Genomic DNA, 121,896 nt, shown 5'->3' with positions numbered 1-121,896 from the left:
GCAGCCCGGTCTGCTTCTCCGGAGCCAGGTGCGAACATCCGGGCCTCTTAATTTCTGCAGGGCCTCCACACGGAAGTTCTCAATTAGCACAAGGTGTGCATCTCTTGTTGGTGTCCGGCCTTCACTTTCTATTCTTGATCACTTTGGTCTTATTTGGGAGTCTCAGGATAAAGACAGTCAATCCCATCAGCTTTTCCTGTCCCCTAATTGCAGAAACAGCCCTGTTCCTGTGTGACTAAATCACTCAGAGTGCAAACTCAGCTCTCATCAGGAGTGGGTGCTCGCGTGTGCTAATTTGCAAGCATGCTCCCTTTTCTTCTCAGACACTATCGATATATGCATGTTGTCACCCTGTGTATTCATTTTGGGCACAAACCCTCACTCAAGATGCAAGATCTTAGATGACAAACAGCCCAGGATGGGAGTTGTTAATGATGTCTGTGTTTAAAAATAATAATGATTATTTGGTAAATCCCAACACTAAAGTTGAAAAACTTTCTTTGCCCTCCACCTTAAAATTAAGAAACAGATGGCCATCTGCAACCATATATTTCTTGTTGTTGCAAGTAAATGCAGCCACAGGAGCTTATTTTATGCTAAAAGCCTCCATCTGCTAGATGTAATCTTTTCCTACCTGTGGAAAAATGAATAAAATAAGGACCCGCTCGCTTCTGACCTTGACTCTCAGACAGATTATGCATCTAAGATACTTTCCTTTTTTTCTGTGACAGGTGTTAACTCTGAAATGATAGCACTGCAGACTTTTGACAGTTTCATCCTTTTACCTAAATGGGAGCAAATTTGGCTTAATAATATTTCTGGTTGGCATATGTTTTGCAGCAACACAGGGAGTGGATTTCCCTTTAATGAGCAATATACATTGTGTAATTCACAGCAGCTTTCCTTTTTTTTGTAAAAATGCCCGAGCATCCTTTGCCTCTCTCTTTACCAAGCAGAAATGAGAAATCATTATAAATAACGTGGTCTTAAAAAATCCTCCCATGTGTCAAGAATCTGTGTATGCACTGGAGGGGAGGGGAAGTAAACAGAACGAATCACTGCGAATGTGCTGACTCCCACGTTCCCATCGTTCCAGCCCCAGCCCCAGGGCCCCATGGCTCTCTACCTTCTCTTCCCGCCTTCCTTTCGCTACGATCACCCCGACACTATTCTGCCAGGGCCGGTGGTTATGGGCAACGCGAGTGCTATTTAGACAGAATTCGTTGTCATCCAGGCGTGTTGCATCCACTGCTCCTCAGCTCTTTAGAAAGTGGGAGCTGAAGAGGGACCTTAGAGGCTACGCTCCTCATTTTAGAAGGAAAAAAAAAAAAAACCCAAGGCCAGAAGATGGACTGACAGCCCAAGGCTGAACCAGAACTGGACACAGGCTCTTGTTTTCTCTGACCCGCTGACGAGGAGAATCCCACGGGGAAACAACCCGAGTTTTAAGGTTTGCACGGAAAACGAGGCGGCCTGATGCCACACTGGGGGATTTTCGTGAAGTTCCTCGGTGTTGACCTTGGGCAAAATGGAATGCAGGAGACCGCTTGTTCGATAGGAGGGAAAAACGAGCGATTTAGGCGTGACTTCAAGATAGTTTTATCGTGGAAGCGCGGTCCTGCTCCATTTTTCAGCGTACTCACTTCCTAACCCCACCACGTGTTTATTCTAGTGATGGGCAAGCTGTGTGTTGTTATGAAGGCAAAGCAACACGTCAACCAAGCGAGATGGGGAAAAGAGAGGAGGAATAATGGAGCCGCCACATGCTTGAAGCGGGAAGACTCCGGGCGGTGTCAGAAACTGGCAGCGCGATCCTGAGCAAGTTACTTCATCTTGCAAGGCCTGGGCAAGATGTGGCCCTGGACCAGCATTGTTGTCACCACCTGGGCGCTCCTTGGAACTACACATTCTCAGACCGTCCTCTCGGGCCCACCAGTTAGAAGCTCGGAGGTGGAGGGGGGTGGGGGGGAGCCAGCGATCCGTGTTTTAACCAGCCCTCCAGGTGATCCTGCTCTGCTCACGCTCACGTTTGGGAACAGGTGTGAATAATCGCGTTGTAGAAGATCCAAGCTCAGACGCCAGCGTTCAGGCGACAGAAGCACCCCAAGAGCTAGATCTTCCTGGTCTCAGGGGTCACTTCCAAATGGCACATCCGCGATCCCCAGAGCCTACCTAATTTTGTACACTGCTCTCTGCATCTCTGTGTCGCTTAACGCTCTCTGCAACGGAGAAATCAGGTATCAGGTTACCTTTCGGAATGCAAGGGGACCGTGTTACAAAGCTTCGGCAGTAGTCCCGAGCAGGAGCTCTGGTTTTAGATCCCGGGAACCGAGGGCTGGAGTCGTGGGTTTTCAATACGTGCATCTCCTTGCTGGAAAACGCACATTCGTGTCGGCTATCAAGTCTTTTGGTCATCTTGAGTTTTTTATTTTATTTATTGATTGATTGATTGGTCTCTGAGATGGAGAGAGACTGAGAGACATTGCCTGGTGGTCTGAGCAGGGGCTCTGGCTTCACGCTGCTTGCTTTCCCCTGGAGCTCCACCATTTCCAGCCTTGCGTAAGTTCCCTTTTGTTTCAGTCTGTTTCCCTTGCTGCAAATGGGGGAAGCACACAGTAGCTACTTTATGAAATTCTTGTGAGGACTCCAAAGATACAGTTCGTGTCAACATGCTCAGCGCTGTGGGCTGCGTGTGTGGAGTACAAGGTAAATGTCAGTCCACTTGTCAGTGTTCTGGATTTCAAAAGAAAGTGATTTTTTTTTTTCTGATAATAGACAATGGGCGAACGATATGTAAATGGGAAGGAAAATGTAAACGACTTGGAAAATTCTTATATCTCAAAAGTGTCTTCTACAGGCGACAATAGTCCAGTGGTTAATGATCTCAGAGAGCATAAGCAGTCAGATAGAACTGTTTCAAAAAGAGAGAGCAGATTAGTAGAGCTAATCCTTTGCCGAGTGTTCTCTTTCTGTATTTCTCACCTTCCTGCAGTGCTAAATCCTTGTCCAGTTGTTTTAGATCAGGTCCAGAGTTCTCCGATTGGCTTCTCAGTTTAGGTGGTTTTCCTGTAATGTGTTTGAGCCGCTCCCATAATTTCCTTTTGTAGCACTTGCTACTCTTGAAATAAATTGTTCATGGTTTGTTCTGTAAACTCCACGAGGGTGAGGGTCATGGTTGGTTCCTTGTCCTTATGGTTTAGCCTAGTGTTGGTTCAAATACAGTAGCTCAGACTCCCTGCTCCCGCCCCATGCTCAACCACATGCCGTGGCATAAATGTATCCTGATGAGTTCCAGGTGTGCTATTATTGATTATTGATTTCTCAGTCCTTGGGGCAGTCCGGGCAGAGATAAGGACTGCCAGAGTCCTAGCACCAGTCTCCTCCCACCTATAGTAGCTTCATCTGTTTACTCTAGTATGAAATAAAATCATCCAAGTGTGCTGTGATGTTAACAAGAGTGGGAAATACGGCACTATTTATTGCTTGGATAGAAGAATAACTAGGTAGATGATGGATAGATGGATGTTCCAACCAGTGAGAAGTTATATTGATCTATTGACCAGTATGATAGACTGAGAGGTGTAGGTAGGACCCATCACAGAACAGACACAAGTGCCACTAAGACAATTCAAAACAACATTGCCCTGATAACTTGTTAGGCAAGGGAGACAGATCCATTAGGAAAGATATTCTGGTTTCCCCAAATAGAAAAGAGAACCAGACCCAGCCTGAGAAAGAAGTTCTGTCCAAGTAAGGTCCAAGTCTATGTGTCCATCTCTGATTGTATCGAGTGGACTGCAAACTTTCTGTTGAGGTAGGCTGTTGGTTTTGTGTCGTGGACGCTGAGGATGTAGTCCTCAGTCATGTCCAGGAGGGTTAAAAGAGTTTGGGTCATTAGCGGGCAACATGACACCTGCTTCTTGCAGGACTAGACAGAGTTTTTCTATTATCTGTCACTGTGCAAAGTCCCTTCCTTATCAACTTCATGTCAGCAAAATGGCCAAATAGCATTGGTTGAGGGGAGGTGATTCTCGTTTGTTATTACCAGTGAAAATAATAACAGAAGGCTGTTGCTCCGTTTGTTGCTTTAGGAGTCCAACTTGGGAAACTGAGTTGCAGGTAATAAGTCAAGATGTCAGAGTTGTAATATTCAAGTAGAATCAGAGTGAAACAGAAGAACAAATTGCTGATCCTCCTACTCCACCATTCTCTACTTTGTATTTTCTCAAGGAAAACTAGCTTCGAAGGGCCATATATGTGCAAAGTGGCTTTCCTCTGATTTCTGAGTATTTTACGATGTCTCTGCTACACTGTGGAAGCTTGGGGGTAGCATACCTTATAAGATATATTAAATTTGGTGATTTAGGGTTATAAAGACTTGTGTTTAGGTTTGGTGGTGGTATAAGCCAGATTTTGACTGAAACTTATTTGGTGGTGATGTGAATCATAAATGATGAGCAAGACCCCGAACGTATTACATATGAGAAAAAGTCTTTCTCTTCCTTGAGTGGGTTGTCATGGTGATTGGTAGGGGTGGCAGCAATGAGGTTTGGCGACAATCGGGAGAGAGAGTATAATGTTGGGACTCTGAAAAATCTGAAATTATTCCTCTAGTGAGCTTTGGCTACCATGTCCCCTGTTGAAATTCTTGGAGTGTTTCGAGTCCAAAGTTCCGTCTCCACTGTTTTGGCTTTAGGGGCCACAGCTACGGCAGAAAATGGATTCTGGATTTCTAAACAACAGCAATGACAAAAATGAATAGCTTAGGGATAGAATTGTAAACCCAACATGATCTCCTGTTGTTGCCCACATGAGCCAGGTACCTTACTTCGGCGTTCTTAGCCATTATTCCCCTCTCCCCTTTCTGTGGGGAATGCAGCGCTGGCAGGTGGAGAGTAACTGAAAATAATGAAGACAGCTGCCCATCATCTCTTCGTGGCAGGTCAGGAGAGAGGTGAATGCAACATACAGATAAAACCTTTCCGAGGAGCAACTTAATGGGGGGGGGAGGTGAAGTATAATAAATAAAACACAAGCAGTGGCAAGAAAGCATGACTTCTAGGGAGAAAAAAAACCCAAAGAGACTCCAATGTGAGAATAAAATGAAAATGTCTTTCCAGAACGAGAGAACGCAAAGCAATTCAGAGAAAAAGTGGCCAAGGCAGACTTGAACCGCACTTCATAAATTCTTGTTATTATCTCACTGGATTCTTCTCGGAGCTCAACGTGCTTTCAGAGGCTCTGTCTGAAATTGTTTGTTAAGCAATCTTTATGTAACCTCTTTATTTTATCTCCTGGGGGTCCTAAGCCACGCACGAGGTAGACAAGGGGGGGGGGAATCATTTATAATATTTTACAAGACAAGTTGCTAGATTTGTTTACCCTTCATTTACTTTTATGAAGTCTGTGGCTCTGACTGGGTATGGAGAAGGGGGTAAGACCAGGGAAATGGTCTTGTGATTCTTGTCCATTCATCCTGTTGCCTTTCTTTCTCTTTATTTTTCATATGGTCCCTTCCGTGAAGGAGTGAAATAATAGTGCCCCTCACCAGACAGCTTTATTTTGGTGAATAGTGAGTGTGATGGTGAGGATGTATTACCCAGAAAATTCTTGGGTCTTTTTAGGTCTCCCCCTCCGCCCCCCACCAACTTACTGAAATGTAGTTTAATCCCCACACTGAGATTGATAGAGGAGTCTGGTGGTCTGCATTTTAAATAAGCACTGGAAATGTTCCGAATGCAGGTCATCTAGGAACTATACCCGAGACCCGCTGGCATTGGAATGTGTCTGTGTAAGGCTCTGATGTGAGATACATACAGCTTGAATCTCTGTTGCTACCTTCTGAGCTGGAGTGAATTACTTGATCTCTCTGTGCTTATTTCCTCCATGTGAAAAAGGGACGCTGCTGGTATTTATCCCGTAGAGTTGTATTTAACAAAATGATGCAGGAAAAATATTTAATGCACCGTGATACAGAGTAAACCCTCAACAAGTGACAGTCAACACATATATTGTCAATGAGCTTGATGATCCTGTTTTTAGAGCCTTTTTACACCTTTGGATGGAAGGAAGGAAAGGGAACTTGAACTAGCTTAGGAGATGTTTTGTTCTGTTTTGGACAACATAACAAAGATTCTCTGCTTGACCAAACCTGAGTTAAGCTCCTCATACCTTCTCCTGGGCCCGCCCATCTGTGGACTTCCTTGTAAAATCTAGTGTTAGTTAAAACCCTGCAAAGTACATTTAGAAGGAGTCCCCTATCCTCAATACCCGATCACCTTCAATATTACTTGGGTTCCTCAACCTCTGTCATCCCCCAAGTGATGTCTGTCCATCCTGGCCTGTCCTGAGTAAAGAACTTGTTAGGCTGATTTAGCCTGATTCCCCTACCCTTGATATTTTCTCCTGGTATTTTTCCATCCAGTGATCCCCACATTGCTCCTTGGCTGGGAATTCCCATGAGTCCATGCTTTATTCAGAAATGTGCCCAGTTCTAGATTGAGGTCTCTGTCCCCTGTTGAAGGAGTCCGGGATAAAATCTGTTTTTACTACTTTTGAGTTCTCTTTTTTCATTGACATGAATTATGGAAGTGGCAGGTGTAGAGGGGCAGGTGTAGAGGTGTAGAGGGTGATTAGCTATGGCGACTTGAGCTCTAAGTTCTCATTTCTCCTTTACTGTCTTTGGTGTATCATCGTCTTCTGTTCCAGATAAGGCTTTTCTCCATGCAGGGGACAGTGTGCCCCGAGAGTGCTCTCTTCTCATAGCTTCCAGCTGGAGGGTAGGGGGAACTTTCCTACCAGCTCTAGCTAGAAAAACTAGTGGAAGGATTAATGGGCTCAACTGAAATTACATGCCAATCCCTGTACCAGGCTCAGTTCTACCTGGGTCATGTTCTGTACCCCCAACAGAATGTTGGGGGGGTGGGACTCATGCTGGGCAAAGACACTGCCCCCCCTCCCCCGCCACTCGCCACCTATTTTTTCTGCTTTGGTTCATCCCTGTAATTTTGCATCTGTGATACAGACACAGCCCAGACAACAAAGGCATCTCATCAGTATTGGGGATACAGCAAGATCTAAGCAGGTAGGGCCCCTGCCCTCATGGAGCTTCTAGTCTAGTAAGAAATGAACTTTCAGAGTGAAGAGATGAAACAGAATTATGACTCCAATCTCGGTCCTCCTGCAATAGTAGGAACCTAGGAGACAGTATAGTAAAACCAGGAAGGAGATCAACTGGAAATGAAAGTTAAGTTGAAAAAGAACCCCAGAGGAGGTGAAAGGGCACGCTAGGTACACAAACTTTGAGGTACTTAGAGTAATGCTGACTCCTTCCTACCCACCACCCCCATCACAAGGGAAGAATATATTCTTCCAAGAACATCAGTGGTCTAGGTGGGTCTAACTTAGCTAATCAGACTCCTCTGCAGAATTTGATTAGGCATCCAGGGCTCAAATTTCTTATTTCTGTATTTAAAAATAAATGGGTTGATTTTCACTGTTCCAGTAAGAGAATCAGTAATAGTAGCAAACTACTCAGTGATCACTTACTATTATGGGTGCTTTATGTTCATTTAATCTCAGCACCCCCACGAGGTAGGTAATGTTTGTTATCTTCCTTACACAGATAAAGTAACTGGCACACAGAGGTTGAGGGAGCATAGCATTTATTGAATGCACATGATATGTAAGGCTCAGTGCTAAGTGGTTTTCGTGATGATAATTCATTGAATCCTCTTGATAACACTAAGAGGAGTATTTTTATACCCAGCTTAAGGAGGCACTGAGCCTTGGATAAGTTAAGGATTTGAAGTTCTATAAGGAGGACATATCAGTCTGGTCTTGGACCCAGTACATCTGACTTGATCTTGTTCTCTTAACCACTGAGCTCTGTTCCAATTTCCAGATTAGCTTGCAGAGCAAGTACATGCTTTGTCCTTAAAATTGTCTTGGAGAATGTTTTTCCCGTTACAATCTTGTTGAAGGGAAGGAGTGCTGTCTAGGCCTTTCCTCTCTTACCTGTTACAGCTGTTCTACAAATCAAAGTTGCCCTGAGCTGCCCACGTAGAAATGACTGAAAATATACAACGTTTGAAACAATTGGTTCTATATTCAATCATTAAAAAACACGGTCCCTAGTCTATGTACCAGGTACTGTTCTAGGCAGTGAGAAGTCCTAGCAGGTTCCCTCTGTAATTTCTTGCAGGTGGTTTCCATCACAGCAGTGATGACGATTTGTAATGCTTACTCATTCACTTGTTTATTGGTCCTCATATTAGAATATAAGCCCCAGGAGACAGATCCATTTTCTGTTGTGTTAACTTCTGTATCCCTAGAATTTAGATCAATGCTAGATGTGTTTTAGGTGCTCATTGAATATGTTTTGAATTAATAAATGAACAAATAACAAATGAACTAATCACAAGTTTACTGGGTGGTAAGTACGTTTTTCCTGTGTGTGTGTGTGTGTGTGTGTGAATTTGATGATTTTTTTTTTTAAACACCACTTCTTTCGTTACCCTTTGTGTATTGCATTCACCTGTGACTTCTGGCCATGGGGAGTAACTGAGCAGAGACCAGAAGATGAACATTTAGCCTGGGATTATGGAAACTGATGCAGTGGCAGCATAGGGAGCCAGCATTAATCAGAAGTTACGGTCCAAAAAGTAACTGACCAAGGGGCCTTGGGTATAGTTTCCTTTTAGCTAGGGCTCCAAAGTCCCTCCAGTGCAGAAAAAGTGTGGTTGCTTTCTTCTGCGTATAATGGACCATCAGGTGTCAGGTATGGATCTCTCAGTTGGAAGAAGCAGTCGCCTGTCTCTGGTCATGTTCAATGAACACTAAATCCCCTCTAAACAACTTGGTCTCCAAGCTTGTTTATTTTCTTGCTGTAAGACTGGCACATATTTCTCCTGCTTGGGGGCAAAAAACTCAGAATGTGAAAGACGGGGAAAATCAAAATGCATTGGTTAAATAGTTAAAAAAAAATTATCATGGATGGACTGCTGAAGTCACTTTATCATGGGAAGAGAGGGTGTGTTCAGGCATAAGATAGCGTGCCAAGGACATTTCCTTTGTTGTTGACCTGGAAAGAATGCATGATGTGTGGAAAGCCCAGACAGGAGGTCAGCAACATTTTTCCATGAAGGGCCAAGTAGTGATGATTTGAAATTTTGTGGATTACGCTGTCACAGTACTCAGTTCTGCTATTGCGGTGTAAAAACAGCCATAGATAGCCCTGCAGGGAAGGAGCATGGCTATGTTCCAATAAAACTTTATTACAAAACCAGGTGTCAACCTCTGGCCTAGAATGGTGTTTTGGCATTTAACTTAAGATTCTAGAACCTGGAAACCTAAACCCTCTCTCATCACCATACAGACAGTAAATACACCCTTTTGAAGTGGTAAATAAATACACCTTGTCAGAACCCCCAGTCTAACCCCCAGTTCTAACCCACCTTAGCTACTTCAATCAGGGTCGCATGAGCATGCATTGAAAATTAGGTGTATCTAGCTTAAACTTCAAGAACTTAACAAAAACAAAAAACGCTTCAATCCTATCCTAGCCCTCTCAGAAGCCAACTTGGAGTTCTCACTGTTGAAAGATGCAGATCTCAGCTACAAAGACCCAAGATCAAAGCTTGGAAGTAAATTCCCTTCAGAAAGGGCTCAGAGCTGCATTAAAAATTGCCAAGCTTCATCCACGTCACCCTCCCAGAAGAACTCACTGGCCTAGTGCCACCTTCCCCCAGAGGCCAGCCTGGCCTTGGGCCATCCATCTCTGCTTGCTAAAGCCAGGCTCCACAAATCACATGGCTTCTCATTGACTTTCTGTCAGGGCGAGGTAACCAAAGCTCTTTAAGCTGAGAGGTGTGGCACGTAGCTCCTTTTTGCCCATCTGCTCTAATGGGAACTGCCAGGTCAAGAGCGCCCAAGAGGGCACAAGCCCAGAGAAGATAAGCCTATGTGGTGTCCCTTCTGTGCTCCATGCACTGTGGTAGACCTTTAGAATGACCAGGTGGATAAGAGCATATCTGGAATCCTCTGGCCTTTATGGTGTGCACGGACTTCTATACTGTGAATCCTTGATAACAGTGGAAGGTACATCTGTACTTGGGTCAGCTGACGGTAGGGAGCCTGGCCCATGCTACATTAACTAAAGCCCAAAAGGACTTCTACAAGAGCAGGTTTAATTAAATGAAATATGTCTTTGGCTTCTCCTCTGCTAGGCTCACTTGTCCTCAGTGACTTCCACGGATCCTAGTCTCTTCTTTATGGCTGGTAAGAGACTTTCTTCTCAGGAGGAGATATGAGTCAGAACTTGTAAAAGCATGGCTCTTCGGTTCTTTGTCTTGGAGAAATGCCATTTTTTCCTTACTTGAAGATAGTTTGTCTGTAGTCTGGCATTAGTTAGAGCAGCAGTGGTGTACTTCACTTAGGCAGTTGACCATATGGGTGCCAACTTTCACCTCCTTCAACTTCGAGGTATAGTTTTCAAGTAGGTCTTTTTACCTAATAGTTTATTTTACTGGTCACATCTAATCTTTATAAAACAAAGCCATAAATTATTCCCTTCAAATGGATACATTTATCAAATTATATTTGAACATCAACCATCACACAGTCCTCCTGGGTATCTTGACAAGGAGGTACATTCTCTGTACACTGAAACCACCATTGTGGTCTTCCCAAATTGTCCCAATCCCTGCAATACCTTTATGAATACGTTTACAAGGTTCCTACTAGGCTAATCTTTGACTTTGGCCTGAAATGGCTCCCCCAGGCCAAACAGTGACAGATGGACAAATGTCATTCTCCAGTGAGCCTGGTCACTTGAGTACATGAAGCCCACAGGTAGTAGTTCTCCACAGCATCCTGTATTCTCCCAACTCCAATGCATGTCCTGTTTGCTATCGGTCCTACTCCCTTCTGTTTCCTCATTGAACTATAAACTCTGTGAGGCCAGAGCTTTATGTTTGTGTAGTATATATGTTTCTGGGTAGCTCTACAGAAGTCTTGAGTTATTAGTGCATTCATAAGGTCAATGTGTGGTACACACTGGCATTGGAATTCATGGTCTGGGTACTAACTTTCTTTAGTCTAGCTCTGGATTCAAAAACCTATCCAAAATCTATAAAGAACTGACCAGACTCAACACCTAAAAAATAAATAATCCAGTGAACAAATGGGCAAAAGACATGAATAGACACTTTTCCAAAGAAGACATCCAGATGGCTAACAGACACATGAAAAGATGCTCAACATCACTCATCACCAAGGAAATACAAATCAAGCCACAATGAGATACCACCTCACACCTGTCAGAAGGCTAAAATGAATAACTCAGGCAACAACAGATGTTGGCGAGGATGCGGAGAAAGGGGAAAGGTTTTGCAGTCTTGGTGGGAATGCAAACTGTTGCAGCCACTTTGAAAACAGTATGGAGGTTCCTCAAAAAATTAAAAATAGAACTACCCTATGACCTAGCAATTGCACTACTAGGTATTTATCCAAAGGATACAAAAATGCTGATTTGAAGGGGCACATGCACCCTAATGTTTAAAGCAGCACTATTGACAATAACCAAATTATAGAAAGAGCTCAAATGTCCATTGACTGATGAATGGATAAAGATGCGGGGTGTGTGTGTGTGTGTGTGTGTCCACACACATATGCATACACAATGGACTACTATTTGACAGCAAAAAAGAATGAAATCTTGCCATTTTCAACAACATGGATGGAACAAGAATATATCATGCTAAGCAAAATAAGTCGGAGAAAGACAAATATCATGATTTCATTCATATGTGGAATTTAAGAAACAAAACATGAACATAGTAGAAGGGAGGAAAAAAAACAGGAAGGCAAACCACAAAAGAGTCTTAAATACAGAGAACAAACTGAGGGTTATTGGAGGGGAGGTGGGTGGGAGGATGGGCTAGATTGGTGATGGCCATTAAGGAGGGCACTTGTTGGGAGGAGCGCTGGGTGTCGTATAAGATCTAAATGACTGGGTTCCACTCCTGAAACCAAGTCTAAACTGTATGTTAATTAACTTGAATTTAAATTAAAAAAAAGCAAAACCAACAAACACTATTAACTGTCCATCTGTTGAACACTGAGCTCAGTGCTAGGGATTCAACAATGATGAGATAGCATCCCTGCTGTCACAGCTGAGTGTCGTGTTACTCTTTCTCAGTGAGGCAAAATGGCACATTACTTAAGGATGACGGTTCTGTTGGCAGCCTAAGTTCAAATCCCTGCTACACCCCTTACTAGCTCTTTGACCTTGGGCAAGACTCCCGACCCACTTGTGGCTCACTTTTCTAACCTATAAAAATGCAGTAATGAGGGCAACTATGTCATGGGGCGGTGGTTAGGATCGCATGAGTGAATATACATCAAGTGTTAACACCTTTCCAAAAATAAGTGAATTTGACATGTTTAAAAGGTTATTCACACTTACAGAAAGACGAGTGCTTGTCCTTCAATGTTCTATTGGAGCACAGTTGAACTAGCTCACTAAAGGATTATGTAATGTTAGGGTGTGTACCTTTATTTATTAGGGGCCAGATCCTGTGAAATGATGCTGTAGTATGTGGATCAAGGTTCAAACAATTTCTGTCCATTGATGGAGAGGAACTTAAAGGCTTATTGCCCCTTAGGACTCCAGTCTAACAAACATAGCAAACCTACTTGGACATAGATTTGTCTATATGAACCTCTTTTCCTCAAACAGTCTTTGAACCATCCAGCTGCTTTCTTCATTAATGACTTAAATTGTGGGCATATGCTCATGCTGTATTTGTATGGGTAGTTTTATTTTTAACTTTTTGAAATGATACTTTAGGAAATGTCATCTATTACGTGGATGGGTTATGATCACTATTAAAAAAATTTTTTTTTACATTTATTTATTTTTGAGAGATAGATCGTGAGCAGGGGAGGGGCAGAGAGAGAAGGAGACACAGGATCCCAAACAGGCTCCAGGCTCTGAGGTGTCAGCACAGAGCCTGACGCCGGGCTCGAACCCATGGACCGTGAGATCGTGACCTGAGCTGAAGTTGGACGCTTATCCAAATGGGCCACCCCGGCGCCCCCTATTTTTTTTTTTTAAAGGCCAATGATGTAGTGGAAAGAGCATTGAACTGTTTGTCTGGAAGTTGGGTCTGAAGTTGACCTTAACCACTTGTTACTTTTCCTGGTCACATAATTCAACTTCAGTTTTTATATACATAAAATGGGAAATATAGTTAGTTACCAGGGTTACTGGGCAGTTGTAACCTTCCAGTGTAGCCTGCTAGAGGCTATCCTTCTGGACCGCTGTTTGGCAAAATGATGTAATTAGACAAATCATTCTTCTCTCCTGGGGCTGATCACAACCCCTCAAAGCTTGGCTGCTTTCAGGCTCCCTTTCACACAACTAGTTTTTAGCAGAATGCATCTCTAGATTCTCTATGCCTCTTCTTTCTCCTTCTAAGGGCAATCGTAAAACCAGCCCGAGCCGTGTTCATGCCTCAAAGCTCCAGTGTGCAAAGGGTTCTCTGTTTTATTATAGATCATAAAAGTGTTATCATGTAATGACATTTGGCACTCAGGCTTTACGTACTTAAAATGTATCATCTCAAGTTGAATCATTGCCAGAGGACATGAGACTAGTTAACGTATCCATTTTACAGAAATAGAAACTGAGACTCAGAGCGGAGGCGACTAGTCTGTCGACACTCAGCTAAAGGAGCAGCTACAGCCTGGATTCCAACTCCTGTCTGACCACATCCAGAGTATTTCCTTTGATTTGTGGAACACTCGGGATTCACGGGGTCCCACTGGGAGCCTGTGGAGGGTGCAAGGTGAGTAAGGGAGGACCTTCTCCGGAAGGGCTGGCCTTTTCCATGTGGAAGATAACGATAGAAACCATTACCATTTGGTGGCTGCCATGCTTCACACACAGTCTCATTTACTCCTCGCCTTACTCTGGTGAGGTAGGTGCTAACGTTGCTGTTTTGTGCATAGCAAAACCGTTCCAGGAGATGAGGCGACGTGCCTCAGGCAACACAGCTGCAATGATTCAAACTGCTGCCAGTGCCTTCCATCGGTTCTAGTCCCCCCACCCCCTATAAGATACAAAAAAGATACCTTAAACAGTAAAGGGTAGCAACATTCAACATTGTACAAAGCACCCAGAGCCATCTTGATGAGGGCTGCCTGTGTTGCTGGGAAACTGCCCCAGGCAATTGAGTAAATGTTTATTGAGCATTTTCTGTTTGTCACAAAGCGGGGCTGGGGAAGGAGTGATGATGTGGCCCCTGAACTTGAGCAGCTCCTGGCCTAGTATGAGGGACGGATGTGTTAATAGGCCATTAGGACACAGCATGGCAAGTGGTGTGCTGGAGGCTGAATCAGGGGGGCTGAGGGCAGGTTTCCTCCCCGGTGCTGTACCGCAGACAAGTCTCTTAGCCCTGCCAACGAGAAAGTACGTTTTCATGGTTTGCCCTTCCTCTGATTTTCAAGGCACTCTGTCTGCTTCAGTAAACCCTTTGTATTTGACTTGAATATGTTGTCCCTAAGTGAGTAGATTTCCTTCTAAATCCTACTTAAAAAAAAAATTAAGTTTATTTATTTTGAGAGAGAGAGAGAAAGGCAGGGAGAGAGGGAGAGAGAGAATTCCAAGCAGGCCCTGCGCTGTCAGCACAGAGCCCGATGCAGGGCTTGAACTCACAAACTGTGAGACCATGACCTGAGCTTAATCCGAGAGTCGGACGCTTAACTGACTGAGCCACACAGGCACCCCTCTAAATCCTACTTTCTCAGGTGAGTTGGAAAATTAGTTTTCACTGCACACCAATAGTGTGCTGAACTGGTTCAAGGGGGTGTTGACGTGGCAAAGGTTAATATGCCTTCGAGCGGAGAAAATGACAGTGGATCATGTGCCAATTTGTATCCTACGTATACAGATGACTGCAAGTTGAAAATACTTGCGGGACTTTTCCCTGATCCCTGGTATGCCCTATAGCTGGGCTGGAGATTGTTCAGATGTATAGACGTGCAGGGTCTCTGCAGGCTACCATGCTTAGGAAACCTACAAAAAAAAATCTACGTTAAAATGTCTCCTCTATCACACGTACAAAGAGGAATCACAACGTAAAGGAAATTTCTCCTTCCCTTCTTGGAAGACAGCTGTTGTTACTGTGTGTATCCTTGTATGCCTTTATGCGTCCTTCTAGAGATACTACAGGACTATAAATATGTGCGTGAAGGAGTTCAAACATGTATGTGTATAGAAGTACGAACACACACATAACCAATTTAGTTTTTAACATGAACAGTAGCATGCTGCAATAAATCTTGTACCTTGCCCTTTTTTTTCCCCTCCGTTGAAGAGTACATTTTGGAGATCACCTATTCTGTCATAGTACCTGTAGACTTACCTCATCCTTTTTTCAAATGTTTATTTCATTTTGAGACATAGACAGAGAGCGAGTGGGGAAGAGGTGGAGAGGGAGACACAGAATCCAAAGCAGGCTCCAGTCTCTGAGCTGTCAGCACAGAGCCCGATGCGGGGCTCAGACACATGTACTGGGAGATCATGACCTGAGTCAAAGTTGGAGACTTAACAACTGAGACAGCCAGGTGCCCCTTACCTCATCCTTTTAATGGCTGGTTAATATTCACTGGGCATGTTTTAACCAAAGTCCTTTCTGATGCGCATTTTAAATGTTCTTGGCTTTTGGCTTTTATAAAAGACACTGCAGTGAATAAACCTGTACACACATTTATCCATGAATGGATGTATCTTTTTTAAAAATTTTTTTTTAAAGTTTATTTATTTTTGAGAGAGACAGAGACAGAATGCGAGTGGGTTAGGGGCAGAGAGAGAAGGAGACACAGAAGCAGAAGCAGGCTCCAGGCTCTGAGCTGTCAGCACAGAGCCCGACGCGGGGCTCGAATTCACGAGCCGCGAGATCATAACCTGAGCCAAAGTCGGATGCTCAACCGACTGAGCCACCCGGGCACCCCCATGAATGGGTGGATCTTGTGGATAGATTGCTAAAAGTGGAATTTCCAAATGAAATGTTCATGTTAAATTGGGCAAGGCATTGCCCAATTACTCTTGAAAATGTGGCACTGACTTAAGTTCTTATCAACAACTTGGGAAGCCATCTGTTCCCTCTTACATTCTTTGAGATGTTTTGATTAGCCTTTAGGACATACTGTGACAATGGAAACATGGATGTTTTATCTGCAACTTGAGATACAGGTTAGATTGAGGAGGTTGTGAGTTGATGGACATGAAAAATCAGCTGATCAGCTCGAAGTAGTGGGAGTTCAAGGTTTTAGGACTGGAAACCTGCCTCTTTGGCATTTCAGGCCTAAGAATGCTCCTTTTTTTTTTTTTTAATCCCTGGAATACCAGGATGTAGTTTGACCTGTTTTTAACTTTTTGCATTTGTTAATGATAGCTGGATACTTCAAGCCTGTGTTTTCTGGAAGGATCTGGCTCGAGTCTCCCCACTTATTCTTTGTTTCTTCAAAGATTATGTTCACCCTCTGTACTAGGCCTGACTACCTCATGTTGTGGCTCTCTGAATGTCCACACCCCTTGCCTTGTGGGTCTTGAATGGGTGACCTTATCACTCCAGGAGGCAAACATACCCCGCACTGATCTGCCAAGCTCAATATCCTTTTGCTTAAATGTTAGGTGGATTTATGTTATTGCTCTGGGAAGCAGTGATCCAGGGAGGAATTAGTGTCTTGAGAGGACTCTGGTCTTGTTAAAATGGCAACAGGAGATTGTGTGCCCTTACTTGCTCAAAGCCAACCACCGTGGTCTAGTCCAGTCTTTCTCCTTTCTTCCCCTTCCTCAACCTATTGGGTCATTTGAATCTTGTCTGGATCTGAGCTTTATCCAGGGTCTGGTAAGGGAAGCCTGGATATAGGGCATGAGCAGCTCTTAGTGACTCTCACTGGAGCAAGGAAAAGCCACAACAAGATGCCCTTTGATCTGGGCTCTCAGGCTTTTGGCAGTGTTGGAGGTCATCAAAATGGGACCTCTCTGATCAGAGCTTTTCCTTCTGGAGTTTCCTGAAAGGCACATCTAAAGTATTTCGGTATCACATGGGAGTTAAATCAATTTTTTTTAATTAAAAAAAATGTTTTTAATGTTTATTTATTTTTTGAGAGAGAGACACACTCAGTGCGAGTGGAGGAGGGGCAGAGAGAGAGGGAGACACAGAATCGGAAGCAGGCTCCAGGCTCTGAGCTGTCAACACAGAGCCTGACGCGGGACTCAGACTCATGAACCGTGAGATCATGACCTGAGCTGAAGTTGGATGCTTAACTGACTGAGCCACCCAGGCGCCCCTTAAATCGATTTTCAGTAACAACAGTCTTTTTAAAAATAATTTTAATGTATATTTATTTTTGAGAGAGAGAGAGGGAGACAGAAAGAGAGAGACAGAGAAAATACAAGTGGCGGAGGGGCAGAGAGAGAGAGAGGGAGACACAGAACTTGAAGCAGGCTCTAGGATCTGAGCTGTCAGCGCAGAGCCTGACATGAGGCTCAAACTCACAAACTTTGAGATAATGACCTGAACTTAAGGTGGATGCTTAATGGACTGAGCCACCCAGGTGCCCCTCAAGTAACAACAGTCTGAACCCAAAAGGTTGCCTTTACTAATAAGCTTTCTGGCTCTGCTTAGCAGGCGTGTCCTTAGGTGGTTGCAATGAAGTTAAAATTAGGTGGAGGTGGTGGGTCAGTGACAAGGCTGAGGGAATTGGAACTGAGGGGATTGGTCGGGTTGTCTCAGCTCTACTACCTGTTAATTATGCGTTTGGACACCTTCGTCAATTAGAGTCTAACTTCTTCTATGAAATAGAACAGTGATGCCCGTTTAGCTTAATCAGAAGATGCTAAGAGGGAAACACGGGGTTGCTAGTTGATAATTCTGAGCTGGAAGGGTTTATTCTTCATTGCAGCATACACTCGCTGATTTGCCTATATCTCGCCAGCGAGTTCTTAGGCCCGAACTCTGAGAAAAGCACTGCTATCCCTATTTTGCCTCAGAGAGGTTAAGAGAGGAAATCCAGGCCTAACAGCTGGTAAGATGGTAGTCAGGTTGTAAAGTGTGGGAAGCGACTGGCCGTGAGGGTCCGTGGTTACATCTGAGTACGTGCTTAAAAGCCAGACCCCTTATGTGTCTCTAACCCGGAGGTTCTCAACTAGAGATGACCGTGCCCTTCAGGGGACATTGGGCAAAGTCCAGAGGCAATTTTGGTTGTTGAAACTGGGGAAGTGGGTGCCAACTAGGAAAATGACCTCTAGTGGGTAGAGGTCAGAGGTGCCACTAAACATTGGACAGTCCCAGAACATCTCCCACAACAAAGAATCCTCTGCTCCAAAAGGTCAATAGCACAGAGGTGAAGAAACCTGTGTCTAACTCGGGAACTTCTAGCATTTCCTGTAGACAAGGTAGACTATTCTTCTTTCCCTGACCTTCTTGGTTTTCCTTCTAGTACTAGTCATCCTCTATGTAATTCATTGATTATGTGTGTCTTTTATTACTGGTCTCCACTCATCAGAATAGCAACTTACCAAGGGCAGAAGTCTTGGTGTTTTCCCTGTTTGCCAAGTGCTTAGAACCTATGCATTGTTGGTGCACCACGAGTAGTCATTGAATAAACAATTGTGCACAAAGTTTTGTTCATGGGAGCCACTTGGGGATCACCTGATACAGAGGGAGGTGGCTGTAGACTTGGTTTCTAGGACGAGGTGGTGTTGGTCAGGCTACGCTCCTGCCGGGGCCTCTTACCAAGGGCTGAACCAGAAACGTGGTCGTGCAGCTCGAAGGGTCTTGATGCAGCTTTTTGAATCGAGAGTTGCTGCAGTCTGTTGTCTTGCTACCACGGATGGCCATGGTGTCCCTGTCGCTCATTTCCTGGGCCTGTCCAGGCATGTGGTGATGATGTATTTTGTGGCAATTTGAACAAAGGCTCCTGAACTATGCTGAGGTACAGGAGCAAACTGGTGTTGCACGGCGTTTGCCCTCGCAGGTAGATTGTATCATCGATCACAGTCTTGGCTGCCTCTTGGCGGAATGATCATATATCCCCGTCACGCTGACGTGGGATTTACTTTTGGTCAACACAATGTGAGCAGGAACAAACTGTCATCGGCAAGCATGTGTGACGTGGGTTACTTCAGCCTGGAAGGGTTAAGAGTCTTTGCATGATTCACACTTTGCCCCCACTGTGTCACAAAGCCAGCAGTGTCTCAGGCCATCATTGCTTTGTTCCCCTCAGTCTCCAAATAAAATGACCTGGAACAAAAGTAGCACTAACTATTGGAAGATAAGTAGCATGAGTGAGAAATAAATGTGCCTTGTGAGGGGGGTGTCACTTGAGCATGACCTGTTACAACCGATGTAACCCGTTGATATGTGTGGAAGGTGAGAAACTTGAGAAACCTTTCCTGGTTTGGGTAAGTGCTCATGAAAGCCATCGAGTTCTTTCCTTCCTTCCATTGAGAGGATAGCGATTTGAGGAGAAGGAGAGTTCAAAGTTGGGAATGCTGTTTTACAACATTGGTGTGGTTGTTTGCATGTGAGACCCCATTAAAGGAGAAAGTTACAGGTGTTCTGGGGACAGACTGGAAGCAGAATGCAACTTGCTGTCCCGATGTGGTTGCGTCTAATATGCTAATGAGCGCTCCCAAAGGAGGATTCCATCTCGGAATATGAGTGCTGGTATAATTCATGAAATGTTTCACCACAGTGGGTGCTTGTCTGTCACTCTTTCTCCATCCAAACGTAATTACTCCTGTTCTGTGGAGATCCAAATTAGCCCGATGAAATTTTGAGAGGAAAAATACATGAAATGAGACATTTGCTTAGCACAAAGAATCTAAGTGGGTAGAGAGATGAGCCATCTCAAAAGGGCCTGCTCCCGTCCAGAACATACTCGTTTATTGTATAACTGCCTATTGTCTTCGAGACAGCAGTGCCTAAATCTTTACCACTAGCTTTGACTTTGCTTTTTGGATCTTTTAAATATATTTCTGGTCCCTTGTATATTTTTGGGGGAGGTCCTGATACCACCTCAAACTTGACGTTATGTGAACCTGAACTTATTGTTTTCCTTTCCAAGCGTCCTTATGCCTTCACTTTCCTGGGGCTTGAAATTGAGAATCCTGTGGGTAAGAAAAGACCCTCCTGGGGGAACAGATAGTGAGAGCAAAGGCAGCGAAAGAGGGACCTCACGGAAGGCTTAGGGCATCATGAGCTACTGAGCATAGATTGATAGTATGAGCCTAATGGAAGATTTAAAGATGAATTGGTGGCTTGGGGTCAGATTGTGACAAGTGGGGCTGAGAGGTTATGACTGAAAGGAATCCATAGATGTTGTGGGACACTGGCCACATAGGATTGCTTTCATTTTAGATGTTTATGGCACCGGTGTGGAAGACTGAGGGGAGGAGAGAGAGATGAGAGGTGGAGAGACCACGTAGGTGGTCACCTGGGAGATTCTGCTGAGAGATGGTCTGAACCCGAACTAGGGCAGAAGGAATATGCACAGAAGGGTAATGTGAGCTCTTGACCTCCCCAGAGAGGGGGGCAGGGAGGTTGGCTATATCTTTTCTTTGCCCTCTGCACACAATAAAAAAAAATGCCTTTGCCACAGCAGGCTCCAGGCTGTAGGGAATTGAGGCGGAGAGATCGCTCTGAAATCCCCAAAGTCTCTGATATGAGGGTGGCCAAGTGGGAATTGATGGCCTGAGCTGGAAATTTCCTTCAGAGCTGAAGAGCAAGGGTCAACCGAGCCGAGCTCCGGGCCCCCATGTAGCCAGAGACCCCCTACCTGCTCTCCCTGCCTCTTGTTTATTTCTTAATTCTCCCTGGTCTTGTTCCACGAGGTTAGCCCACAGAAACAGCTGCTCTCCCCCCTTACACCCCCTTCTTTTTCTCTTAAAGGAAGAAAATTGTTTTAATACTGTTTGCAACCCAGGCAGAAAAAATACTTCCCAGCAGGTGTTTGTGAGTGCTAAGCAGGTTTTGCTGCTGTCCTCGCCACACGTCACTTTAACGGCCACACTGGCAACTTGCTTAGTCCACGAATTCCCCTCTCCCTTGCCGCCCGCATTAAACTGAGGGGAAAATAAAGATCATTAAGGGCCCCTTCCTTTGATTGTAATGTTTTGTAAAGGGCACGATGCAATCTGGAGAAAAAACAATAGGTTGAAGCTCTGGTATAACTAATACGCAAATCTGTACCTCCCTTCTCGGAAGTTCATGTCCCGGCGTCTCAGGTCAACCTGAAGCCTGGGAGGATGCCGAAGGGTGGGGATCACTAAGACCCTCTCTGACTGGAAGCTGTGAAGACTGCTAGCGAAATGGCTGGGATTTGAAGGGGTCCCTTCAGTTATTACTGAGGTAAACCCCTCTGAAAATTTTTTTTCAATGTTTATTTATTTTTGAGACACAGAGAAACAGAGCATGAACGGGGGAGGGTCAGAGAGAGGGAGACACAGAATTTGAAGCAGGCTCCAGGCTCCGAGCTATCAGCACAGAGCCTGACGCGGGGCACGAACTCACAAGTCACGAGATCATGACCTGAGCCGAAGTCAGACGCTTAACCGACCAAGCCACCCAGACGCCCTGGTAAACCCCTCTTAGTATCTGTCCCATTAACACCTGCACAGACTTTAGCAAATTCAGGTGTGTTTGTGACATTGTTTACGAACTGAACAGGAGTGAAGTTCTTTGGGTTTGCAGAGGTGGAGACTTCTAGAAGCCTAGCTCAGGAATGGAGACACGTGGCCATAGAGGAAAGGGCTTTCACAGGAAGGCAGTCAAAGAAACCATGGTTACAGTCTGGCTTCTTGGAGACAGGAACCAGGTTAAAGAGAGTCGTGAAGCCATAGGCAGCAGGTGTGAATGGGTGTGCATTCTGGTGGTGTCCCACAAACTCTGCTCTTTTCTGTATCTCTGCTGCTTTGAGTGTATCTCCTGCCTTCACTATTTATGTTCCAAACCTGCTACAGTTTTTCTCTCCCTCTGTTCTCTTCATGATTTTGGCTGCTGTATTGTTTTTTCTCCTAATGGTTTTTATCATTCTCCCTGTGTTGCCTCTTGCGAATTCCTGACACTGGTCAGAAGGTTTCATTCTCCTGAGAATTCAGGGCCATCAACCAGCTCATGGATCGGCTGTCTTGGGACACTGGTGTCACCATGGTCCAGCCAGAGTCCTTGGAAGACAGTGATGGTGGTAGTAACACAGTGTGTGGCTGCTTCATCATTAAGGACTATGCACAGGATGGTTTCCTTTAGATGGGCTCGTGGGCACGAATAACACCATGACCAACAAGGAAAGCCTCATCTTGTGATGGTTAATTTTGTGTGTCAACTTGACTGAGCCTAGGTAGCTGGCAAGACAACAGTTGTGGGTGCGTCTGTGAGGGGGTCTCTCCTCTAGTTAACTGTTTGGATGAGACTGAGTAAAGCGGATGCTTTCACTCTTGTGGGTGGGCGGCACCCCATCCATTGAGGCTCTGAACAGAACACAAAGGAGTAGAAAGGCAAACTGTGTCTCTCACTTGAGTTGAGATCTCCATATTCAGCCCTCAGACATCAGTGCTCATGGTTCTCAGGCTTTAGTACTTAGGTTAGTACTCACACCATTGGCCTGTTGTTCTCAGGCCTTCCGAATTGTATTGGATTACATCACTGGTCTTCTTGGGTTTCCAGCTTGCAGACAGCAAATCAAGATACTTCTCAGCCTCTATAACTGAATGAGCCAATTCCTATAATTCCTCAGAGCCAGTTCTTCAGTTCCCTCAGAGAGACGTATCTGTCTCCATCTGTGTATCCCACTGGGTCTGTTTCTCTAGAGAACTTGACTATACTCCCTTAGGGGTTAATTAGAAAACACATAATGGCAAAGTCTAAGTGGTATGCACTGTTGATACTCAAGTAGTTTATGGGATATTTTGCTGTGGTTGTGAGGAGCTTTGAGATTCATGGCACAGGGGCTATCATTCCTTCTGTAGAGACCTAGACTCTGGATGAGGGAAGTTAATGGCTTGCCCAAAGTCCTACAAGTAGGTCTTGAAAGTGAAGTCGTCTCTGCAGTATGCCAACAGTATCTTCAACATGATATGGGAAGATCCTACCCTTAGCTAAGCTAAGACAATGTATGGACCTTCCCGGGAAAAGTTAGAAACTGACCACAGCCTCCCTTGGGGTCCTAGCTCTGCTGCTCTGTTCCCATTTGAAATCTGCTGTGAGTTCAGAGACATCTTTGCATTTAATAGATGTTTTCTCTCCCATATGAAATACACTAATAATTGCTCCTTGGAAGAAAGAGTTGGATGTTCTCAAACATTCTGAATGCTTTGTGTATAAAATGTCTCTGATTCATTGTTCCTAGGGCTTCTCAGATAAAAGGAATTCTTGAAAGGTCCGAGAGCTCTGCTTGTAGCCAACAAGATGTCAGCCTGTCCAGTGGATGTGATTGTTAGACTTGGAGCTGACTTCATCTGAGTCTGGGCCCCTGGGCTGGGTGACTCTTAGCTGGCCAGTGCAGTAGAATGTCTAACCTTCCCTAGTGGTGGGAGACCTTCTGTACATATAAACCTCAGTGATCACCTTGACACCCAGGCCACCTAGAAATTGCAGGGACCCTTGTTGGCAGAATTGTACCTGGAGATGTTAGCAGAATTTTCAGTGTTCAGAATGAAAGCTGTTAGGATGCTGTATCTTTGTTTAAAAATCACTGAAAGGAGAGGTGCCTGGGTGGCTCAGTCGGTTGAGAATCCGACCTCAGCTCAGGTCATGATCTTGGAGTGGTCCGTGAGTTCGAGCCTGCATCGGGCTCTGTGCTGACAGCTTGAAGCCTGGAACCTCTTTCAGATTCGGTGTCTTCCTCCTCTCTCTTTCTCTCTGCCTCTACCCCACTCATGCTCTCTCAAAAATGAATAAACATTTAAAAATAATAATAAAATAAGAATCACTGAAAGGATTCATTCTGCAAATAATGGTTCATTGGATGCTGTACTTGAGAGCAAGTTTCTAGGATCATAGGTCCCAGGATGTGGCCTAGAGAATCAGAAGGGCTCTTGATATTTAAGAAGATGCAGACATCTGGTACTCACCCCAGACTATAGTATGGGATGCTCTGGGGGTGGGATCCCAAATGTATGCCTTTCATCAGATTCCTGTATGATGTGGTGTACATCGAGGTTTGAGTGCCATGGTCCTAATAGGGCCAAGATATTAAGAAACTGACAGATCAATCAAATAGCACCATTATACTGAAAGTGATTAACTACAGCTTGATAACAGAGTTTAATCCCTTCAAAGGGGAGAAAAGTGAAGTCAGAAAAAGGAAAAGACCTTAATAAGGATTAAAAACAGGTTATAGGGAGCAAGATTTTGGCTCAGCATGTAAGAAATTCTTAATAACTAGAGTTATCCCCAGGTAGGACACTTTGGAATATAGTGATTTCCCCATCAGTAGAGGGGTTTGAGGAAATCTGTCAGATTCTGCCTGATTTCCTACCTACACCATTTGTCTTCTCTGCAGAGAGAGATACTTTGCTACCAAGGGCAAGCTCCACCCCTCATCAGACCCTGAACCTGACGTTCCTAGACCAACAGCTTCAGCCTCACCCAGAAACTTGTTAGGAAGGCAGATTCTCAGGTCATATCCAGTCCTACTGAGTCAGATTGATTTAATTGTTCTCTAGATGGGGCCTAGGCATCAGGATTTCTAAAATCTCTTAGATGATCTCCTAATACTCAGTGAGAGTAGAGAACCACTTTCTTAGGGCAGTCATTCTCAACATTGGATGTATATCAGAATATTCCCTGGAGAGCCTGTAAAACACAGGTCTCTGGGCCTTCCTCCAGAGTTTTGGGTTCACTCTGCCTGGGACAGGGCTGATTCCCAGGTGAACATCACAGGGAACTGTGACCTAATTCTCTTGGATGGCTTTTTCCCTGGCCACAGGCAGCATTCTCCTACGTATTTGATGATGTTCAGTACCCTGCTGAGTGATTAAAGGAGGCTTGGTACAGAAATTTGGGCTCTCTGCCCATGTGGCTCTTGCCTATCTTGCCTTGGTCTCCCCAGACTCTGCTCTGTCTCCACTCGGAGTCCACCGGGCTCTGCCTGGGTCCCCCTCTGTGAGCCCTTGCCTGGAAACAGTCTTAAGAGAGTTAGCTGGGGGAAACCACAGGGTTGGCTTTACTTCTTTTTCTATCTTTCAGGATCACCCTCTGAGGATTGCCTGATGTTCAGGGCCTTCAAAACTGTTGTTTCATGTATCTTTGTTTCAAGCAGGAGGGTAAATCCATTCTGTCTCTCCGTCTGGGACAGAAGCAGAACTCTCATTTACTTGAAAAGACTGCTCTTGGCTGTTGGCGGGGAGTGAACTGGAAGCAGGGAAGAAGTGAAAGCTTGGAGCTGAGTTAGGACCAGCCTGCGGTAGTCCAGGCGGAGGGCATTGGCCCTCCCCCCCACCTGAGTAATGGCAGACTAGGGAGACAGCAGAGGCATTCTGCTTTGGAGGTGTTGTTGATGGGGGGGGGGTGGCGCTTGAGTTCTCGTCTCTGCAAGCCTGCCTGTCTCCCCTGTTGTCTACCAATGGATTGAAGTTACGGTCTAGTATCAGATTACAGACTTGATGGGGGCAGAAGCGATTCTCCCTGGTTCATATTTAGGGCCTCACACAAAGTAGGAATCCGCGAGCACTTGCTGCGGGTACAAATACTTCCTTACAATCCTCTTCCTTGAATCTGACTGCCTTTCAGCCTCTCAGTCTCTTTTTCTGTTGCTTGATCACAGATTCTCCACCTTAGTAGCCACTTGTGTCTACCTTGCTTAGAACCCAGCAGCACTGACATTGCCTAGGAGTTTGTTAAAAATTCAGAATCTCAGCTCCCACCCTGGACCTACTGAATTAGACTGTGCATCTTAAAGAGGCACTGGCTTAGTTATTATTCTTCCAGAGCCCATAATATTTGGCCTCTGTACCATGCAGCAAGCAATAAAGAGCCTAAAGAGAAAGATGACCCAGGTAATTTTTTTTTTACATGTATAAATTTGACCTCGACCATTTCTAATGTCTCCTAATATCAAATTCTACATAGGCTAGAACTCCATCCTAGTTCCTGCTTCTTAGCTGAATATTCTCTGTACCCTCCCTGCCCAGTGAGTGGCTCCAATTTCAAGTCAATATCTTTACAGATGGGTTCATTAGTCTTTCTTCCCGTGTGTCTGTCTCTTTCTCTCAGCTGACATTTTAAGGTTTCTCTTAGGATCTGAGGTCCACAAGGATTCCCCAGGCCCCAGAAATACTAAAAATGGGAATAAATATGGCAACCTGGGAAGAGGAGAGCAAGGGACAATATTCTGTGGCATGAAGAGAAGGTGGACGTCACAACTAATTAGAAGCAACAAGGTTCAAAAAGGAGAGGGCACCAATCTGAAAGGGCTCTGTGCTCAGGGATTTGAGGATAAATGACTTTTTCACAATGGGTAATTAACTCACAGAGTGGGTTTCCAGAGGCAGCGGGGAAAGCTGATCGACAGTGACATAGCCTGGGAATTGCTTTCACAGCTCTTTGCCTGTTTGGCTCAGGAATAGAGAGGGAAGTTGCAATAGAAGTCATCCGGGGGCTACTGCCTGGCAAGTGGCTGAAGGAACTTGCGAATGGGTGACTCTGGGCCAGGAAGTGCCTGCCCTCCAGACCCCTTCAGCAATCTGAAGGGCTCACGTAGGGGACCCTCCTTTAACTCTTCCATCTGTATTCACGTACTGTGGCTAGTAAAAAAAAAATGCTTTCACTCTCACAGTTTTATTTGACACAGTGACTGTGACATACGCAGCCACGGTAATATTCTCCTTGAAGCATTATCCCTCCACTTTTAGTTTTTTAGTTTAACAGATGAGGCAACTGTGGCTTAGGGAATTAAATGAATTGCCTTGGGGGTCTCAGTAGTGAGTCAGAAGTAGAACCTAGGAATTGTGACATTTAGTCATCTTCTCTCTCTACTGTGTTGTGTATTTATCTGTTGCTGTATGCAGCAAGGAGTAAAAGTCTTTTTTTTAATGTTTATGTATGTATGTATGTATGTATGTATGTATTTTTAATATGAAATTTATTGTCACATTGGTTTCCATGCAACACCCAGTGCTTATCCCAACAGGTGCCCTCCTCAATGCCCATTAAAAATCTTGAGAAATAATTCATTTTTTACTGAGTGGGGTACTCTGACCAATGCGTTTCTTTCTAACTGGAGCATCCAGTATAACGAGCAGGAACGTTCAGGACCCAAATTATAAGGTTGAGTAACATTCTGCTACTGTTGATCAATCATATGCCAGGCTCTGTGTTAAATGTTTTTTTTTTTTAATGTTTGTCATTTGATCCCAACAATGACCTAATGAAGAAGGTGGTATTGTTACCAGCATTTTACAAATAAGTAGACTGAAGCAGGGAGAATTGTTTGCCCAAAGGTATAGATTTAAATCCCTGACTCCCAAGTCTGAGCCCTTATTCCTTAAACCAGCTCCCCAATAAGACCCAAGGTGTGGTCTTAGGATCTGCTGAGGTTCTCTAAACTGTTAGCCATTCTTGGTGACCTAAAAAGCTTGTCTTAGCATGCAAATCATTAGGCCAGCTGTTTAGGTCAGATAGCATTTTTGGTTTTGGCTTGGGTGCTTTGTCAAAGATTAATTAGTTGGCCATATGTTTCTGGGTCCATTTCCAGATTCTCCATTCCTGTTCCATTGATCTGACTGTCTGTTCTTGTGCCAATACCATACTGTCTTGAGGATTACAGTTTTGTAGTATAGTTTGAAGTCTGGGATTGTGATGCTTCCTGCTTTAGTTTTCTTTTACAAGATTGCTTTGGCTATTTGGGGTCTTGTCTGTTTCCATACAAATTTTAGGATTGTTTGCTCTAGCTCTGTGAAGAAGGCTGGTGTTATTTTGATAGGGATTGCATTGAATGTGTAGTTTGCTTTGGGTAGTACAGACATTTTAATGATATATTTTCCTCCAATCCATGAGCATGGATTATTTTTCCATTTCTTTGTGTCTTCTTCAATTTCTTTCATAAGTTTTCTATAGTTTTAAGTATACAGATCTTTTACCTCTTTGATTAGGTTTATTCCTAGGTATTTTATGACTTTTGGTACACTTGTGAATGGGATTGATTTCTGTATTTCTCTTTCTGATGCTTTGTTAATGGTGTATAGAAATGCAACAGATTTCTGCATATTGATTTTATATTCTGCGACTTTGCTGAATTCACATACCAGTTCTAGCCCATTCAGTAAATCTCTTCTCGAGTGCCTTTTATGTGCTAACACTGCAACCCCACCTGAATCCACTGAACTTATCTGCACCATTTTCATTTCTATGTGTTAAGATACAATTAATGGAATTATATTTGAGGTTCTGGAGGTCATGATTGAATGAAGGAGCCACATGTCTATTCAGTTTGAATATTTCCACAGTGAATCTGGTGGGTGCCCAGGACATTTCATGGATTTACTAATTGGAAGATATAGGAATACAGTTGGGTTATATCAGGTTAAGTACCTGGTGGGCTGGTATTACCTCTCTATTGGATTGGCTACTTAACAGGACCTTTTGTGAATGATGGTGATTAGTCCACATCCATGGCCCTGTCTGCAAAGTGTCTTTATAGATTCCTCAGTAGTTAGATGGGATCTCTAAAGTAAAAAGAAACATTTCTACAGAATATTGTTGTTTTTATTGTAGAGTCAATAACTTTCAACCCAGATACGAATGAAGTTAATAAACCAAAGTTACTGCTTGGAAAACCAAGGCAGAGTGTGAACCAGATCACAAGGAGACATTATAATCTATATTAAATCTGTAGTTTATTCTCTCAAAAAAATTTCTTTTTTGAATCGAACAGTATTGTCCTTCAGATTAAGTATGTGACTCTTGGAATCAGGACTGCCGTCTCTTTCTCGTGGTTTTTGCCCTTTCTGATTTTGGTTTTAAGTCCCATATGTTAAGCACTTCCTAGAATCGTACCTATATCCTGGAGAAAACGCAGGGCTCTATTTAAAGGAAAGGCTAGTCCCCTTACCTTGCAAGTTGTATAAGATCATAACAGTCTGTAAAGTTGCTCAATTGGAAAACAAAGGAACTGAGCCAGTGGAAATCACCGGCTAATTAAATTCACAGAGACATTAATAACACCCCAACTTGATACAGGGTATAAATCAGCAGCGTGACTTGGGTGTTGGGGACAGTTTTCAGCAATTTTCTTTCTGGCTAAGGAGAGGAAGGTTGCATTGAACGCATCCTAACATCCTTTTTCTTGTCTGTCCTCTCAGCACATGTTACCAGATCCGTGCCATTAAAATAGTTATCTTTAAAATTGTTTGTTCCCGTTTTCAGCCAGGCTTCATGAAGGCAAAGGCCACATATGTCCGGTCGCTGCAGGTTCTCTAGCACTGGGCTTTCTGGCTGCTATTCCAGACTGGAACAGCTTTACTCACTGATATTCCTCTTCAGCACACATGAGTGAAGGGACAAGCTAGCTTGGGTCAGGATGAGAATAGGGTAGGGCCGGGGGCAGGTTTTGAAGTGTGTGAAAACCTACCTTCCTTCTTGCTGGTTTTAAGGGAAAAGCTGAACAAAGCAGACCCCTGCCTCATCCCTTTCATGTCTGACATGGAATTCTCCTCTGTGGCCTTTTTCAATATTACTTTCCTAGTTCAGTGGCCAGCATTTGGCTCTGAAAGTGGATATGCACTTTTATTCAGAGGATTACCCACACCCTCATTTTGTCCTGCACGTTGCCTTCAAGATTTTTGTCAGTACTTGCTTTCTCATTATCAACTACCTCCACTGTGATGGATGTGTCACCTAGTCTCTTGCAACACGAATTTTCCTGTGCTTTCAGTGGCACCTGACAAAGAAGCAACAGGAAGGTCTCCATTTGCTCTAATGAGGTATTTCCAGCCAGTAGATCACTATCTCTTTTGGGGTGGACGAAGAATAACAGTTTTGTGATGGAAGGAAGGTTTTCCTACTCCATTGACACTGGAAGCTCAGACGTTTGGTGACCATGAGGCTAGAGTTGCTATTGTCAAATGTCATGTTTATGGGTGGGGGGCCTTCTCTCTCTTGTCTCACTCTTGTGATGCCTTCTTTTTCTTCTTACTTGCTGCCAGCACACTTTGTTCTTGGTGGGCTCTAGGACCTTGGCTTGGGCTTTCTCTCGACCCTATTAATTCTTCTTTTCCAATTAGACTGAGACCCCGAACTCTGGTCCCTTCCACAACGGGGCTTAGAGAACACAGTTTTCCATATAGGATGAACTGAGGGCAAGAGCGACCATGGAATCAGAGGTCTAAGCCGTGAGTAGTTGGCAACAGGGGATGCTCCTCTGTGGGTAAGAGGCAGAGGTTGTGGGAGATGGACATTTGGCTTCTGAAGGGTACTGATGACCCTCAGTTCCAGGGAATGAGATAAAATAATGGAGATGCAGACGTGGGAAGAACTGGATTTGGGGTAAGAAACCAAAGCAGAGACTGAGGTAAAAGAAGGGTGAGGAGAATCTTCAGGAGCTGAGATTCTGAAATGGGGACATAAGGAATGATTTTGTCATGAAGGAACTGAGAAAGAGCTGCAATAATTGGGCCAAGGAAGCTCAGAGTGGGACCAACAGCTGACTGGATGCTTAACTAGGGAATATAGGTCTCATAATGTCCACCATCTCACTGTATGTGCGTGGGCATTCCTTCTCCAGGCTAGCATTGCTCTCAACTGAGGCAAGGGGCGGGGGAGGGGGGGATAAGGAAGAGCAAGCCCAGCAATTTTGATACTGGAATTCTCTTTCTTTTCTGAGGCTTGCTCAGTGACTCTGATGTTTATTCAAACCCTTCTCTGCTCTGACTCACCAGTTTAGGCACCTTGTTGGTATTCCTAACCTCTGGATTCCCAAAATTTTAGCATGCTTCCTGGTAAAAAGTAGATTAATAAATTTCTGCTGAGTTGAACTGAAATTTTCTGTGTCACCCATTTCTTTGGGACCTCTAAACTTTGCACTGTACCTTCTCCGCTTGTTTACTGTTGTTAATTACCTTCCCCCCGTCAAAGAGGATGGCCTTCTGGGAGGAGACGTGCAGCATTTGCGGGCGTGGTAGCAAGCATATCCGGAGTTCTCTTGATTTGGCCATATTGTTTTTCTTACACCACAAATCCTTCTTAACATTATAAATAGGATGACTGAGGTGTAATGCAGCTGTGAGCAACCTTCTTGAAGCATAAATCTGCACATGGCCGTGCCAATCCAGAGCTAGAGTGAGGAGTGGATGGGGTTTGTGTAACAGTATTTCTGGCTGCATGATGTGTGCAAAGGCCATAACATCTTGAGTTGGGACTTTGACAAGTTCTGGGTTTCAACTTTGGCTTATGCACTGTTTTACATGATTTTCCCCAGATGTAGCCAACTTTTTTCATTAATAAAAACAATGTTTAAAAGTAATAGTACTTAACATTTACTGCACACGTTCTAGAATCCAGGCCATATTGTAGGCATTTCACATGCTGTCTCCTTTGATCTTACCAAAAAATCCTATTAAAATCCACTAACTCCATTTGGCAAATGAGGAAATGGGATTTAAGAGCTTAAAGTTGATGCTCTCAACCATTATGCTTGGACTATGAAATTGAGCAATGTGCCAGCTACCATTATATCTTGTGGATAAACATAAGTAGGTTAAAGCATGGATTTTGTGGCACTCATGGGATCACTGGGAAGTCAGACCTCCTATTTATGAACTGATTATAAACATGATGTAAGATATGATGTAATGAAGTTCTAAACTGAATGCAATTAAGTGGCAAAATGAATAGTATAGACCCAGGAGTCCTCAAAATGTGGTCCCCTGACCAGCAACATCAGCAGCACCTGGGAACTTGTTAAACATGCACATTCTCAGACCTATGGAAACTCAGAATACCTCAGACTCAGACTGGGGCTCACTGTTGTGTTTCTCAAGCTTTTTGGGTGATTCTGACACCCACTAAGGTGTGGGAACAACTGGTAGACGATAGGAGACTGTGAGTTTCCTAGAGCTGTCGTTAAAAAACTGCAATAAACTGGATAGCTGAAAACCACAAATTTGTTACCTACGGTTTGGCAGACCAGAAGTCTGAAATCAAAGTATTGGTCGAATTAGCTCCTTCTGGAGGTTCTAGGGAGAAACTGGTCTTCGGCTTCTCTTGTAGCTTCTGGTGGCTCATGGCAATCCTTGGAGTCCACTGACTTGTAGCTGCATCCCTTCCTCCAATCTCTGTATCTGTTGTCACGTGGTTGCTTCTCTGTGAGTCTTGGTCCCTTCCTCCTAGGACGCCAGTCATTGGGTTTCAGGCCAACTCCGCTCCAATATAACCTCATTTTAACTAATTAAATCTGCATAGATCCTATTTTCAAATGTTGCATTCTGAGCTTCTAGGTAGACAGGAACTTTAGGGGGAACAATTGGAGTTATTACAGGCAGCCAAGATGAAGACAGGTAAAGTAGAACTCTAGGGGAAAGCTTAAGAAATGTTCTGTGTAGATGAAGCAAATGAAATAATGGGACTTGTGGCAGTCATTGTAGGAGTGAAGGATAGTGAGCAAGCATAGACTAGTTTGATGAAAGGGGCACCCAATACTGGGCCTGGACTAGGTCGAAAATAAAACACATATGCATGTGGTAACACATTATCATAAAAAACCTAGTAACCTATACCTCTTTTATTCTTTAAGTTAACCAAATGGTTTAAAACTGTTTGCCAGATGGGTTTATAGTAAAAATCACTCATGATGTTCTAATAATTTCCATACTGTTTTTAATAATACAGTTGTTGAGATCTTTAATTTGATCTATCACTAGCAAAATAATGCCCCAGTCTTGAGTCATGATTTGACACGGGGAACTGCATAAATCCTTGCAGTGACTTTCCCATTAATGTGCATGGCGTTAAATCAGCTCAGGTTCTGCTGAACTCAGAGCAATTATATTCAAGATTTCCCAGCTGTTATAATACTGTCTGAAATTTTAAATGCTCAATATCTCTATTATCAAACATGTCACAAAAAGTTTATTGGAACGCTATATTTGATTAGGTCAAACTTTACCCTTCAGAGCAAGAGAGGCAACATAGCCCTGTTGCTTGAGGGCCTGGTTCACATCTTGGCTCTGTCTCTTAAATTTAAATAATCTTTCTGTGCCTCAGTTTATTTCCCTGTAAAATGGGGATAATCATTGTGGTGTTTATGGCATTCGAGTAAGTTAATATGCAGTTAGCATGATTCACGCTATGGATGTGGTAGCTATCATTTGTATGAAGAAAATTAATGTTAATGATCATGATAGGTGAGGATTCAGGTTTTTAACAAGTCACCCCATTAAATTGAGGTGAAATTGAATGGGGACAGTGTAAAGGGGGTCTACACCTAGCATGCCACCTGACCTAAGCCACTCCTTTGAATCCTGTAGCCTCCCTAAGTTGCTGAAGCACTTAGTAGAACCGCCTACACTGATAGAACCCATGGTGCCTGGCCAATATCTGGGCTGAATCTTATTATTACCAGCCTGTCTGCTCTCCCATTTTTCCTTGTTGGACCCAGAATATCTTATAAGTGAAGTCTCTCAGAGGATGCAGTCACCACTGGTAGCTACATGGTGTCAACCTCGGGGAGAGCAAGCCGGTGGTGGATGGTCACAGCTTCAGAACCTAGGTGGATATCTAGCAGGATGTCAGCACCAATGTCAAGGATGCCCTTTCTTCTGCTGAGGTCCTCAACTTCTCTGGCAAAGGCCACACAAGAAGCAGGAGTTTTGGGGGGAGGGTAATTGGCAGGAATACTGATGATCCAGAATTTATGCTGGCAGAGGACTGAAACAGGTCCTACAGGTCTCTTGGTTATGCCAAGCATTCAACTCCTAGGTTGGTGGATTATAGAAGGGCAGGGGGTGTGAAATCTTGAGGAAGGGCTATTTTCCTAGCACAGACATGTTACAATATTTTAACAACTGGAGGAGATTTTCCTGAGTCCTGGCTGAATCTCAGCTGTGGGCGTGGAGAAGATGCCACTGTGCCAATAAAGCAAAGCCAGTCTCTAAAGACCTTGAGTTCTAGACTATGGGGTTGGATTTCATCCAGAAGACATCAGGGAGTCATTGTTGGCAGCCCATCTCTGTCTTTGATTCAAGCAAAACAGAGTGCTAAGCCAGGACTTGATGGAGCTAACAGAGATGTAGCTATTTTTTCAAGGAAGGCTTTTGCTTCAAAACGTTCTTGTTTGGTGTTTGCTCTGTTTATCTTTTGGCATTACTCTTCTGGAGGTTAATAGGACTTCTAGAAAAATGAGAATGGATCATAATATTTAATCCTTCACAGATGTAAGCGTTTTCTTGATAATGAGTGGGGATTGAACAAGTCATTATAAAAATTCCTCAACAAATGCTTTGCTTTGCAGGTGGCTTTTTTTTTTTTTTAAGGAGGCTAGGAAAAAAGTAAGAATGATCCCTCATGTAAATACCTAATATAAATACCTTTGGAGAGACATAGTCAGTCTTGATGCTACTCATTGCTTCTTGTGTTAAAAATACTGGCTCATCATTTGGACGTCGGATGTCGACCCAAACAGAGAAGCTGCTTAATTGACATCAGCTCCCCTTAGTCACTGGTCTTTAGCTGTGTCCCTTTTATGGTGGCAGACTGCCAAGTTGGACATGGGAAGAATTTTATGAAGACCATAATTCCCAGAAGTCTAAGGCAAGCTTGAAGTCTCTATTGGAAGCTACTTGTACCCTGACCTGTTCTACCAAATAGCTCTGCTATGTCGAAAAGTGGAGGTCGTGCGTGTATTCCAGCAATGCAGAGCATAGGTCTCTGAATCAGTTATCCTTAGTTTGAACCTTGCCTTTTATGAGGGGAAACTAAGAGAAAAAGTTAGAATAATCCCTTATCTTAAATAACTTCTCCAGTTTGGGGGGAGACACAGCTAGTCAGTCTTGATGGTAATAACTGTAGCATCTCCTATGGCTTTGGGACCTTCGGGGAGTAATTTTATCACTTTACCTGTCAGTTTCCCGTCTGTAAAACGAGGGTAAACATATTTGTCTTACAGAGATACTATGAGGATAAAAAAAAAAATGGTTAGCAAAAGTGTTTTTTGTTACGGTGGTGGTGGCTGTTTCGTCAGGGAGTCTCCGAACAGTTAATACCCATTTTACAACTTAGGAATGCGAGTGTACCTGCGTGCTGTCACAGAGGCCAGTCAGGCGACAGCACCAGTAGCTTGAACAAGATAGTTTAATAAAAAGAATTCACTGATATAGGAGGTTGGAGTAATAAGGGAGGGGCTGGTAGGAGTAAAGAGGACAGGGATATTAGAAAAAAGAAACAGCCACTGTTCCAGGGCTGAGATGAAGTCTGTGAGAAAGAGACCCTCTCTACTTCAAGGGAGAAACTCGGACGTTGTTGGAGAGGACCTGGCTGTGACTCACTGAGTGGCAGAGAAGTTGTTACAGTCCTGTGCTGGCAGAATGTGTTGGCAATGTATTCTCTTTGGCTCCGGGGAAAGCTGTCACAGAGAGGTGTCTCCCTGGAGACGTTCTGATCTAAAATTTCCCAAGTACAACTGACCACTCCGTCCCGAAGGTGGCTAACGGTCAGGAAGCTGCTTGCGCTGCAGGAGCGGAATGCTGGAGCATCTGTGCGGGCCGTAAAAACCAGATGCTGGAGAAGCAGCTTGCACAGCAGGAGCCGGGCAAGGAGAAGCCAGCTGAGCAGCAGAAGCCTGCTCAAGTGAGCACCCTGGAACCAGGGTGAAAAAGCCCTTCCTGCTCAAGTGTCTCGTCAGCTCCCTCCACTGACGAAGTATAACACAATGCCAGTTGGCAAAAGAAAATTATTTAGAACCAACTTAATTTCCACAGCGCAGGTAACAAAGGGTGATTTTTAGAGTTGAGAGGCAACAAACTGGTACATGGTATAAATGGTGAAGAAACAAATTCTTAGTTTTGAGTATCTGTTGTTGTGCTCAGTTTTATGCTCCCTTGGCATGAGGGCTCTTTGCGTAATCTACAGTAGTAACTAATACTCCTCATCCCTAAATACTTTCTTTTCCCTTTTGTGTTTCATTATGCTTATGGTTGTAAGTAATCTCTTTGTAAGGTAATATGTATTGGAGACTATTCGTGTAATCCATCATGAGAATGAACTCCGACAGTAACAAAATTATGTTGAGTGCCACAACTAATAAACTAAGCCAGGAAAAGAGGGTGTGGTTTGTTTGTTTTGCTATTTTATTTAATAGCAAGGACATTTTTTTAGGACCAGCTTTGTTAGAGATACAGACAATAGGGCACTTAGAGTCCACATGTATTTTTGTAATCTGATAATAACCTTTTAACTGAATGCATCCTTTTGTATTTTAGTTTTGCTTTGTTTTGAATAAATTAAAGGCACTAAGTACAAAGCAAATTAAATTTATTCTTTGGACAATGTGGAGCCAAAGAGGATTTTGAATGGAACTGTGATGTGATTGAAGACATTCTGCTGGAAGGTCAGCATACCTGCCTTGTAGGTCTTAATAAGTAAGTGATGGGTACTTGGACTGTTGTTGATGTGGTTCTCCTGTATGTCTGAGTGATGAGTGGCCACTCTCTGAGTGAAGTCCCAGGGAGCCCCGGCAGAAATAATTGGAAGCAAAATCAGCCTAGTTTATTTTTATTTTGCTCAAGTGTTTATATTTAGCAGCATCAACTAAATGCAAATAGGCGGAGGGGAAGCTCTGGTGGATTCCTTGGTCCAGACCCTGCCTTAAGCTTCCACAGCTCATCAAACTTGTCTACTGGCTCAGGAGTAAAGGTAGCAAGAAAGGGCATGATAAATACCTGGAAATGACGGGGGAGATAGACAAATGCCACATATGGTCAATGAGCAGCTGTAAACATCTTTTATCCTCTCCTCTCTCAAGTAACTTTTACAATGCTTCCAAATGAGGTGTTTGAAAAGAGAAACATCAGGGTGTGTTTATTTTCTATAAGTCTTTATTGAATGCCTCGTGTGTATGAGATACTGTGTAAGGTGCACAAGTGCAGATCCCTTAGCTCCTGGGTTAGTTGGGGGTCTTTCATGAGTTCCAGGAGACACAGAGTCTGACTCCCTGTATGTGAAAGGTGTCCTTATAGGTGCAATTGGTATCTGATCCCACCACTGCATACAAACACCTTCTCCATGGTCATCTGTGATTTCTTTGTGCTTAAATCCAAAGGATGATTGCTTGCCCTTGTTTTACTTGACTTCTCAGAAGCCTCTTCTTGAAATTCTTTCTTTCCTTGGCTTGCATGGCATCACCCTCCCTCAGCATCTACATCTGGGCCTTCCACTTTCCTGTTGTTCTGAAACTTTCTCCCAGGTATCTTCTATTTTTATTCATCATTGCCCTCATCTGTCTTCATGACCTAAACTTTATCTAGGTTGATTTAATCATCTCTAGTGCCTTGATGACCATTAACCGGTACATGATGATTCCCAAATTGAAAACTTAAGCTCAGGTTATTCTCTTGAATGCCAGACCAGTTGGTCTACTTGTTGGAGAGTAAGACCTCGTGCTCTGAAAATCTCATAGGCGTTTCATATTCTATTCGTTCCAAACTACTTCTATTCCAGCTTTCCTCATCCCTGTAAATGGTCCTCCTATCTAAATAGTTGTTTAAGCCAGAAACCTGAGTGTCACTCTTGACTCTCATCCCCCACCTTGACCTGGTCAGTGGCTAATCATGTTGATTGTACCTCCTTAATAGCTTTCAAATCAGTCTACTTTCTATCCTCATGGAACTCTATTAGTGGGTACTACCTGCATCTTTTGTCTACTTATCTGCAACAACTTGATTTCTTAGTTCACAATCTTTGCATGAAGGCCTCACCATATGCAAATAGGATTGTGAACACCTCTGCAATTTTCCTGACTGCTCTCAGATTCAAGTTCTAGCTCATACAGATGGCCCACACACCTCTTGATGAGCTAGTGTGTTTCCTTTTCTCGCCTTTTGTCACTACTCCAGCACCTCTTTGAATTCTTTTCTCCAGCTATATTGAACCATATGCATTTCTTGGATACATCATTTTCTGTGCTGAAAACTGGCCCTTTGCTTCTCCACATCGTCATTTGGATAATTCTCACTTCTCCTAAAGGATTTAACTTAGATGTATGTATATCATTTCCTCCAGGAAATCTTGGACCCATCAAGCATTGGGTCACAAGCATTGATGGGTTCACATATGTGGATTCCATAACAACATGTACTTAACCCTGTCCTATTCCTTACTACTTATTTACTGTCCACCCCACTCTCTTTGTTATTTCTATGATCCTATCTTAGTGCTTAGCATAGTGTGTAGCATATAGATGCATCTCAGTAATTATCTGCTTATATATGAATTAGTATTGCTACAAAGACCTTGGAGTGTGTGGACACAATAGTTATAGTGAGGCAGGACTTCATGTAGTCAGCAGTGTATCATCTGGCACTGAGGTTGCGGGGAGTTAATGGAATAGCCAGCAATGAGGAGAGAGCATTTGAGGTGGTAGAAATGACTTGAACAATGGTGCAGAGGCAAAGAAGCCTGAGGCAAGATTGGAGCATGCCTGTCTAGAAGGGAAGAATAATATGAGATTCTAGAAAGGCAGGTTTTGGTTGAGGCCTTGAGACCAAGGCCAGGAACCTGTTTAGGTAATAGGGATCTGATGTAAATGGAGTATGTTTGTGAAATGGTCAGAGAGGTGCTATAATACAATATTAAGCTGGTAGGCAGTGTTCAGGATGGATTGGAGGGGAGAAAATTTGAAGAGAGAACATAGGTGAGAGGCTGCTATCTTGACTGTCTAGTTGAGATGAGTAGGAGGTAGGTAGGGTTGAGGCAAAGAGAAGAGATAAGTGGGGACAGAGGTGAGATAAAGAAGCTCATAGTAGAAACCCTATGTTTGAAGAGTGTAAGAAGGGCCTTGTGCTCAGAATAAAGTGGTAAAGTTATGCTAAAGGCTTGAAATAAATGTTAAAGCTTTAGAGCAGTTGAATTTGGAACTATAACTTGGAGTCAAGATAAAGATGTCCATGTGGTCTGGTGACTAGGGAGATCCATGCATTGCTAAGAACAGTGAGGACCCAGCTGAGAAGCCCAGCATGTACCAGTAGTAGATCCAGCCAGGAAGATTTTCTCTCTCCTGCAGTGTTCTTCTCCCAGAGTATGAGAATCAGTAGGATTAAAAGGAAAGGGAGCAGGTCCTTTATTCATGAGACCTGGATGTTTATATAATCTGTAAGGAATGAGACTTTTCAGATCGACTCAAGTAAAATATTTTTATACTTGGATAACTATGAAAACTGTGACATTTCATCATTTTCTCTTGGGACTAGCAGGGTACCCATGGAGTAATAGACATAATGGGTTTGTGACGATAAATAATAGAGCTGCTGTTGGAATTGAGGGCAGCGTGGGGTTTGTGTCTCATACCTGGACCAAATCTCTTAGCATACTGTCAAATATGGCAGTAATGGGAACTATCTAACCCACATTTTCCAGATGAGATCTAGATTCTATATTTGGAATTCCTTTTGTAGCAGATGGTTTCATCCAATGTAACCAACCAGCAGTGACCTTTACTTATCCAGAGGATTCTGCCAGCTTCAGGCAGGTGAGCAATGGTATGAAAAGTGGATATGACCACCTTGCTCGAGAGGCCTGTGGTGGGTGTCTTTCTCAGCTTTATCTATGCCCAGAACTACCAGATTATCTATCCCTGAGGGCTCAGTGTGGTGCAATTCTGCCCTTTTTGCACTTGCTTTCCTAGACATTGTTTTGGTCTTGACTACTATCTCCTGCTTGGGGGTGAGAAGAAAGACTACCAACTGAAAGGGTCTATTTCCCTCTTAACCTAAAGAGCTGAAAACCTTCTAAATCCTTCTACATTTGCCTTACATGCCATCTCATCCAATGGGACAAGTGGCTGCCAATTGGTATCTTTAAATGGAAGAAGACTTGAACATTCTGCCATTGAACCCCCTATTTCAGCATCCTATTGTGGCTTAGGTTGAATCTTGGTTCTAATAATTGTGTAACCAATAGCTTCTTGGGATCACAAATGTTGACTGTGATCCCTCAATAACTATAACACCTTCCTTAGGACTGGACTAGTTTATAAAATCTTTGTGAAAGTTAATTGTTCTGATTTGCCTGCTGATACCAAAGGTCTAAGATGTTAGATCTCTAGCTCATCTCAAAGGAATAAGTACTGACTTTTAGATGATTTATGTCATCCTCCACAAGGCAATGACTTTCAGTCCCAGGTGATTCAGTCTCTTCCCTTCATATCAACACACATCCTACTGTGAGCTGAGGGGCAATTATTAGGATATACAAGAAAAAAATTCTATAAGTGTAACCTTTTCCCCTAATTCAGAGGCTTTTGTCCTCAGGGTGCCTATCTAGTAGATAGTCTTTTTCTTGTGGGTTCATGACATCTTAAATGATGTAGCCCAACTATTATTGTTAGAAAAGTGATTAGAGCTGGCTCCAGAATGGACTGGACAAAGAGTTTGAAGTGTCATCAGGACTGACAGATTTTTTAATTTCTATTTTCTTCTCCAGCATTGTTTCTGTGTTCATTCTGTTTTTTACAATATAAGGTTTTCCTTCATGTGGTAAAAGGAAGTTCAGACTTTAATAAAACAAGGTTAGTTACCTTTGAGGAAGGAGAGAAGACCTGGTTCCCATTCTTGGTCCCACCCTCTCCCCTTCGGTATATAAACATATGAGGGAAGAACACTCTTTGGCCTACCTAAGTCACATGACTGTTGCTTGGACCAATCAAGGGTCATGTGCCTTGCCCCTCTGGTCACAGAGATAGGTATTTTGTAAGACAGGAGTAAGGGGAATCATAATGGGAAGACACATACAGCCTTTACTTGGTGGAATGCATAGCAATAGAAAGGAACCTCCTTGCTTTGTTGTTAAAGATTTTACTGCTTCCTTACAGATTCATTTTTCTCCTAAAGAATATGGAAAATATACTGCATTCTGTCTAATTAAATGACTAGGGAAAGATAACAGTTTCAAAAGTGGAAATGCTGTCTATCTACCTTTCTCTCCCAGTCATCTACTCTGATTTTTAAACAAAACTGACTAACTTCTTATGGGAAGACAGAGAAATGATTTTCTTCACATTATATTTGAGTGTCATATACTTTTTTTCTTAAGGGAATACTGCAGTGAAACATGTCTTGTCTTCAGGGCACAGAAATCACCCTAGGTGTCTCAATGGGAAGTTGCAGGATTGTAATCTTGCAGCCATGAATAGGAAGATGGCATTATCTGCTTTGAAACTGCTTTCTGGTTGACTTTTGAGGAGGGAAAGTCCACACTGACTTCTCTCTGTTGGTTATGTGGACCAGAGATGGTGAAGTGGTTTAGGCAGATGATACATGAGTCGTGTGACAATGTGACGGTACCCAAGCCAATGGAGGCACGTGCTAGACTTGAAAACTGCAGGATTTGAAGGCATTGTTCCATTCACATCTTGACCGTTGTTTATTATCGAGTGCCACCTTGTCATCCTGCACTTCGAAAAAACAGAGGTTTAAAAATTACAATGTTTGTAATGCAATTTAAGATACCTGGATGAATATTGCAGTAAGACCTACTACAACTAGCACAAAATCTTTGAAATGACTTGATTACCATTGTTTGTGTGTTACAGCAAACATCACTGAGTTAATGATAAAGATGACAATAGTTAATAATGATGATTTTGGTAGTTGCTATAGAAATTATCATTACTTTTACTCTCCTCCACCTTTCGAAGATACAGGCACCTTAAGGGGTATGATCCCTCTGAAGCCATGAGAATAAGCCTTTTGGACCTCTAGCTTCAGAGAACCCAATTGCTCAATTGTCCCAGCTGCTATGCTTTGAAATCTATCAATGTCTTCTTGCCTATAACCTGCTCCACATGGGCTGCTCCCAGCCTGTGACTGAGAGCAGCAGGGGCACTAAAGAGGCCCATTCCTGGGAGACCCTGAGTCCCCTGATGGCCTTGGTGAACTTTACTTACAACTGCATTATGGTTTAAGACTCTTTTTGTTCTTTTTTGTTCTTCATTTGGGGTCATACCTGTGTTTATAGTCCGATGGCTTTCCTAGGTCCGTCTCCATTTTGTCTCAGAGGTGTTTCCCTTAAATTCATGTTTTACAAATTGTGGTGAAATAAAACAAAAAAGTTGCCATTTAAACATTTTTAAGTGTCTAATTCTGTGGTACCAGTTAAATTTATAATTTGTTTAACCATCATTACTATTTATAATTTTTTCATCACTCTAAACAAACTCTATACACTTGTTATATTCTCCATCTGAATACATTTTTTACACATTTCTGTCTTAGCATCTACCTCTCAGAGGACCTTGATTAAAAATCCCATTTAATCTTCATAACAGTTGCTCATTGAAGAGACTTTCCTTCATTCCAGATGAGAGAACTGTGGCTCAGAGGTGTTAACTAACTTGAGCCAAATCCTATAACCAGTAAATGTTTGAGTCAGAATTCAACTCAGAAGTGTGTAACTCCAAAGTTTATGCATTTAAACACTACCTTTTGATGATAATTGGTGCTGACATGAGCCATAGAAAACCAACGGTGATCACTCAAACCAAAGGGCCATAGTAGGGAGGAGGCAAATGGGGACAGCCAGGAATATGTCCCCATGACCTGAGAGGTTCTGTCCAGACTTAAGCCTCCAGAAACAATGATTCTCCTAACTCCACTTTGTACCAGCTTATGCTGTGCCTTACTTATAGCTGTGGCTTACATTCTAGTGGCAGGACTCTTTCATTTACGTTACTTCTTCTGGTCTATACGAGAACCATAAGATATATACCATGACTTTCTCCATTTTATAGATCAAGAAACAGTTAAGTGAACAATATCTGTTGATAGGGAAAAATGATTTATTGGTATTTCTTGGAGTGGGAAGGCAAGGAGAACTAGGGATATTTAATGAATTTTTCTCCTGTTTTTACCACTATAAATCACTATAAACCATCACTGTTGTGATGGTTTAAGCAATCTATGGCTTAAAAAAACCCCAAAGTGCATAATGGCTCATATTGAAAAGCGATCTCCCATTCCACCCTTAGTCTTGGTCTTCAGAGGTGACTTTGTCCCACTTTTTGAAGGCATTCAAAGTGTTATCAATACTGCCCTTTTTTTCTTTTACATTGTTTTAAGTGATTAAACCTATAAAATCATAGCTTACTCCTTGCTCTGACTCAGCGACCTCTGTAAAGAACTCTTTTCTTGCAGGGTCACGTTGGTTCTCATTGTGACAACTTTGTTCTATAAAGTTGCCATGAACAATGGATTAGTGAAAACTGAGTTATTGTTTCTAGGGGAAATATGGGGTCAGGTTCCTGAGAGCTTATAGTCACAACATTTCATCAACACATCAACATAACCTTGTTCTATGCGTGGTCTTGTTTAGCGATGCCTAACTTAACAATATAGTTGATTCCTTAACATTAAACTCATGCACAACAGCACTGTAACTCATGCCTCAGTGAAACTTAGCACACATTTTCTCTGTAAGGCACATTGTCTTCATGTGCTTAGGAATGCTAAATAGTACTTCGGCGCCAGACTTGGAAGCTATTTCAAAGAGTGAAATCACTAACAAAAAGCACAAAAATGCAAAAAATGTGGTACTAAATAGAATGTGAAAAGGACACTTGTCTCCAGTATGAAAGCTGAATCAAGGAAGCAGAGCATCTCCTTGTATGACCACATGTCAGACCTGTATCCTGGGCAACTCAATTTTTTTTTTTTCCACCCTGAGCACGCCTGTGAATAACTGAAAAAGCACCGTGGGCTTGGTTTTTGGGTTCCTCAACATTTAATCAATAGGCAAAATCACAAATAAGGAATCCACAAACAATGAGAATAGACTGTACATTGTGAAAGGGCAGTGGCTGAGGAGTGCTCCCTTCTCTCCGAGTTGTTCAAAATCTTAGAACATCAACCAAAGTCAATCATTCATTGCCTAATCCATTAACCCAATGCTTATTGGTATTAAAATAGAAATGATTGAATAGGGGATTTGGACGATAGGCTAACTTGTGAATTCACCGGTGTGGCCCAGCCTCTCAATTTTATACATGAGCTGATAGAATATTGCGTCCTGGATGTCACATAGCAAATTATTGGCGGTCTGGGAAGCCGCAGGCTTCTTAGGTATCAATACTGTGTTGTCCCTATGGCTTAGTGCTTCTTAAAGTAGCCGCTGAACTCAGAGGTACCCGCTTGAGGCTTCCGGTAATTGGCTTATGTTTGTGGTAATTCAATTCCAAAAGTCAGTGAGGCCCTCCTTGGTGACTATGAGCGGCTTGTGGGCAGGGGCTGTGTCTTTTTCATCTTATCCCCAGCATCTAGGATAGTGAAACATTCTCCATACATATTAGGTGAGTGAATAGCCTTGAGAAGTCAGGAGTCAAATTTAGATCACTCTACAATTTCTCTTGCTGAAAATGAAACCCCATAGCAGTACGTGGTTCCGTGAAAGATGCAGGGCGTTTTTAGGCTACGGTCAGTCCAGTGGTTAAAGTCACAGGATCTGGACTCAAGCCTGGTGGTGTGACATTGAGCAAGACCCTTAACATTTCGGTGCCTCAGTTTTCCTCATCTGTAATATGGGGATAACAGTAGGTGCTACCGCATGAATTGATTTTAAGGCTTAAATATGATAGAGTTTATACTAATGCCTCAATGTAGTAAGTGCTCAGTAGATACCACTTACTGATTTTCTTATTTCATTGGATTGACATATACAGGAACCATTAAATCACAGGAGAGCCCACCATGAAACTCAGGGCCTAAAGAATAACTCAGAGAAGAAAGAGAGTATATAGATTGAGACCTGGGAAAAGCTTCTTTGGGGAGGAAGCTCTTGACATGATTTTGAGGGATAGTGGAGATATTCCTGGGGTAGAAGAGGAGTCTGAGGGATGCTGATGGCATGAGAAGACTGCACCCGTCATGTTTGGGAGACGCAGAGGAGGATGGCTGGCTCATTATGCAGGACCATGAGGGAAGGATGTGGCAAGAATGGGAAGAGATGTGTTGAGACGTAAATCCCATTCATTGCCTGGAGACTTGAGACCTGCTCCTGGAGCAAATGAGAAGTGATTGAGCTGCTTTAAACACCACTAGGAAAATTCACAAGTAATTCCTTTGACCTAAAAGTGTGATTTTTATCTCTTCATAACTGGAAGACCGTTCTCTCTTCTTAAAATGCCCTTGTTTTTGAAGTTACTCTCTGAGTGAGGAGTGACTGGCATATTTCAAAGGGATGATTCCGCTGTCTTCAGGATTTCTTTTTTCTTTTCTTTTCTTTTCTTTTCTTTTCTTTTCTCCTTTCTTTTCTCCTTTCTTTTCTCCTTTCTTTCTTTTTTTTTGCTCTCCCTCCTCTTCCCCTCTGAAACGCTGGTTTTGGTCTGCAGGCTTCGGAGGTACCGAAATAGTTAGGCTTATTATGTGAATCATGTATTCAAGGCCAACCAGATGCTATTTGCTACAAAGACGCTCTGACACTCAAGGCTGCTTTTGAACTGTGGGCATATTCCTGCTTCCACTGAGTTCGTCAATAGATTCAACTTCTAGTTCCTGGGATTCACAGACATATCGCTCAAAGCATTGGATATGCCGTCATCAACCCCCTTTATAGGAATTCTCCTTCAGTCTGGGCTCTGTGCAGTACACAGGGGGGTGGTATCATTGAAATGGGGGAATCTATCAGTGTTGCTAGAATGTACTTCTCCTATTCCTTTGTGTGTTTTATGTATGGGTCATTTTCATTGTGGCTCATGCTACCCATCAAGTCTCCGAGAGTGTTCTCTGTCACTGCAAAAGGCCAGTATGCACATAGATTTTTTTTTTTTTTAAAGAGGTTGGTTTGTTTCAGGTCAGTGAGAGAGAGTACAGGTCTAAGGAGTGAATGCCTCCGATACGTCACTTATATCCATTTCTCCTGGGACTGTGGCATTGTAAGCCTTAAAGGGAAGTGAAGAGACCCTTCAGGTTTTCTCTCTGCCTCTGCTAGGATTAGCTAGAGGGAACCCATAAAAGGAAACCACGAAACAATGCTGGGTGCGATGTCTGCTCAGCACTGCACCAGGCTCTGCGCAGTGCTGAAGACGTGGAGGGGAGCCCAAGACGTGACTCACTAGCTGAGCCCTTGCTCGTAGACCAGTGGCGGAAAACCGTAAACCATCTAAATAAAGCAGTGGATGTAACTGCTGTAATAAAGGGAGTATAGAGGAGGTGGCCACCAATCCCCATTCTGTCCACGTATTAAATTTTGTGGGTTTTTTTTTCTCTCACCGTGTCACAAAAACATTTTTCACTTACCTCAACCCCCTTTCTGTGACACATTTTTCTTTACAATGATTATAGCATATTTTCATATTAACAAGAAATTTATTAATTTGTTAACGAACTTACCTGAGGTTTTCTTTTTTCCACTTTCCCCACCCAACTTCATTGAGTATCTGGCAAGTAAAAATTGTACATGTTTACAGTGCCTAATGTGATGTTTTGATATACCGAGACATCGTAAGAACATTTTGAAATGTAAGTGAGCACACCTCCATTTGTCATAGTCTAACAGTCATGAGCTGGAACACAGATGTTTTCTTCATTTGGTTAGTTTAGCATTGAAGTATGAGGTTTAGGTCATTCTAGAATTTTCCTCACTAATAATTCTGCGAAGTTGGACAGAATTTTATCTTCTGCCACCCCAGGTCACTTTTCTTCATGATGGCTCAATACAGGTGACTTGACAAATGTGATGCTTGTGTGTATAAGGGAAAGCAAAGCATAGACTGATGAGTTTCTAGCCCTGTGCTCTGCATGCAGGGTCAGGGCGAGGGTTGATGAGGGTTTGTAGAGACTCTCCTCCTTCTCACAGGAGAGACTGATCATAAGGAGCCAAGCTTGGCGACCAGAACAACCTGGTCTGGAATTTCTCCTCTGATTCCTACCAGCTCTTAAAGCATGTGGGCCATTGCTTGATTTGTCTAAGACTCCATTTTCTCATCTGTAAAGTAGAACAATTCCTCCTTCGTACATTTACTTCAAGGAGTCAGTATCAAAAGTAACCAAAGCATTTAATAAGATGACAGGGCACAGTCAATACTCAAAAGTAGTTCTTAGTCTTGATAGCAAATAGAAGTTTCCTGATTCCCAGTTCACTGTCTTGTCCTCCAGACCCAGGTAACTGTCCTTCTTTTTGCTTGATCATTGCTTTGACATGAAGGCTGCTTTTATGACTGCAGGAAAGGGGGACAGAAGAACTTGGGGTTGGCATTTTGCAACAGATCTTTATAAGAAAGCTCTGGAGTTCAGCAGATGTACCTTTACTGTGGTGTGACACCGGCCAAGTCACAACATCTATGGTATATTTGGTAGCGGTATAGTGCTTGTCTCACAGGGTTTCGTAAAGATTAAATGAGATCGTAAAGTGAGGGGCACCTGGCAAGATGAATTCCATGTGCTTGCGGAAAGGTACTTGTGGTTAGTATTTCTACCAATATTCTAATTTTTTATCCTCTGTTTACCTTTCCATGATTGCTAAGAGAAGGCAATCCTAATTTCCTTCCAGGCTTACATAAAACAGGGAGCAGGCTTTGGGCCAATTCTTATGGCTGGTGATAAGAGGATGCAAACCAGAGTTTTAAATACAGACTCCTAGAGCTGTTCCATCTTGCGTCCTGTCCGTTCCAACCCCGATGCCCTGTTGGTGTCTCCTCTGCCTCTTCTCATCCCCTGGACCTGGTAAGGCCTTCCCTCCTGGGGAGGAACGTTTTGTACAAAAAAACCCCACAACGTCAGATTTTCCTGTCCTGTGGCATTTTCACCCACTGCCAGGTGCTACCTGGCATGTGGCTTTGATTGACAAGATTACTAATCCATTGTAATCATAGTTTCATAATTAGTCCCTGCGAGGCCCGGCTGGCTGCTCTTGCCCAGGTAAACTTCTGCCTGCTGCTGAGTGTTTTCACCAACTGTCACCTCCCCAGGAGGGAGCTGTCGGTCTAGCACCCACAGCTGTTATGAAGAATTGCTTTTGTATTCTTCCCCGTCTTCCCTTTTGGGTGCTTGGCTGCTAGAAATCCTGGCTTGATTAAAAGTTACACTTACTGATTCCAGACTGGAACAGATAGCAGAAATGGCTTTCGTTTTTCCATCTTGCTGATCATATACTGCCCATCCCTCTTTCATGGTTCCTTCCCTTACAGCCTCTCTGCCCACCTCCCCCTACAACCCCTGCAGCAAGGGCGAGGGGAAACTTCAAAGGCATTTTTGAATAAAAGAACACACGGCAAGACATCAATTATTTACCAGCCAAAGCTTTGGCAGGCACAGGGGCCTTTCCCTGTTTGTCTTGTTGAAGACAGCAAGAGGAGTGTTTTTGAAGGTACTGTTCACAGGGACTACTTTGGCCACTGAGGGTTGGTGAACCCTGGACCCTTCCCCTGCACTCTGTCTCTGCATTGATTCAACAGAGAGTAACAAGGCCCTGTTGGTCATTGAGCCCTTGCCACGGGTCAGACACCATGCTAAGGGCTTTTATTCATCTTGCTTAATCTTTGCAGCACCTTAGGAAGTAAATTCTAGCCATTCTCTCTTTGTTAGAGGTAGATGAGGAGCCAAGGTACAGAAAGTTAGGGAACTTGCCCAGGGTCCCTCAGCTAGAAGGCAGCAGATCTAGGACTCAAGTCGGGTGTGCTGTCTCCAGAGCTGGTGGATGTAATCGCTGTGCTCCACTCCGTTGTGTGTGAACTAGAGATACCAGAAACCAGCACCACTAGGGGAGGCAGTGTCTTTGAGGAGAGAAGAATCAGAAATCCACATGGAGGAGACCTTGGTGACAGGGAAGGCTCTGAGTCCTTTTCTGGTGACTGGAGAAGTAGAGACGTGTTTGTTTCCTCTGAGCCTTGGGCAGGGTCAGAGGAAAAAACTGCCTCAGGACCCTCCCAAGGACTCCGGGTTTCTGTCGCCGGGATAAGGTACCATCAAATCTGCCATGTGGGCTTATGTCCCCAGGCTCCTCAGCCTCTGGCTCTCAGGAGGTCACCTCTGCAGTGAAAACCAGAGTATCTCTGGCCCCTGCTCTCGTTCACAAAACCTGCTCGACTGTTTCTTGGAATCTCCAGGGGTTGATACTGGCACACCACCAGCCGCCCCGGTCCTCATTACTCAGGGGCTGGGAATGAATTTGTAGGTTTCTCTTAGGTTCCTCTGTATTTGCTAACATTTGTGGAGTCCGCGTTGAATGCCAGACACACTCTTAGGAGAGCTTTACGCACGTTATCTCATTTCATTATCCTTCCGCCATTCCGGTAGACAGACGCTGTTAGTCCTGTTTGGCTGGTGGGGAAACTGAGGCTTGGCAAAGGTAAGCAGCTTGGCCAAACAGATAGTATGTGCTGGATCCAGAATGTGAACCTGTCTAGATTCCACTCTGAGCACCATTTTCTTAAGTGTTCCCTGGCTTCATCAAGTGAATAGGAATCTCCCCACTGCTGGAACTATTGACTGTTTAAATCTTACTTTCTCAGTGAAGCCTTCGACTTCCTCTATGCCTGAAGTTTGCATTATTAATATAACAGTGGCTTCCTAAAGGTTACTAACTTTGCATTCTTGGGCGAACACTCCCAAATGAGGTTTATACGTGTTTGGGCCTCCAGCAAATGTTCACACGCTGACCTTAGCAGGGCTTATCTCTGTCAGGTTAAGCACTCAGAAGGCTGAAAGTAAATTAAGAAAATCACACTGTGGAGAGAAGGAAAACTGTTGGTTCCTCACAGTGACCAAGGTCAAAATTTCCCTGGGAAGATCTCTTGACCACATCTTACTGGCTGCCTATGCAAAGCCATGAACAATAGAGAGTTTGCTTTGTCCAAAAAATAAAAGGGCATTGTTGTCTCAGCAGAGACCACTGAGCTATAGCTCAAGGGATCAGAGCTGTTGAGAAAACATGGTAGTTAATATCACCTAAATTTCCTAGCAGGGTGATGAGCTCAGCAGCAACTGTTTAGGAAATCAAGGTGGACAGGTGGCACCCAGTTCTTAGCCTGGGTTTGGTTTTGAATACATCATCTACTTGAGACTGCATTCAGAGCACACATGCAAATAGAATAACTTCCTTAGTTTTAAATACCTCATAATTTGGCCACGGAAGTAGAGCTGGCCTTCTCAAGCACCTAACATGCCACATTAACCTGGATTAGGTTGGCATCTATAGGTTTCTTCATCTGTAGTACAAGGCGAGCCGGTTAATGGTAATTATTTGTCTTTTGTTTCTTGTCCCCTTTCGAACCTGCACAATCTGCCCCCATGTATTTATGGGTATACAGATGTATTTATGGGGATACTTGATGTACAGCAGTTCCGTAGACATCATGGATTTAAATTGGGTCATCATGGGTCCAGGGGCGCCTGGGTGGCTCAGTCAGTTGAGCATCTGACTTCAGCTCAAGTCATGATCTCGCAGTTTGTGAGTTTGAGCCCTGCATCGGGCTCTGGTGCTGACAGCTCAGAGCCTGGAGCCTGCCTCAGATTCTGTGTCCTCCTTTCTCTCCACCCCACCCCTGCTTGTGCTCTTTCAAAAATGAATAAACATTAAAAAAATTAAAAAAAAATTGCTGTGGGTCCACTTAAAAGTGGATTTTTTTTATATAGTCTTGTGCTATAAAGATAATTTTCTTTTTTCTCTGTTATAAGAATATAATATATAATACATATACAAAATAGCTGTTAATTGACTGTATGATCAGTAAGGTTTCTAATCATTAGTAGGCTATCAGTAGTTATGTTTTTTGGGGGTCAGAAGTTACATGCTAATTTTTCAACTGTGCTGTGAGTCGGTTCCTTAATCCCCATGTTGTTCAAAGGTCAACTATACTTGTGAATAATCTCCTCGTGTCTTTTGCTCTTTTTTTTTTTAAACTCTAAGATATCCATCTTTTGCCATTACTACCAGTGACCTTTGTAAGAATGAAGCAAATTCAACAAAAGTTTGTTGTGAATCTATTATGTTTCAGGCAGTGTACAAACACCCAGAGTCCCTTGCCTTATGGACATTCCAGTAAGGAAAGCCATACATTAAACTGACATATCCCTGAAGAAAAGGCTTTCTATTGAGATGCCAAAGGGTACAAATCCTCATCACAGATAAGCAGGACTGTGTTCCCTGCCCAGATATCCTATTCTCTTGCTAAGCTGCATATTGCTGCCTGCTCCTTAACTCAGCTCCATGTGCCTTTAAAAACCACTTTCCCAGCTTCTGCCTGTTCCAGGTTTCTCAGACAGAAATTTAGGTCCAAGCCTCGGGCAGGTGTGGGTAGATGGGGATCAAGGGCACCAAGATCATAGACACCATTTTTCTGTATTTGCCCAAGATTTTCCCTCTGGGTTCCTTCACATATAATTTCTAAGGGTCATTCCAAACTCTTACAGATATGCCTAGAAGTGGAGTCTAAATTATTGTGCTTCCATACATCTGTATATGTGTATGTATAAAACATATATGCCTATATATGTGCACAGGCACATATGTGAGCACACACACATATATACACACCCGCACACACCTACATACGTAGCAAATGCTCTCACTCTTAAAGATGCTTTTGGGGAACTTTCTATGAAAAATCCTGAAAGACGAAGGACACTCTCTTGCCAAAGAAGCAAAATGAAGCTCCAGGTCATTAGCTGATCTTCCTTAGCAGTGCTTTGGGGCTCCAGAGGATTAGAGGAGTAAGCTCCTTTGGTACCATGATTCCTGAAGTATTAGTGAGCTGTGGATAGAGACTCCAACATGGAAGTATCATGAATAAAACATACACTTCAAATAGAGGTCGTGAGGTTTCTCATAGAGGCATATCTTCCGTTCTGTCATGAATGCTCTCCCCCCAGAACTCTGTACAGCTGGATCCTTCTAATTAGTTCTTAGTTCACATGTCAACTTTTAAAAGTGAGACTTTCCCTTAACCCTCAGACTAAAACCATCCACTGCACGGTCTATATCCTATTTGTATTATTAAAGTTTTTTAAAAGTATTTTATTTATTTATTTATTTATTTATTTATTTATTTATTTATTTATTTATTTAAATGTTTATTTTTTGATTAAATATAATTCATTGTCAAACCGGCTTCGATACAACACCCAGTGCTCATCCCAACCCAAGAGATACAGGAGTGCTGGCGCATAAAAAAAAATTTTTTTTAATGTTTATTTATTTTTGATGGGAGAGAGACTGAGTATGAGTGGGAGAGGGGCAGAGAGAGAAGGAGACACAGGACTGGAAGCAGGCTCCAGGCTCTGCAGTGTCAGCACAGAGCCCAGTGTGGGAATCGTACTCACGAACCCGTGAGATCGCGATCTGAGCCAAAGTCGGATGCTTAACTGACTGAGCCAGCCAGGCGTCCCGTGTTTGTATTATTTATAATGACCTTTATTGTCTGAAATTACCCTGTTTTATTCAGTCACTGATTCCTCTCGCATCTGTCTCCCAGGACACCCCTACCCCATCCGTACCTCAAGCTAAAAAGACAATTCCACAGAGTTCTTATCTGGTTTGCTTCTACCACCTCAAACGAACCTAGCACATAGTGAGTGCTTGATAAATATTTGAATGAATGAGTAAATGAATCTCCCCCCACAACATATTTGTCAGGTGACTGAAGAGGGTATTAGGCATATGCAGCGTCTATCAACTTAGACTAGTCTCCTCCCTCCTGGGGCGGAGATAATGGGCTCATTCAGGACCACGTCTCCTTTGGTGTCACATTCTGCACTGTGGAACCAGGCCACCAAGCCTGAAATATTAATAACCTGGGGGACTGGCCATTTCTGTCTTGTAGCTGCTTTAGCTGTACTGACTCTCGAGTTAGGAAATGTTTGCCATTTCACTCCTCACCTGCTCCTTCGCGGGGACGGAGCAGTGATGCTGGCAGAAATGCCTTGGGAGTTCTATGACTGCTTTCCAGGTGATGGTTGAATTCCCTGAGAAAAGAAGCTTATGTGAGGTGGCTGTGAATTTGGGGGGGCCGAGCTGGAGTCGCAGCACCCACCCCGTGGGAGTGACAGGTGAAAGGAGTGGCCAGGGCATCAATACAGACTGTTAGAACCAGAAATGTATCCTTACAGACCCGAAGGCTGTCATTTCCTAGGGTTTGAAAAACAGCAAGAAATCTTGGTTTCCCCCTTCCTCTTCTCTACCTTTCTTTTTCTTCTCACTAATCAAGTTCATAGTCCAGACGTTCAGCCTTCCTGCCTTACAGAAGATCTGAAGTCGTATTACATGCTAAAACCTGGCACACTGTGCACTGGTGTGAAAATTAGATGAAATCCCTGGGTTTAGGTTAACCTGTCAAGCTGATAGAACAGAAATGATTTTTGAGTGCCTTATAGCATGCATAGTTGTTATATATTCATCACTGCATTGAATTCTTAGAAAAACCGCTGGGAAGCATATAGTGAGTTTTTTCGTTAATCCCCACCTTAAGGAGGAGAACACTCAGATTCAGAGAGAATGACTTTTCCTGTGACAGGCAACTAGAAAGAGTCAGGGTTGGAACTGAAAGCTTGGTAACGAGACTCCACAGCCAGTATTTGTATTAGGCCTTAGCTGCCTTCTAGAACTCAAATTGGAATATACAGATTTAGATGTTGACCCATTAGGAAGAAGTAATTTTTGTAGTTTAATTCTGTAAGGCATTTGAAAGACATAAGCAAATAACAAGAAAAGCAACATTTAGGGAGCTCCCTGAGCATATGTGCATGGTGGAGGGAAGTATGGCAGAGGGATTGCTTCTGGGTGGTCATAGAAGGTCAGTTGTGGAGAGACAGTTTCAGATATAGGGGAATATAATAAAAACTTTCTTCGCGTTGTAATCTTCATTAGGCCTCAGGCTTGGATACCTTAGCCATTTCTTTCCTAAAATGTTTCATCCTGTCTACTGCTAATTTCATAACGGAATTATATATGTGATAACCACCTTTGGAGAAAGAACAGCTCCGCAGTTATAACATTTCTATTAGCCGAAGTACCTCAACTATATAAAACTATTCCATCACCCCAGGGAAAATTCATTGTAGATTATATCCTTGTGGCTAGTGCTTGTGTGTGTGCGTGCGTGTGTGTGTGTGTGTGTGTGTGTGTGCGTACGTACATGCGTGTATGAAAATATGGAGTGATTAATGTGTTGGATGCTTTCAGATACAAATACAAGTTAGGTACAGTGCCTACCTTCAAGAAGATTTCAGTCTAGCAGAGGTATTAATATAAGTAGATAAATGATGGTAATGCATGGTTGGGTGAGTTGTTTCAGACAAGATTTGCAAGGATCCCCTGGGTGTCAAGAGAGACATTAGCATTGTATCTGATGGGGTGGGGAGTTTTTGAAATGGCCCCAGAAGGAAGTATATTTACATAGCCAGAAAAGGAAAGGTAGTCTAGGCAGAGACACCGAATTAATAAAGGCAGGGAAGCAGGAAAGCAAACAGACTTAATTTGGAGAACAGAGTATCTTAGTTTGGCTGGAATTTATCCTATTCCTGCAGCAGTGTTTCTTAAGATTTTAATTTGAGAACTATTTCAACAAAATATCTTATAGTCCACCTGTCCCATCCACGCTTAATGATGGGAATGGCATTTATCCACATATGGGTGTGTATAGTAGCTTTTCAGTGTTGTATGGCAGCCAAATAGTTTAGTAGAATATTGAATTGCAGTCCTTAAGAACTCTCCAATGGTGTTAACTACAACTTACAACTACAAAATTTTGGTCCCTTATCTACTTAGTGGATTCTAGTAAAAATGTGCAATCATAGATATAAATAGTCATCTGTAGGATTGATCATAATTCTCTCTTGAGAAGAGGATCTGCATTTTTGGATTAGTTCATGATCTGTTGGGGGATCCTTGGGATTCATCAGTAGGCCATTGATCATGCTTTGAGAAACAGTGGCAGAAAGGGATGATGGAAAATTGAAAAACGGAGGCCATGTTATGGAACCTCTTCATGTGAAATGAAGAGTTGTACTTAATTGCCACTGAAGGTATTCGAACAGAGCATAATTTTTTGAGGTCAATTTTAAGGAGGAAACTGTTTTGGAAGGATCAGAGAAAGGAGAGGTTGGATTGCAGTTAACAGGGTAAGGGAGAGGTCACACCCTGGTGAGAAGAAATGGGACAGGTGATAGTAAACTTGCAGAGACAGAACCAACAGATTTGGCAAGTTGAGTGGATGTTAAACTACAGGAAAGAGGAGCAGAAGGCTTGGCTAGGATGGCTGGGTAATTAGGAAAATAGTGCCATCAACATAAACAGGCAAATTAGGAGGAAAAGCTCTTTGCTAGGAAAACAACAAAAATTCTTTTTAAAAATAACTGCTGAAAAAATTGGGATAAAAATGTTCCAGAAACTTCCAGGCGATATGTGGTAAATCACATGGAACGAGTTGTAGTTATTCTAATCAAAACACTGTCACAGCATGTTGGTAAACTTTAAGGGTAAGATGTCCTAGAGCCAAACTGACCTTCATTAAGATGGATATGGTTTATATTGGGTACTGAGAGTATCAGAAGTTGGGATAGGTCAGGGAGTACTCCCTTCCTTCTTGACTAGGTTCTATATGGAAGCTTCATGTCCACATACTACTCTCTTGTTAGTGTTTCATTCAGGGAAATCTATAAAAGCTTCTGAAGTTCAAAAGGATCACCACTAACTTCCCCAAACAGACTTACCTGTACAATGGAGCAGGTAGAACTGCTTGCCAAGTTATGAAAGAGCCAATTGTTAACTGTGTTATATCTTCAGACAACATTGCTCTGTTGCACAACTCCAGGGGCACCACTTGGATAGTTGGGATGTCCCTTGGATTAGTGCAGTATGGCAGCTTGAATTCCTGTTGAACTGCTCTTTTTTGAATGGTAATAATTTGCTATGGACTTCTACGTATTAAATTTTTTTTTAATGTCTATTTCTGAGACAGAGAGAGACAGAGTGTGAGCGGGGGAGGGGCAGAGAGAGAGGGAGACACAGAATCAGAATCCAGCTCCAGGCTCTGAGCTGTCAGCACAGAGCCTGACCTGGGGCTTGAACTCACAGACCGTGAGATCATGACCTGAGCTGAAATCCGACGCTCAATTCACTGAGCCACCCAGGCGCCCCTGGACTTCTATGTATTTAAAGCAACACAAGAGTTCTGAGAAGAGCATGCTATTTGGGCAGAGTTAGTGTTCATGCTTCTGCTCCCCAGTGCTTTATTCCTGTCACTTTTATTATCCTCATTATGTGGTATTGTGATTTCCCTGTCTATAGACCCACTTGACTCCTCATTGCAGAAATGAATAGATGATGATGTAGGAGGATGTCCCTTAAAGATCAGGTTTTCTCAAGTGGTAATTGTCTAAAAGCACAAAGCTGTGTCCATGTATCTGTGTTAGATGGATAAGTTTTGGGTTAGTAAACCATGGAATATCTGGGGATTTTTTAATTGAGACAGAGAAACTGCTCAGAGGGAAATGAAAAGCACATGATAATTTCATGGGCCTAGTTTGTTGGGGAATGATATCTAAAATAATCCTCTTTTAACTTTCAAATGCTTTTGAGAAAGTTGACAAACTCTTACCAGTAACTAATACCACAGTGTAAAGGGATTCAACAATACAGTTTTCTCTGCTAGCCACCTGAGAAAAAGACACTGAAGCGATAGCCGGGGGAGTTGTCAGCAATGAGCAGAAGTGAGGGAGATTGTGCCATCAAAGAAAAGGGGAGCTTGGGAATCTTAGGTGTTGGATGAGCAAAGGTGATGTTGTCTGCTTTCTAATTTGGTAAATGTTCTCCCTGCTGAGCAGGAGGTGCTGAAAACTCCTGTGCCACTGGCCTATCCTAGCCTAATACCACTTCCCTTGTAGAAGCACCTTGAGGCTGCTTTCTGGGTAAAGCCATGGAAGTACTGAAAATTTGCCTCTGTTGAATAATGAGAAAGGATAGCTGAAGGTGACTGATTTGCTTGCAAGGAGCTCTGGAGAACCAAACCTGCCGATGACTCCTAGTTGAAAGGAGACTTTGACAAATAAGGTTAGGGTAACTAGCTCCTGGGGATTTGTACAAGTCTGTGTTGGTCACAGGGTTTAAGTCACCATTTCTAGTCCTGCCTTTTGTGATATGCTATGTGGTACTGGTGCCTAGATCTGTGGAGGAGAAGAAAGTATTGAGGGAGAGCAGGGATTTTCTAGAAGACATGGCTGAAGAGAGGCATGAAGATTTCCAGCAAGATGGGACAAATATAGAAACTGATGCCTCACTTGTCACGTAGGCCAATACTGAAGGTGAGGCCAGCAAGGTCTTTCTCTGGATTATAGAAAATCACGGGGATGACATGAGTAAGAGAGAGAAAGTTTTTATATTTAAGGCTTATATCATAAATTCAATTATAATTTCCCTCAAAGGGAAATTCTGCCTGTGAAGGGCCTTGTTCACTTCAACATGGTGAGTTGTATCCTAAGATGATTAATTTTGTGTGTCAACGTGGCAGGGCCATGGTGCCAGTTACCTGGTCAAATACTATTCTGGATGTTTCTGTAAGGGTGGTTTTGGGGGATTAGATTAACATTTAAATTACTGGACTTTGAGTAAAGCAAATTACTCTCTATAATGTGGATGGGCCTCTTCCAATTAGTTGAAGGCTTTAATAGAACAAAATTGACATCTCCTGAAAAAGAATGAATTCTACCAGCAGATGGCCTTTGGACTTGATCTATACTGTTGGCTCTCCTGGGTCTCTGGGCTTCTGGCCCACCCTGAAGATTTGGACTTGTCAGTCTCTATAATGGTGTGAACCAATTCCTTAAAATAAATCTCTCTCTCTCTCTCTCTCTCTCTCTCTCTCTCTCTCTCTCTCTCTCTCTGTCTCTCTCTCACACACACACCCTGTTGGTTCATTTCTCTGGAGAACCCCATTACAGACTCCACTAGAGATTCTTTTTATATCAGTTAGGATAGGCTAAGTTACCTGTGGTAACCAACAACTTCCAAAATTCAGTGACCTCATACAACAAAAAAATGTTTCTCGCTTTTGCTGCATGTTCAAAGGTCAGCTTGGGAGTTCTGCTTATCAGTGGCCCAGGTTATATGGTCCTGTCTTGACATGAGAGGGATGTAATCATCATGGCAAGGGAAGGGGATATGGCTGCCTATTAAAACTGCCATCTGAATATGGAAAATGTCACTTCCACTCATGTATGTCTGGCTGATGCTAGTCACACAGCCACCTTTCCCTGCAAAGGGGGCTGGGGAAGTACATTCCTACCTTGTGCCCAGAAGGCGGTCCAAAATACTTTCCAAAATATTCCAAAATTTCCTCATTTACCTCTTAAGGGATGGTTATGTGGGCATTTCCATGGGCCTAGATGTAGTAGATAGGGAGCTGCTGGGTAGTTTTCCTGCCTGAGAAGGAATTACACATGGAAAATAGTAAAGCTGAGAGGAGAGAATCTGATTTTTGATAATATGTTGTTGGATGTCCTGGATCTAGTTGTGTGAAGCTACCTCTGAGTTTCTGAGTTGTATGAAATAATACAATCCACTTTTTTTCTCGAGGCAGTTTGCACTGGGTTTCCGTCACTTGCAATCGCAAGTTTCCTGAGGAATACAGTGATGATAAAAAACCCACTTCACTTCTGGATTCTCGAATACTTTTTGTTCCTTGAGCACCCGCTGTACTTTTCTATTTTAACACTTGCACTGTTCCTTCTGCTTAAAATATCTTCCTTTTTCCTTCCATCTATTAGCCAAAATGTTTCTGCTACTTCATTTGGTTACTGCTGCCTCTACGAAGTGATTCCTAATCTAGTTTCTTCCCTATCCTCGGCCAAAATCAATCTTTTCCTTCTATATTCTTATGGTAATGAACTTGAACTTCTGTTACAACATCTGTTATATTCTGTCTTGTACTAGCCAATGCTTAGGGAGCACTTTTTGTGTACTGGGTGCTTCACATTCCTACAGGAATAAATTATTTTATTCCTCAGATAACTGTATGGAGGCAGGTACCATTATAACTAGTTTACACATAAATTATAATTTAGGAAAATTGATTGATTGTCCGTAGGTCACATAAGAGGGATCTGGGATTTGGAACCCAGGTGAGCTGGCCCTAGAGCTTACGCCTTTCGTCTTCATGGTTCTTGGAAGACCTGGCTTGTCTCCTCTACTAGACTGTATCTTGTGTGGTAGAAATCCTACAGTCAAACTGAGGATCACGCCTAGCCAAGTGTACAGGATCTTAGAGCCTGTAATCTGGGTACTAACTTCATTCTTAGCTTCACCTTCTGCTCCTTGTCTTCATTTTATTGCTTTCCTGATTTCTTCATCGGCGTTTCCCAAGTTTTAGCTTACTGCATTCTAGCATTTACATTTTTTTAAGCCTCCTCAATCCTTTGTAGGTTGGGGGAAGATAACTGAATAAAATGAAAATAAAAATGGTAGATTGTAAGTTCCTTAAGGGTAAGGATCAACTTTGTTTATCTTAATATTTTCTGTAGTTCCTAGCTCTAGGACTCAGAAAATATGTCTTGAATTTGTTTGAGGTGAAATCTCCAGATTTTGAGCATCAGGTGTAAGGAAGGGTGCTATGGCATGACTATGCCTAAAATTTCTATGGGGGGAGGAAGGGGGGCTACCAGGGTGTGATGGGGGTGGCCTTGTCCCTTGCTGTACCAGAGAGAATAAAATAAGACCTTTTGCTCTAGCACAAAGAATTCACTTTGCCACCCAGCTTTCTGGGGAGCTGAATATTTTACCTTCAGCAACACACTGAAGTCCTTGTGGAAACTGGAAACAGCGACAAACTATTTTTGAGTCTTTTTGTCACCCAGGAAAAACTAAGGTGCTGACTGGCAAGAAGGGCTGGAGATGTCTTTTATTACAGCCCTCCTTCGGGTGTGTGACTTTTCGGTAAGAAGGAATAGAATGCAGTGGGAGCCATCCTCATCTTGTGCCGTGCTGTGTGCTCCTCTGAGAATAATTTAGAACTTATTTCCTTCAATTGTTAAGCATTTATTGGTAAGGGCAGACACAAGTTGAGTTGAAATGCCTGTGTTAATGCTCATTTACAGCTAGAGTTAGAAAAACAACCATGTTTGACTGGCTTCTGAGAAACCAGCTCTTGCCAGAATGGAGAGCAGGAAAGAAAGGAGCCACAGGAAGGAGTCTGATAGCAGAATAGATGTTGCATTCTGTTTCTCTCAGAGCCCCCTCCATCTTTGTTTCTCTTCTCCAACATGATTCCACTGTTCTAGCACTTTCCAAAATCCTGCAGTCATTCACTTTTATCTAAAAACATTTCCTGAATGCCTGCTGCGTGCCAGGCACTGTGCTAGATCCTGGGGCAGTCAGAAGACATAGAAAAGCTGCTCTGATTGAGTAAATTTGTCATTTGGGGTATGATTGTTGCTAGTGTTTTGAGCACAGTTGGCTGACAGGGATCAGTAAACACCAAAATGGCAATACAGAGTAATTTGCATGGGGAATGTTGACTTCTTATGTGTGTATATCTGGGTGAAGAGAGGAATATGGTGACCCATTTAAAAGTTCTCTCCTTTGGTGTTTTAAAACACTCAACTTTAAAATAAACCACTCTCTGTATTTTGCCTTCTGCAAAATAAGATATACCAGAAAATCCACAGCTGACTGAAGCTCAGAAATTATTCCTGCCAATCAGCAGTCTGTATGGACTGGGCTGCCTCCTGGGGTTGTGCAGTTTTGCAGCTTTAGGTGCGATGTATCAAGCTCTCTTCTTTGCTGTCTCTGTTTCTTATATTTCTGTCTCTCAATTCCAGCGTTTTCTCCACATGTCCCCCCAGATAGGCAAATGCTTTGAATATTTTCTTTTCTTTGGAGCTTCTGGTATGAAGGGACAGAGCTAATCCCAAATGTGAAAGATAAGAACTGTGACAACACGTTCCAGCCATCCCGACTGCCTATGTAAGACTGAGACCCACAAAGGACATGGCCTTCGGTATGGATGGAGAGAAGCTGGTGTTTGGAAAAAACATTTTTATTCTTTGACTGAAATTGAAAGAGTATTTGTGGGTGGTGAGTTGCCAGCAGAAGATTGTCAAGTCTGTCTTCCTCAGAGGATGTTAAAACATCTATTAAAAACTATTAAAAACATCTGTGTAAGCCTCAAACAATAATCAGGGGGTTAAGGCACACTGCTTGTAGCTCAGTCATAGTTGCGGTAGGAAAAATAGGGGCGCTCGAACTGGTTAATTCAGGTGAGTGTAATAGAGGGAAGAGCTAAGGGAAACCAACAAAGGGTGGTGCAGCTTTTTAGGGTTAGCAGCAGTCAAGAGATAGATGATACCGTCTCAGCCCTAAAAGGTGGAGGAAGGAGTAACTGGAACTGGAGAAGGTGTTGGCTGTCCAAAAGGTGCTGTGGCCTTTGATAGAAACACCCTGAAAGATAGAATCCAGAAAATACATACTTTGACATTACTCCCTTGCGTTGCTGGTGTTTCCTATTGACTCCACTCACTAGAAGCTAGAAGCCAAGGGCTTCTGTTAATTTAATCAGTGGTCATCCTTCCAGGGTACAAGGCAGGAAGAAGAAGTGTGGAGAGTGGCCCTGATGCGGCAAAGGGGAAAATAACAGGTAGTTTGCCTGTGAGGAAGCAAAGCAATATGGTACAAAGGCAATTGGATTCTAAGTGAGAAGTTACGAATTTTGTTATTGGCTTTACCATTTATACATCAACTGACTTTGGGGAACCCTTCATTCTGAGCGTCAGTTTTGCTAGCTGGAGCATGGGAAAAAATAGCTCTTGGCTTGTGAGGCCAAATAGTTATGAGACAGCACTTGTAGACCAGTGTTCTTTGAAGGTGGAGTTATTATAAAAATCTATCAGCAACATAGTTGACATTTAATCCAATTTATTTTGTACTGAGTGGATATAATTTAAGGCATGGTAACATCCTCAGATTCTATCTTTAGCAATGGAACAAAGCAGAAAGGACAAGCCTATGTTGACTGTTTCTGCTTCTTCTCTAAATAGGCACTCTGCAAAGTGCTAAACTTACTTATTCAAGATGAAAAGGAAGGATTCCAAACTGTGCCATTAGTAGAGGAGAACTTCAGGATCTGTTCCATCCAGGCTTCCTTATCTCTGAACACACATGGGAGATGGTCTTTGGATTGGAACAACACAAACCTCTTAGTTCCATTATGCTTGAGGAAGGAAGAAGCTATAGATTATAATTCTTCTCTACATTTGTTAACATTTTCAGTCAATGGTTGGTCCTCATCCCTAGGAAGTAGAAACTTCCTATCTTCTATATCTCAGTGCAGTAGGTACCTATTAGGATAACTGCTCAGCCTATGACCCTTCTCTGAAAACAGCCTCAGAAGGCACTGGCACCCTGTTGTTACCATGCGCCCCAATAAACAAAGATGATGCACATCTGACCCAATAGTGTCTCACCTGAGAGGCCAATTTTCTGCTAGCTGTTTCAACTTAGGTCAAATTTGGGAACTGGGGTGCATTCATCCCCTGCCATGTTTGAAAAGGAGCAGAGGAGCCCATCTGAGAGAGGACAGAGCCACTGTACAAGGAGGTGAAATAGAATAGAGATAAGGAAATCAACGAGAGAAAATGAAGAAGCCCAAGTGTGAGGCATGCACATGAGATGGAGGAGGCCAATGCATTGCTTCTTGAAGACATTCTCTGTTTCAGTTCCTGTCAGTTGGTGAGGCTTTACCAGAGTAACATCACCTCTTCCCTCAGCATCACTGGTTGGACTAGGTTTCTGATGCCAGTAGCTGAAAGAACACTAAAAGGCACAGGCTTAGATTCAATGGACAATTCTGGGAACAGAGGAACAAGCTTGGGAAAACAACGAATGGGATCCGTTCCTTCTGAACAACTTTGTTTCCTCCCTCTGTCCCTTTCAAAGAAAACTCTTCACCCAGAAAATAGAAGGTCATGGCCAGTGGCTCCCGGGGGGCCTCCTCATGGTTGGAAATCAGGTTATGTTCCCTGCCAAATACATAGAAAACCTCCGGCCCAGTGATTCTTCCCATTTCACAATTACATGAAATTACCAATAAAAAACCTTCCTGCCATAAAACAGTGTGAACTTATCTACCTCCTGAGCATATTTACAATCAACAGCTTTAGAGTATCAATTAAGTTCTTGCACATTACTTCAGCCTCTCTCTTAAACATCCACACTTTATGACTTTGTACACTCAGAGCAATGACAGAAATCTCCTTTAATTAAACCAACCCTATACCTTTCTTGAGCATCTGTGTGCATGCATTTGGGTCAGTGGGAAAAAGGCCTTGTGGGGTTTGCACTTTGCCCAATAAGTCATTTGTTTAGTCTGTTATTCCTAATAATAATAAGAAATCCCTTTTTGGTTATATAGTTCCGGTCACAAAGAATTTTTTTTTGGTCAGCTTTTACAAATGTGTCAAGAGGTAGATGCAGTGGAGATGGTTTGCTCTGTTTGACACTACTCATTTTGGTAGTGATACCTTGTCTTCATAAAGGGTTTGCTCGGTGTTGGGCAATGTGCCATGTCCCGTCCAGGTTTTGTCTCATTTAAGCTTCTGCAAGCTTGGTGATGTACGTGTCATTTATGCAGATAAGAAAACGGGGGGGGGGGCAGTGGGGGGGGGAAGCAGCTTATCACAGGTAGGGGAACTGGTTACTGGTGGGGTCAAGGTTTGAAGATGTATTGAAGCAACCATGGTGTTAGCCTCTACTCAACACGGGGAATGTCTTATTTCTTCTGAACCTTCAACCTCTAGTCATCTTGGCCAAACAAAATTTTCATTAAAGATGATTTTTCTGACTCATTTAACAAACTTTTATTAACTTTCACCTAACATGTTAGCATTACATAGGATATTTTCCCTATTTTAACTTGTTAACTCACAATGAGCCTGAGTAAGGTATTAACCATCCTCATTTCTTAAAAGAAGCTGGCTCAGATTGTTTTGGCTCCTACTGCTAAGTAGTGAGGAATGTTGAATTTGAACCCAGGACTAGCTCACTTCATAGCCTGCCTTCTTTCCATCATGTGGAGGGAATGAACACCAGCAGTGGTGGACCTGCTGGACTGGATCGTAGGAGATTCACACTAGCCTCTCTTTGGTCTTCTTTCCACTAACTAAAGAGCTTCTCCTTTCTTATTTGCTAAATGAGTGATGAGTCAGAGTCTAGGAAGCACTGTGTGGATCTTCTTCAGAGGTATTCCCTCTTTGGAAGGGACTGGACAGTGACGACACAAGTACAGGGCTCTGTGAGCAGTGAGAGAGCCTGGGTTGAGAATGGGTGAGAGAATGGGTTGTCCTTCAGTTGGGAAAGTGGGGTGAGGAACAAAAGTGGGGACAGGTGAGAGAGGAGAGAAATGTAGATAAGTAGCAAGAAGACAAGAATGTGAATACGGTGTCTTAAAACACGCAGGCTAGTTCTGGGCAGTGAGTCAGCATGAATCAAGGAATAAGATTCAGGGTGAGAGAGGTTAGATCAAGAAAGCAATTCCTTCCATGGTTTCACTGGGGCTAGAAATAAAAACCTCATCATTATCCAAACACAACAGTAACATGAAGGGGTGAAATAATTTATCCTTAAATAACAGGCTGACCTACTCAAAATTGTAATTTTAATGTAAGACTAACCTTTGAAAATAGATCAAGTGATATAAATTATTAAGGAGAAGACATTCATCAGATAGATGGTGTCTATTAGTAATTTTATGCATGAAGAGTTACCTCCTGAAGTATAGTTGTGGCTGCCTCTGCACAGAAAAAAATGAAGAACCCAGTTACCTTTTTGTGACATGTGCGGCAGATTTTAATCAGTATTTCTCCTGTCAAATGAAATGAAAAGACTGAGATAAAATCTCGTGTGTGGATGTACACTCACTGCCTCCCACCTCCTTCCAGGCAGATGTACCAGGAATTCTACGGGTGTGGAGAAAATGGAGATACACATTTCGAGCAGTTTTCTTTTTTTCTTCTCTGAGGGGAAAATGTGTAAATCGGTTGGTCAAAGCATGAACTATTTATCTAGAATCTTCTAGCTGTGTAGTACCAGGCTGATAGTGATAGGAGAGAGGGAGGAGGAGGAAGAGTCTAAGACATTTCTTGTCTTGCAGACGGACAGTTTGATAGTTGGGAAAGGATCTGAATTAAGTACACCCCTGCTGTTCCACTTCCAGTTGAGCGAGTCTGGGCAAATCGCTGAACCTTGGTTACCTTGACTATACAATGGGGACAATATTGTTACCTACCTCATTGGGTTGTCGTGAGGTTTCATGGGGTTATATCTGGAATGAACAGCTTGTAGAGCCTGGCAGGTATTCAGATATATACAGAACTAAATAAAATAGTTGTTATTATTACTATTTCTGTTCATTCACTGTGTTATTTTGGGGTGCTGATGGCTTTTCTTGCCACACTACCCCTTAGCACCATTCTTCAAGGTATTTAGAGTTTACCTTTGTCTCAGGAAGCTGTGGGCTGGTGATGAGTACTCCTGAGATGGTGAGAAAGAGGTTGTCTGTGTGTGGGGGGGTAGGTTGCATGGAGATTGAGCCAAGTCTCAAGGTCCAGAGAGGGACATTCCTGTGACTATGATCAGTAGGAGTTGTCTCTGAGCAAGGATAACTTATGAAAGCCCCTTGGCATTGGCCATGCAGAGGATAACCCACACAGGGACTGGGAGGTCAGTGGGTTGGGGCTCTAAGGGCTGAGGGAAGATGATTGTTTTCTTGAAGGGAAGCTCCATGATCCATGTTGGTGACAGTGATGACATCATCAGGTGGCTCTTCCAGGCTCAACCCCTTCAATGCCAAGCTCCACTGATCTCTCCCTCCTCCCCTTTGTAGTCTCTTCTCATTCTGTTCTGTCCTTATGTAGAGGATCACTAAGTGCAGCACTTTTTTTCTTTCACTTTTTTTTTTATTGTAGGGCACAAATTTTGTGCCTAGTGCTTTAGGGCGTACATGTGTGAATCAAAAATCTTGGCTCTTAGGTCTCAAAAGCTATGCCTTAGAAACTGAAACAGCTTCTCTGTATTTCTGTGTTTGTGCCCTATCAGCCATCCCCTGTTATAAAGAATTCCTTGGTGTAAATGGTGGTGGGGAGAGGGCTTGGAGGGTGTAGAGAAATTGTGGTGAGGAGGCTCTGTTTATACCTTAAGGTATTTTCCTGCAAAACTACTGTCTCCTTCTTTATTTCTCCCCTCCCCTTGATTATTCCTATGCTTGCTTTAAAAGAAAAGTCCACAGAGATTTAGACGAGTTGTTCCTGTGTCAGTTCCAGGACAGAGACACTTAAACTGAGTTCAGAGCCCAAGCAGTTGCTAACAATGATGAAAAATGCAAGGAGGAAGCAGATCATTTAGGGAGAGTTCCAGATCCTTGTGTTGATCTTTGAACTATGAAAGGAAAAGTAGAGGAAGCAGGTTTTGGGGGAGTGAAAGTTTCAGACCACAGTGAGTATCTGCCAGAGGTAAGGGGCCCCAGAGCACAGGCAGCACATTAGAGAAGTACCATGTTGAGAAGTGGTGTCTGGACCCTCCTACTCTCACCGTGTTCAATCACTGACTGCAGACTGTCCAGGAAAAGTGTCATGTTCTTGGCTCAAAAGTGGATCCTGAAGCTGCTGTCGTTCCAGGCTGTCAGACAAGTATAGTCCTTGCACCTGAGTGCTAAGTCCCTTCTTGAAGAGGGATCCATGTGGCACAACTACATGGCTGTTGTACATGCCCATGCCCATGGGGCTGGAACTTGGTACCTGGATTCCTGTTCTAATATTCTTTCTACTCAACTGGGAAACTTGTAAGACCATCAGACTACTACCACGGGACATACCATTATGCATTCAATTGTAAGGTACAGACACTGAGAGCTGCTGAGTTTCAGAGATTTGAGAGATCTGTATGGGTTACTGTAACCAAGCACAGACTCATTTGGAGGATGCTACCTTGAGGCCAATGGAACCACTGTATCTACAGCTACAAATACTCAATTTGTCTGATTTCTCTGATAGTGCCACATCCCATGCCAGGTTCCCTGCCTTGGGAATTTCAAACCATCTGATCAAAAATGAAGATTTTTGGCAGCTTCTGTGAGTCCTGAGGTTTGCCAGAAGTACTCTTAGGCAGCAGACCTGTGGATGACAAAATATGTTTTCTCCTAATCATTTGGACAAGATCCAAATGACAGTGGATGGACCTTGAGAGTGAATGGCTATGATTTAATGTGTGACTGAAGAGTTAAGTTTCTTGAAAGATCCCCTTAAAGGCAGTGGTGAAGGGTGATGTTGGAGAGTGGCCAGGCTTGGCATATGTGCTGGAGTTTGTCTAAACTGCCATTCTGTCAGCACCCAAAGTTCCACATTCATCAAATTGAAGCCAAGCCTTTATACTGTCGGCATGTGCTTGGGACTATTCAGATACACTCACATTTCTGCATTTTGGTAAGAATATTAATAAAAACAAAACAAAAACCATTGTTTGTGAAGGTCAAATCTTTACATTGTTAACATATTTCAAGAAGCATTCAGATACAGCTTTTGGTGGGAAGGGCATTATTGCCCTTGCAATCACACAGAATTTTAAACTTGATTAATAGTGCTAGTAAAATAGTGATGGTTAACTTTAATTTCCCCTAATGCTGGGAGAGAGACTGTGCTCAGTGGATATTCTCATTTAACCCTAGCAATAGTCCTAAGAACTGAGGCCTGTGAGAGTAAATGACTTGATCAGGGTAGCATATATGGAGTCACAGGTGAGCTGTCAATCCAACTCTTTGTGATTCCAAAGCCCATGCTTCCATTCACTATGTATATAACCTTTTTATTTAATGAATCCAACAAAGTCCTACAGTCTTCGTTTGCCATTTTATAATTGGTAGCATGGGACTCAAAGTTAAAGGCAGTGTGAACTAGGACTCTACTCTCTTGCTCCCATCTGCCAGCCCTTTGCCTCCATTACACTGATTAAGCCCAGCAAATTCATGGCTGGAGTGTACCTTCGATGCTCCCTGGGTATACCAATGGGACTTAGAGTTATTTGAGGCTGTGGGCATAACCTGGCGCAGTCTCCTTCCTTTTGCTGTTTCAAGACTACTGCTTATTCTGGCATTGAAGGGTTCCCAAGCCTCTGGCAAATTGCTGGGAAACTGAACAAAGAAAATTGCCCAGATGAGGGAGGCACATCAAACTATCATCCTAGCTAGTAATTATTTAATTTTATTTTCGAATTTTCAAGGCATTCAGGAAGGAGCAGCTGTTGCTACCCATGCCACAAGTCCAGGACTTTTTTTGTGTATGTATGGTAAACAAAAGTACACTTTGATTAAGAAACAGACTTTGAGAATTATTAAGTGTCGATCCAAACTTCTTATATGCTGACACATAAAACACTGGGTCAGGACTTCTTCTTCCCTTCTGTCCATTCCAGCGGCCGTGTAGTCTTTGCTGCTGTGCATTGTTATTTTTATCCGTAATTTTTGAGAACGTGAAGTATCAGCAGTTGAAGGATGACTCGTGGAGAGGCATTTTTATTGCTTAAATGATTCTTTTCAGGGAGACAACTGAAGCCAAAAAGGGATCGTTGCAAACCTAAAGGAGCTTGAGAAAATTTACACCCTCTAAGGTATTTTAAGCCTTCAGAATTATTTTGAGTGGAAAGACTTATTTTCAGCTTGTGGAGAGTCCTGTTTCATAAGAGCAGAGCTAGACTCCAGCCAGCTGGTATGGTGATTGGGAGTGTTGGCTCTAGAACCACACTTGCCTCCACCAGCCGGCTGGTGGCTTGACCTCCCTGTGCCTCAACCACTTATCTCAAAAAGAGGGGGACGATACCTGTTAACATTTACCTCATGGTATTGTTGGGAGGGTTAAATGAGGTTCGTTTACATGCTTATGTTGATTAGGACTTCTTAATTTAAGAGTAACCAAAAACCTGACCCAAACCAGCATGAGCCAAGAGGCAGTTTACTGTTGACTGAAGTGAAGTTCAGAAGTAGGACGGTATTCAGATCTCCAACAGTGTTACGCAAACTTTGCATCTCTTCAGCAAGATGGCAGCAGTAGCTCCAACCCCTATATCTGTTCAGGGAAAAAGTCATATTATTGGCTCTAACTGGCATCATGTTCATCTTTGAATCAGTATCAAGGCCAGGTTCTGCTAATATATGATGTTCCAATTGGTGTAGGTTTGGGTCACATGGCTCGCCTATGAGCTAGGGTTGGATTCAGCTCAGAGAGGACCATATGGCCTGCAAATGTGTGCATGTAATCATCCAGATGGGTGTTGTGTTTGGTTACCAGAGGAGGTTAACCCAAGCAGATAGTTACCAGTAGTGCTTTGCACTGTGATTAGCTCACCTATAAATTGCCCAGTGAATGGTGATAGTATTATTATTGTTATTGTTGTTAGTTTTCCATGAGGAAGGGATCCCCAAAGCAAAGCTCTTTGTGATACTTACTGTATTCCATGTTGGGAATTAAGAGAATCCTGTATCACCCTAGCCAGCTATTTGTCACCACCACCCCTCCACCATGCTTTCACCTTTGTTCTTTCCCCAATCCCATGCTGCCCTTTGCTCTCTTGTTAATTACTAAAATACAAGCTATCCTTCAAAGCCCACCTCATCTATGAAATGTTACCCATTGGTTACAGCCCTTGATCATCTCTCTCATCTCAGAAGTCTTTTAGCTCTTAATGTCTGTATGAATGTATTCCAAGTGTGAAGTTTCTGAAAATTATAAGGTGCTGTAAAGCATTAAATCTTCCACTCAATATGTGACTCTAAAACATTATTATGTAATCATTCTATTCCATCATGGTGGTTTAGAGTATGGGCTTTGATATCATACCTGTCTTCTTCACTAACTTAATGTTGGACCTTCGTGTACATCATGGAAACTGCTGAGCTTCAGTTTCTTCATCTGTAAAAGGAGGACTACCCCCACGATGTGAGGTAATGCATGTAAAATGTGAACCAAGTATTGTACCACAGACTTGAACACACACCCTATCTTATAAGCAACTTGAAAGTAGGGAGTATATAACCACCCCACCATCTTTGCTTCTCTAAACTTTAGGCTATTTATATTATTATTTAAGCTCTAACAACAAGAATCACTGGCTATAAATTATCATTCAACCTTCATAGTTAAATCAAAGCTTAAGGGTTTTGTTTTTTACTGCAAAAGTTCTGTGACTTAAAAGTTTCAAGGTCTCTTATTGATCCAAGATTCTGTGAAACACAAGATCAGGAAGTTTCTGCCACATTGGCCCAGGTTTTATCCTAGCACCTCACTGATTTTTCTGCCTCTGTGGATGATGTACCTAACTCTGTACCTGAATGGAGTAGGTGAGGGGAGATATGACAAATGACTGAGTAATGTGTCCAGCATGTGCCATGGAGCAAAATGAAGAGTGATACATTTCAAGAGCATCAAATGTTCCTTCTCTGGAAATTAGATTTTGTTGAAAAATGACATATGCACATTGGAGTCATTAAGAATTCTCACAAAATCAGGGAAGCAAAGAAGCTTGCTAACATCCTTTTAATAAAGTCTGGTGTCTGCTGACAGGACCTAAAATAAATACACTTGGGTGGATGCTCCCCACCTATGGGCAGGTTTGGGGAAGAAGCCAACTGTCTGTTGATGAGTTGCAAAAGCCTTCCATCGTCCATGTTAAGTGAGGGCATGGTGTGGAGGAGAAAAAGCTAGGTCAGCAGGTGACCAGACACAAGTTGTGTCCAGGCCCTGGACTCTATGCATCATGTGCCCTGGATAAGACATTTAACATAATCACTTATGTCAGCAACTTTTAATTGTGATAAACACAAACCTACTGAAACCAGCTTTTTCAAAGAGCCACATAGACTGCTAAGTTTGTTTCCAGGGTGAAATTCACACTAAAAAAAAGTCACCATTGTAACCTTTTTTTAAAACTTTATTTTTTTGAGAGAGAGAGAGAGAGAGAGAGAGAAGTAGAAGCAGAGGGAGAGAATCTCAAACAGGTTCCGTACCAAGCATGGAGCCTGACTCAGGGCTTGATACCATGACCCTAGGATCATGACCTGAGCTGAAATCAAGATCCCACGCTCAACTGACTGAGCCACCCAGATGCCCTGTTTCTTCCCCCATCTTATAAATGAGTACCTTGATGTCTGAGCCTCCATTTCCTAAGTGATGAAATGTACATCCTACTGGACCTAGTAAATACCATAAGACTTGAATGGAATGCTCCTGAGAAGCTTCTGTAAGTTGTAAAGAGCTATCTATCTCATGGGCGCTAGTTATCCATCCCTGACACTTTCCAAGCATGTTCATGATTCCTTCCTCCAGGCCTCTATTGTGCTTGGTTGACACCTCTGTTGTGTCCCCTGCTATGCTGTATTCTTGGTATCCTATTTTGTTGGCTGGCATATCAAGCTCCAGGATGTAAAGAGGGCAGGCAGAATATCTTTGAGTGCCTGGAACCCAGATGGAGTGCCTTGCACATGGTAGGTGCTCACTGAATAGGAAGCCAGTGAATGATCGAAGAGCTCTCCATCCCTTCAAGGGCCATGAACAAATACCCCACAGACTTAAATTTCATTTCGTGGTCCCAAGATTGGTGCCACACCATGCGTGCAAAAGTGCCTAATCGTTTTCTCCCAGCCCCTATTTCATTTTCCTCCCCCTGAGTCCTCCTTCTATTCAGCATTCTCTGGAGAGGTTTTGGAAACCAAATGGGTGGACTGAAAATCACTCTTCCTCAGGAGATGGCAGTGGGGTCCATGGGAGAATGAGAAGAGCCTGAAGCTGTCTGCTCTGTCTTCCCGGCTCTGACTGTTGCTGGGCAATGAGCCTAGCCTTTCTTTGTGTCTGTGCAAAGACCTCTCTCTCCCCTCACAGGAGCAGTGAGCATGCCGGGTAATGGCTATCCGGGGCTTCAAGCTTACCAACCATCATTACGGCATATTTATGTCTGGTATTTATCAGATTATCTAATGGGTGGTTCTGAAGTCACTAGGTAGCTGTTGCCTCTTCTAATGACTCTCCAGATGCCAGTCTTTTTGCATTTCTGCAGTCAGCTTATTTTGGCAAAGATGTGGAGGTAAGGTCAGCTGATTTCTGTCAGGGCTGAGTGTGAAGGATCAAGTGTGTCTCTGAAAAGCTGAATAGGAGGATGTGCTTCTTAAAGCTGGTGTTAAGCTGCCAACGGGCCTGCGGTTTTGCCAGCAGCACGGTCAGGCCATCACCCCACACAAGTTCCTATTGTTTAGGGCCTTTGTCCTCACCCCGCTCCAGCAGGTCTTTGCTGTGGGGTCCTTTTCCTACCAGTTCTTCTCCTTGATGGTCTAGCAAGGATGTGAAATCAAACAGGTGCCGAGGGAAGTAGAAAGAAATAGCTCAAATGGACATTGGGTTTGGGGTTTAGATGTTCTGGAGCTTTGTGGAAGAGGCCACTAGACGTTTGCAGGGGTGGACAGAATAGGGCAGGAAAACTTCCTCTGCGGTAAGATCTAAGGATGAGGGCCCAGTGTCAAAAGGGATATTAGAGGTAGTGTAGTTGAGAGAGCTCTTGCCCAATATGTTAGCCACTAGTCTTATGTGGCTACTGAGCACTTGAAGGAGGGCATGTCTGAACTGAGATGTGCTGGCAAGTGTAAAACAAACAGCAGATTTCCTGGACTTGGTCCAGAAAAAGGTAAGAAAACAAAAACAACTCCCAAACAACTCCATTTTTTAAAAAATAGTTTCTTGTCAGATTGGTTTCCATACAACACCCAGTGCTCATCCCAACAAGTGCCCTCCTCAATGTCCATCACCCACTTTCCCCTCTACCCCACCTCCCATCAACCCTCAGTTTGTTCTCAGTGTCCCAGAGTCTCTTATGGTTTGCCTCCCTCCCTCTCTGTAACTTTTTTTCCCCTTCCCTCCCCCCCCCCTTGGTCTTCTGTTAAGTTTCTCAGGACCCACATATGAGTGAAAACATGGTATCTGTCTTTCTTTGACTGATTTCATTTAGCATAATACTCTCCAGTTCCATCCATGTTGCTGCAAATGGCAGGATTTCATTCTTTCTCCTTCCATTGTATACTTATATAAACCACATCTTCTTTATCCATTCATCAGTTGATAGACATTTGGGCTTTTCCCATGATTTGGCTATTGTTGAAAGTGCTGCAATAAACATTTAGGTACAAGTGCCCCTGTGAATCAGCACTCCTGTATCCTTTGGATAAATTCCTGGTAGTGCTATTGCTGTGTCATAGGGTAGTTCTACTTTTAGATTTTTGTGGAAGCTCCACAGTGTTTTCCAGAGTGGCTACACCAGGTTGCATTCCCACCAACAGTGCAAGAGGGTTCCCATTTCTCCACATCCTCACCAACATCTGTTCTTTCCTGAGTTGTTAATTTTAGCCACTCTGACTGGTGTGAGGTGGTATCTCAGTGTGGTTTTGATTTTTATTTCCCTGATGATGAGTGATGTTGAGCATCTTTTCATGTGGCTGTTGGCCATCTAGATGTCTTCTTTGGAAAAGTGTCTATTCATGTCTTTGCCCATTTCTTGACTGGATTATTTGTTTTGTGGGTGTTGAGTTTGGTAAGTTCTTTATAGATTTTGGATACTAACCCTTTATCTGATCTGTCATTTGCAAATATCTTCTGTTATTTCAGTTTCCTTTTAGTTTTGTTGATTGTTTCCTTTGCTGTGCAGAAGCTTTTTATCTTGATGAAGTCCCAATAGTTCATTTTTGCTTTTACTTCCCTTGCCTTTGGAGATCCAAACAACTCCATTTGTATTGACTTAATTTCAAAATTAATTTTTACATGTTGAAATGATAATACATTCTATGTAACACAATATCAAAAAATATTAAAATTAATTTTAGTAACTTTTAAATGTGGCTTCTTTAAATGTGCTTACCAAAAAATTTTAAATTGCATGTGTGGGTCTTTTAAATATTTTTATTGGACAGCACTGGTTTAGAGGTCAAGAGTATAGGCTCTGGAAAAAGACGATGTCAGTTTGAACCCTGACTTCACAAATCTCTAGACTTGTAACCTCCATCAAGTTAGTTAACCCAGTGGCTTTCAAACCTTTCACAGAGCCCCACGGCTCCGGTGTTTTACCATAGTATTATAATAGCATGAAGTAGTATATTACAATACTATGCATTGTACACACATACACACACACACACATGTCCTTAAATAAAACAGAAGAAGTAATACTTACATACGGTTACCATTCTGTTCTGTCCTGTCTCATTCCCCTCCCATGCCCTCTCCTGTATACTCATTTAAAACAATGCTTACCGTGACCTGGTAAAATAATTTATATCCTACTAATGAGTCACAGACTTCAGTTTGAAAATCCAGGCTTAATCTGTCTGCCTCAGCTCTCTTATCTGTAAAATGGAACAGATATGACCATGATCTCTTCAAGTTATTCTGAGAATATACATGTATTAAAGCCCTTAGCACAATGCCTGGTACATAATGGAGCCCTTGACAAATGAAAGAAAAGATTGCTCCAAATGGATCTTCCATTTTCCATAGAAACACTTAGCAGGGTGGGGTCTGTAGGAAAAACCCTCTTATACGTTAGTTCCTTATATGACTGATGGTATGGTTTTTATTTTATTTTATTTTATTTTATTTTATTTTATTTTATTTTATTTTATTTTATTTTATTTTATTTTATTTTATTTTATTTTATTTTATTTATTTATTTATTTATTTATTTATTTATTTATTTATTTATTTATTTATTTATTTATTTATTGTTACTGATGGTATTTTAAATGGGCCTTTGAGATTTGTACTAATGTTTTTCCCCAAAGGGAAATCTTCAGTGTGAGGCTGTTTGGTGTTTCCATAGTAGGGAAGGTGACTCCCACCCCGCCTTTGATGTTATCAGACCAGTCCTGTATAGGATCTCTTAAGTTATTTTTCCCTGTGAGTATTGTCTCTTCCCTGAGTAGGCTGTAAAGTCTCAGAAGAAAGGTGCTGTGCTATCTGTGGTCTTTGTTCCTCCTCCATCATACCTAGGACATGGAGGGGACATTTGCAGCACAGACTTGGGAGCCACAGAATCCGGGGTTCAAACTGTGGCTGTGCTACACAGTGTGTTCCATGACCTCTTGTCCTCAGTGCCCCTGCTCTTAGCTCTTCTGTGAGGATTAGATGGCACATGGTACATAATAAGCCTGTCACAGAGCTGGACACACGAAGTGGAGGGTGTGGTTGTTGCTGAAATATTTTTACGACATGAGCTTGGAAAGTGCTGAGTGGACCCCTTGTCCCCCCATCCCCCCCCATCCTGCATCACCCCTGGTACACAGGGCACCTGTGATTCTAAGCACTAGAACATACTTGGTGCTACTTCTGGTGTGACTGGAATCACACATGTGCCCAGAACAGGGCTTCTGAGAATGCATCTTTTCATCACATCAGGCCCAATTTCTCAGGTGTGCTCAGGCAGAGAGAGAAGGCGACCTGAGAACTGCTCAGAGCAGCTCCCTGCGACTGCTGAGCCCCTGGCCGGTGGCACAGTTGGTCCAGCAGGGTGTCCACAGAAGGGATGGATCTTTCCCCAGGGATCTTCTCACCCAGCAAGGGCAGCTCTGTGCTCTCCATGGACATTGTCCCTCTGCTGTGGGCTGGCAGCCAGCAGGCCTGGTAAGTCATATCAACTCTTAAGCCTCAGTTTCTCCATTTGTCAAAAAAAAAGTTTCAGGGGGTGGTTGTGAGGTTTCGAAGCCATTCAATCCTATGTGTCTGTAATTGCTCTTCCAATGCCCTGGGCACACACAAGGTTCTGGAGAAGACCAAAAGATGGACAAAGTCCCCTCACATGGAACTCACCATCCAGGGTCTTTCTCTGTTGGTGAGGGAAGGATTCCCACCCTCAGGTCGTGGGAATAGCTGAAGACAGGACACCTGACACTGCACGGATGAGAACAGTGGCAGGTTGTTACTCATGTACCAGGGACTGTAGGAGGCTTCTTCTGTAGTATCAAGAGGGTAGAGGGATCCCTGTTTCCCATGGGAAGATGTGATTGGCTTGTTGGAATAATTCCACGAGCTGGCAAGGAGCTGAAACCTGCCTCTCAGGGATAAGCAGGAAGTGTGTCTTGTCCCCCTTGATAAGGAGGACCTTCTCTGTGGGAGCACATTTGGGAGGGGAAGTAGGGGTCAGACCATCCAAAGCCCTCCCTGTTTCAGATGTCAAGGTGGCCCATATTATTGGACCTTAATTTTAGGTCTTACATTTCATAGGAGAAGAAACACATGCGAAGCCTGCCTTCCTACTGCAGCTTGATGCTTGTTCGGTAGGTGATGGGTGCCTTGCAGAGTACATCTAACACAAAGCCCAGGAATTTGGGGAGAAGTTTCCTAGAACGTATGACATCCAACCTGGGATCCCACAGGACCAAAGTCCAGAAGACAGGGGCGTGGTCACCAAGTGCTTCACCTGTAAAAGGGTGATGGTCACAGCGTCCTAAATTGTTGTAGGGAGTGCGTCACACAGAAGCTGCTCTGAGTATTGCAACCCTTTTTTCTCTCCAGTGCATTCTGTCTTCCACCCATCCACATTCATTCTCCAGGTCACCGTCTGTCAATCAGCTTTTGTCAAAGTGTGATCCCAAATCAGCAACATCGGTGTCCCCTGGGAACTTGTCGGGAATGCAAGTTCTAGAACCCCATTCCAGAGCACATAATTTTCTGGTTCTGACCACCCCCCATCCTCATTGTACTCAGTTGTTTGTTTCGCATGGTGTGTGGAGCACAACCTTTGACAAGATGGGTTTGGAATCTGGGTTTGGATCTTGTTTCCACTACTTGCTGGCTGTATAACCTTGAGTGAGCCACCTAAATTGTCTGAATCTCAGTTTACTTCCCTGTAGAATGGGTGTCCTAACAATAGCCACCTCTCCGGGTGCCATGAGGATTAAACGAAAGGTGGTAAAGGATTTAGCACAGTGCCTGGCATTTAGTAAGTGACCAATAAAAGCTAGCTATTATCATGGAGCTTGTAAAGTTTGAATCCCATCTTTACCAATTATTGGTTATGATGCCTGATGATTACCATCTTGGTGCTTCAGATACCTCATGGATGAAGTGGAGATGGTAGGAGGCCTTAAATTAAAAGAGTCGTCATAAGGAATAATGAGATGATAAATGCAAAGTGTTGGCATGAAGAAAGGACCCAGTAAAGATCAACAATTACTTTCACAGTCCATGGTCCTCTTAGGGAAACTTCTTGGCTCCCTACCATGCTGTCACTTGGAAAGTGTCAGCTGAGGCAGAAATGGGGTGCCACCAGCCCCAAACAGAGATACCTTCACCTTCACAGGGGAAGGGCCTCCAGGCCATCCATTCTTTTTCTTTTCCTTCCTAATTTGGTGTCTCTTTAGAGACCACTGTTGCCAGGTCAATCATGATTTTTGCTCACATTTTTGGCAATAACCTTGTTTTTTTTTTTTTTTGGTTGGCTTTTAAACGGGGGCGGGGGGAAGAGATTCTTTGTAGCTCGCTGCTCTCCTCCTCTCACCCCGCCCCCTTCCTCTGGGCACCTGGAGCTTACAGAAGTTCATGCATTTTAATTAGAAAAGAAACCCACTGATAAGGTGGGAACATTTGTCTACCTCAGGCAAACCTGAGATGCTTCAGGCCCACAGATAGCTTGACTCAGTGTGGGGGAGACCTCATGTCCCCATCCCTAAGCTGCCTCTTTTCTCCAGAGAAAAGATTTTAAAGCAGTTGTCCTGCATCTTTTGAGCTGAATATATAGTGAGTCTTCATTATTCAGGGTTCAGGTTTCTTTCTGTACGTTTGCTCTTTCATGGTATTACTATTATTACTTTTTTTTTTTTAATGAGCAACGTCCACAAGAAGGAAACAGAAGTCCACTCTTATTATCTGAATGCCTACTATGTACCAAGCTCTCTGCCAGGTGCTTGACTAATGCTGCTTCACTTAATCTGTAACTGAGCGTAAGAGATCGGTGGTGTTCCGTCCATTTTGCAGGTGGGAAGACTGAGACCCAAAGAGAATGTGGAAAGGGGAGCATGCTCTTGGCAAGACATCGGGAACCAGAAGCAACCCTCACCTGTCAAACCCCTCCTAGGACTTTACTTTGAAAAAATTTTTATTTTTTATTAAAAAAAATTTTTTAAGGTTTTTATTTTTGACAGAAAGAGAGGGAGGGAGGAAGGGAGAGAGAGGAGGGGCCAAGAGGGAGACACAGAATCCGAAGCAGGTTCCAGGCCCTGTGCTGCCAGCACAAAGCCCGACATGGGGCTTAAACCCACGAACCTCGAGATCATGATCTGAGCCAGACACTCAACTGACTGAACCACCCAGATGCCCCCAATGAACATTTTTATTCGTTTGTTTGTTTTTAAATATAACTTATTGTCAAATTGGCTTCCATATGACACCCAGTGCTCACCCCAACAAGTGCCCTCCTCAATGCCCATCACCCACTTTCCCCTCTCCCCCACTCCCCGTCAACCCTCAGTTTGTTCTTTGTATTTAAGAGTCTGTTATGGTTTGCCTCCCTCCCTCTCTGTTTGTAACTTTTTCCCCTCCTTTCCTTCCCCCACGGTCTTCTGTTAGGTTTCTCAAGATCCACATCTGTGCGAAAACATATGATGTTGATTTATTTATTTTGAGAGTGAACATGTGAGCGGGGGGCGGGGCACAGACAGAGAGGGTGGGGTCGGGGGGAGAGAACCCCAAGCAGGCTCCATGCTGTCAGCAGAGAGCCCAACACAGGGCTCAACCTCACGAACTGTGAGATCATGACTTGAGCTGGAATCGAGAGCCAGATGCTCCACCAATGAGCCCCAAGAAGGTGGGATTTTCTGATTATGTCTCCCTGTCTGAGCCAGTTGTCTTCAGGTTCCCAGCATTCTTCTGCCTCTTGTGATCACTCTGGGCAGGCAAGTAGGACCCTATTTCTCCAACCCATCTTTCTCTACAGCAGTGGGCCATATGTTAGCCCACTTTAAACTTTTATTTTCATTAAAACTTGTACATTCTTGGCTCCATTCATTCAGCATTATGTCTTTTTCAAAAGCGAATCTAATAAATGAATTCCAGGTCGAGTGCTGATGGTTTAACACAAATTATCTTGTATAAAATTATTCTGTCCACCGAATGCTCTGTACTCCAGCTTTTAAGGTCCAGAGTTGATGCTATGAGCCTGGGCCACTTGGCCAGAATGTGCCAGAATGGGGACATGGTGTTTGTCCTGAGAGCGTGGTAGTTTTCTTCTGTCATCAGAGTGTGAATACCATCAGATTCTGGGGTATTTCAGACTTTGGAGTGAGGCTTTCAGAGGGACAGGGAGGAGATGTGCTGGTGGTCCCAGGTGTCATAGCATCTGTGTGGCGAACTCTGACCTCTCAGAGCTGCTTTTTCCCCTCTGCCTGCATTCCTTTTTTAGCATGAAGATGTGGTGATGCTTTTATGTGGCCTCATTTTTCGATAGAATGAGAGAGGTGGGGAAGTACCTCCTTTCCCACTATGCCTCATGGTTACCATACAGGCAGCCCTTCCCAGAGATGTTCCACTGCTCCTACTGGTTGGGAAACTAACCTCACTTACACAGATGGCTGTCAAATCTCTGTCCCCCACCCAAGTCCCTAACATGCCACGGCCCTGTGAGTTTTATCTCCTTGTACTAGGGGATGGTGGATCCCTTCCAAGGGTAGGAGTGCCTTGGCTTCCCTATCCCTTTCTGCTGGTTGCTACTTGCAGATTTCTTTCTAGTAAGTGCAGATTACCTGACACCTGCACCGTATGCTAACAACTAATTAGAGCATAACCGAAATATTGCAGAGCTGCGGCATGGCTCCCTGAGCTGAAAGCCCAGACTTAAATCCTCTTTCTGTTGTAATTTCAGTGGTGTGTGCAGTGGATTTTATGAAGGCATTTTGTTCACATATCACGTCCCCACCAGGTCCCGGATGCTATTCCAGCCCTCTGTATCTTCAGCGTGCTAAGTCCTAGGAGGAGTCTGACAGGTGAGGGTTACTTCTGATTGCTGAATCCTGTTGCAAGTGCATGTTGGAAAAGGCAGTGACAGGCCTAGGGTCACAAAGGGCAGGGCTCTTTTCCTGTCTGTGCATGGATGGCTTATTGACCCCTGGATCAATCATCACTTCCTCAGCTCAGGGAGGATCTTCGTCACTCTCTTTCTACCATGAGGCTCCCTGCTTGTCATTCCCTAACCAACCCCAGTGGATTTCCTTTCTGGTATTCATAATTCACAGTCATTTATTTCCTCTCTCTGCCTCCCCACCCCCCACTAAGAATTTTCCTTCTACTCAGTCAACCAATATTAATTGAGCAAGTACTGTGGGCCAAGCATTATCCTTGGAGCTAGGGATATAAAAGTGAACAAACTGGAGGAAGTCGCTGCCTTAAATTTTAGCAAGGATTGTGGGAAGAGAATAAAAACATAAAGCATTTGAGGAAAGGGAGGGGAAAAAAAGAGGTAAAAGGGGAGAGTGCGACAGGGATACAGGATGCTCTGTTGGAGAGGGTGCCTCTTAAGTGAGGCAACATCTGAGCAGAGATGTTAACAAAGTGAAAACGAAGACCATGTATCGACTGACTTTACTCACTGGTATCCCCAGGTCCTAGCCCAGTGCCTGGCACAGAAAAGGGGCTCGATAAATATTTGTCAAGTGAGCAAATGAAGGAATAATTGAATGGAGAAGAATGGAACCCCGGTCTATAGCTTTTCTTGTGTTGTTCTAGCTCCCCCAGGATGGGCATTAGGCCAGTTTGCTCTAAGAAGCTCCTCTGGTTCTATTGCCACGAGGGCCACATTCTGAGAGGGAGATGGATGGGAAATTTGGATTTGGTCTTGTGGCTGAACAACCTGAATTTTGTTTCCATGGCGATTGACCAAACCTTTGCTTTAGCGTCTTTATCTATGGAAAGGAAGGGGTAGTTTGACTACCAACTCTGTGCAGCACGGGTAAGAAAGAAATAATAAAAGAGTAAATACATATATGCATAAATATGGAAATAATACCTAATGTGTTGGGACCTTGCATTGTTGATCATTTAATTTTTATGACAACTCCATGATAGTGGGACCATTAGAAGTTCCATTTTACAGATGAGAAAATGGTAGCTCTGAACAGTTAAGTAATTTGCTTAAGGTAATAAATTAGTAAAGGGAAGGGCCAGGGTTTGAACTCAGCCCTATCTGATTCTAGAGTCTGAGATTTTAGCATCCTTCATTCTTGCCTCCCTCCCTGGAAATGTGTCTCTGCTGCCTTACCTTCTGTAGCTCATTCTTTAAAGCTTCTCTTTAAGTAAAATTCATCAATAGTGGCAATTAATGATTTACTAATAACATTAACGAAGTGAAACAATGCTGGCATGATTTTTCTCCTGGCATCATGCCTAAGTGCTTTTCCAGCTTATTTGATTTACTAATATACGTATTTATGGGATGGAAAAGGCTTCCCATGACACATTCAGAAAATACAGACAGCAGATGATTTATCTTTATGCTGTTTAGAAGATTGCTGTTCAGGAGGATAAAGAGCATGAAATCTGGTCTCTCACCCCCTTGACCAACATTTCTAACTCAGTCTCTGATGAGGAGATGCCATCTGCCAGGAGGTCTTCTTTTGTTCAAATCAGGCTTAATGAATGCCTGTTTCCCATTCCAACGTTATTGTGCATTCAATATTTAGTTTGTATTTTGTGATCAGTTTGGGAGGTAGGTCTCACGTTACCTTGTGATCAGAGAGGAAGACAGATTTAATCCCATTTACAGAAGAGGAAGCCAAAATTGATGACTTCTTAGATTGTTTCTTGAAGAGTGGTCTGTGGGCTTGGTTGAACGGCTTATTAAGATAGATTCTTGGGTCCTACTGCATACCCATTGGATTCTGTGAAGGTGGGGGACCCCAAAAGTGTATTTTTAATAACCCTCCCCAGTGATTTTAGTTTTTAATGAAGTTTAAGAATTTCATTTTAGAATTTATACCAGTATGTACTTCTAAATTAAAAAAAAAATTTAATGTTTTTTATGTATTTGAGAGAGAGAGAGAATGAGAGAATGAGAGAACGAGTGGGGGAGGGGCAGAGAGATAAGGAGACACAGAATCCGAAGCAGGCTCTAGGCTCTGAGCTGTCAGTGCAGAGCCCGACCTGGAGCTCGTGAACTGAGAGATCATGACCTGAGCCAAAGTCAGATGCTTAACTGACTGAGCCACCCAGGTGTCCCTGTACTTCTAAAGTTTTTAACAGATGATCTTGATCCTGAGGGCTAATTCTGGAGCATGTCCAGGAAGAATGACTAGGTCTGTAAAGGGACTCAGAACTCAAGTTTTTGGGTGTCAGTTTAAGGAATTTGGGGTGTGCGCTCTGGAGGAGTGAGGACTTGGTTTCTTCAACTATTTGAAGGTATGTCTTGTGGCTCTAGGGAATAGAGCTAGGACAGTAAGTCTGTGGAAGTTACAGTCAAGCAAATTCAGCTAATCATAAGCAGGTACTTTCTAACACTCAGAGAAGCCCAAGAATAGAAGTTGCTTGTTAAGGTGAGTTCCTCATCAGTCACTGGAGATGTTCATGTTGGACATGACCTAAGTGTTTGGATAAGAAAGTATTCATGTCGACAAAAAGGTTAACCTTTTACAAGGTGCCTCTAATGCTGGCATTTTACTGTTTTATAATTCCTTTACTCTTTCCAAAAGTTGTATTAAGGGGTATGTGTGCACTTACATGTGCAAGGATATGTATATGCTTGTGGGTATGCTATTAAGGGGAAATGTGGTTTATTTTGGGAAAAATTAGAGGTGGATTTATTCATTCTTCAACAAATATTTTTCAGTGCCTTCTATATGCAAATTTCTGTGCCAGGCATTTGTGACTCAGAATTGCCTAAGACACAGTTCTTGCCCAGAAGAATGTCCTGGTTTAATGAGGGAGACTGCCTAATAAATAGAAAATTATAATGACCTCTGGTAAATGCAATGAAAGCAGCAGCTACAGGGCATTTGGGAGGAACAAGAAGGAAATCTTACCCAGAGACTAGAGCTTAGTAAAGGGTTCTTGGAGGAGATGGGTATGATTTTGACCAATGAGGTCATCTGTGGAGGCCAAGTAGAGGGGAAGGGAATGCACAAAGACATTGGAGCAAGAATCACTGGGACATGAGTGGAGATACTGAGAAAGTCCGTCCTTTTGGAGAGAAGAGGATGAGGCTATGTAGGTGTGAGATGAGGCTGAGGATAGAGGTCTCAGATCACCAGAGACCCTGTGTTTCATGTGAAGAAACCTGGCTTCCATCCTGTAAGTGATGGTGGTTCCTTAAAAGTTTTAAAGTAGAGGAATGATGTGGACTAATCTCCTCATAAGTAAGATCACTCTGGTGACATTTTGGAGTTGTCTTACCAATGTTACCTGGGGTTGAGCAAATGTTGGGATAGCATTTGTTATCCTGTTGGCTGATAATCATGGACACTATGGAGCAACATCGAAGAACTGTGAATCTCAGAACACACGAATACTATTGTCTCATAGACCCTCCCTATCAGGAGCACCTCTTCACAGTATTAGTCCTGATTTTCTGCCATGCTTCCCCATCACTACCACTATTGATCCAGTGTCCAGTTAAGGGAGGCCATTGCGTAATCTTGGAGGCAGACCTAAAAAACAGGGATCAGGGGTCAAATCCTCAGCACGTGTTTTTACTTATTCCAGGCTCTTTATAGGTATCTATATCAGTACACTGGTGCCCAGAATATACTAGGACATATTTGCTTTGGTGTTCCCTACCTCTCTGTCAAGCCACGGTGAAAAGACCACACTTTTAAATTTATTCTAAATGTTTCTCTTGATTTAAGTCTCCAGTATTTCATCTGGGTATAGTGGGCTGAAAAATTAACTGAGGGATTTAGAAATAGTGCAGATTTGCTGGACCACTTACGTACATGGGCTCTGTTGGCTTCCTGTTTGTACACAAACATCTCTGTCAACACCAGAGGAAACATATGTGTGGTGGCAATTCTCTGTTTGCTTATCACTAAGTGACACACTTGTTGTAAGAAAATAAGTATGACCAAAGACCAATTCTTTCCTGCTTCTTTTTGCTGTGGAGGTATTTTGTCATGTTGCTAAGTTACTACTGTTGAAGGATTCTACTTTGGGGGAATGGACTTTATGTTAAAACGTCTAATGAAAATCATACCAGAGACCATTCACAGTTAGGCAAGGGTCTGCTGCGGGCTTAGAAGGTGAGTGAATGAAGAAAGAACCCCGAAGTACTTGGAGACAAGCTCCACAGACACATAAAAAGCATTCTAATCACAATACATAGTTACAAACTGGGGAGCATCACCAACAAAAAAGAGTCAAACTCAGAAGCTTCAGTATTTAATTAATTGTCAAGTGACTTCTTGAAACTCTTACTAGAATAAAGTCTTGGAATCTTCTTGAAACTCTGATTGGAATAAAGACAAGAGACAGTAATCTTCCTCAAAGGATAAATGGCCATGCTTCAGATGCTTGCTAGACCTCTTGCCTCTTCTCATCTGGGCCAGTTCCTGCTGAGGTATTTAGGATTCTTCAAGATTTACCCACTCATTTACCAAATAGTTCTCAAGCTGGACACTAAGGGTGAAGAAATAATAAGGCAGATATGGCCTGTACCCTCATGGAGTACACTTTTTGTGCCTGCTAGACCTTCTGTCTTGTATTTGTGAAGATTCTGTTTGTGTGACAGAAACTTGTGTTATACTGGTTTAAGTGAAAAGAGAATTAATTTGCTCTAGAAACTAGGAATCCAGGGGCGCCTGGGTGGCGCAGTCGGTTAAGCGTCTGACTTCAGCCAGATCACGATCTCGCGGTCCGTGAGTTCGAGCCCCGCGTCGGGCTCTGGGCTGATGGCTCAGAGCCTGGAGCCTGTTTCCGATTCCCCTCTCTCTCTGCCCCTCCCCCGTTCATGCTCTGTCTCTCTCTGTCCCAAAAATAAATAAACGTTGAAAAAAAAATTAAAAAAAGAAACTAGGAATCCAGGACCTGGCTAGATTGAGTGCCTCAAATAACGCTAGCAAAGCTGTGTTTCTTCCACTACCTCTTTTCTTTGATTTTCTCTGTTTCTGAACTCATTCTATCATAACAGACTGATGTCTTTCATATAGTCGTGGGAGATGGTTGCTAACAGATTCAGGCTCAAATGGTTCCAATTTAGGACACACATGGCAGAAAGAGGCTTTACCCTTTTAAATGCCTATATATTAAGCTTAGGAAAGGACTCTGATTGGCTCTGCTCAGACCATGTGCTGGGCCTAGTGCTTTGGATGGGGCATGGTGATGGGTGGTGGCAGGGGCAGGTGGGTCTGAGCAAGAATCAGAAACTGGAGAGAGAGAAAATGTGTTGAGCAATCACCACCAACAAAACTTCACATTGTGGTCAGCTGAAGTAGTCAATATAGAAACCTCAAGAGTCCTTTACACCTTATTCTCAGACGTCTAAACCAACACCTGCCAGACATAGTCCTCCTGATTTCCTCTTTCCTGGTCTCACTTAAGTAAAACTTACTTCCTAGAGGGTCTCCTGGCTTATTAGGGGAAGAAAATTAGGACTTTTCTACTCTTTATATCAGTGGTTCCAGCCTATATGCAATGGCTCCATTATGTTGCCTTGACTCATTACAGGACTAATAAAAGCAAATAGAATTACTAATTTGGTAAGACACAAACATCAATGGTATCACTTTTAAGGGGCCTGTCAGCAAGTAGTCCCTAAACTGAAGTTTTGTATCATGAGCCATAGAAGGTAATAGGGATACAAACAAGAAGGTTTGTCCTCAGCTTACAATCAATTTAGAGAGAAAAGATACAAAAGGCAAAAAAGCGAACTCTGGAACACGATGATTGTATTTGTGAGCATTCAATGATAAAATAATGTACTGAATTATCATCATCCTAGAATAGAATTGCAAAGAATAAGGAGCTGAGACCGTCTCTCAGAGTTGTCATGACTTTCTCTGGCTGGAGTTACGCAGGCAGTCATTAAGGAAGGCTTTCTTGAAAGGATGGAATTTAAAGTGGGTCTTTAGAAATGAACTGAAGAGATTTTGAGCAGAGGGTAAAATTTTTCCTTTGTACTGGCCACGATTCACTTAGTTTCCTCCTACATAAGCTTGATGATGTGAGGCTACTGCCTCTTACTATTAAGGAAGGCCACCGGGGAGACTTGAAAGAGCCTAGACTCCTCTGTGTGTGTGAGAAAGGAGTTTACTAGTGTTGGAGACTAGAAGAGCATTTGAAACACTTAGCATAAATGTATGATCTCTAAGCAAAGACTATTAATGGAAACAGATGTTTGGGGACCATTCCTCGCCTTTGATATTAACTTGATACTGATTTCCTTCCAAACAGGGAATCATGGTTGTCATAGCTATTCCCTTACAAGAGTGACAACGGAGAGGAGAACATTGCAGTTGGCCATTTGTGAAGCATCAGGCTGCCTCCCTATTGCTTCAAAGTGTCCTCAGGGTAAACATCCCAATAGAAAAATTGGTCTTACATAAGAAATCATCTCAAGAATAATAGCTATCTTTCAGACCTTAAATTTTTTCCTCAAAGGTCCTGCATTCTCAAAATTAGATTTTCATAATCTCTGGATTTTATCAGAGATTCTGGTGTAGGGGTCTGGGCTGTGCTGAGAAAGCCTGCTTTTTACAGCTGTCCTAGGGTGGTTCTTGTGATGGAGACAACACTGGGGTGGGGGCTGGTGGCTGTGGGGCATGAGTGCTGCTTATTGTCAGCTTTTAGGCGATGTCATGACACTCTGGCCTTGCTCCTTCAGTCTCTGGGGACAACTCCTATTCTGTCGGAGTCTGAATGGGTGCTTAACTACTTGAAGAGGCTTCCTTGTCTGTCTAGGAGTGTCAGAAATGAATCCTTAAATGAGGGCTCCCTGCCTCTGATTTAGAAAGATTGCAAATAAATACAAAGACACACCAGAGATGAGCCCAGAGACATTCTAGTTTTGACACCATCCTGAAGTAGATGTGAAACCTGGCTTTGCCAGGAATGAATTATGTCCTGGGGCAAATGAAATGTTTTACCTTTTTGAATCTTGGTTCCTTCAGGTGTGAAGTGAGATTAAAATACCCATTTTACTGGCATAGAAAAGGTAGTTAGAATGGCAATAATCAAAAGTGTCAATATCTATTGAGCTTTCTGTGTACCATACATTGCTCTAGGGACTTTAATCCTGTAATCCTCCTGAGCATAGAGGTACTATTATAACCATTTCATAAATAAGGAAACCGAGATTCAGAAGAGTTGAGTAATTTGCTCAATTTCACACAGTTGGTAAAAGGCAGAGCCAGCTTTCCAGTAAGGGCAGCCTCATCCCCAAACTAGTACTCCTAACCAATGCTGGATACTCCATGGCACCTGGCATAGGTGCTCCACGAGCACTATTTGGGATAAAGTCTCTCCCACTATTTGGGAGAGACTTGTCATGGAAATGAGTGAGGTGTTGGGCGGGCTTTGGGATTGGGGTATAAAGTAGGCTCGTTGCTGGCTAACAACCACAGTGCCCAGTCTGAGTCAAAGGCTGCCTTTCTTAAAGGCTTTGGATCTCATTACAGCTTTGTTGGGCTGAGATAAATGCAGGGGCTTTCTGCAGAGGAAACCCGTCAAAGGAGAATTGGTTTCTGAGGAATTAATTGGAATTCCCTCAGCATCAGCCTGAACATTGTTCATCCCCAGTGGATTATCATTAATCGGGTAAGCAGGGAGACAGAAACAGCCTCTGCTAGCTAATTTATTAACCTCTCCAGGATGAAGGGGCGGGAGTGGGCTGAAATGCTTGGAGGTACTTTGAGGGATTTGGGGCAGAAAGCCCAGCGGTGAACAGTACCGTGACTGCGATCTAAATAGAGAGATTAACGACTTCTGGTCTCAACAAGGGTTAAGATGAGAGTTTTCTAAGACCTGTAATTCCTATTACATTTTTATTCTTTTGCAGCACTGGGTTTTCCCTCTTCTCCTTTCACAAATCCTCCCTGCTAAGAGTCTCCTGTGTGTGTGTTCTCTTACAGTTGGCGTGTTTTGGGGACACTGGTTTTCTGGTAATCAGGAGTCATGTTTTTCAAGTAGTAGATGTGACTTCTGATCTTTTATACTCTTCGGTTTCTAGTCCGCTACCCATCCCTGTTGCTCAACATGGCTCCCAGCCATCTCCCAGGAGATGCTTTGGATACCTAGCAGATGATTATGGGGCTTTGGTGCTGGCAGACCTAGGTTTGAATGCCCATCTAGTCTTTTTCTAGCTGTGCAGCCGTAAGCAAGTTACTTAATGTCTCTGAGAATTGATGTCCTTACTGGCAAATGGGAATCATCTCAACTGCTGCACAGGGCTGCAGTGTGAATTACTGCTTGCTTCTTCTCTATTTTTTCTCCTTGGGAAAGGCAAGGAGTGACTCTTAAGCCCAGATTTGAATGAGAATCCTGACTGCAACCCAGCGCTGGCATGCGACTTAAGGAGTGGGTATACGCTGATACCTTCTAGATCTCTGCCCTTTGTAGTCATACTTCTCATTAGGCTGACCTGCTCCAGTTAATGGACTCCAGGCATTAGATATCTTCTAATAGCAGAATCAGCAAAGCACTTTGAAGCCAACCTGTGAGGCATGATTTGTAGAGATGTCTCTTCCCTTAACCATCTTCCGACTTCTTCCATGATACCTCCGCAGAATCCTGTCATGAGGTCCAGGCGATGCGTGAATGAATTCTCACCTGTAGCCACTTTTGTATCCCTTTATTCTGTTCCTACTTGCCCTCACTATCTTCACTGAAGATTATAGTCTTGTGTTTATATGTGTTTATGGATTTACAACTGTTGGGTTTGACATAGGATTTAATTTTGCATTCTTTCAAACATAAATAGAATCATGCTATGTGAATTGCTTTACAATTTGCTTTTGTTGTTTAACATTGTGCTCATGAGTCTCATTCATGTCATATCCTGTAACATCAATTCCTTTTTCCAACTATGTACTATGCTGCAGTATGAACATGGCACAAATTATCAGTTCTTTATTTGATAGATATTTAGGCCGTTTCCAGATTTTTTTTATTACTATGAACAATGCTGCTATAAATATACATTGAACACTGTTATATGCTTATAAGAACTTCTTTTTTTTACATTTATTTATTTTTGAGAAACAGAGTGAGACAAAGTGCGAGTGGGGAAGGGGCAGAGAGAGAAGGAGACACAGAATCTGAAGCAGGTTCCAGGCTCTGTGCAAGTGGTCAGCACAGTGCCTGATGCAGGGCTCAAACCCACAAACTGTGAGATCATGACCTGAGCTGAAGTCGGACGCTCAACCGACTGAGCCACCCAGATGCTCCCGTATGTAAGAACTTCTTAGGAGCAGGTACCTGAAGTAGAAAGTTGGAAATTGCTGAGTATTAGGTATACCCATCTTCAGATTTATTGCATGATGCCAGATATAGTGATTATAACAAAATCCACTTCCATTAGCCATGTATAAATATTCTGTTGAACTGTATTCTTGTTCTGCTTGATATTACTAAACCTAATTTTCCCCTTCAATTCGTGTGTGTGTGTGTGTGTGTGTGTGTGTGTGTGTGTGTGTGTGAAATAGTATCTCAGGATTTCATTTGGCCAGCATTTCAATGGTTTTCATTTCTCTAATTTCTTTAAAATTTTTTTAAATGTTTATTTTTGAGAGAGAGAGAGAGAGAGAGAGAGAGAGCGAGCAGGGGAGGGGCAGAGAGAGAGGGAGACACAGAATCCAAAGCAGGCTCCAGGCTCTGAGCTGTCAGCACAGAGCCTGATGTAGGGCTCGAACCCGCGATCTGTGAGATTATGACCTGAGCCAAAGTTGCACGCTTAACTGACTGAGCCACCCAGGTGCCTCTCATTTCTAATGAGATTGAGCATATTTTCACGTACTTACTACACATTTGTATTTTTCCTTTGTAACATATCTGTTCAAGCCTTTTGCCTATTTTCTAATTGGTTGTTTATATTTTTCTCATTTGTTTTCAGGAGATTTTTATGTATTCTGTATGTTAGACTTTTTTGTTGTATTCACTGCAAATAGCTTCTCCACATTTGTGGCTTGTCTTTTTACTCTCTTGATGGCACCGTTAATGAAAGGAAGTTTTAAATTTTAATGAAGTTTAGTTTATAAGAGATGAAATTGAGGCTTAGAGTCTTGAAATGTCTTATGTAAGGTCTTGTAGGTAGTAGCTGAGACAGATTTAAATACAGATCTGAGTACAAAAATTAATCTCTTTGGGTCAGATTGGACCATCTCCATGCAAAAGTGTGTAGAAAAGGATCAGACTTAAAGTAGGAATTTAGGAAAGTTTTGTTACATTATTCAGAGATGTAATATTCCCTGCCACTATGATTTTCCAAATAAAATAAAGAATTTTTAATGATAATAGAATTCAGACATATCCCTTTAACCCCTCCCACATCTAACCTCTTCTTTCCTCCCATGGCAGTGGGATTTTTTTGGGAAAGCTCTGTTTATATAGTTTGTAAAGAAACAATTTCAACAAAATCCAGTTAGAATCACTTGTGTGTCTCTGTGTCTGTATATAATCCTGACTGACACCACCCTAGATAAAGAAAAATCAGGTTGTCTTTCTAAATGAGCACGAGGAGATTTGGGCATCTGTTCCCTTTAAACTAAGCATATTTTCAGTGTCATAAAACATTTGATACTGAGTTGGTGAATGGAAATACAAAGGAATTAGGATTTCAGTGTTTCAGTGACTATCTCCTTAATCACAGAGAGTGGGACTTCTTAATTTGAATTCCTGATTAGGCATGTTGGGCTTGGACAGCCCCACTCTGATCTCATTAGCTCTAGTGATGATGTGCACTAATTACCTCTCTTCCAAAGTCAGGGCTTCATTTATTACCTTCATGAATGAACCTTTTTCTCATCCCCAGCATCAGAGTGAAAAATGAAATTGAGAAAATGATGGAGGTACTGGGGAGAACTAAGAGACTTGATGAGTGAAATGGTTTCAGGTTTCCATGGAGGGAGCAGACGAACCAGGTAATTTGTGTTAATGCCAAGCAAATGAAAACCTGACTTCTAGGTTTTACCTGTGGCCTGAAATGATATGCAACTCTCATCTTGTTCTGTCTTTTTGATAAGTTAGTTTCTCCTTGTCCAGTTGACATAAAAATGATAGCCAAATGCTAAAGTCTATGATGTAATTTAAGACTAGGGGTTTTGGATTATAGTGATATGAACATCACCCAACTTGGGGTACTCTGGCCTATTCTGTTCCTGCCCTCACCTTGTGGCATCTGAAATTGGAGCCCCAGGGTTTGATGAGCCCATATTGGCAAGGCTGTGTGTGGGATTAAAGAGTGGGGAGGAGTGGTAATAGAGATTATTTTCTCCCCTTTCTAAACATGGCAGGTGGGGGACATCATAGGAGACACCTTTGGGATTCACCTGGATTCTTCCAGAATACTAGGGTTATGATCTCAAACAATGATTTCTAAGTTGGTTTTCTAATAATTCCCACCCTCTCCCTGTGGATATGGAATCTTAAAGATGTTCTAGTTTTATAACAAAGGGAACCAAACCTCCTAGGAAAGAAGTTGTTTTTTTTTTTTTTTTTTTTTTTTTTTTTTGCCTGGATCCCACTCCTAAAAGTGTTCTTTTCATCATGTGTAGTACATGATAGGAGTACATATTAGTGAAACATTTGCAAGGGCAGTCTGTAATCTCTATTGAAATTAATGGTGCATGCCTATTGACCCAAAAATCTTACCCTAGGAATCTAGACTACAGGTTATTGGCATAAGGCCTACATCTATGTCATCTATCTTACCATTTATATCTCTATAGAGATCGTCATTGCAGCCTTGTTTCCAGTAGGAAAAAGCCCTTACTCTAATATCTATCCATGGGATAGATACCTCTAAAAATATAAAGGTACATCTCCACAGTGGAGTATGATGCATATACTAAAAAGAATGGAAAATATTTTGAACTGACATGGGAAGGTGTCCAACATTGGTTAAGTGAGGAAAGCTGGCTGTAGGATTGGATATAGTATAGTATCCCACCTGGGTAAAGAGTATACATTTATTGTTTATGTCAGTGGTTCTCTGTAGTTATCTCCAACAATGGGGTGGAATGGAAGCTGAGAGAGAGTGTCAGAGAAACTTACAAGTTATACATTTCCACATCCTTTGAAACCTTGCAACAAGCCGACTTTATGTTGGTAATCGGCAAAAGCAATAACGATAAAATGCTTGCCATACAGTGCTGTTAAAGATGGGGGTCCGCTATCCTGAGGCCAAGCACTGATAAGATGTCAGAATTGCAAAGCAATTGGAAATTATTGCCCTAAGCACACTCGGTGGATCTGGCTCAGTGACTGTTAAAAAATAGCATTCCTCACAGAGTAAGACTGTCCCAACTACTAGATAACATCCTTAAAAGAGTTGTGTTTATAGCAGATAGAAGGTATAATGTGTACCAGACACTGTTTAAGGTTAATGTGATCCCATCACTGTGCTTGCCATTTAGAGCCTATATGTCTGCTTGTGTCAGTCTTTGTGTGTGGATTCACTGAAATATCCCCTCCACCCCACATCTCCTTGTTCCTCAAATCCTTCTTCTGTTCCTCCTACACTTCTTTCCTCTCCTCTCTCCTCCTTCAGCAGACCTTTACCTAGTCTGTGCCACACACCGAGTGGGGAACAATGGGAAATGAAGCAATAAACTTGTCAGAATTCCTGATCCAAGGAGTTAGTTCATGGTCCACCTGGGAAAATGACCATGAAAATAGTGGATGATAAGGTCTGATAAGGAAAAAGGCTTAGAGCCAAATTGTATTAAATGGTCAAGACCATGGTCTTGGCTCTGCTTTCTATGTGCCATGTGACCTAGGCTTTACTTATATCTCTAAGTTGATTTTGTCTTTGGTAATTAACAAATAATAGTTCTTACCTCACCATAATGCAGATGTGCAATGAAGAATGTGTGTCTTTCTCCTCTCTCTGCTTCACCTCTTTGCCTCTTTTCTAAATATGAATATTGATGACCAAAGGATGTATAAAGTGCTGGGGAAATAGGAAGGAGGAGCCCTGCAGAAGAAACTTTCAAGCGGGAAGGGTGTTGCAGGAGGAACAAGATGAATTTGTGTGATAAAGACAGGAGAGAGTCCCAAGTGGAGGAAACCCTTATAGGATAGGCAGCCCACAGAGGCTACGTGTGGTCTTGAAGGTGAGGCAGGAAGTTTGCTTGGGGCCTCATCTGTGAAATGAGTGGGCTCCTCCCCCATCTTCTCCTTCTCCTCCTCTATAGGAGCCTCCTTCCTCCCTGTGTACTTTCTTCTATTCACATGGACTCTCAGGGAATGCTTTGCTATTAGCTCTTTCCTCTTTAACATGAATTGAAATCAGTGTATTTCCTCTCTCAGGGTTTTTTGCATGTAAGCCCCATCTGTCATTGTGGAATAAAAGTTATTTTTTCCCTCTTTGAGGAGTTTCAGACCTTATAGAGCAGGAAGAGTTGACTTCCCTCCTCCTTTACTGAGGGAAGAGCCTTTCCCACCCACTGAAATCCCATCTCCTAGGCAACTGCCTACAGTGCTGCAGGGACGAGCCTGAACTGCCTTTGAACTTCCAAGGTCAGGAGAAGTGATTTCTTTCAGGCATGTCTCTGAAAGACACATGTTTAAGAAACCCACTAAATCATGGCCCAAATCAGCCTTTTCATTAAAATGTAGTAGGGTGAGTATTTTACAAAGAGTAGAGTGGGTAAAAGATTAACAAGGCAGCTGTTGTCACTCATATGCTGCTCCTCTCACATTCAATATCCCACCCATTCATCACTTACCAGTGGCTTCCTTCCTTCCTCCTCCTGGAATCTAGTTTTATGGTTGGGGTCAGCAAAACTTCATTCAAGAAGTCACCATTTGGAGGACTCACCATCAAGATTTATTCTAAGAGGAGAGAAGGTACACTCTCTGCTACTTCTCTGGTCGAGGACTGAACGTCAAGTTGATTGATGACTACAGTGGCATTGTGAAGGAAGTATTAACAAGTGCTGAGGTTGCTATGAGAGTGGACTCTAGTGTCACAGTGCCCAGGTTCGAATGCTGGCTCTGCCATTTTTCTTAATTCCTCTGTGCCTCAGTTGTCTGTCTTGGCAATAATGATAGTCATCTAATCAAGGGGTTGATAGGAAGATTAAAGAAATTAATATGCAGAGTTCTCAGTATAGTGCCTGGGACTTAGTAAGTGCTCATTGTTAGATTAAAAAAAAATTAATTGTAAGTGTTGAACTTTGACCAAAGCTTAGGGTCTGTAGGTTTCCATATGAGGCTGGGAAGCAGCTGCTGAGAACATGACTACCCATTATTAACAAGAAGGGCAGAGAGTGTAGTGGATAAGCCAAGCAGGTTTTTCAGCTCATCTGAAAACACACACATCTGTACAGTACCCAGCATGTGCTCATCACTCCTCTAGAAAGTAGAATGGGTAACCATCAGGTTTTCTTGGTTATATGACCTTCGTTATTTGCCCTTTTTGTGCTTTGCTTACCACATAGGTAAAATGGGACTATTGATAAGAACTACTTTATACGGTGATTGCTATTTTAGTAGTTCGCTATTACTCGGAAAATTGGACAGGGACAGATCTTCTATCTCTCTGCTTGAAGTGAGTTACATCTAGGAACAAGCACACCAACTCACCTATGGAGGTAGAGGATATTTTTCATCCTCTCAAGCTTGCATGGACCATCTTATTCTCAGACTGCAGTCTAATATAGCTTATTCATTAATTACTTGGCATAGTTAGCCTCTTGACACTGAAGAGCACCAGGGTTGGCCTCAGTGTCCTGTGGTCATCACATCATCCAAACTCCTTTGCCAGTTATGACTTTTAAAACTTTTCCAATGCTTAGGGAGGTTTTACTGTGTACATAGTAAAATAACTTGAGGTTTGATCTTGGATCCCAGGAGAAGACACAAGTCAGAACTTTATCCTTCCCTACTTTTTCTACCCATTGTTATTTATTTATTTATTTTTGGCATATCCTTAGTATAAGAAGTTGACTTTGTTTCCTCTGCTTCTTTGCTCTCTTGATGGTTGGCAGGTACCCTTGCTATAACACTTACTCCATCTTGCCTTTGATTAAATTACCTATTTATGTTTTTTTGCCTTGCCTACCCTTTATAACATATATAACATAAATTCATGTTTCTTGAGAATTCATTGTGCCTGACACACTGTGCTAAGTATTTTAGATGCATTATCCTGTATTATCATCACTCCCATCTAACAGATAAGGAAATGAAGCCTTCGAAAAATTCAGTGACTTGATTAAACTCTTAAAACTAGTAGGATGTGGAATCAGAAAGGAATGCAACACCCCTGCTCTTAATGGCTAAACTCTACTACACTCTGAATCCAGGGAGGGGAACCGTTTTTTGTCCTGTTAGCATCCTCCACAGCTTTGAGCACAGGATTTTGCATAATTGAGAAACTTACTAAAATCTCCTGAATCAAGTGAATTCTAAGCCCATGTCCTAATGCAAATTGGGGGCATAGTTCTCCCTTCACAAACATGACTGTGTATCCAGAAATACTGTTTTGGGTCTTAATCTCTGTAAAATTTCACGTAAGTTTCTAAATGTTTCTTCCAAGTGCCAACTTTCATATCATTTTGGATTATGATATTTTCACAGCTTCTGGCCAGCTGAAACAAGTTCCTTGTGCCATTAGAAAGGTCAAATTCTCATAGTTTGGTTTTACTGGCCAAGATATCACAGTTTGAGCTGTTGTGTATTTTGGATACGGGTGTACCTTTGCAAAGCTGGTGATCATGCTTATAAGCCTAAAAGGATAAAGTTTAAAAATGAGGACTAATGATATACTGATACAGAATATTAGAAATGGGAAGAACTAGGAAAGAAACTCTTAGGATCATCAGGATTATCCAATCTCATCAATTTTCAGATGCAAAACTCAAGAACCAGGAGGAATTCTGAGTCCTCTGAGGTCTGTGGAAGAGCTGCAATTCATTCTAGGTAAGTCTTTTTTTTTTTTTTTAAGTTTATTTATTTATTTTGAGAGAGAGCAAGCCTAGGAGGGTCAGAGAGAGAGGGAGAGAGAGAGAGAGAGAGAGAGAGAGAGAATCCCAAGCAGGCTCCATGCCTCAGCACAGAGCCAATGTGGGGCTCAATCTCATGAACCATGAGATAGTGACCTGAACCAAGACCAAGAGTCAGACACTTAACCTACTGAGCCACCCAGATGCCTCATTCTAGATAAGTCTTAATAATCAAGTTTCTTTCTGACACACCAGGTTGATGCTTTGTGGTTTATAATTCAGAATTATTGTTATTCGTATCTTTGATTCATTACAAGACAAAAAAGAAATAAAAGTACTTGCAACTTTCTCTTTTCTGTATACTTTCTTAAAAAATGATAAATTATGTTCATCTATATTCAAGTACATGAAAGTCTACGAATCTTATGTATTTCAGCAACATTGACTTCATGACCATGAACAACATGCTAAGAGCGCTTACACTTTTCTTCTTTTTTTTAAAAAATTTTTTAACGTTTGTTTATTCTTGAGACAGAGACAGAGAGTGAACAGGGGAGGGGCAGAGAGAGAGGGATACATAGAATCTGAAACAGGCTCCAGGCTCTGAGCTGTCAGCACAGAGCCCAACGCGGGGCTTGAACGCAGGAACTGTGAGATCATGACCTGAGCTGAAGTCAGATGCTTAACCGACTGAGCCACCCAGGCGCCCCACACTTTTGTTCTTCAAGTGAAAACATTTCTTTGTTCAATAGATTTGGTGGAAGTTTGTTGGAGAAACTATAAATTCAACACTGGATCTTAAAATTTTGTTTGTTTGGAATTTTTTTTATGTAGGAGGAATTGTTTTGGGAGGGGCATGATTCCAGTTGTACTTGTGGGTTCCATGTGAAACCCTTATCTGAGTGCCTTGACTACATAAGTGCTGAGCTGTGAGTCGGGAAACCCAACTCTGCTGCTGTCCCTCTCAAGAGGGTGGGCCAGAGTAGGTCTGAGAATTTTTCTGACTCTATATTTGTTTGTGTTCACAAATACTTCTTGAAGACAATGATGAACGAAAAGAAGAGGAAGAAGTTGAAGGATAGGCTCTAAGGTGAGGCAATCAATTGCCGATTTGGAGGAATTTTCAGAGGTGGTGGGAATATTCCTTGGCTGAGGTGGCTCTTGTCCTTATGCTTAAAAATCCTGCTCCCAGTACTTCATTCCTTTGAATTATGTCCTGTCCCTTTTTTTTTTGCATCTGTACAGAAGGGGAGTTTTCTTCCCCCTCTACCCTCCTAGTTTCAGTCCGTGGTGCCTGGCACAGGGGCTTCAGAGACTAGTTGGCAAGAAGCATAAGTGAAAAGAAGTGAAAAACACCAAATAAGTGATTAGACTTGGGCACTTATATCCCATTTTAACAGAGTGATAAATTGTGGAGATGAGACAAAACAACAGGAAAAGGGCTTTGGGCCTCTAGAACAAGGAAATTGTGGAAGGTAAACATCAGAGGGAAACTAATGAAAGATGAAGGTTATATCAGTAAGGTTTGGTATGGGAGAGGAGACTGGGACACTTTTGTGAAGGGAAATTAATGTTACCTTTACAAATGGCAACTTATGCCCTGCTTTTAGATAGGAAGAGAGAGGGTAGAGAGCTTTTTCTGATATTTGCTGTCACTCAATTACCTTTAGCTTAAAATAATCCTAATGTTAAAGTGGCATATTTTGGAGTGGCATATTCTGATCCCTTTCACTATCTTTTAAAACCTGGGTATTCTTGCCAACTAGTCTCATACTCCTCACGTGTTTACTTCAATTTCTCTCAAGTGACTTTTTTTTTTTTTTGAGGTTTTGGAACAGGAGGTGGGTGGTTAAATTCCTAGTGGTAGGTGGGTGAGGGGCTGACTCTCAATGCCCTGTTTTTGCTCTACTCCCCTCCTCTTATCCTCTGCTATACCTAGTTTTTCTTAGCCTCAGCCATCTCTGGACTTTTTCTGGGCTGCAGCCTCCTCTTCTCTGCTCATCACCCAACACTTATCCATCTCTGTCTGTGTTCAAGAGGTTTGTGAACATACCATTCTCTTTATCTGCTACAGTGGGTTATAACTTAAAAAAAATTACCATTATAGTGGTGTCTCAGAATGGGAAAATGGTAACTACTAATAGATTTGTTAATCCCTAAAATACACATGGTCCACTATAATTTGTATTGGGCATAAAGTCTGGTTTTAAAATCTTACTAACTTCATAATAAACATTCCTCTAAATACTTATCTAAATATTTGTACACCACTTACACACTTGACACATCAATGCTTACAAGCTCAATAAAATATTTCCCCAAATATTTAAACATTGGTTACAAACTTATTTTTAAAACTCTTTAGCAGTTATGAGCTGCTATATCAGAATATTTTAAATACTCTAAGTACCTAAGAAACAGATAATAGACATAAACATTTTTTAATGATTACTAAACTGATCATCGTATTGTGGTTAAAAATTGAATCTAAAATGTGAATGCTGTGAGTTTAATTTTGGATTTTCATTATTACTATTCTATTTCTTCCAAAGTTGACCTTCTTCAAGTTGCAGGCTACTTGGTACATACTGTTTTATATCTTCCTAGAGTTATAGTCATATTTACCAGTCTGAAAAGAAAAAAAACCCCACTATTTTATATCAGTAGAAGTTTTAGAATCTGGATTGTTTCTTGGTTATGAGGTCCAAAGTGATTCACACTCAAGCGCCTAGTCATTAGGCCAAATTCCCTATGGAGTTAAAATTTATTTGTTAAATAACGACTTCAGCTTTTCATATAGATTCTCAATTTTTTTTGAATCTGATGTTTTTCCTAGAAATGGTATATTTTTAAGTTTTGCCTGGCTACCATTATCTATCTCATTGTCCTACCATCAGTATATATTGTTCTGGTAGGTTAGATTACTGGAAGTTTATGCTTTATCAAAACCCCATTATAATTAATAAGGTCAGTTTGAGGTTTAATCTCCTAGGAGATAAGGAGTCAAGTTCGCTTGGTTCCCCTTATGCTTGGGAATGTAGCTAATTTATCATCTTGGAGCACACTGCTGGACCTTCTTTTTAATTAGTTATTGTATATGATCATTGGTACTGATGAGAAGCAGGAATCTCTCCTTTTACTTGGTTATTAGGAATGACTGTTGTCACTGATCATCCTTCTTTAATGAATCTCTATCTCTTTGGAGACCATCGTCCTCACATTTTTTGAGAGTTCACAGACTTAAAAATGTGGATATGCATATATACATGGGATTTTTAAACCAAAATGCACTTAATAATACTCAACTATATATTAGTACTCTGTTTGTTAAAATTGATAAGTTAGTATGCCCTGTTTATTTCTGTTTTGTGTTAGAGCTCCCTTTTTGTATGCTTTACGGTATATTTGGTGTGCGATTACATCATCATGGCATTATGGAGGCTGAAAAATTTTCAATTAGTGATTATTCTCTTTTTGATGCTCAAATCGGGTAGTGGGACACCCTGTAGCTGACTCCTTTGTTTGTTTGTTTGTTTGCTTGTTTGTTTACCATGTCTTCTTTCTGGCAGATATTCTCACTTTTTTCCTATCCCAAGGTATAAGAAACTACACTTCAAGGAGTAGTAGGATAAGGAGTCCTGGCTTCTTTCAGTGAATGATCACCCTGGAGAACAGGGCTTATGAATTTACTTGAGTAATGGCTGTAAGCAAAAGCACTACACCTTGCGCCATGTCCGTGACCAAGCTTAAAAAGACATTTTTTAAAGAAACTTCTAAGGTCTCACTCAATTTTCCTAATTTAACATGTTGTTCTTTCTTTTCCTTCCTTCCTTCCTTCCTTCCTTCCTTCCTTCCTTCCTTCCTTCCTTCCTTCCTTCCTTCCTTCCTTCCTTCCTTCTCTTTCTAATTTACATCCTAGTTAGTTAGCATTTAGTGCAATGATTTCATGAATAGATTCCAATGATTCATCCCCTATGTGTAACACCCAGTGCTCATCCCAACAAATGTCTTCCTTAATGCCCCTTACCCATTTAGCCCATGCTGCCACCCACAGCCCCTCCAGGAACCCTCAGTTTCTTCTCTGTATTTAAAGTCTCTTATGTTTTGTCTTCCTCTCTGTTTTTATATTATTTTTGCTTCCCTTCCCTTTTTTGCATCTTTTTGCTTTGCTTCCCTGTTTTGTATCTTAAATTCCACATATGAATGAAGTCATATATTTGTCTTTTTCTGACTTATTTTACTGAGTATAATACACTCTAGTTCCATCCATGTTGTTGCAAATGGCAAGATTTCATTTTTTTTTTGATTGCTGAGTAATACTCCATTGTATACATACACACCACATCTTCTTTATCCATTTATCTGTCAATGGATATTTGGATGGACTCTTTCCATACTTTGGCTATTGTTGATAGTGCTGCTATAAACACTGGGGTGCATGTGCCTCTTCAAAACAGCATACCTGTATCCCTTGGATAAATTCCCAGTAGTGCAATTGCTGGGTTGTAGGGTAGTTCTATTTTTAATTTTTTTAGGAACTTCGGTACTGTTTTCCAGAGTGGCTGTACCAGTTTGCATCCCCAGAAGCAGTGCAAAAGAGATCCTCTTTCTCTGCATCTTTGCCATCATCTGTTGTTGCCAAGTTGTTAATATTAGCCATTCTGACAGGTGTGCAGTGGTAGTTCATTGTGGTTTTAATTTGTATTTCCCTGATGTTGAGTGATGTTGAGCATTTTTTCATGTGTCTCTTAGCCATTTGGAACTCTTCTTTGGAGAAGTATCTTTTCATGTCTTTTGTCCATTTCTTCACTGGATTATTAGTTTTTTGGGTGTTGAGTTTGTTAAGTTCTTTATAGATTTTGGACACTAACCTTTTATCTGATATGTCATTTGCAAATATCTTCTCCCATTTCGTAGGTTATCTTTTAGTTTTGCAGATTGTTTCTTTCACTGTGCAGAAGCTTTTTATTTTGATGAGGTCCCAAGAGTTCATTTTTGCTTTTGTTTCCCTTGCCTCCAGAGACATGTTGAGTAAGAAGTTTGTGAGGCCAAGGTCAAAGAGGTTTTTGCCTGCTTTTTCCTTGAGGATTTTGATGGCTTCCTGTCTTACATTTAGGTCTTTCATCCATTTCGAGTTTATTTTTGTGTATGGTGTAAGAAAGTGGTCCAGGTTCATTCTTCTGTATGTCACTGTCTAGTTTTCCCAGCACCACTTGATGGAGAGACTCTTTATTCCATTGGATATTCTTTCCTGCTTTGTCAAAGATTAGTTGGCCATATGTTTGTGGGTCCATTTCTGGGTTCTCTATTCTGTTCCATTGATCTAAGTGCCATACTGTCTTGTTGATAACAGCTTTGTAATACATCTTGAAGTCCTGGATTGTGATGCCTCCAGCTTTAGTTTTCTATTTCAAGATTGCTTTGGCTATTTGGAGTTTTTCTGGTTCCATACAAATTTGAGGACTGTTGGTTCTAGCTCTGTGAAGAAGGCTTGTGTTATTTTGATAGGGATTGCATTGAATATGTAGATTGCTTTGGGGACTATCAACATTTTAACAATATTTGTTCTTCCAATCCATGAACTCTGTGCTCTTACCACCTGGAATCAAGAACTCCTCCTTTGTCTCTGGCCTCCATCCACTACTCACTTCTACCCTATATGTGACCAAGTCATCAGCCTTCCAGGGGACACCTCCATCTCGAGTTTGATCTCAGATGGGGTTGCATTTCCAAACCCCTCACTTCTGAGGGCCCTGTGGCTTTGACTCAGACCCTCTGGGGGAGGGTCTTGCCAAGCAATGGCCAGGGGCTGGCCCACCCCCAGGAATGTTTCTATGACCACACCACTGTAGATGCCCAGAGACTGCAGCCAGATGCCATCCTATCCCAGAAAGAGTGCATGTTGTTGTGTAGCAGCAGTGTTTCAGGGATTTTGGTAAATCACCACACACATCTGGCGCCAGGCTTCACCTTTCCCTAATGTTCTTATTCCAACATCAGCAACATGGCTGTTCTTCTGGGGTCCACTGGGACCTTTGCCTGTGGGGAGGCCACACAGCCTCTACCACATGTCCTCCAAGCAGGGGGAGCCATCTCTCCCCGTGTGACTCCAGGACCTCTTGTCCCAGGCTGTCTGCTCCTGGAGATTCACTCTTCCCACCAGAGCTCTACCAGCTATCAAGCTGGGGAGTTTCAGACTCTGCACTCCCCTGTTCATAGAGTCTTAATGGTATCAAAACCCTCTCATTTCTCCTTTCTCCCTTTCTTGTTAATTCCCTTATAGGTGTTTCCATTCTTTCTCTCCAGCTGCTTTTGGGGGGAGTGATTTTCCTGTACTTTCCCCCCATCTCCATCATCTCTGTGCAAGCAAAAATGGCTCCCTACCTTCTGCGGCTTCTCCCTCCCTTGGTTCACCTCTCCATGCTGCATACCTGCCAAGTTCTGTGGTTAGAGTTATACAGATTGTTGAATTAAACCTCAGATCAGTTTTCTAGGTGTGCAAGATGGTTTGGTGTTGATCTAGCTGCACTTCAGGGATGAGAGATGCAAAAAATCTTCCATGCTGCTCCACCAACTTGGCCTCTCACTACTTTATTTTTTATAAGAGTTTTTTTTTTTTTAATATGAAATTTATTGTCAAATTGGTTTCTATACAACACCCAGTGCTCATCCAAACAGGTGCCCTCCTCAGTATAATAGGAGGTTTTAAAGGCCACCAAGACTTGCTATTACAGTGAAAAAAATGTTGCATATACAGTGTGCCATTTTGACCTAGAAAACCTGTGTACGGTTCTAAATTTGCATTGTTGTGATCATTCTGAGGAGAACATCTTTTTTGATGCCACTTAAACTAGGAAGATTGTGTTCATTTTTATTATGAATCCTCATACACATGATTTTTAATGATTACATAAAATTCTATTGTTCAGTTAGTATTTCTCTTTCTTTGGACATGAAATACTTCCCTTTTTTTTCTATGATAAATATCCCTTTGATGAATTTCTTTGTGGGTAAAGGTCTTTTGTATTAAATGTTGTTTCCTAAGGGAGGAATTCTTAAAATTTAAATTACTGGATCAAAGGGTATACTTTCAGAACTCTTCATATGAAAACAAGAATGATAGTAACACCTAGTTCATAGGGTTGTTCTGCACATGAAATGAGTCCATGTGTGATGCACTTAGAATGGTTTCTGGCACAGAGTAGTATTTAGTCAACATTGGCTCTATTTATTGTTGCTGAAATGCTTTCCACAGTGGTTCTACCCATTTATACTCCTGTGAGCAATGTTGGAGAGAACCAGTCAGGAAGCTTCTGAACACAGAAGCTTTCCAGGAAGTCTTGGATTTTCCTGTGAATAAATCTCTCCCCAGCTGGCCAGTGAAGATGGCTGAGACTATGTTGGCTGCTCACCAAGAGGGGCTGAGATTTCCCATTTGAAACCACTGGTGTCTGACTCATTCCTTACTCCTTATAGTGTTGAGTGATAAGAGAATTCAGCTCTGGGGCCACAAACATTCCTTGGTGCAGTACACTGAGGAACTCAGTTTCCTGAATTTTCACAGGGCAACTAAAATTGTCAGAGGCTATGTGCTCCTATGGGAAACTATACTGGTATCTCAAAGATTCCCTGCCCCCCCCCCCCAACAGCCTGAGAGAAGGAGGAAGAGTGGGTCTCAGCTCCCCCAGGCCCTGTGCTAAGGGATGTAGAAAGTTAAAAGATCAACAAGACCAGCAACTGCTCTCAAAGACTTGATGATCCTATAGATTTAATAGTATATGTAGAATGGTCATAGACTGTTTTGGCTCTGTACAGATCCTTTTTCCCTTCTGGTGTGTGTACCTATCCCCCCATAGCTGCAACTGTTGTGGCTAGTGGAACCTTCTCTGGAGACTTGACCTGTCTCCCAGGAACAGCCAGTGACTGACTGATATAGCTTCAAGGGGAAAACACTCTCTGATGTGATGAATGCCTCAGAGAACTCCCAACCTACATACTCAACCCAAGGCTAGACTTGGTATTACATACTTTGCTTAGCAACTTCCCTGTCCTACTTCTGTCCTTCACATCCATTTGACCACCTCTCCACCCCAGCCCTTGAATCTGTGTTTTTAGGGAAACTGAGTTAATATTAGAAGATAAGTTTGGTAGGGTGCCTTGGTGGCTCAATCAATTAAGTATCTGACTCTCAATTTCAACTCAGGTCATAATCTCCCAGTTTCATGAGTTCGAGCCACAAGTCAGGCTTTGTGCTGATAGTGCAGAGACTGCTTGGGATATTCTTTCTCTCTCTCTCTCTCTCTCTCTCTCTCTCTCTCTCTCTCTCTCTCCCCCCCCTTCTCTCTTTACCCCTCCCCCACTCCTGCTGTCTCTGTCTCTCTAAAAATAAATATATAAACTTAAAAAAAAGTTTGGCTAGCTAGGTAGACTGTTCCTACGGATTCAATATAGATAAAAGGAAAAGGAAATGTATGTGCATGTGTGGGTGGCAGTACTTGCTGGAGATGCTAACCTTTGAGCTAGGTGTATGTCTGTATGATATGAAATGATACATATGAAATATAAAATGAGCAAGAGAATTTCATACAATAAATGTTATGAAAAAAACATGTTTTAGGGACTGTGATGTAATGATTTAGAAAGATTATTTTAACTTTCTGGTTTTGCTCAGCATGACCGATGTAGCACTCTGGTACTCTTGCTGGTATCTTGGTACCAGTTCTATAATTAGAGCCGTCGTTTACTGAACAAGTGGATACTGAGCATTTACTGTGTGCAGGCCTTGCATTGTGTACTGGGATAAAAAAGGGGTTAAGTTGGTTCACCTCTCCATTAATTGACTCTTGGGTAAAATAGAGGTAATGAAATCTAGCTGTCCTAAAGAAGTCTGCATCGTCCTCTACTCCTCCCCTCCCATCATCCCTGAGGCTTTTCAGCTCTTGGTGCACAAAGAGGAAGCTTGTTTAATGGCTTTATTTATCTGCTCTTCTATTATTAGGGAGGAAAAAGCCCCTAGTGTGAGGATTTCTGTAAAGACTTAACAATTTTATTATGACATAAAAGAGTCATCATGTTTTATCAAAGTCATCCTGTCTCTGTTACCTACACATTAGAAGGGGGAATTGAAAACTCCAGAACTTCATGCTGTTTTCCCTCCCAGGACTGGAAAGCCCACGAAAAAGCTATGGGAAATATTTCAAAACAAGTTACACAGTGTTTGATGGATAATAAACCCAGAGCTCTGAGATGTATAAAGTATACAATTCAATAGAATTTGTTTTTTTCAAAAGCAGCTGCAAGAAAAAAAAATAACACCAGACAACGGTGGTCTCACACAGCTGAAAATCCACTCCATATCCTAGAGGAAGAAATCAATAAACGTTTCCCAGTAATTGAAGGTCTCCCTCCCAGAAGATAGAAAGAAACAGTTGTAGCGAGCTCAAGATAACAGCTACAAAATACATTTCCTCTAAAGTTAATTTTAAGAAATAAAAATGTTAAGCTATATGTAATTGATATGTTAAATGAGTGGAACTCACAAAGCACAGTCAAAAAACAACTTTATTCTGCACACACTCTCCTAGTGTTCACCTTCTTTTGCTCTAGTGTGCACATAATCCAGTGCCGATAGATCATTCCAGGCCCCCGAGTGTGATCAGGCAGGTTCTGTAGCTTATCTTCATGCTCTTAGATTATAAAAAAGTCACTAGACCTTTTAGGTAACCAAGAAGTCTCAGTTCTAAGATTAGTAGGTCTTGTCCCATGGAATAGGAAGGGCTTGGAACTTCAAAGTCAACTTTTCTCCCCTCCCTCAGTGCTAGCTTGGGCTGGCCTGGCCACTTCCAGCAGGAAAGGTGAGCGTGGGGGCCTGTAGGCTTCTATTTCTCCACCTTGTCGCCACTCTGAACCTTTCACTTACCCTCTCACTAACCAATGGATCTCTCCCTAGCTAGTCCAGTGGAGGTAAGGGTAGAGAGGTAGTAAAGGACAAGAAAACACTTAGAAGATTGGCATTAGTTTCTTCTATCTTTTGCCCTTGACGAATGTTTAAAATTGACTTTCACTTGGGCTTAGTGAGCAATCATAGCCGATAGCTTTTCTTAGGAGCCAGTGGTAGGTTCTTCAGTGGCTCTGCATAATGGAATAGATAGTTTGTTTTTTCTGTGAAGCAGATGATGCTTTTTTTTTTTTTCTGACCTTTTGTATCTCCTCCATCATTCCCTGGGAATATGTGATCGACCCTGTTCTCTACTATCATCTCAGTCAGCACTTGAGGCCAGAATTTGGAGAAAGCTGAAGGTAGGTTCTTACTCTCTCTCCTCTGTGTAAATGTCTGGTACCCAAGAGAACACTCTTATGTGTATTTTTCCCCTGCCCTTTGTGGATGGACAGCTCGATCTCAGTGCCAGTGGGTTCATAGCCAAAAACTCTAGGTAGCTTAGTTAAGAATTTAACTTTGGTCCATGGGTTCTCCAGATCTCACATGAGGGCCTTTCTTACTCCCTAATAAAGTAGATAAAGCCATTAAATATTAATCTCTCTTGGGGCAGCTAGGTAATAAGGGAGAATGGGGGGAGCAAAGAATGCCATAAAATCCTACTGACTTTTTTACACAGAAAAATACTTTCTCCGGTTTCCTACCTCTCCGGATGAATTCTTAGCCACAGCATAGTAGCTGAGGTTATGATAGGGATGAAGATGGTCTTTTTCTAAAGCCAAGTCTGATTGTGCAACATGATGTTATAGAATTAGGCTCCCTCATAGCCATGGGAATACTAGGGCCCTGAAAAATAGAAGCCAGGTGGTGTAGTGCATCTGTCAGAAGTGAGGGGGATGCAGCTATCATAAAGAGTGGCAGGGTCAGAGTGGCAATACAGAGGCCTGATACACAGGATATGGTTAGTGGAATACGGAGTCCCTGGAGTTAAATTAGATGGTCTACCAACATGTATACTCTTCAGTCAACAAGATATCATTACAAGAAATCTCAGGTATCTAAGGACAGATGCCTCAGTAAAAAAGTCTTGATCATTTGTTTTTCAGATTTGATTGAGTTTTTTTTTTAGATTGAGAGCCCATTAATGGAAGAGAAGCCTGGGTTTCTGGGAGAAAGGACCCTGGAACACCTTGGCAAGTATACTTGGGAATGATTCCCCCAGTCTTTACCCAGAAGAGACTTTCGGCCTCTTCCTCCGGTAACTATGCACTGGTGAAAGGGGAATGCCAAACTTTCTGAGGACCTTTATATATAGTACTTGACTTGACAGTGATATCTGGAGAATAACATGAGACTGTCGGAGTGGAGGTATGTGAGATGCAGGTAACAAATGGATTCCTGGCCAAGGTCCAGTTTACAGCAGATCTGTTTGGCTAATGAGCCCACCTGGTGGTTTATTCCCTTCTCTCCGAATGCAAAATTGGAATGAACCTACTTAGTTAGGTAGGTACCCCGTGCACCCTGGATAATTAAAAAAATCTTCATGCAATCACCATGTAGAAGACCTAACGGTGGTTGTTGTTCCAGATGTGGTATCTCTTCCAGAGTAGATCAACATAACCTCAACATGTGGCCATTGATTTGGCAAATGCATTATTTTTTATTCCAATAAAAAAAAGAGTTTAGATTCACATGCAGTGGTCAGCAATATGCATCTTCAGTTTTGTCTCAGAGCTGTATTAGCTCTCATGTCCTCTGAAGATATCCGGAACATTTGGACATCAGGCAGAACATCACGTTAATCTACTGTACTGGTTTTATTGTGCTAATAAAGCCCAACAAATAAGAAGTGGCTAGCATGCTAAAGGCTTTGGTAAGACACATGTTCTCTGCAGAATGGATGATAAACCCTATAAAGATTCTGAAAACTTCACGTCAGTAGAATATTTAAGAGTCTAGTAGTCAGTCAGACCAACCTAGGCCATTACTTTCAAAGGAAAAGAAAAATTATTTTATCTAGCACTTCCCACCACTTGGAAAGAAACTAAATATCAAGCAGGTCTCTTGGAGGAAAGCAACCTCTCCCACACCAGAGAAATTTCTCCAACCCATATATGAAATGATGCAAAATGCTGTCAGTTTTGAGTGGGGCCCAGAGCAGGAAAAGGCTCTGTAGCAGAACCAGAGCATCGTGTAAGCAATCTATTATTTGGGCCGGATAACCCGAAGACCCTAGGGTATTAGAGGCATGGAAAAAGCTGTCATGTCAAACTTACAACAAGTTACGGTGGGAGAGGCAAAACACAGGCTCCTTGGAGAGCCAGAGTGACACAACTTTACACACCTTCTAAAAAACTGTTCCTGCCATGTTCCTGCACCCTGGTAGAGATAAAGCAACATGGGTTATACCAAGATACTATGTGTCTGAAACTGCCCATCTTGAGCTGCCAAACTTATCAAAAAATATTAAGGTTGAGAGGGCCCAGGAAGACGACATAAGATAGAAGTGGTATATTTGGGATTGAGCTCAAGTAGGACTAGAGGGTACAAGCAGGGTTCATACACAGGTAGATCAGAAATCACTGTCATCCACCACTGCTGCACTGGAACCTCAATCTCAGCTTATACCCCTCAGCTTATACCCTTTATGAACAGCTGATAGAGGAGGGAAAAACTTAACTTGGTTTATGGATGGGTTGACATGGAATAGGAGGACAAATTGAAAATAATGACATCTGCATTGCAGTCTTGAGACTGGGATTAAAAGGCAGTGTGTCTGAATAGCCATTTTGTGTGTAAGGAGAAGCGACCAGGGGTTAAGATACATAGGGATTTAGAAGCACAAATAAATGGCCTGATCGCCAAGGATAGGGGAGCATATATTTTTCTTGGTGTCTTTATCCTTCCCTTATTTCTTTCTTGTTCTTTTTTCCTTTTCTTTAGCATATAGTACTTGGAGTGTATAAATACCCATTATTCATTCAAACATCTAGTCATGCTGGCTTTTGCTCTTCTTTCTCCTCTTCATCCTCACTCAAATTTACTCTGTGCTTCCGATGTACCTGGCACTGTTCTTGGTGCTTTTCATGGGCATGATCTTAAATCCTCAGGAAAGAAAACAGCAAGATTGGTGGTGCTATGAGATGAAACAGACACAGATGCTTAAATAACTTGTCTAATGTCTTACAGCCAGTAGCTGGATTGCTGATATTTTCACATGGGCATCGTTTTGACAAAGAATTAATGCCACTCTCCCATGAGGTTTAACACATGAAATGAGATCAACCATTAACACCATTAACATAAAAACAAGTTTTATTTTCTTACTTGAATTTTTCAAAAAATTATTTTAATATTGATGTGGGTCAACTGCTTTAAATCGCCTTTAAATTCTCTGTTGTGTTGAAGGTTGATCATGCAGTAGTATCCTCCAACCTGCAAGATGGGTGCAGATGGGTCCTCTTTAAGTTCTTCAGCCTGATACTTTCAGTCCTTTTTAAGAAAGTCTTTTTCTTCTTTCTTCTTCTTTTTTTTTTTTTTGGCCAGGGGAGAGGGGTTATAGACTCTTCTTTCCAACAAGTTCCTAGGAAGGTAGCTGTGTAACAGCTGCCTAGCTGTGTGATTGACACATGGAGAGGTCAGATTGCTTGCCCAGGGTAATTCTGCAGGCCAGTGATGGCGCTAGCATAGACAGGTAAATCTGGCATTATGCCTTTAGCTCTAGCTTCTGTATCAAAGAGTCAGTTTAGAAACAGGGGACACCTGTATGCAGCTTTAGCATGGCATGTTTACTGTTGGGATTTAAGCCACTAGTCATGATCTACAGATTCAGTGTGTTTTCATTTGGTATTTGTTAATATTTCCTATGCATTATAGTAACTTGACGTTGCTTAGTTTCATTTTCTTTCTTAATTTTTATTTACTTTTTGCTTAGTTTCATTTTCTTACATGTTGTCATCATCATTGATAAAAAACAGCATCGGACCTCAAAGAAATAGCATTGGTAGTAAAATAGGATCAAAAGTTCTATTTTACTTGGTAAAAATGTCTTACACCAACCCCAGTAGTGTCTTCTTTGTGAAACAAATATCAGGGTGGATATTCATCAGCTACACTGCCAACAGTTAAGATAATTTACTTAAAATGAAATGATTTTGCATAATTAGCTGATGAACACAAAAATCTAATAAATTGGCACATTTTAAGAGATGACTTTATAAGTGGGGAAGTATATGTAGTCTGAACAATTAGACAATGAATTAACGAGTCCATGCTCCAAAGTATGAAATCTCCTCCCATTCAGAAATAGACTGTAAACTGCACAAAATCATAAAGGTTTGTCTAAAGATGTGTGCCATGGAGGCTTGGTCATTTGCTTCCTTACTCTTTTTAATTCTTGGTGAGTGACAAGGCCAGAACCTAGAGCAAGGTGAGTGAGGTACTTGCCTCAGGAACAAAACGTAGGGAGGCACCAAAAAACTCAAGAATCAAGATAAATCATATTTGAATGCAACATTTAAAAAATTGAAATTAGTACCAAAAATCTTTCATGAACGAAATGTCAACATTAAAATTTTTTTTAAACATTTATTCATTTTTTCAGAGACAGAGACAGAGCATGAGTGGGAGAGGGGCAGAGAGAGAGAGGGAGACACAGAATCCAAAGCAGGCTTCAGGCTCTGAACTGACAGCACAGAGGCTGACGCAGGGCTCAAACCCACAGACCGTGAGATCGTGACCTGAGCTGAAGTCAGACACTCAACCAACTGAGCCACTCAGCCCAAAATGTCAATATTTTAAATAAAGCCAGGATTTGATTCTGATTTGAATGAAACATCTTAGTTGCCCCTTCCTAATCCTGGCCTAATTACCTGATTACTCAGCTGTATTTCTCCAAGACTGTAAACTTTGTGAAGAAAATCCATCTCTGCCCTTTTCACTGTAGTATCTGCAGGGCATGTCACAGTGGATATTTTCAGTATATCTTCCATGAATGAATGAAAAAAAAATGTTTAGTGGAAGGAGGACGAGGCTGTGACTTTAAATGGTGGTAGGCCATGTGATCTTCTCAGTAGGTAGCCTTAATTATATCACTTCTCTGTAGGCCTCATCTTTGAAAAGAGGAAATTGAACCATAAGAGCTATGTGGTTCTTTTCAGCCTTCATGTTTTAAGATTCTTAACTGGCATAATGGCAAACTATCATCATGAGGATTAACCCATCCAGTCATTCAACAACATTTATCACATGATATCCAGATACCCAACAGTGGACTAAATGATGGAGAAAACAAGATCAGAAGCAAGGGTCCCACAATGATCTCACAATGCAGAGGAAAGGTAGACATGTGGCACAAATGGGAAACATGGACAGAATTGCTCTAGCAGAGTGCAGAAGTAACATTAGGGAGGAATGCCTAGGTCTCCCAAGGAAGTCCACATTTTCACAGAGGAGTGAGAAAAGGGTAAGGAGGATTTTGTCAGCCAGAAAAGGGTGAGAGCATTCTGGCTTGGGGAAGAGCATGTGTATGACTGGATATGTTTTTCTTTCTCTTTCCTGGAGACTAGCATTGGAAGGCAACGTATGCTAAGAATAGAAAGGGTGTTTAAAAATTAAACACAAGGGTGGAGAAGGAGACAGTGATTCTTGAGTACAGTAAGTAGGAGTTGTGCTACCAGGTATTAATTTTTGCAGAACCAAGTTTTTATTATCTTTAATGGATCTTGAGGGCAGACCTTTCCTCATCTTGAGCATCTCTGTGCCCATTCTTTGCCTTTGGTGGGTAAAACCTCTCCCAATCCCAGTTGAAGGAATTATGGTCTTGTTCTGGCTGGCGGTGGGACATAAGAAGAAGCAGGACCTATACAGGACAAAGAGTGATGTATGTGTGCTCATATGTGACAAAGTATCATGAGAGAGAGTGTGTATATACTAGAATAAAGGTATTTACTCAGAAGGAAAAGGAACACTGCCATTGTTGGGGAGAAAACAAATTATAAGAAGGACCCACTTGGCTCAAAGGACCACAAAATATAGGCTGAGCTAATCATATAAATCGGTTGGATGGAGGAGGATTACAAATATATGTTTATGTTCCCTTGATGGTAGTTGAATTTTGTGATCTATAAGTCATTATATTGACTGTTCTAATACTACATCAGCAGACAATCCTTGTAGTAACCCCCTAAGGTGAGAAACACATGAAGGAGGGAGACTTGGATGCAGTCAGATTGGTGTAAGGACAGGGATCTGGGTTTTCCCTTTGTAATGGCTAACTAACAAATCCATATCTCCATCAAAAAAAATGAGCCCCAGACTAAGAAGAAACTTCTTTCCAGGGCTGCTGGATTGACATCTTTGTGTCAGTATTTCTCTCTGGAGAGCTCACCTCTGTGGAGAGCTCACCTTTGTGCTGAGGTGAAAAATAAGGTGCTGATACATTTCGAGCCTTCACTGGCTGGAATTTATTTGGGAACACGCTCATTTTTTTTTCCCTGAGAGCATTTCAGGTTGATGTGCTCTGGTGACTTTGACCTGACGCTTCACAGGCCAAAGAGGAAGACAGCAGAAGTAGATGTTCACTCCCTGACCCGCTTCTCTTGTTTTCACAAAGGGAATAGCCTTTGCTAAAGGTTAGGTGTTTTTTTTGATCATCTGATTGCATTATTCTTCCCACTGGAAGCCCACTCTCTATCTGCGCAACTCAGGTACTTCTATTTTAGATTATCTTCTGGACCTAAGGTACTATCACTTTCCTTTTGTCCTGCCCTGAGAGGAAAGGACTTTCCAGCAATGATCATGAGGGTGTCTCTGTACTGGGTAAATAAATCCTATAAAGAATAGCATTTGCATTCGGCTGCAAATTGCATTGGCTCAAATACAAAATAGCATTAAATATTGTACACCTTTTATTCATGTCATAACCTAATATTATAATCTCCTAAATCAACGAGAGTAAAGAGAATTTATCTTAAGAACTAGCTATAATCAATTGGTGCCTGGAATACTATACTGGGTACTGAGGTTGCTTCCCAGCTCAGTGGGAAGCCTGTCTGATGAGTATGGGGAAAGGAGAATGGAGGCACATGTGCCAGGAATTGGCATTACCTTGATCTTACTTTATAAACTTTCTCTTCTCCTTGCAACCATCAGAGCTCTCTTCACATCTGTTAAACCTTGCTTCCAACTTTCATGTATTGCCTTGTTATGAAATTAAGTATACTCTTGGGTCACAGATAAGGTCTTCCTTTATTGGAATTCTATAATCTATACCTTTTATAAATATTTTTCATGCTTAGTCCTTATGTTACCAATCAAAGGATTGCCAATAGTTAAACAGAGTACCATTTTTACCTGTCAACTTGGAAAATATTTTGAAAATTACATTAGCCAGTGTTAGTGACAGTATAGGATAAAATGGACACTGTAACACATTAGTGGTGGGAATGCGTCTTTGTAAATCTTGTTTGGAGGGTGACTTGAAAATAAATATTAGGAGTCTTAAAAATATAAAAATAGATCTAGAAATGATTTTTCTTGGCATTTAACCTGAGGACAAAATCCTGAATGACAAAGAGTTATACTCATGTGTACCCAGTATAGTGTTATCTATAATAGAAGTAGCAAGCAAATATTGTCAGCCACAAGTTGAATAATTATGGTGCAGTAAAAAAAAAAAAAGTAGTTTCCTTTAAGAGGTCATCTGCATGCCACATACTTAACACATTTTAGTTTGTTAATTCAGTCAGATGAGGAAACTGAGGCTAACAAAGGCTAAATAAAGGAGTTCCCATCCTCATAATATGTGTACAATAATTTCAAAACTGCCATAAAACCCCTAGAACTGCTGGGAGAAATAGGACACTGCTTAAATATCATATTTAAATGCATAGCTGCACTTGTAAGAGTGTAGCAGAAGTCTTTAGGGGGCAGAAATGGAGAGGATATTGAAACAGAGAATGTCAAGCAGAAGCATTCACTGCTCTGGGGTAGGACTAGAGGTGGGATTTCTGGTCTCTAAACATGGGGCTTAGATTTTAATATCTACATGTCATAGAAGATAAGTTATATCCTAGGAGGGTTGTAGGATCTCATACTTTGAATAAAATTAGATTCTAGTGAGTGGGTAGATTGGGAAAAATGTCCATTCATTGTTGAAGGGAGTTGCTGAAGTAGTTTGTCATACTTGAAGCACTGGCTGAAAAATAAGTTTCTAATGAGCTACCATAATCATTGGCCTGCTCAATTTGGAATGGGGATTTGGATAGCAGCACCAGAAGAAATGATCTATGAAAGAAGTAATTGAGAAACCAGACTTTACTAAAATTAAAAACTTCTGCTCTGCCAAAGATAATATCAAGAAAATTAGAAGATAAGAAAGCACAGACTGGGAGAAAATATTTGCAGGAGACACATTTGGTAAAGGACTGTTATCCAAGATATAAAAAGACCCAAAAATCAACAATAAGAAAATGAACAAACTAAATGAAAAAAAAGGTCACAGACCTTAACAGACACCTCACCAAAGAAATACACATGGCAAGCATATAAAAAGATGCTCCACATCATATGTCATCAGGAAAATGCAAACTAAAACAAGGAGATACCACTACACACACTATTAAAATAGTCAAAATCTAGAACACTAGCAATGCCAGATGCTGATGAGGATGTGGAGCATCAGGAAGTCTCCTTCATTGCTGATGGGAATGCAAAATGTTGCAGCCACTTTGGAAGATAGTTTGGCACTGTGATATAAAACTAAGCCTACTCTTACTCTATAACCTAGAAAATTAAAATTCATAAAAAAAGAAAGAATTATAAAATGACAGAGGTAAGCACCTTGGTACACAATGACCGAGGTTGGCCTTTAAAGTCAGTTTTGACTTTCCAAATGGACAAAGCAAGAAGGGAATTGACATCAGGCACACAGTGCACATTTCATAAGATGAAAGTCCCACCAGACTTATAAAACTAAACATAATCTTACCAGAGGATCCAGCAGTTGTGTTCCTTGGTATTGACCCAAAGGAGTTGAGAACCATGTCCACACAGAAACATATACATAGAGGTTTACAGTGGCCTTGTTCATAATTGCCAAAACTTGGAAGCAACAAAGATGTCTTTTAGCAGATGACTGGATAAATAAGTTTTAGTACATCCAGACAATGGAATATTATTCATTGCTATAAAGATATGAGCTATCAAGTCATGAAAAGGCTTGGAGGAAACTTAGCACTTTGCTAAGTGAAATAAGCCAATCTGAGAAGGTTATATATTGTATGATTTTTTGTTTTAGCTGTATGAGATTTTTGAGAAGGTAAAACTATGAAGACAATAAAAAGATCAGAGGTTTACAGGTATGGGTGGTGGGAATGGGGTTAGAGATGAATAGGAAAAACACAGGATTTTTAGGAAGCTAAAACTACTTTGGATATTATAATGGTTGATCCATATTATTATATATTTGTCCAAACCCATTGAATGTACAACACAAAGAGTGAACTCTTAGGTAAACTGTGGACTTTGGGTGACTATGATGTGTTAATGTAGGTTCATCCTTGGTTAAAAAAAAAGTAACATTCTGGTGAGTGATATTGATAGTGGAGACTACGTATGTGTGGGCAGGGCATATCTGGGAAATCTCCGTACCTTTCCCTCAATTTATTGTAAAACTAAAACTGCTTTAAATTTTTTTTCCAACGTTTATTATTTATTTTTGGGACAGAGAGAGACAGAGCATGAACGGGGGAGGGACAGAGAGAGAGGGAGACACAGAATCGGAAACAGGCTCCAGGCTCCGAGCCATCAGCCCAGAGCCTGACGCGGGGCTCGAACTCATGGACTACGAGATCGTGACCTGGCTGAAGTCGGACGCCCAACCGACTGCGCCACCCAGGCGCCCCTAAAACTGCTTTAAAAATTGTCTTTAATAATAATTTTTAAGAAGCATGGACTCCTTGATCACTCTGCTTAGGCTCTGGCTCCTTCTCCAAAGCTTGCTTATCTCATCCACTGTGGATGCCTACATTGTTATGTTATGCTTAAAGATGTCAAGATTAAATTGTTCAGGAAAAGAAGAGGAAGTAGAAGGAGAAGTGAGGGTAGCAGGATTTTCTCTTTAGGGGTGGTGGGCGTTGTCAAACTAATTGTAAAACATATAGGTAAATACAATAGAGTAAGAACGATGAAAACAATCTTGAAAATGAACTGAGTTGTAAGCTTTACTATATATGAAAACTTACAATTAAGATACTGTGATGTTTGTGCCAAGATAGGCAAATAGACCAGTGGAATAGAATAAGGAATCTGGAAACAGATACACACATGGATAGTTGATTTATGACAAAAGTAGTACTATAGAGCAGTGGGGAAAAGGATGGTTTTAAATAGTGACTTTGAGTCTATTAGCAGTCCATAGACAGCTAATAGAAGGTGGCTGTCTACCTTCTAGATAGGAAGGTAGTTTCTTTATGACCTTGAAGTAGGACAAGTTTTCTTAAATAAGACATAAAAAGATGCCTACCCACGAAGGGAAAAGAGAAATTGGAGCACCTTAAAAGGAGTAATTTTTGTTTATCAGAAGAACATCTTAGGAGAGTGAAAAGAGTGAATGGCAAAATATAGTTCCAACAAATACAAGTGAAAAGGACCTGAGTTAAGACTATATACTTTAAAAAAACTTAGAAATTATGGAGTAAATGACAGACAACCTAATTTTTAAAAATGGGCAATATAATAGGAACTTAACAATTGGGATTATTCAAAGAGCTGATAAGCATATGAAAAGGTGCTTCACTCTACTAGTAATAGGGAAATACAAAATAATACCATGATGAAATACAACAAAAGGCTTAGAAAATAGATGGACATTACCAGGTGTTGACAAACATGTGGCAATCAGGAATGCTTATGCATTGCTGGTAAGAGTATAAGTTGGTACAACCCTTTTAGAAAACAATTTGCTATTATCTATTCAAGTTGAGTATATGCTTAATGTATAAATCAGCAATTCCACTTTAGGTAAATATCAAATGTGAATGTATAAACACAATATATAACAATTTAGGTAAATAACATACATACATACATACATACATACATACACATACATACATACATACATACAAGAAATAATAAAATTACAAGCCGTATACAAGAATGTCCATAGCTATTTGTAATAGTCCCAAACTGCAAACAGCCTAAATGTCCATCAACAGTAGAGTGGATCAATACATTGTACTACTTACATTGTAGTACTCTACAGCAGTAAATGTTAACCAATATATACTGCTACTTAAACTAACATGAATGAATCCCATAAACCTAATAATAAATGGGACAAAAAAGCCAGAACCAAAAGAATATCTACTGTTATTCCACTTAAATAAAATTTAAAAACCGGTATAACTAATCTGTCATTTTAGAAGTTAAGATGGTAATTCCCAAAGGAGGAAGTGAGGGGGTAGCAATAGAAAGGAACATAAGGGGGTCTTCTTGGGTGCTGGTTATGTGCTTGACCTGGATGGTGGTTACATGGGTCATCAATTTGCAAGTTTTAGAATGTACGTTCTGCCTGAGAATTAAGAACTAAACAAAAGGATTAAATAACAGATTAGTCACAGTCAAAGAAATGGTGTATGTTTTGTAGGAACTGAAAAAAAATGTATTCTGGCAGAGTGTTTTATAAACATAGATTCTATCGATTGATGATGTTTTGAGTTCTTCTATATCTTTACTGATTTTCTAATTGTTCCATAAATTGAGGATTGTTGAGGTCTCCAACTACAATTTTGTATTTATAAAGTTCTCCTTTCAGTTCTGTCAGTTTTTGCTTCATGTATTTTGCAGCGCTGCTATTTGCAACATACTCACTTAGGATTATGACTCATCTAGGTCATTTTGGTGAACTGACCTTTTTATCATTATAGAATGATAAAATTCGTTCACATTTCTGATAATTTTCCTTGTTTTGAAGTCAATTTACATGATGTAGCTACTCCTACTTTATTTTAAATAATACTGGTGTGATAGTCTTTTTCTGTCCTTTACTTTTAAACTGCCTATACTGTTATATTTGAAGTGATTTTTTCTAGACAGCATATAGTTGGGTCATGTTTTTTAATCCAATCTGCTAATCTTAGTCTTTTAACTGCTATATTTTGATCATTTACTTTTAATGTAAGTACTTGTAAATTGGAGTTTAAATCTGTCTTTTTTTGTTTGTTTCTATTGTCTCTGCTTTTTTTGTTCTTTTCCCCCTGCCTCTCTGTGTGTTGCTTAAGCATATTTTACAATTCCATTTTGATTCTCTAAAATGTTCTTGAGTGGTATGTCTTTGTATAACCATTTTGGTGGTTGCTCTAGATACTACATTATATAAATATATATAAAACATATGTATATAACATCAATATCTACTAGTGCCATCATCATATCAGTTGGAGTATAGAAACATTATTTTCTTTCATGTTCTTTTACTTTCTCTGTCTATAATATCATTGTCTTAAATACTTCCTGCTTATACATTTATAATCATATCAGACAGTATTATGATTTTGGCTAGTAACTGTGAAATATAATTTAGAAAATTCTAGAGAGTAAAGAGAGACTATTGTATTTATCTATATTTTTGCTTACTGTGTTCTTTTTTACTTTCCTGATATTCCAAGTTTCTGTCTTTTATTGTTTCTTTTCTCTTTAGAGAACGACCTTTAGAGTTTGAAGGGGGAGGGGGTAACAAATTCTCTTAATTTTTTTTTCATCTGAGAATGTCTTGATTTTACTTTCATTCCTGAAGAATATTTTCACTGGATTGACAAATATTTCATTTTAGCACTTTAAAAATATGCTCCTTCAGATAATTACCATATGATCCAGTAATTCCACTAGTGGGTATTTACCTAAAGAAAATAAAAACACTAATTCAAACAGATACATGCACCCCTATGTGTATTGCAGCATTATTTAAAATAGCCAAGATAGAGAAGCAACGCAAGTATCCATCCATAGGTAAATGGTTACACACACACGCGCGCGCACACACACACACACACACACACACACACACACACAGTGTGGAATACTACACAGCCATAAAAAGAATTAAATATTGCCATTTGTATCAACATGGATGGATCTAGAAGATATAGTGCTAAGTGAAATACATTAGAAATAACATATGATTCCACTCATATGTGGAGTTTAAGAAACAAAACAAATGAATAAAGGAAAAAAAAAACAGACTCAGAGAACAAACTAGTGGTTACCAGTGGGGAGATGAGTGGGGTGAAACAGGTGAAAAGGATTAAATACCATGATGAACAGTGAGTAATGTATAGAATTTTTGAATCATTATATTGTGTATTCAAAACTAATATAACATTTATATTATATTGCAATAAAATAGTTTACCTTCTTTATTAATATAGTCTATACCAAGCAGGCATAAAACATTTGACCAATAAATATATTACAACTGGGTGTACGTGGGTCACTCAGTTGGTTAAGAATCTGACTTTGGCTCAGGTCATGATCTTGCAGTTTGTGAGTGTGAGACTTGTGTTGGGTTCTGTGCTGACGGCTCAGAGCCTGGAGCCTGCTTAGGATTGTTTGTCCCCCTTTCTTTCTGCTCTTCCTCTGCTTGTGCTCTCTCTCTCAAAAATAAATAAATATTAAAAATTTTTCAAAATATACAACTGAAAAAAAATGAACATTTGGTACTTCTTTCTGGCCTCCATGTTTTCTGATGAATTATCTGCTGTTCTTTGAACTATTTTTATCTTCTGAGTAAAGTGTCCTTTCTGTCTTGATGCTTTCAAGTATTTTTGTCTTGAGTTTTCAGAAGTGTGGCTTTAAGTGTGCTCACATGAATTTTTGGAGTTGATCTTGGTTGGTCTTGGTATAGACCATTAAATTTGTAGGTCTATGTCTTTCTCCATCCTTAGACGTTTTAGTCATTGTTTCTTAGGATACTTTTTCAGTGCTGTCCGTCTCTTCTTCCCAGACTCCCTATTTCATTAAAGTTGCCTTTTTTTCCTTAATGTCCCACAGATCCTTGAGGTGCTGTTGATATTTTTTCCTTTGGCTATTTCCTGTTATTCAGGTTACATTTCTTTTGTTCTGTCATCCATCGTTTATCTCCTCTTTCCCCTTTATTCTGCTATTACGACTATCCACTGCAATTTTTGTTATCAATAACTTTTTAGTTCTAAAATTTCCATTTGGTTCTTCCGGATATCTTCTATTTCTTTGAGGTTTGTCATGTCTTTGCTGAAGATTTTTATTTTTTCATTGGCTTCAAGTTTGTCCATAATGGCTTGTTGAAGCATTTCTATAATGTTTACTTTAAAATCTTGTCAGATAATTCTGAAATACCTGTGATCTTGGTATTGGCATCCAATTATTATCTTTTTTTTTCATTTATTTTGAGATCTTCCTGCTTCTTATATGATGAGTGATTTAAAAAAATTTTTAATTTATTTTTTAAATTTACATCTAAGTTAGCATATAGTGCAACATTGATTTTAGGAGTAGATTCCTTAATGTCCCTTATCAATTTAGCCCATCCCCCCTCCAACAATCCCTCCAGTAACCCTCTGTTTGTTCTCGATATTTAAGAGTCTCTTATGTTTTTGTCCTCCTCCATGTTTTAATGTTATTTTTGCTCCCCTTCCCTCATGTTCATCTGTTTTGTATCTTAAAGTCCTCATATGAGTGAAGTCCTATGATACTTGTCTTTCTCTGACTAATTTCACTTAGCATAATACCCTCTAGTTCCATCCATGTAGTTGTGAATGGCAAGATTTTGTTCTTTTTGATTGCCGAGTAATACTCCATTGTATGTATGTATGTGTATATATATATACATATATATACATACACACACACACACACCATATATACCTATATCCCTTAGATAAATACCTAGTAGTGAAATTTCTAGGTCATAGGGCAGTTCTATTTTAATTTTTTGAGGAACCTCCATAGTGTTTTCCAGAGTGGCTGCAACAGCTTGCATTCCCACCAGCAGTGCAAGAGAGATCCTCTTTCTCCACATCCTCACTACCATCTCTTGTTGCCCAAGTTGTTAATGTTAGCCATTCTGACAGGTGTGAGGTGGTATCTCATTGTGGTTTTGATTTGTATTTTCCTGATGATGAATTATGTTGAGCATTTTTTCATGTGTTGGTTGGCCATCAGGATGTCTTCTTTGGAGAAGTGTCTCTTCATGTCTTTTTCCCATTTCTTCCCTGGATTATTATTTTTTTTGGGGGGGAGGGGTGTTGAGTTTGATAAGTTCTTTATAGATTTTGGATACTAACCATTTACCTGATATGTTGTTTGCAAATATCTTCTCCCATTTCTTCAGTTGCATTTTAGCTTTGATGATTGTTTCCTCCACAGTGCAGGGACTTTTTATTTTGATGAGGTCCCAAGAGTTCATTTTTGCTTTTGTTTCCCTTGCCTCTGGAGACATGTTGAGTAAGAAGTTTCTGAGGCCAAGGTCAAAGAGGTTTTTGCCTGCTTTCTCCTCAAGGATTTTGATGGATTCCTGTCTTACATTAATGTCTTTCATCCATTTTGAGTTTATTTTTGTGTATGGTGTAAGAACGTGTTCCAGG

At 41.8% G+C, this 121,896-nt stretch overlaps 1 long non-coding RNA gene across 1 annotated transcript; it reads left to right on the top strand.

Moving 5' to 3' along the window:
* Positions 1–1,316: 1,316 nt before the first annotated feature.
* On the top strand, positions 1,317–97,708 carry LOC123379770. The gene is made up of 4 exons (XR_006584653.1): positions 1,317–2,559; positions 13,680–13,850; positions 96,243–96,313; positions 97,378–97,708. It is a non-coding gene; the product is annotated as an uncharacterized LOC123379770 (long non-coding RNA).
* The last annotated feature ends 24,188 nt before the right edge of the window (positions 97,709–121,896 follow it).

The sequence above is a fragment of the Felis catus genome, chromosome A1 (assembly GCF_018350175.1).
Source record: "Felis catus isolate Fca126 chromosome A1, F.catus_Fca126_mat1.0, whole genome shotgun sequence".
In the NCBI taxonomy this organism is placed as follows: Eukaryota; Metazoa; Chordata; class Mammalia; order Carnivora; family Felidae; genus Felis; species Felis catus.
The sequence above is the reverse complement of the archived record's forward strand: the minus strand, read 5'-3'. Positions and strand labels throughout refer to the sequence as shown.